Below are 144179 nucleotides of genomic sequence, written 5' to 3' on the forward strand. Positions count from 1 at the left end.
AGACGCGATGCCGCTGGTCTAAATCCCGACTATAAATGACTGACACAGGACTTAAGGTAAGCATCAAAATACTGTTGCCCGACCCCCGCCATCCCGATCGTCAAGAGCCGGGTAAGTATACTACTTAGCCCGGGGATGGGGGGTCAGGTTTAGGGCCCCCAGGGGGACATAGGGTTAGGCTCCCCCCAGGGAAGGTTAGGGTTATGCTAGGGGAAGGGGGGGGTTATGGTTAGGCACCCCCCCCCGGGAGTTTTAGGGTGAGGTACCACTAAGGGAGAGTTAGGGTTATGGGGGGAGAAGGGAGGGTTAGAGTACTTACCAGCCGGCGTCGAGATGTCCTCCTGTCGGGCTGCCGTAGTCGGGATTTGAACCGGCAGCTATTTCAATCCCATTCCGTACTAGCACATCTAGCTATTGCTGCTTTCTCAACTGACCGCCTCCTACCCTACACTATGCCTCCCAAGAAGGACACGTTGAAAGGGAAAGGATATTCCGCTCTCTATAATATTTAGAAATCCTTATGGATAGCCACTCCCAGCTGTGACGTTTGCAAATCCTCGGCTTCTACTCTCTCTAAAGCAATGGACAACCCAGCTAGCAAAAGGTACATTTCCCCCATGCCTGCCAGTGGAAATGTCATCAACTCTGAGATTCTACAGTTCCTTAAAACCTTGCCCTCCGATTCTAACTTTCAGGAACTGGAGGGTCAACTAGAGGAAAGTTTGGTTTCAGGCTTCATTTCCTGCAAACAGACATTACCCAAATTTCTGGTAAGATGTTGGGCCTGGAAGAGGCCTTGGAAATGTCTGCCCATTTATAAAAAGTAATGAATAACGCTGCTATCTCCCCTGGAGATCCATCATGGTTCCCTCTATGTGTCTAAAGGGGTCTATTTACTAAGCAGTGTTAGGAGACAGAGTGAAAAGTGATAAGGTGCCAGCCAATCAGCTCCCAACTGTCATTTTTCAAAAACAGCCTGTGAGATGACAGTTGGGAGCTGATTGGCTGGCACCTTATCACTTTTCACTCTGTCTCCTAACACTGCTTAGTAAATAGACCCGGTTTTACTGCATTGACCAATACATTGACATAGAGGACATTATTCTTTAGGCAGATATTATTCAGGAGTATATTTACTAAAGTGATAGTTTTTAGAAGTGGAGATGTTGCCCATAGCAACCAATCAGATTCTACTTAACATTTAACTAGCACCCTCTAGAACAGTGGTTCTCAAACTCGGTTCTCAGGACCCCACACAGGTCACGTTTGCCAGGTAACCTAGCAGGTGCACAGATGTATTCATTACTCACTGATACATTTTAAAAGTTACACAGGTGGAGCTAATTATTTCACTTGTGATTCTGTGAGGAGACCTGGAAAACATGCACTGTTATGGGTCCTGAGGACCGAGTTTGAGAACCTGTGCTCTAGAAGATAATAGCTAGAATCTGATTGGTTGCTATGGGCAACATCTATGGGGCAGCACAGATGGTGTAATACAATTAGTATGTTCTCCCTGTGCTTGCGTGGGTTTCCTCCCACACTCCAAAAATATACTGGTAGGTTAATTGGCTCCCAACAAAATTAACCCTAGTGTGTATGTGTGTGCATGTGATAAGGAATATAGATTGTAAGCTCTACTGGGGCAGGGACTGATGTGAATGGCCAAATACTCTGTAAAGCGCTGCGGAATATGTGTGCGCTATATAAATAACTGGTAATAAATTAAAAAAAAAAATCTCTACTTTTAAACACTCTCACTTTAGTAAATATACCCCCTAGAGTGCATATCTACTTGGTTCTACTCTCTAGGATTCAAATATTCCACAGATCATAATAATCTGGAAGATGACATTTATGCTGGGCATACACCATACAATTATCTGCCAGATATCTGGTTGGTTGGAATGAAATTCTGGTAATGTATGGGAGCAAGTGACAGTCGATCATATGGTCTAAAACACTGGTAAACAGACAAAAAACAATTGTTCAGATTGGTTACATTTGTGTGTTTTTTTTAACCAATTTGTCTAAACGACCATTTTTGTCTGTTTTCCAGTGTTTGTGAGCAAATGGTCGATTGTCATTTTCTCCCATACATTATTATTAGATTTTTATTCCAACCAGCCAGATTGGACAGATATCTGACAGATAATTGTATAGTGTATGCCCAGCATTAAACTTCCTTATTACTCCCTTCCCTGACCCCCGCTTCCAATTTGCTGTTCCTCCATCTTTTACTCACTTTGGCTAGTACTACATATTGATATTTCGGTTGTATTGTATATTTGAAAATTGTACCATTTGTTTCTCATTTCTGTCTCTGCTGTATCATTATGTATATTTTGTTGAGTGCTAAATAAATGTAGATTACAAAATACAGTATAGAAAATGTCTAAGTACCATCTAAGTTAATTTCTGCATCCTGTGGCTACTTCGGTGTAGTGCTGCTGTGGCCCGGCCGCATGCTCTTGTGCACATACTTTATTACTCCTGTTCAGTATGAGAGTCTGCAGTTATTCTGCACTCTGCACACACGCACAGTTGATGGGCTGCACAGTGTTCTATTAGGGTGTCTATGTGACCATGACCATGGCACCCTCACCCTCTCTGGCACCTTATGCATGTGTCCCACCTGTCCTTCCTAGGTGTGACCCAGCGTAATGCAAACATTCTCCTCTCTATCTACTCATGGTTTCCTTTGAGGTGCATGGAAAGTGATTGTGAAAATAAAGGCTTCTTTAAATCACCCAGACGGGTGGTAGCAGGATATCGGACTGGAACCGATGGTGCAGGATATCAGATTTCAGGATCACTGGGATGGAACCGGATTGCTTGAACACAAGGTTGGAACCAGATTGCAGTATCACAAGGTTGGAACCAGATTGCAGGATCACAAGGCTGGAACCGGACACTGGAGCCAGCAGAGCTGCAATATGGTAAACCGCACTTAGGACCTCATTCAGAGCCGCTCGCAAAATGCAAGCAATCGCTCTGAATGAGGGTGGCCGCTTCTCTGTAAAGAGCTGGCTGCTCGCTAAGCTGTGGGTGACCACCCACAGTTTTAGCGAGCGGCCAGGTTCATGGTTGCGATGGTCAAGACCATCGCGAACATCGGGGCTTGCGACGAGACCCTTGTGGTCTCGTCTGCCGCAAGCCCCAGTGAGCTTTCAGCTCTTGTGATGTCAGTGGGGCTGCCCCCAAACGGCAGGCGTTCCTTCGGGAACGCATCCGTTTGGCCAGCCACCCCCCCCACCCCGCCTACAAAACAGTGTGAGCTATCGATCACCATCGACAGCCGCCCCTTTTGTAGTGAGCCCCGGAGCGAGAGAATTTGTCTCGCTCCGGGGCTTGCGCACGTGCAGTGCGGCCGCTGCGCATGCACAGGGCCTCAACATCAACCCGCTTGCAAGTGCTCAGCGAATGAGGCCCTTAGAGTCTCTGGAGAATAATAAGAGTCTGCAGGAGCTCACTGAGAAGCACAGAGCAAATGCACCCAAAAATGGCCTGTTCAATGGATGTGTCATGGGAGTGCCGCAGAAGTCTCAGCAGCTGCATACACAGAGGCACAGCCGCAGGCATAGGAGGCCATAGCCAGACAGAGATACTGCAGTGCCATTGGGCTGGTGCACATTTGTATGGTGTGACCGATCGCATATAAGGACGCAGAAAGTGGTATTACTGCATGTACAGACACTGACAGTGTTATTACTGCATATAAGGACGCTGACAGCGCGTTTCTCAGTCCCTGCACATTCGGCCACAGGGATGTACACAAGGGAATGAGATTGTAGCAGCATTTGCATACAATCACATATGGGCGACCGCCAATAGACACAGCCCGGAGCTGCAGCTCCACCCGCCCCATTGTTAATCCGGCCCTGCCTTGAGGTTCCCATGTAGCCCTATGTGCACTTGTCTCCTTCCAATGCTCTAGAGCAATACACAATAATGCAACACAATCCATGGGTACAGAAAATGGGTCAAAAAGAGAACTTGCTTTTACATAGGACCTGATTCCTAGATTTTTGCAAAGCCGAAACTTGTGCAAAATGAGCTATTGTTTACCATTGCGCATACGCGAAAGCCGCACTGCATAGGCGCACCGCGAATACATTGCGAATACGCTTGTACAGAAAAACCACTCGCAAATTGAGAGACAGTGTTTGGTGGTGGTATTGGAGTGGTTACAAAACTGCAGGCGTGTCGGGCCGTTTAAATGCCGTTACATGGGCATGCATAAATTAGCCATTGCCATCTCCTTCACTGCATGAGAGCTCTCTGCATGTCAGGAGAGACGCAGTGTTTGCGGCTGGTCAGATTCGACTTGCATGCTGCGTGACTGCCCAATGTGAGTCAATGTTGTTGTTACAGATGTTATGCTGTTGCACGTCGTCGGACATATTCTGGAAGGTATATCTGTAAAAAATGACCATATTAGTACAGACCAAAGCGTCAGCATAAAGAACAAGGCTATTGTCCCAGATAAATTTCCAGGAATAACCAGTTTCTTTGATACTAGAGACCTCTGAAACTACTTATTTTCTGGGGACAGTTTTTGGTTAATGAGTGCCCTCTACTGGCCAAACAATATATATATCATGGTATACTAATATATAGTCCAGACCTAAACTTAACTTGTTAAGTTATTTGCTGCTATATATATATATATATATATATATATATATATATTATATTAATAATAAATTTAGGTATCAACATGGAACCGGTACATAACGTCTCACACTTGTCTATAGCTATGTTTTGCCATTTATTTATGAAGTGACATTGATATTATACCTATACCTGCTTGGTACATTAGGAGACATTTAATGACAGCAGACTGCAGTGCTATGCACACAGAAATGACCACTGTTTCTTAAATCATGTCATTACCTAAAATCATTGTCATGTCCTGTCTGGGATGTAGTCAAAATGTTGGTAATTGCAATGTCAGTATTACTGATGTTGGCATTACATTGTCAACAGTTATGATGTTAACATTGTCCAATGTCTGCATGTGCAGAATGTCGACGTGAACGAGGCAGAAATGTAAACATTCTGTATGGACAGTCAGCGGGGGGTTTGGTTAGCCTATGGGAGGGTAGGGTTAGGTTTAGAATGCAGGAGGGGAGGTTCGGGTTAGGCACTAGGGGGAGAGTTAGAGGTAAGGCATACTTACTGCTGGAAGTGCTGCTGGATCCATCAGGAGTCATGAAAAGGTGGCATGACCTTGCTGGCAAGGGGCGTGACCTCGCGACAACCCCTGTTTCATCACTCTGGAGATGCCGGGCTTCCATGAGATTCTCCCCGCAATGCCAGCTCCTCAGTGATCAGAGACAGGGCCTGCACAGTAATTCACAGTGCAGCACCCAGCTCCGTGTCACTGAGGAGTTGGCATTTTTCTTGTCACCCCATCGGAGGGTGACACCCTGCGAGTCTGCACCCCCCTAGTGATGCCACTGTAGTCTCTCCAGATGGCAATAGACTCTGTGTAACGCATATGCCATAGGGGTTTCCGGACGTTTTGCGCATACTCATAGCAAATAATCACTCTAGTACGTGAAAATCAGTATTCAAATTGCGTACACCTCTGAATCAGACCTCCAGTCTTGCTGTAGGTAACACCTACGGCAAAACAGTTTATTTTGTAAAAAACTGGTCTGTCTGCTCTAAGCTAACACTGTAATGTCACTGTAATGGAAGCAGTGGCAAACGCAAGATTTCTAGAGGGGGGTTTCCAAATGCTTGATTTTAGAGCGAGTGTGGTCAGTCCATGAAGAGGGTAGAATTAGCACTTATCCAGCTTTAATATGCATCATACAATGTGTATTGTGTGTCATAATTCCAGCATATACAGGATCACAGTAAGTAATTTGATGCGGCAGTAAGCCATCCTGCCTGAGCTGAGTGTTTTTATTTTATATGTGAGCACCATTCCAGAGCATTGGAGCAAGTCCGGGAGCCTGGAGGAGCAGCAGAAGAACCTACCACTGCCCTGGACATATATGTACATATTGGGCTCTATAATAGTGCATCCCTAACAGTGCATGTTTTCCAGATCTCCTAGTTGGTGCACTGGTTGTTTATTACTGACTGATACATGTTAAAAGCTCCACAGGTGGTGCTAATTATTTCATTTGTGATACTGAGAAGAACATGTAGAACTAGTAACAATCCTATTATATTACTATTTCTACTGTGGTCATGGTATGTGCTGGGGAGGGGGGTTTCTAGGCAGACGGAACCCCCCACCCCCCTGCGTTTGCCTATAGTCTTCACTCCTCATTAAATGAAGCTAGAGAACTTCTAGGACTGCACACTGGAATATGTATAGATAAAATAGGTACTCTCCCAATCTATACATCTGTGTTCATGCTCCCCTTTATTTTTGGCTTCATAAGGTGCCAATTATCTCCTGTTATAGTAACTAATACTAGGTACGCAGTTTGACGATTTTCTGAGCGAAGAAATGACCACAAGAAAATCTGATCTTGCATGTAAACGCTAGTGAATTACCACGATGGTCATGTTTTAAATGATTTAACTGTAGATGATCGGAAATTCATACACACCACAAAATGTACACAGTATTGTCGTATAGTTTTCGACAAATATAATGTAGCAGGTCAGGTCCAGTCATACAATCTGATTTTGGAACGATAGTCGGCTCTGGGTACTGTGGACCCATTCTGAGATTATTGTAGCAAGGAGTTGAAAATCAGCTGATTGGACCGATTATTGCATAGTGTGTACCTAGCTTCAGTTCCATCCATTCTTTTTTCTCCTACAGTGATCATGTGAATCCACAAGGTGGCAGACGTTCCCAGCTTTTGGAATGTGGTAATAAATTAAAATTATTTTAGTTGTGTTGTGCGCACATCGGCGGAATTGCATTACCATAAAGATGCATTAGCGGCTGTGCCAAAAGAAGTAACCTCTGAATCACCCCCTCTGTGTGCATCATCCATGGTGTTGTGATATAACTGTGTCACACCTTCTAACATTTAGGAATTACAAATTGGGACCCACAGCCCCGTTTCCATCAGTTTGGGGGTGTGCTCAGCACTCCACGAGCAGCTGGTCTGTCCCCTGGCTCATCACCCTAACTGTTTAGATGCCCTGCATATGTACAGTACATGGCAGCTATTCAGTATTAACCCACTGCTGTGCAGAGCAGCAGTGATCAAGTAATACCCAAAACCCCCCCACGCAGGTGGAACAGCAGAAACGTGGCCAAAAAGTGGGGCTGTCCCGCTGAAATCAGGAAGGTTGAGAGGTATGTTCTGAACATTATCCTATGTGCTATGATATCAATGTATAAATTATCCTCTGTGCTGTGACATCACTGTGTGCATTATCCTCTGTGCTGTGACATCACTGTGTGCATTATCCTCTGTGCTGTGACATCACTGTGGGTATTATCCTCTGTGCTGTGACATCACTGTGTGCATTATTCTCTGTGCTGTGACATCACTGTGCGTATTATCCTCTGTGTTGTGACATCACTGTGCGCATTATCCTCTGTGCTGTGACATCACTGTGCGCATTATCCTCTGTGCTGTGGCATCACTGTGCACATTATTCTCTGTGCTGTGTCATCACTGTTCGACTTATCCTCTGTGCTGTGACATCACTGTGTGCATTATCCTCTGTGCTGTGACATCACTGTGTGCATTATCCTCTGTGCTGTGACATCACTGTTTGCATTATCCTCTGTGCTGTGGCATCACTGTGCGCATTATCCTCTGCGCTGTGACATCACTGTGCGCATTATCCTCTGTGCTGTGGCATCACTGTGCGCATTGTCCCCTGTGCTGTGACACCACTGTGCGCATTATCCTCTGTGCTGTGACACCACTGTGTGCATTATCCTCTGTGCTGTGAAACCACTGTGGGCATTATCCTCTGTGCTGTGACTTCACTGTGCGCATTATCCTGTGTGCTGTGGCATCACTGTGCGCATTATCCCCTGTGCTGTGACAGAACTGTGCGCATTATTCTCTGTGCTGTGACATCACTGTTCGCACTATCCTCTGTGCTGTGACATCACTGTGTGCATTATCCTCTGTGCTGTGACATCACTGTTTGCATTATCCTCTGTGCTGTGGCATCACTGTGTGCATTATCCTCTGTGCTGTGGCATCACTGTGCGCGTTATCCTCTGTGCTGTGACATCACTGTGCTGTGGCATCACTGTGCGCATTATCCTCTGTGCTGTGACACCACTGTGTGCATTTTCCTCTGTGCTGTGACATCACTGTGCGTATTTTCCTCTGTGCTGTGACATCACTGTGTGCATTATCCTCTGTGCTGTATTACCACTGTGTGCATTATCCTCTGTGCTGTGACATCTCTGTGTGCATTATCCTCTGTGCTGTGACATCACTGTGTGCATTATCCTCTGTGCTGTGACACCAATTGTGCGCATTATCCTCTGTGCTGTGACATCACTGTGGGCATTATCCTCTGTGCTTTGACATCACTGTGTGCATTCTCTTCTGTGTTGTGACATCACTGTGGGCATTATCCTCTGTGCTGTGACATCACTGTGGGCATTATCCTCTGTGCTGTGACATCACTGTGCGCATTATCCTCTGTGCTGTGACATCACTGTGGGCATTATCCTCTGTGCTGTGACATCACTGTGGGCATTATCCTCTGTGCTGTGACACCACTGTGGGCATTATCCTCTGTGCTGTGACACCAATTGTGCGCATTATCCTCTGTGCTGTGACATCACTGTGGGCATTATCCTCTGTGCTGTGACATCTCTGTGGGCATTATCCTCTGTGCTGTGACATCTCTGTGGGCATTATCCTCTGTGCTGTGACATCACTGTTTGCATTATCCTCTGTGCTGTGACATCACTGTGCGCATTATCTTCTGTGCTGTGACATCACTGTGCGCATTATCCTCTGTGCTGTGACATCACTTTGTGCTTTTTTCTCTGTGCTGTGACATCACTGTGTACATTATCCTCTGTGCTGTGACATCACTGTGTACATTATCCTCTGTGCTGTGACATCACTGTGTGCATTATCCTCTGTGCTGTGACATCACTGTGTGCATTATCCTCTGTGCTGTGACATCACTGTGCGCCTTATTCTCTGTGCTGTCATATTACTGTGTGCATTATCTTTTGTGCTGTGATACCACTGTGTGCATTATCCTCTGTGCTGTGACATCACTGTGTTTATTATCCTCTATGCTGTGACATCACTGTGTGCCTGATTCATTACAGATCGCAACTACAAATGCAATAGCGATTACAAACACAGTTCAACTGTGATAGAATCCATTGCAATTGCTATGTAGTCACAGCACTACACAGGGACGTCCATCTTACCTTACACACATCCGTAATGTTTAGCAAGACTGCAAAACCATTGGTACAATCGAGTACAATCGCAGCCTCACACACACTTGCATAAGCTCTGACCTTACTCAGGAATTGCTAACTTCAACACTGTGAGTCCTCAAGCTGCGTATGGCATCGCAGTGGATAATTTATGCACGCCCATGCAACGGCATTCAAGCGCACTGGCACGCCTGCATTTCGCCGACCACTCTCCCATCACCACCCACATATGGCAGTTCCTGTCCATCACTCTGCAATGGGTCTGCATAATCACCGCCTGCAATGGCTAGTTCATGCATACGCATGCGCAGTACCAACTGCGATCCTTGATGAATCAGGCCCAGTGTACATTATCCACAGTGTGACATCACTGTGCATTATCCTCGGTGCTATGATATCACTGTGTGCATTTTCCTCAGTCTGTGACATCACTGTGTGCATTATCCTTTGTGCTGTGGTATAACTAAGGATGTGCGCCGATCCACGTGTTTTGTTTTGGATCTGTATCTCCTCGTGTTTTGTATCTGGATTTAGTTTTGCCATAACCGCCTCTTGCATGCTTTTTTTGGTTTTGGATCTGTTTTTTTTCTAAAAAAAATCATAAAAACAGCTAAAATCACATAATGTGGGCCTGGTTTTGTTCCTACAGTATTATTAACCTCAATAACATTTATTTCCAGTAATTTCCAGTCAATTTTAACCACCTCAGCTCACAATATAGATTTCATCTAGTTTAGGCCAAAAGGTTGCATCCAGCTAGCTGGCTGACTAAGCGACACTAACATGTGGCAGTTCGGCTTCCAACATGGCATAGAGTGGCATTGCAGTGGTAGATAGGATGGCAGTTTAATAAACTATATGACCCCTAGGAAGTTTAAAAACCAAGAATGTTTTCCTTAACTAGGTCAGAGGCCATACGGAGTTGGAATATGTTTATGGACTGAAGACAGGGAAAGGACGGAAGAATTGATTAGTTTTTAATTTATTTATTTGAATGTTTTGATTCTTAAAAAAATTATGAGGGAAGATCAATCTAGGAACAAGTTCTTCAGTTCCTAAAATACATCTTTGATCTGGAGGAGGTTTTTTAATTTTTTATGCCTCTAAAAGAAATGAGGTGGCCTTGCTTGTGGAGGTGCTGTTAGAACATACTGTAAATAGACGTTTACTTTGTATTCAGGAAGGTTGTTAGGGATAATGGGACCAAGACTTGCTGTTTACATCAGAGGAAAGCAGCCTGTAGTTCTCCGGCTGAACTAGAACCCCCAGCATCTGTGATGTTTGCTGGGCCTACTAGAACTTATTTGTCAACAACAGGTGGCATGCTCCAGGTTACCTCAGCCTGCTTTACGCACTGTATGTACCATGTAAATATGTATGTATGTGACCAATATACACAACTAATTTTGTATTAAACGTGTTTGCACTTTATTGCCCACATCTGTGCTGTTGCTCATATTTGCCCACCCGATTAGTTTGGTGGTTCCGAATTTTTTATACAAAATGAAAGGGGCATACAGGAGATGCTGTCTGTGGCATCTACAATTTCTGGACATTCATAAACAGCAATGCTCCAAACAGCACATAATGCAAAGAAAAGAGATGCAAGATGGAATTATCCTTGGGCCCTCCCACCCACCCTTATGTTTTATATATGAAACAGGACATTCACAGTTTAACAAACCAATCACTTCAGTGACAGGGACTGCCACTTGTGCCTGAATGATTGGTTTGTTTGGACCCCCACAAAACAAGCTGCCAATGCGCAGTGGACATTGGTGGCAATGATCCCATTCACAAAATGGCTTTACAAAATAGGTAAGATCAGATGCCATCATCATCATCATCCCCATCAGTGTGTGCATCCTCCTCTTCTTCATACAATATTAATTCATCCCTGCTGGTATCCACCATTACAGGCGCCTCTGTATTTTTTTTTTACTTAATTGCTGGTAAAGGTCTTCCTCGCAGAATTTGTAATTCATTTTGATGAAAATAATCTGTTCCACATTTTGGGGAAATAACCTCCTACGCCGATCTGATTTCAACAGATTGATGACCCTTGGATCCTGGCAAAGCGAATGAAGAGCTTGATCTACAAGTCCAACATACTTAGCGGAATCACTCCATTTCAGCTCCTCCTTCAGTTTCTCCAGCTGCTTTTGCAAAAGTCTGATTAGGGGAATGACCTGACTCAAGCTGGCACTGTCTAAACTAACTTCACATGTGTCAAGTTCAAAGGGTTTGAGAACATGTAACACAACATGGAAATTATTCTCCACTGCGCTTGACTAAAGTGTATTCCCGCTTCTTTCCCTATGTCATAGGCCATTGTGTAGCCTTGGATGGCCTTTTGCTACTCCTCCACCTTCTGAAGAATATATGAGGTACAATTCCACCTAGTTACTACCTCTTGCTTCAGCTGATGGCAGAGCAAATTCAACATTACTTGCTGGTGCTGCAATCTTTGATACGCAGCTGCGGAATGTCGACAATGTCCTGAAAACTTTTGGGCCACCGAGAGCATCTCCTGCACGCCCCTGTCTTTTTTTTAAAAAACTTTGCACCACTAAATTAATTGTGTGAGCAAAACATGGGACATGTTTGAATTCGCCCAAATATAATACTCTCACAATTTTGGTGGCATTGTTAGAAATCACAAATCCTGAGGAGAGTCCAAGTGGGGTAAGCAATTTTGCAATGATTTCCCTGAGTTTTTCTAAGAGGTTCTCAGCAGTATGCCTCTTAGTGAAACCGGTGATACACAAAGTAGCCTGCCTCTGAATGAGCTGGCATATGTTACATGCTGCTGTTGCTGTTTGCACTGTTGGAGGCAATACACCTACCCAGCTGTCACAGCCATGTAATCTTTAGTTTGTCCTGTCCCGCTTGTCCACATATCTGTGGTTAAGTGGACAGTGGGTCCTGTCCTTGTACAGACTAGAATTACTGTTCTTGTGAAGTGGAATCTAGAACCAAGGACACAGGACCTCAATTAACTGTCTAAAACCCACTACATTAATGGCGGATACTGGACGCACATCTAATACCAGCATAGCTGTTATGGCGTCAGTAATCCGCTGTGCAACTGGGTGACTGCTGTCATACTTGTTCCCCCATGCAAAGGATTGTTTGACAGTCAATTATTTTGTTAAACTACTAAAAGTAGTCTTCCTGGTCCCCTTCTGGAATGAAGATCCACTCATAGCAGCAGCAACAGGCATAGCACTCAAGGATCCTTCTCAGAAATCATGGACAGGAGAGGAGTCAGTCATGCTTATGAATTGGATGCAGCAGGACTACTTCCGATCACGATTGAGGATGTTGATGATGCAGGTGTTGGTGGTGGAGATTGCAGGCGCTTGGATCTAACAGATAGAAGGGAGCAGCTAGGTGACGCTGGACTGATTGTTATGTTTTTAGCCAAAGTTTCTGAATTTTGCAAACACTTTGGAATTTGATGAATGCGCTGCAAGTGACGTAACAGGGAGGAGGTTCCTAGATGGTTAAGGTCCTTACCTCTACTTACTCTTGCTTGTCAAATGTTACAGATGGCTTGACAACTGTTGTCCGTATTTGGATGTAAATAATTCCACACTTGAGGAGTGGATTTTTTTTCTTTTGCCGCTGCATGACAATTGGCTTTTTCCATGGGCAAAAACTGTTACCTGATTTACACAAACAACATCCTCGGCATCAACATCCTCATCATCCTTGTTAGTGACAACTACAGAAATATCCTCCTCATCCTCCTGGTGCAATTCCACAGAAGCATCCTCGATTTCTACATCAGCATGTTGACTTGTGCTGCTTATCCCCACATTTGCAGAGGATACACAAATGGTGGAAGGAGGATCCTCTTCAAGTATAGTATTAGAAAGTTCAGGCTCACACATGGCAACCACGGACACACTTGGATTATACTCTGGGATCTGTGACTTTTCTGAGCACACAGTTGGTTCATGTGCCTTAGCAAATTTGAATTTTTTTGACACTTCTACAGGGAGAAGGCCTTATCCTTTCCTTGCCACTTTGTGTAGTAAATGGCATATTGCCAATTTTTGTTTCTCTGCAGCTAACTTAGCTTTAAATTTTAAATTTGATCGTCCTCCATATCAACAAACTACACTGCGGTCTGACCAGCACTGTCACTGAACAATACTTTTTTTTAACACCAGGGAAGAGCACCCCTGAACGATGCAGCAGCCACTTGATGAACAACACAGATAGCACCCCTTCTTAATGGACAACAAAGCACCCCTGCCGAGTGCGGAAGACCACCTGCAGAATCACAAATATGCGGACAATAATAGCACAGCTAAGTTGCTAACGTACACACTCAAAAAAAAGAAGAGAAAAGAAGACGTTTTTTTTTTTTTACACTGGGGAAGAGCACCCCTGATTGACAGACCACCCCTTTGGACAACACAGCACCCCTTTATGGAGTGCAGCTCTAGCCCCTTGATGGACAGGACAACAACACAGCAGCAGCCATTATGTATAACACAGGAGCAGCCCCTTGATTGACAGGAAAAGTGACACAGCAGCTGCAGCACCCACTGAAGCCCCCTTTTATATACTTCAACCCTTTTATGGACAACACAGCAGCAGCCTTCAGCCCCAGACCCCGACAGGACAAGTTTGACAACACACTGACACAGACAGTGACAGCAACACGTCTGTTCAGTTCACCATCCACTGCCGGAGTGAAAATGGCGCAGATCAGCGGGACATTTATATAATTCAAAAAACGCGAGAAACTGACAGCAGGAGGATGGCGTTTTGCCTCATTTTGAGTTCTGAGTCAGGCGGGAAAACCTGAGCCAAGCTGGGTTCTAGCCTCGGATCTGGAAATTCGGGTGGGTCCGGTTCTCTGAGAACCGGTTCTGCTAATCTCCAGATATAGCTGTGTGCATTATCCTCTGTATTGTGACATCAGTGTGCATTATCCTCTGTGCTGTGACAACTAGATACTGAACACTAAAGGTGCCCACACACATAGCGATGTGCTTATCATCCGATATTGTGTACAATTTTCCCGTGAACTCTCACGGGAGCTCCCTTGCCGTCGTGATCACGATTTAGGAAACTTTTCACCCAATCTGTTTTACGATCTATGGGAACGTATGCATCGTGAGATCGGGCACAATATATTGTGAGTTTAAAATAAAAAAATGCTCTTGACAATTGGTGGGAAATTTAAATAGTCATAACAATGGGAGGGGCTAGCTAGGGAGTATAAAAAGCAGGCGCCCTTTAAACTCTGTGCACATTCTGCTCTGCTACTAGTGAGGCTAGGTGTATTCCTGCTGAATCCTGTACATTGCTACTGTGCTCTTTGTATTTGGCTTGCCTTTTAAAAAGTTTATTTTACCTGCAAGTGTGTGCTACCTACCTGCATTCTATCCTGTTCCTGAATTCTGTACTGATGCGTCCCTATCGGTATAGAGTGTTGGCCGCCGAAGCTGGGGTCCGGGAGATTAGGAAGAGCTCCCAGCAAAGAAGGATGAGAGCATGCTGGACTAAGGAGTGGCTGCTACAAAGGGATACCCGCTCTCACATGTCCCTGCTGATGGAGATCAAGGATATCAACCCGGATGACTACCGCAACTACCTGCGCATGGATGACACCACCTTCCAGCAATTGCTGCATCTGATGACCCCCACATCCAGAGACAGGACACAAGGTGGCGGAGGGCAATCCCTGCTGAAGAGAGACTGGTGGCTACCCTGAGGTACCTGGCTACAGGAAGGTCATTTGAAGACCTAAAGTTTGGGACACTCATCCCACCTCAGTCCTTGGGTGTCATCATTCCAGAGACCTGCAAGGCTATCGTCAAAGTGCTGCAGTACCAGTATTGCAAGGTAAGAAGAAAAACACACCACACATTTGTTTCTTGTTTAAAGAAAAAAAGTTTTTTTTATTATTTTTTAAATATTGTTTTAAATGTAACTTTTTAACTGTGCCAATAAGGCAGAAAACTGTTCTGCATAGCAGCCATCTTGTGTAAACAACACTACATCATAGTAGTAAAGGTTTTTTTAAAACTTTGGAACAATACAGAGCCACTGTGGCAAAAAAACACTTGCACACTATGGACCTCATTCAGAGTTGGTCGTAAGCGGCCGCTCGGTCGTACGCCTAACGATCGAGAATCAGAAAAAAAAAACAATCGTACGGCCGGGCGATCGCAACCAAAGTGACGCCCATACATGAACAAAGCACCTCCTCTAGCTAACGAGTGATAGCAGCTAGCGATGGAGTCGATCGTTGTCAGTTGTTGTCAGTCGCTGTATGTTAATTTTCTTCTGATGGTTGCGGCCGCTTGTGTTGTGTGCAAATTACATCAAAACTTAACAAAAAAAACGCATAGAATAAGCCAACTCCATGAAATATATTTATTCTTAATTTCTTATTATTCTCTAATGCAAACGCAACTGAATCAATTACAAGCCAATTAGCAGTGTTATTAGCAACAACAAATGATTATTATCTGCTTGCATTGTGTGGCACAAAATAGAAACATCCATCCTAACATCAGTAACATTCGATCGTATCGATTGTACTATAGGGCTTGAGAGAGCACATACCCAACCTCAAGCTGTACGATCAGCCAGGCCTCTAACCTGCTCGCAGAGTGACGTTTTACTACTTCCGGCCTTCTATGTCGGTCGTAGCAGGTAATTTATGTACGCCCCTAAAACGCCCTGAAAACGGTGAGGAACGCCTGCGTTTTTAGACCACCCCCCGTCAACACCCACAAATGGCCTTTCATGTCAATCATCTCCCGGAAGCCACTTCCTGCTCTTAAGCTGTACGATCGACAGCATTTTGGATCGAAAGGTCTCATACGCACATGCGCACAACTAACCATACGCATGCGTTGTTTGGAAACATGCGTACGACCGACTCTGAATGGGTCCTATGTCCTCACAAAGTTGTTTTTTTTTTTACTATTAGACAGCAAATAATAGGCTGCATTATGCAAAATGTGCACTGACCTATAGGCAGCCCAAACTGTGCACTGACCTATAGGCAGCCCAAACTGTGCACTGAACTGTATGCAATATAGATTGCAATAACATTTTTACAAAACAGCATTATCACCAAATTTTATCAATCCCAATAGGTAGCCTGCTGTATGTTATAGGGTGGGTCAGACGCCAGTTTGAACAGGCCAATACACACATGGCAAGTGTACATTGGGGCCCCGGCTTCCATCAATGTGTACTTGTGACATGTGTCACCACCACCACCCTATACCATACAGCCAGCACCTATTGGGAGGGATAAAAGTTGGTGATAGGTAATTTTGTTTTTTTTTTCTTGCTTTTAATATCCTCAAATTTTTTCCCTCCCGAAAGGTCCCTCCCAATGATCCAGCCACCGCCCGCCTCATTCCGGCGGGCGGTGGCTGGGTCATGCATTTCTAGGTGGGTGGCACACATTGGTGGGCAGTGTGGGTGCATTTATACAGTACAAATACTCACCAAACTTTAACAAAATACAGGTTTCCGACTGTGCTTCCCTCTCTTTCATACACGATGCTGCACAAGATGGCGGAGGGGCGTGTACAGGCTCTTGTCAGTCAAATTCCGTATTATACGATGAATTGTACGAGTAAAAAAACCCTCACGTTCGGCACCCACCGTGTCCCGGACTGGCAAATCTGGCCTACAGCACGGCAGATCAGAAGATGCAAGGTACGACGAGCGGGGACGCGCATCGGCATCGTGATCATGTGTAGAAATTCACGATTTGCCCTTATTTTACACGATTCATCTGCGCGATTCGTCGAAATCGTCCAAATTGGATGAAAAATCGCTGTGTGCGGGCACCTTAACACTGGCATTTTATGTACTTCTGTGTGCAATTCGGGGCTAATTTAGAGCATACTTGTCTACTCTCCCGATTCGGCCAGAAGCCTACCGAAAATCGTGTGGCGCCTATGGTCCCCCCCATTTGTCATAGACAAACCCCCGCAACGGAGTGAATCGTGTCATCGTGACCCCGCCCCCTGCTTCACAATGCCTGTAATCTCGTCATTGTGTAGCGGTGGCAGGGCAAAAATGATGCCCCCAATCCACTCCTATAGCTGGGTAATACCCCCGGCCATGCCCCACCCCCTGCTTGGCGGAAAGCAGGATTTGCAGTAGGACGTTGAATCAATATTCACGCAAATCTCCAATGTTTGCAGATCTGCACAATACACTGGAGCCGCACCGCGCATGTGCAGATCCGGTCGTTGTGCCCCGAAAGCCGCAGCATTATTGACATACTGTACTGCTGACATTTGGGGGCGGCAACAGGGAGCGTTATGTCGGCCCCGTTTTTGGGGCAAGCCAAAGGAAGTGGCTGCTTCCTTTAATGCAGTTTCACTGGCCCTGGCAGTGTTGTTTAGTCAGATATCGTGAGTAACCTGAAGGTTACCCAAATGTTCGCTGTGCCGGAGATGTTTGGGCAGGCATCAAATCACAGAAGCCGGCAGTGGGCAGGTTTTGCCTGTTTTAGCACAGCAGCTGCGGTTACTGTGCACCTCGGAATGAGCCCCTCAGTCGTCAAACTGAGAAAAAAGACAGAGGTGAGATACAGACCACCTGCCCCATACCTCGTGCCTCACATCATTATGCTACATCTGCCACTTTAAACCGATTCCTTTGTGACAAAAGTACTAATGTAGTGTGTCTGGCGCACTGCGAGTGACTTTGTATGACAATAAAGAGAATAAGTATGAATACGTCGAGTGTCTCACGCCATGTGGCACAAACATTAGCTGAATGAGGACATATCTGTATGTACATGATATCCGCATGACTAAAGCATTGCTACAGAACCTGGGCCTGATTCAGAGATGGAGGCAATGCCGATGTTTCCGCATTTGAGCGATTATCGGTGGTCTGCGTGTGCGTCAATTCATTACTGATGTTGCTCACAGTGACAATTTATTTGCAAAGTGATTGACAGGCAGGGACCGTTTGTGGGCGACAGTGGGGGGTGTCGACTCAAACACAGGTACGTCGCGACTGTTTTGGAGGCATGTCTCAGCCTGCGAGTGCGGTCCTGTACGCAGTAAAAATGGTTCCGGCTGCCATTCTGTGTGACCATAGGGTTACTCAGATGGCCGATTATTGACTCAGATGGCCGATTATCGACTGATCTGCGACATATGTTGCGTCTTTGTACACATTTGTTTGGATTTGCAAAGCCACCGATGGGTGTCGCAATACAAATCCAGGCGGTTGCGACATTGCATATTTAGCCTGCGTAAGGATTCGCAGCTGCAGTGACATTAGCGTCTATGGGGGAAATGTACTAAGCATCGCTTCCGCGATGCGGTACATCCCCCCCTGACTTTGCGTACATACCGCGGTTCATTACTGTGGTATGTACTAAGGATTTTGCAAAGGACAGCTCCCCTGATAAGAGCCGTCCTTTGCAATGCTGCCGGGCAGAGGGACTTCTGGGTTGAAGAAGGCCACGGGGGTTTATGGGAGGGATCCGATCGGATCCCTCCCAGCCAGGAGCATTGTGTTAAGAAGCCCATAGACTTCTAATGGGCAACGCCACCTGAAGGTGGCGTTACCTAGCGATGTGAAGCAGCAGAATGCATCACATTCTGCTGCTTAGTACATACGGGGAATGCAGTAAAAACCCCGAAAACTGCATTTTCGGGGGTTTTACCGCATTTTCCCCTTTAGTACATCTCCCCCTATATCTGAATTGTGTCCTATAGTCTTATGTACATCTTGTTCTGGACGATGATAATTTCATAAAACCAGTACGGAGTTAAAGTAGTGTTTGGGACCATACTGGTTAAATTTTGTGTTTCCTTATCCATCTGCACAGGTAAAAATAAAATTAGGGAAATAAAACTCTTACCAAGCAAAATACTAACAGTGATTAATGCTCTCTACCAGGAATATTAATGAGCGCGGCGCGCCGATATCATAGCTAAGCAGTAACTGATCTGTGTGTCAGGTGAGCGAGAGTTTCATCCCAGAGTGATAAAACATGCAAGGTAATCATCCTGCTGCACGGCTCCCCCTTACCACTCTCACCAGCTTGTAGATTCACTTTCAAAGAAATCACAATTCCTTATAACAAGGATGTTCGGATTTATGAGCCACCATTGCGTGCGATAAGGACACAGCATAATTACATTGGCATTGCTGTCATGGAATATTCCTAACCAAATAGCTGTGACCCAAGTTCAGAGACACTTTTAGGTGGAGATAGAGTGAACAGAGATAAAGGGCTTTATTCAGAGGCGGGCTTTATTCAGAGGCGGCCGTACGGTCTACGACCGCATGGCCGCCTCGATGTTTGTCTACTGCGCATGCGCACGAGGGAGCCGGCTCCTTTGTGCGCATGCGTGAGACAGCGCCGGTCGTAGCGGGTCTCTTTCCAAAGGGGGCGAGCTGTCGATGTTGATTGACAGCTCGCCCCATTTGGAAGGCGGGCCGGGGGGGGTGGCAGCCCAAACGGAGGCGTTCCCATGGGAACGCCTGCTTTTTGGGGGAGGCCCCACTGACATCACTAGTGATGTCAGTGGAGAGCTTCCGGCTCTGACAGAGCCAGAAGCTCTCCGGGGCTTACGACAAGTGAGACCCTACCCTAGGGTCTCGTCGTAAGCCCCGATGGTCGCAATGGTCAATGACCATCGCGACCATCACCCTAGCGGTCATTAGAGCTGTGGGTGTTAACCCACAGCCTAATGACCGAAACAGAGGCGGCCAGTCAGGATGCAAGCGGCCACCCAGTTTCTGAGCGACCGCTTGCATCCTCCGACCGCCTCTGAATGAGGGCCAAAGTACCAACCAATCAGCTCTTAACTGTCATATTTCAAACCCAGCCTGTGACATGGCAGTTAGGAGCTAATTAGTTGGGAGTTTGGGCCTGATTCACTACCGATCGCAACTGCGATTGCAATAGAGATTACGCACACAGTCTCACTGTGATAGTATGCTAATCCATTGCGATCGCTATGCTGTCACAGCACAACATAAGGACGCCCACTTTACCTTACACACATCCGTAATGTTTAGCAAGACTGCAAAACCATCGGAACAATTGAGTACCAACGCAGCCTCATGCACACTTGCACAAGCTCTGACCTTACTCAGGAATTGCTAACCCCTTCGCATGCTATGAGTCCTCAGGATGCATACGGCATCAGAGTGGCTAATTTATGCACGCCCCTACAAACGGCGTTCAAACGGAGGAGGCGGGACCGCGTGACATCATGACGTCACGCAGTACTCGTGCAGTGCTCTTCTGGGAGCGCTGTGATCGAGTGATTTCTCAGGGCAAAGGGGCCTAGGATACCTAGCGGGAAATCCGGCCATGCCTGAGATGCCCACTTCCACTATCTGAGCACAGTGCAAATCCACTGGTGGTTAAGAACACTCCACCATCGACTGCTCAAGCACAGTCTCTGGTGCGCGCAATGTATCCATTTCAAATCCCTTTTACATTCACTTCAGGTCACCTCCCAGTCACCACCCAGAAACACCCTTGATTCGAAGTCTCCAAGTTAGTACCTGTGTGTTTCTTCTTCGGGGTCCATAGGGATCCACAGGGATACCATGGGGGATATTATGGTTGGAAGACCAGGCACCAAACAGATAAAGCTTTGGCTCCCAGAATGCCCTGGGTCCTCCTCCATATATAACCCGCCCTTAGCCATAGGACTTCAGTTGTTCATTTGGTGCGGCAGGATTCAGACACCTTTGTACAGGGGACTGCTTAGGCAGTCCTATGATTTAATTTACTATATGTTTCTTGAGTTGGCAGTACTAAGGCCCTCATTCAGAGGCGGTCGGAGGATGCAAGCGGTCGCTCAGAAACTGGGCGGCCGCTTGCATCCTGACCGCCCGCCTCTGTTTCGGTTGTTAGGCTGTGGGTTTACACCCACAGCTCTAACGACCGCTAGGGTGATGGTCGCGATGGTCATAGACCATCGCGACCATCGGGGCTTACGACGAGACCCTAGGGTAGGGTCTCACTTGTCGTAAGCCCCGGAGAGCTTCTGGCTCTGTCAGAGCCGGAAGCTCTCCACTGACATCACTAGTGATGCCAGTGGGGCCTCCCCCAAACGGCAGGCGTTCCCATGGGAACGCCTCCATTTGGGCTGCCACCCCCCCGGCCCGCCTTCCAACGGGGCGAGCTGTCAATCAACATCGACAGCTCGCCCCCTTTGGAAAGCGACCCACCCGCTACGACCGGTGCTGTCGGTTGTAGCGGGTCTCACGCATGCACACGAAGGAGCCGGCTCCCTCATGCGCATGCGCACTGGACAAACATCGAGGCGGCCGTGCGGTCGTAGACCGTACGGCCGCCTCTGAATGAAGCCCTAAGTGTCGGTATTAGGATGCATGGGCTAATTTGCCTCATTTACCTCCGCTGGGCCACAACATTAGTAATTGTGAGGGTGATTTCGGCGGGTCACGGCTGAGCTTACCTAGCAGCACTGCTGCCACCTGGACTGCACTGGATGCTTGGAGATGTCAGGTAAAGAGATTCCTCACTTGCAGGGAATCGCGCGCCGCAGTCCTTGCTTCTGGTGTCAGAAACGCACCAGAAGCCGCTACTGTAAGTACCAGGGATTGTCCGCGTCCTTACTACACCAGCCGGGGCCTTATAGTCTGACGCCGGGGATCGTCAACAGACGCAATCTGCAGCTACAAGGCCAGCATACCCGGCTGGTTAACGCAGCTTAGGGGAGGAAGGTGCTCCCCCCGGCAGCTCCTCCCCTGACCCAGATGCAGTCCCGAAGATAGGTTTTGCGCATCTGGGTAGCTCCGCCTACCCTCCACGTGTATGAGAGGCTCACTGTCCACGCTCAGTGCACCTGGTAGCTGTGGTCTCAGGAGGGTCTGCGTCAGTCTCTGTATACGTCTACTTTGCTCAAGGTATACGATGCTCTATAGCCTACTATTACTTTGCATTGCTGTAGTTGATTTTGAGCCCATTGTAATTATATTACATATGCATTGTATGAGACTGTTTGCTAGCTGCTGTTTGCATTGCACTTATATCCTACCAATATGATTGCAATTTAGTGCTTATTTGCAAATTTCTACTGTCAATATAACTATCACTGTTATTTATTTCTGAGTGCTTCACATTCTTTAGATTTGTGAAGACTGTCACATAAACTTTGCGATTGTTGCCTTTACTTTGAACATGTTGTGGCAGTATCACCAGAGGTGGTGCTGGTGAGCCGCAGATTCTGTGTGGGGCAGGACAGATCTGCCCACACAGTGTAGAAAAGCATTATGGGAAGATGCCAAATCCCTGCCATATGACCAGAGCCCAGGTGAGGCTGCAGGTGGACACAGTCAGACAGCCCAGGTGAGGCTGTAGTGTGAGTGAAGCAGACCAGGTGGTCAAGATCATACCTGCAAGGAGGCAGGAAGATCCCTATACCTCTGACACTGTCCTTGTGAGAGGCAGCAGCCAACAATCTAAGGAAGCTAGACCAGGCCAGGAGGCCAGTGTCCAGTCCTGCATGTGGCAGGAAGGACCAGCAATCTCAGAGACTGTTAGAGACTTTCATGCAGATTAGCTGCTTCTGTAGAGAGGGTTCAAGAAGTGAGCTAGTGCCCTAAGAGAGGGCTAGGTTGTTTATTATTTTCTATTTCTGTTTACTGGTTTCCATGCTGGCAGTAAAGCACCATTTTCATTTATTTTTACTGGAACGCAATGTGTTCTGCACCTAATCACAGCACCACTGACCCTAATCTACCGAGCTAATTACCCCACAACATCACAATGTAAAAAGATAAAGGGAAACAGGAGGGGGAGCCACCTGTGCTGGTCTCATGTAAATCATGTACAGCATATGTGTCCTCACAGAACATAAAGGTATTGGTGAAGGTGGTCACATTTCATTGTTACCTTTATACGTATAGATGCTAAGCATAAAGGGAAACAGGAGTTCAGACAGTTATAAATATCACTGCTATTGCTCTATTTGATCCTCAACTACCAGGATATGTAGGGGTTAAATTGTACTTCACATTTACTTGTGAAGACTGAACTACCATCCTCTGTCTCCTAATTAATTGGAGACGCTCAGCTGCAATTGATCATTGAAATGTTTTCTGAGGGGAGATTTGGTCTCTCTCTGAGTATACCTTTCTCCTAGGTCCAAGGTATATAGCACTGGAATCCTACCAACTTTTGTATTTGTATAAGTTGATTCGCTGCCGACTTGTAAGTAGAGGAGGCAGAATATTTATGCATGTAGATCCTACCATACTTATGTATTTAGGTAGTTGATTTTGATGCCCTTTTGCAAATATATTATATGCATTCTATGTGACTTATGCTAACTCTGCTGGAAAGAAGAGTTTTTTTTGTTTGTTTTGTTTTCTGTTGCGTTTTCTAACCCTCTACTACTTGATGTATAGGGGTTAGAGAGTACTTCACATTTAATTTTATCTATGAATAGGGTCACTTTGCATTGTTAACCCTACACTGGTTGTAGGTTACTTGGAAGTATTTCCCATGTCTCAGGACAAAGGTAAACAGGAGACTGTTGTTTTTGTGCTGGTTTCATGTAAATCCTGTGCAGTTGGCCTCTCAGTATTTCATACAGGATGGACTTTGGTTTGATTGTTATACATCACTACAGTCCACCTCGCCAGCACTTGTTCAGGGGTCAGCCCCCACACTGCCTATCACTTTTGATTCTTTACAGTGATTACAGCCTGTTATGTTTCCTTATCCCATACATCCTTCCTGGATGGAGGGTTATGTCCACTCAGTTCAGAATCTGTTTTTTAGCATCTACCTATCTGCAGATGTTACAGGCGAATAAAGCATCAGCCATCTAAGCATATATCTCGGAGGAGGAGCATCATTCATCAGTGGATGTTCCTCTCTAGAGGGGCGGTTAATTCAATCATCATTATATAGCATTAGGTACCGGCTCTTAAAGCCTAATAAACCTGGTGTTCAGACAGCAGAAGGTAATTTAGGCTGGATTCCCTCAATCTGAACAGCTCACTGATCTTATAGGGGAAGCATGGAGCACTCTAGGTAGACTGATCCAGATTCCAAAAAAGATTAGTATCTTTTTACCCTCTCCCACAGAGAGAGTGCATTAGGTGGGAAATCCCCCTCCCTACTGAGGATTCTTATGTGACACCTTCCTAAAGGGTTACACCCAAGAAGGTTGTTTTCACAACTCCCCCATCAGATCCTATCAAGGACATTTATGCCCTGCTAAATTCAGGGGTGTTAATCCTGGTTCCTTTAACTAACAAGGAATTATTACTCAGATTGGTGTTTGTTTCAGAAGCTAAACAGGTATCACTTTATTCTGAATCTGAAATCTCTCAACAGGTTCATCCATGTGCCCAAGTTCCATATGGAGACCCTATGGTCAATTATGCTGGCAATGGAACCTGGGGATCATATCTGCATGTACCTATTGCACTATTCACCAAGGATTTCTTAGTGTTGGCTGTTCGTCACCAACATTACCATTGCCTTTTGGTCTGTCCACAGCCCCTCGGGTGTTTACCAAGATAATGGCAGTCATCACTGCTCATCTCAGAAGGAGTCAGGATACTGCTATACTTGGACGGCCTCCTGATATTGACAGTTTACGGAGGTTTTACAGTTGCGGGTGCGCATATTGCTCCAAATCAGAGGGTACCCATTCACTCAGCAAGACTGGTCCTGGGATCCATGGATCCACCTTCAACATGGTGCAATATGCCCAGTTCCATTTCAGAGCTCTACAAAGATTGCGTCTCTCCAGGTGGTATGGACAGCATCATCTTATAAGGTCTCAGAGGATCCTTCTCACTCCAGCGGTTCATCACTCCCTCCTGTGTTGGCTGACAAAAGGATTATCTAAACAAAGGGGGCCCATTCTGGATTCCAAATTTTATCTAACCACAGACACCAGCCTTAGCAGATGTAGGGCAGTGACAGGTCATCACACCTTTCAGGGAAGATGGACAAATCAAAAAGGTAATCTGCCAATAATCATTGTGGAACTGCGAACAGTATACAGAGCACTGATCAGGGCACAGGACCTGCTACAGGGCAGGCCGGTCCAGATCCAGTCCGACAATGCGACTACAGTTGCCTAACTCCATCATCAGGGAGGCACAAGAAGTTATGTAGACACGGAGAAAGTGACAAGGGATCTGATTTGGGCAGAACATCATCTTCCGGCCATCTCGACAATATTCATACCGGGAGTGCTAAATTGGGAATCAGACTGTCTAAGTCGCCAGGACATACACGCCGGAGAGTGGTCTCTCTATCCGGGAGTGTTCCAGTACCTGGTAGACAAATGGGGTCTACTAGAGATAGATCTCATGGCATTACATCACAACCACAGAGTCCCAAAGTGCGGGTCCAGGTCTAGAGACCCATCAGCGGCATTTGTAGATGTATTGGGATGGGATTTCAAGCTGGCATATCTATTGCCTCCGATTTCTCTACTGCAAGGAGTTCTCAGAAAATTCAAACAGGAAGGCGGAACAGTAATACTGGTGGCTCGGGCTTGGCCCAGACGTCATTAGTTCACCAACATACATACATACATACGTATGTAATCTATCCATAAACAGTCCTATCCTCTTCCTTTATGGAAGGATCTGCTAACACAGGTGCCTTGCCGACATCTGGATCTACTTCATCTGGTTTTGATGGCGTGGCTCTTGAATCTTCCATCCTAAGAGCAAAAGGTTTCCTGTACTGCAATTCAAATGATGTTAGGGCATGGAAGCCTTCTTCTGCCCGCATCTATTACAGAGGTTGACATTCTTTTGTCAATGGTGTTCTCATAAGGAATATGATCATAAGGTGTTCAGGATTTACCTATAGCCACACCACACTGAACATGCCAGATCTCGTCTGATCTTTAAGACTGCAGTTTTGGGCCTGGTTGTTACTTGGATGGGAGACCACCTGGAAATACCAGGTGCTGTAGGTGCCCACCTGGCCACTGTGAGTGCAGTTTTCTGCACTGTCAGTCTGGTCCCAGAAGATTGCTTCATTACCAGATGTTAGAATTTTTTTTCGAATGAGTTCTGCGAGTTCAGTCTCCCTTGGTTCCACCGGTAGCACCATGGGATTTGTCTTTGGTTCTTAAGGGGTTACAAGCTTCCCCATTTGAACCTTTAGACTCTGTAGATTTGAAGTGGTTGACAGCAAAGACAATTTTTCTTCTTGCTATCTCTTCTGCTCACAGAGTCTCGGATTTGGCAGCGCTCTCTTGTTGCTCCCCATTTTTGATTTTTCACCAGGATAAAGCTGTTCTTCATACTAGGGAGGGTTACCACTTTAAGGTAGTATCCCATTTCCATGTAAATGAAGAAACTGTGGCTCCAGCTTTTCAGGCTCCAGACCTTTCTGTAGGTGAAGCTTCCCTGGATGTAGTTCGTGCTCTCCGTATTTATGTGGAGCATATGAATTCTGTTAGAAAATCAGATTCTCATTTTGTATTATATGGTTTTCACAAACGAGGATGGCCAGTAGGTAAACAGACTCTGTGTCACGGCTGTCGACACTTGAGACTCCTGGAGGGAGGCAGGCCTACTAGGCACAATAAAATGGGGTGGTCTTAGGAATGACCTTTCCATAAAACTCAGTAGCAAAGGATAAAAGTAAAATAGAATTTATTCACAAAAGAATGATAATCAGCAAGGTCTCAAAATAAAGTCTCAAACGGCACAGAGGTTCATATATGCAATAATAAGTATAGGAGAGAATCCCCAAATATATATATGCAGTCTTTAACATATAAGAACTAATGTGGTAGGGAACCCCGAGTCCAGAATGAGGCCAATACCTCAGGATGACACTGAGGACCTTTGCCAGGGTAGAACCCTGTAGTAATGGAAATCCGGAGCAGAGCGGACCCTGCAGAATAATATAGTTCAGGGACAGGGCCAAGCCCTGTGGTGCAGTGAGAGATAAAGCAAACTTGAGCCTTGCTGTGCTTGAGCCTTGCTGGATAGTGAAGTCGCCATGTAAGGCGATGAGATTCCAGGACAGGGTTGAGCCCTGCGGCATGGCTAGAGTTCAGAGCGGGGTTGAGCCCCGTGATGCAGAGAAGATTGTAGCGGGGTTGAGCCCCGTGGTGTGGAGAAGAATGTAGTGGGGTTGAGCCCTGTGATGCAGAGAAGATTGTAGCGGGGTTGAGGCCCGTGATGCAGAGGAGCTTGTAGCAGGGTTGGGCCCTGTGGTGTGGCTAGGGTTGGAGTGGGGTTGAGCCCTGTGATACGGAGAAGATTGTAGCGGGGTTGAGCCCTGTGATGCGGAGAAGATTGTAGCGGGGTTGAGCCCCGTGATGCAGAGAAGATTGTAGCGGGGTTGAGGTCCGTGATGCAGAGGAGCTTGTAGCAGGGTTGGGCCCTGTGGTGTGGCTAGGGTTCGGAGCGGGGTTGAGCCCCGTGATGCGGAGAAGATTGTAGCGGGGTTGAGCCCTGTGATGCGGAGAAGATTGTAGCGGGGTTGAGCCCCGTGATGCGGAGAAGATTGTAGCAGGGTTGAGCCCTGTGATGCAGAGATGACACTGTAATGGTGCAGTTGACAACTGTGACAAGGATGAGTTCAATATCCAGAGGAACGGAAAGATAACAGGCAAAGGTAAATAGTGCAGCAAATGGTGAAACTGCAGTGATGGAGCAAAAAGCAATACTTAGGCAATAGGAATGCTGGGCCCTGTAGTGCAGCGGGTAACTGACATCAGAAATTCATCTGGAATATAACAAAGTCCACAGCAATCCACAGGCTTAGCGGGGATCTGGCAGGAGTCCAAGAAAAGACCTGAACGCAACATTGCACAGACACTGAGACACAGTTAGGGACAGGCTTTATACTAGAGGTCTGTGATCCATAGGAAGTTTCAGAACATGTGACCCAAATGGAATCAGGTTTGAAATGATGAGCAATCTAGGAATCCCACAACCTGACGACACCTGGGAAACAGATGATCACTTTAACACTCTATCCCCTGAATGAGAAGCATGTCAGCAAGCAGGATAGCTCCTCAAACGACCACAATGGAACTTTGGCAAAAGTAGTCTATCTTTATGTCTGAAATAGTCGCAGTCCTGACATTCTGGTGAGATGGCTATGCGTAACTATCTCCCAGGTGTATACACAGGCTGATCTTTCTGTCCCAAACACAGTGACAACGCATTCTACTCGGTCTGTAGGACCACTGTGGGCATTCAGTCGTGGTGCCTCTGCTGAACAATTATGCAAGGCTGATACATGGTCTTCTGTCCACACTTTTCTTAGGTTTTATGCCTTTGATATTTTTGCCTCTCAGGGTGCTTCTTTTGGGTGATGAGTTCTCCTTTCTGCTCAGGAGCATCCCCCACTCTAGGGAACTGCTTTAGGACATCCCCATGGTATCCCTGTGGATCCCTATGGACCCCAAAGAAGAAATATAGAGTTATGGTAGACTTGCCTAGATAACTCCTTTTCTTCGAGGTCCATAGGTTCCACACGGCACCCACCTTGATGCACCTGGCTTCATTGGGTGAATTTCTTTTGGTTACAGATTCCTTCATCTTCTGTAAGAGTGTTTCTGGTGTACAATTGTTCTTCCTTCTCCTCTTTCCTTCTCCTGCCTTGAGGCTTGTTAACTAAACTGAAGTCCTATGGCTAGGGGTGGAATATATATGGAGGAGGACCCAGGGCATTCTGGGAGCCAAATCTTTAACTGTTCAGTGTATGGTCTTTAAGAATTTAAGAAAAGCATTGCAGAAGCATAAGCTCCCATTCGAAAAGAGTACAATGGGACTTGACCACTCACTATGTGACTCTTCAAGTATATCTAACTCCAACATTTTTTTAATTTCTTTAGACACTGCCTCCCTTTTGCTTCTGGTATTGTATATGGCTTTAGGTTAACCCTAACCCCCTGGTTCAGTGATTATGTTTAATGACTGTTGTTTTACGAGGTATGTCAGAAAACAAATTCCTATTTCTTATGAGAAATTCTTTAGCTTCATGCTGTTGAGTAGTTGAGAAGATTTTGGCTATTGTTACTTTGGAAACCGAAGGTACTGCAATTATTGAAGAGACCGGGGTGGTTGACAGAGCTACTCTATCCTTCAAAGGTTTTATAAGATTTACATGGTAGATCTGTTCTGGATTTCTTTTCCCAGGCTGGTACACTTTATCACCCACTTTTTCTATGATTCAAATTGTCCTTGCCACTTAGCCAAAAATTTACTTTCTACTGTGGAAACCAAAACAAGCATTCTGTCCCAAGGAGCAAAGGTGTGCAATTGAGCATTACGAATGTAACCCTCTGTTGTACCTGTTGGGCCTGTTGCAAGTGCTCTCGCACTATTGGTGCTACTGCAACCATTCTTTCCCGCATCTGAGAAACATGTTCGATAGCAGTTTTATAAGGACTGGGTTACCCTTCACATGTCTCATTTCCAACATCCAGCAATATCCTTGGGTGTCTTCCATACAGCAAATCAAAAGGTGAAAACCCTGTGAAGGATTGTGGAACCTCTTTAATGACCAGCTTTAAATAGGGTAACAAATAATCCTAATCTTTATCCACCACTTTCTTTAGCATATTCTTTAAAAGTTTTGTTAAACCTTTCCACTACACCATCAGTCTGAGGGTGATACACAGAGGTTTTAAGCTGAGTAACCTTAAACTGGTGACACAACTCTTTTATGATTTTTGACATAAATGGGTACCGTATTCAGTTAGGATACCCTTAGATATTCCCATTCTGCCAAAGCCATGTGCTATTTCCCTAGCAATTGACATATTTTGCAATGATATTGCTTCCAGGTATCCATTACCACCAAAATATACTGATGACCCTGGGCAAACTTTATTAGAAGTACAACTATATCCATAGTTATTCTATCAAATGGGACCTCGATAATGGATAATAGGAAATGTGAACTTCTGTAATGTGGCTGGGGAGCTTGATACTGACACTCAGGGTAGGATGCACAATATTCTGACATATCTTTATGTACCTCTGGCCATAAAAACCACTGTAAAATTCTTTCCAAAGTTTTTCTACCCCTAGCTGTCCTGCAGTTATATGACCATGAGCCAGGTCTAAAACCATTCTTCTTTATGCCATTGGAACTATTAATTGAAAAAGGCAACACTTCAGACTCGAGGAACTTTTCCACTGCCACTGTATCAGTAACATTGTGAAATAGGTTATTCTCTTCTGTAACAAGTTGGGTTTCCCACAGGTTCCAGAAGTGGGAAAAATATCTCCCCAATATAGCATCAAACATCAAATAAGGATCCAATCCCACACTATTTTGGGACCACGCTGTGTTTCTATGTTCACTTCAGCAGTATCATAATGCCGAGTATCCTCATGTATACAGGTTACATCAACAGTTTTCCCCTGAAGTTTTGACCAACTCATCTTTTACAAGGGTAACCAGGCTACCAAAATTTAACAGAGCCTCTATCCATTTGCCTTCTACAGTGATTATACACATTTGTTAATGTGGCTCATCGTGTGGGTCAGCAGTACAGGCTAGCTGAGACAGATGCTCTGAGATTTACATAAGCAGTATCCAGTGGCGTAACTAGGGTATTTGGAGCCCAGGGCAAATTTAAAAAAGGAGATATGTCCCACACCCTACCCTATGTGCGCGTGCCTAAGGCGTGCTTGGTAAAAACTGGGCGTGGTCACAAGGGGCGTGATCACTTAAAAATGGGGCATGTCAACATGACACACCCCTTTCTCATCACTCTGTACATTCCTTTCCATATGCACCTTAACCCCAGTACTGCCCCTTATAAAGTACCCCCAGTATGCAATGTCACCAGTAATGGTCCCTCTTATGCAGACCCCTAGTAATGCCCCTTATACTGTACCCCCAGTAGTGGTCCCCCTTATGCAGCCCCCCATTAGTTCCCCTTATACAGTGCCCCCAGCAGTGGTCCCCTTTATGCAGTGCTCCTTATATAGTTCCCCCAGTTGTACTCCCCCCATGAAGTGCCCCCAGTAGTGGTACCCCTATGCAGTGCCCTTTATATAGTGCCCCCAGTAGTAGTTCCCCCTATACAGTGCCCCCAGTAGTGGTGCCCCCTATGCAGTGCCCTTTATATAGTGCCCCCAGTAGTAGTTCCCCCTATACAGTGCCCCCAGTAGTGGTACCCCCTATGCAGTGCCCTTTATATAGTGCCCCAGTAGTAGTCCCCCCTATGCAGTGCCCCCAGTAGTGGTCCCCTTTATGCAGGCCCCCTGTAGTGATTCCCCCTATCCATTGTCCCTTATACAGTGCCCCCTTTAGTGGTCCAGGTCCTCCCACTGGGAGTGCCCCCTGTAGTGGTCCTCCCAGTGCAGTGCCTCTAGTAGTAAGCCCCTTATATAGTCACCCCATTAGTAGTCTCCCCCATAGTAGTCCCCGCCTCCTGATGCAGTGCCCCCAGTAGAGGTCCCCCCCTGATGCAGTGCCCCCAGTAGAGGTCCCCCTTCCCGATGCAGTGCCCCAAGTAGTAGTCCCCCCCCAGTAGTGCCCCCAGTAGTAGTCCCCCCTCCAGATGCAGTGCCCCCCTCCGATTGGTGCAGACAAATACAAGTAATAAAAAAATATACACTTACCTGAATCCATGCTCCGGCTCCGACCACTGCTCCCGCCACACGTCATTCCTCCCGGGCTGGTGCGCTCTGCATTATGGTAGAGACGTCATGACATCTCTCCCATTACCCACTGCAGGAGCCAGAAGGCGGAGCTCATCAGTGAGCTCCAGCCTGGCTGTTGCAGTGGGCGCAGCAGCCAGTGAGAGTCTGTCTGATTCTCATTGGCTGCTGCTTAACACACACATCTCCGCTGTGTGGTGGCGATGTGTGTGCAGCAGCAGTAGCCAATGAGAGTCTGTCTGACTCTCATTGGTTTCTGGTTAACACACAAATCGCTGCTGCACTGGAGACGATGTATGTGTAAATGCACAGCCTGAGCCCGCCTCCCACCCTCCGTCTGGCGCTATTGGGTAAGCGCTATGGGGGAGGGAAGAGACTCGGCTTTGCAGCACAGGACCGGTGCAGGGTGCAGGGAAGGCTATCATCGATCCTGTGTATAATGTGTTGTGCTAACAGCACTCACTGCGGTCAGAACTACACTGGTCAACTAGGACGGGCCGGTACCATGGCTGGCGGTGTCCCCTGCGCCACCGGTCCCACAGCGTCCAGGGCACACGCCCTGCTTGACCCCCCTTAGTTACACCACTGGCAGTATCACATTGCATAGGTTCAGAGGTAAGTGGACAATTAGCAGCAACATTGCCCAAGCCACCATATCTAAATCATCTGATCATATTTTTTTCAAGTCTTATACGAGGTGGTCAGTCTCCAGGTTCCAAGTCTACGGTCTTGGGATGTTTACTTTCACTCCACTGCCCAGCCCCCTTTTCCCCTGGAACAGTCTTACCAGTTGTCACTAGAGATCGCTGTTGGCGTACACTCAACAGTTCATTGCACATACCTCTCCACCATTTTCACCAGTTGGTCTGCTGTTTTAGGGTCCCTATCGCTCACTCACTTGTGCAGAACTACAGAGTATACTTTAGATATCAGTCTGTTACAACCCTTTCCACGATCTGTGACCCTGTCAAAGTCTCTGGCTGATCACAAAGTAATGGCAGCAAAAAGGTCATTATTGACTTTAGTGAGGACAATTTCTGTGGAGTGGACTGGAGGGAAACCTGACTCAAGTGGGACGAGGATGTGGTTTGAAAAAAATGGAAATGCAGTTGTATACAGTCCTCTCAAGGAGTTTAGAGATGAAGGGAAGGAGAAAAATACTGGATTAATCTGAGGATTTGTAAGCACATACCTCGATACTGAAAACTGATGAAGCATTGTATCCATGAGAAATAGAATAGTAGACACTGTAAAGACAAGATGAATCTTGGCACAGTATAGGTGAGGTATCGGAAGTAACATGTAGGATGCTTTTCAAATATACACTACCGTTCAAAAGTTTGGGGTCAACACAGACAATTTCGAGATTTACATGAAAACTGACTTTTATATATCAAATGAGTTGCAAATTGAATAGAACATATAGTCAAGACATTGGCAAGGTTAGAAATAATGATTTTTATTTGAAATAATAATTTTGTCCTTCAAACTTTGCTTTCGTCAAAGAATGCTCCTTTTGCAGCAGTCACAGCATTGCAGACCTTTGGCATTCTAGCTGTTAATTTGTTGAGGAAATCTGAAGAAATTTCACTCCACGCTTCCTGAAGTACCTCCCACAAGTTGGATTGGCTTGATGGGCACTTCTTGCGTACCATACGGTCAAGCTCCTCCCACAACAGCTCAATGGGGTTGAGATCTGGTGACTGCGCTGGCCACTCCATTATAGACAGAATACCAGCTGCCTGCTTCTTCCCTAAATAGTTCTTGCACAATTTGGAGGCGTTTGTCCTGTTGGAGGAGAAAATTGGCTCCAATCAAGCGCTGTCCACAGGGTATGGGATGGTGTTGCAAAATGGAGTGATAGCCTTCCTTAATCAAAATCCCTTTTACCTTGTACAAATCTCCCCTTTACCAGCACAAAAGCAGCCCCAGACCATCGCATTGCCACCACCATGCTTGACAGATGGCGTCAGGCACTCTACCAGCATCTTTTCACTTGTTATGCATCTCACAAATGTTCTTCTGTATGATCCAAACACCTCAAACTTCGATTTGTCTGTCCATAACACTTTTTTCCAATCTTCCTCTGTCCAATGTCTGTGTTCTTTTGCCCATATTAATCTTTTCCTTTTATTGGCCAGTCTCAGATAAGGCTTTTTCTTGACCACTCTGCCTAGAAGGCCAGCATCCCGCAGTCGCCTCTTTACTGTAGATGTTGACACTGGCATTTTCCGGGTACCATTTAATGAAGCTGCCAGGTGAGGACTTGTGAGACATCTATTTCTCAAACTAGAGACTCTAATGTAATTGTCTTCTTGCACAGTTGTGCATCAGGGCCTCCCACTTCTCTTTCTACTCTGGTTAGAGTCTGTTTGTGCTGTTCTCTGAAGGGAGTAGTACACACCATTGTAGGAAATGTTCAGCTTCTTGGCAATCTCTCGCATTGAATAGCCTTCATTTCTAAGAACAAGAATAGACTGTCGAGTTTCACATGAAAGTTCTGTTTTTCTGGCCATTTGGAGAGTATAATCAAACCCACAAATGTGATGCTCCAGATACTCAACTAGCTCAAAGGAAGGCCAGTTTTATAGCTTCTCTAACGAGCAAACCCGTTTTCAGCTGTGCTAACATAATTGCACAAGGGTTTTCAAGGGATTTCTAATCATCCATTAGTCTTCTAAGGCGCTTAGCAAACACACCATTAGAACACTGGAGTGATAGTTGCTGAAAGTGGGCCTCTATACACCTATGTAGATATTCCTTTAAAAAACAGATGTTTTCAGCTAGTATAGTCATTTACCACATTAACAATGTATAGAGTGTATTTCTGATTAATTTAATGTTATCTTCATTGAAAAAAACAGTGCTTTTCTTTCAAAAATAAGGACATTTCTAAGTGACCCCAAAGTTTTGAACGGTAGTGTACAGTATATTGGCCCTGATTCAGAGCCGCTCTCGAGTGCTGTGCGCTCGCAAGTGGTCCGATGTTTTTGCACTGCGCATGCGCCGCATCCGGCGTGCGCGAGCCCCGCTGAGCAACTGAAGATCAGTCGCTACGGGGCTCACAACAATATGGGCGGCTGTCGATGGTGAGTGACAGCTCACCCCATTTTGTGGGCGGGTAGGGGGGGGCTGGACAAACGCAGGCGTTCCCTTAGGCGTTTGATTGGAGGTCTTACTGACATCACTACTGATGTCAGTAGTGGACTTCCTGCTCTATTAGAGCAGGAAGTCCACTCAGCCTTGCGGCAGCCTAGACCGTACCATAGGGGCTCGTGGCAAGGCCGATGGTCGCGATTATCGCGATGGTCTCCTGGCCGCTCGCACAAGTTGTGGGTGGTCTCCCACAGCTTTGCGAGTGGCTGGAGAACAAAAAAAATATTGAAAAAAAAAACGCCCACAATCCCAGCGAGCGGCCAGCGGCAGCGAGCGGGTCTGAATCAGGGCCATAGTGTGCCAACCCCAAAATGTTATTCAATATGGACACTATACTTCTAAAAATATAACTGGTTGACACTATTGTAAGAATATAATTGTGTTTGAGTATAATCTATATTGCAATAAATCCTGGCTACCTCTTAGAGGATTTATTTTATACCAGTAGACATCCAGTCTTCAGACTCTGAATACTACTCATCTCTTGGTTCACTGCAACACTGAGTATATTTGACAGGTTTCAGACCAGTGTCTCCAAAGGGCTTCTGTAGCTTCTCTGACTTATTACTGCATATTGTAAATTGTAATGCATACCAACTGTTTCGATCTTAGCAGAACAGTCCTAATTTGTTAACCTCCAAAAGACATGCGTACAGATGTAGTCAGCCTCATCTTTCATTTGTCAGGCTGGGAGCAGTCGAGGACGGCGATTACCTCATTGAAGTCTATGATGTGCGCACGCACATGTCATAGACGCGGGCATGCTAGTCGCGCCATCTGTGCCACGATGCGTTCTCATCGCGGGATAGATGAGCGTGACTACATCTGTATAACTTTAAATTATACAAGGATGGTAAACTTGCCATACAGTGTTTAGATATTGTGAGTTGTTGAAAGGCGATAACCATTTATAAAATAGTTCCTTTTTAATGCAGTTGGGCCTTCTCTCAGCATCAATAGCATTGTACTTCTTTTATAGCTATTAGTTTGGTCAGAAAAATGTTTACTGCAAGCAAGATACTTTTGTTGAAGGCCAACTAATCAAAGTATTTGACACTTTTGTTGTTCAGACTACTGTACTTTTTAATTGACTAACAATGTTTTATATTGATGAGCTAACCTGTCCCCCTCATTCTGTCACATATAATGCACTGCCAGGCATTTTCTCTGATCTCTCGAAAGGATAGATCTTCAGCTCTGGAAATCTATCTGACAAATGATACTGCTGTAACTATAAGCAGAAACTGTATAAACCACAATAGTTTCCCTTTATTGATTATTTGTTCTCTCTATTATTTGTTTGATGGGAATGATCCATCTGTCATATACAGTACTCTGGTACACAGTGCCAGATTAAGGTCCACATGGGCCTGGAGCTGAAATTTATGAAGGGCCTGTTTTGTGCCGCTGCAGGCAGGGGTGTTTTAAGAGAGGAGGGGTCCCGTGTGCAGCCTCCGTTTGGGCCCCCTCCTCTCTGCCAGTGCACTGAGCGCTGTAGATTCTGGCTTCATGCCAGAATCTACTGCGCATGTGCGGATCTCCGGGAAAATGGTGCCTACGCCTGTTTCCCAGGGACATCACAGTGAGTTTTTGCTGCTCTGCAGCGCCAGTCTGGTCCTGACCTGTCCATCCTGAACTACCTGAACCTGTGAGGAAGGGTCGATGGTGCATTCCAATTGCCCACAGCTCCCCTGAGCAGGGGCATAGGGAGAGCGGTTCCACTGGAGCGTGCAGGGCCAGCCCTAGCCCCAATTTTTTGGTAAGAGAGTATATATCTTTTGGCGCCCCCCTATGCAGTGCCCCTTTTACAGTGCCACCGGTAGTGGTGCCCCCAGTAGTATTCCCCTTATATAGTGCCCCCAGTAGTAGTCCTCCTATGCAGTGCCCCCAGTAGTGGTACCCCCTATGCAGTGCCCCTTTTACAGTGCCACCGGTAGTGGTCCCCCCTGTGCAGTGCCCCTTGTGCCCCCAGTACTATTCCCCTTATATAGTGCCCCCAGTAGTAGTCCCCCTATGCAGTGCCCCCAGTAGTGGTACTCCCTATGCAGTGCACCCTTTTACAGTCCCCCCTGTGCAGTGCCCCTTGTGCCCCCAGTAGTAAGCCCCTTATATAGTGCCCCAGTAGTACTCCCCCCTATACAGTGCCCCCAGTAGTGGTACCCCCTATGTAGTGCCCATTATATAGTGCCCCTAGTAGTAGTCTCCCCTCTTGTAGTGCCCCCAGAAGCAGCTCCCATTGTAGTGCCCCCAGTAGTAAATCCCCCCCTTGTAGTGCCCCCAGTAGTATTTCCCCCTCCTTGTAGTGTCCCCTGTAGTAATCCCCCCTTGTAGTGCCCCCAGTAGTAGCCCCCCTTGTAGTGCCCCCAGTAGTATTCCCCCCTTGTGGTGCCCCCAGTAGTAGCCCCCCTTGTAGTGCCCCCAGTAGTATTCCCCCCTTGTGGTGCCCCCAGTAGTAGCCCCCCTTGTAGTGCCCCCAGTAGTAATCCCCCCTTGTAGTGCCCCCAGTAGAAATCCCCCCTTGTGGTGCCCCTAGTAGTAGCCCCCCTTGTAGTGCCCCTAGTAGTAATCCCCTCCTTGTGGTGCCCCCAGTAGTAGCCCCCCTTGTAGTGCCCCCAGTAGTAATCCCCCCTTGTAGTGCCCCCAGTAGTATTTCCCCCCCCCTTGTAGTAGTAGTTTCCCCCCCTTGTAGTGCCCCCAGTAGTAATCCCTTGTAGTGCCCCCAGTAGCAATCCCCCCTTGTAGTGCCCCCAGTAGTAACACCCCCTTGTAGTGCCCCCAGTAGTAGTCCCCCCTTGTAGTGCCCCCAGTAGTAATCCCCTCTTATGGTGCCCCCAGTAGTAGCCCCCCTTGTAGTGCCCCCAGTAGTAATCCCCCCTTGTAGTGCTCCCAGTAGAAATCCCCCCCTTGTGGTGCCCCCAGTAGTAGCCCCCATTGTAGTGCACCCAGTAGTAATCCCCCTTGTAGTGCCCCCAGTAGTAATCCCCCCTTGTAGTGCCCCCAGTAGTATTTCCCCCCTTGTAGTAGTAGTATTCCCCCCCTTTTAGTGCCCCCAGTAGTAATCCCTTGTAGTGCCCCCAGTAGTAATAATCCCCCCTTGTAGTGCCCCCAGTAGTAGCCCCCCCCTTGTAGTGCCCCAATAGTAGCCCCCCCTTGTAGTGCCCCCAGTAGTAGTCCCCCCCTTTTGGTGCCCCCAGTAGTAGCCCCCCCTTGTGGTGCCCCCAGTAGTAATCCCCCCTTGTAGTGCCCCAGTAGTAAGCCCCCCCTTGTAGTGCCCCCAGTAGTAGTCCCCCCCTTGTAGTGCCCCCAGTAGTAGCCCCCCCCTTGTGCTTGTGGTGCCCCCAGTAGTAATCCCCACCTTGTGGTGCTCCCAGTAGTAATCCCCACTTTATGGTGCCCCCAGTAATAATCCACCTCCCCCCGCCCGCAGTAGAGACGTAATAAAAAAAATACAGAAAAACCCACTTACATGAAACCCGCTCCTGCTCCTAGTCCCACCGCCGATATCAGCTCCTCCGTCCGCCGCTTTGCATTATGGGAGTGACGTCATGACATCACTCCCATTACCCACTGCGGGAGCCGGAAGATGTCCGGCTCTAGCAGAGGGAGCAGCAGCCGATGAGAGTCTGTCTGACTCTCATCAGCTGCTAAAGCAAACACACAGCTGCTGGAGCCGGTGGCTGTGTGTTTGTGCTGTGTAGCGCTGACCGAACTCCGTCCAGTCAGCGCAACACACGCGGTGCAGCTGTGTCACAGAAACACAGTCTGCCCACGGCCCGCATGGTACGCAGCTGAGGCGCCCTTCACTATGTGGCGCCCTACTCAGCTGTGTACCATGCGTAACGGGAGAACCGGCCCTGGGAGCGCGAGCTCCAGACGCCGAAGTAGCTAGAGGGCGCCCTGAAGTCGGACTCCAGCACATGCTCATCTGATCCCAGCAGAGGGCGGAGCTACAGCAGCATGTCGAATCGATGGGGATCTATCCTGTAACATGGAGGAAGAAGCTGCCGGGTCCACATAAAAGTGAGAGAGGTTATACCCTAGTTATGTCTGTCTGGTTATGTCTATCACCCTCCCCTGTATGTGTGACCATTCCTGCCTGTATGTTTGTATGTATGTATTGTGACACAGTTAGGTTAGGGGGTCCCTCTCCTGGGTAGAGGACTCCTTCCTTTCACACACAGCAGCTGGGAAACAGTACGCCAGACTGGATGCAAGTACAAGCTGGTCGGCGCCAGTCTTTATTGTGCAATATCAGAAATAACACAAAGAAAACATAAACGTAAATCCTAGCCCTGTCGGGGCACTAACTTCACAGGTAGTTCCCTCACTACCAGAACCTGGCAGGGCCTAATGCCCTCACCAGCAACAAAAGCACAGCACAACACTTACAGTTAGGTTTTCAAGTGTCTCTGAGCAAACTCCCTGTCTGCTCTCCCAGGTGAGACAATCAGCCCTAAACACACTAGGCTTATATTGGCCACTCTCAGGTGGAAAACTAACAAGCCTGTTACCAGGCTAAGAGAACCAAAACCTGGAGTGGCCGTGGGTGGAGCCCTCCCTCTCCTCTCACCCACAACCCCCAGGTCCCAAACCGGCTTTTCAAAAAGCCGAGACTCAAGCCTGCTACACTGCAGACTTTCTCCTGGGGATTTTGAACACATAAGACAGGAATCTGGGATAAATGTCCCTGTCACAGACCACTTTACCAGTGATCCTATCACATATCCCCCCCCTTTGTTTCGACCTCTGGGGCGGAACAACTGAAGCCCCCAAACAATGAACGCGTGACAACGCGTCTGCTTTAAACAACAGGCCCCCTGGCCTGTGTTCCACTGAAAATTTAAAAGTTTGTAACGCCCACTTTATGGCCAACGCCTCCTTCTCCACTGTGGCACCGGGTAGGCATCGAATTTTGAAACACTGTTCAACTTTCGGAAGTCATTGCAGAAACTCACACTCCCGTCGAGCTTTGGAATCAACACAATGGGACTTGACCATTCACTATGTGATACTTCAATAACCCCTAACTCTAGCATATTTTTAATTTCTTTCGACACCGATGCTCTTAGTGCTTCTGGTAACCTATAGGGCTTTAGATTAACTTTAACCCCTGGGTCAGTGATGATGTCATGTTTAACGACCGAGGTTTTCCCAGGTACGTCAGAGAACAGCACCCTATTTCTAACCAGAAACTCCTTGACCTCCCGTTGTTGAATTGCCGACAGGGTTTTTGCCACTGTCACTTCGGGAACTAAGGGCCCTGGACTTACTGGAGGGGCTCGGACGGTCGACAGTACCGTTCTATCTTTCCAGGGCTTTAACAGATTTATATGGTATATCTGTTCCGGATTTCTTTTCCCCGGCTGGTAAACTTTGTAATTGACCTGTCCCACTCTTTCTAAGATTTCAAAGGGCCCTTGCCATTTAGCCAAAAGTTTATTTTCCACAGTGGGAACCAACACTAACACACTGTCCCCACGAGCAAAGCTGCGTAACCGAGCATTGCGGTTGTATACCCTCTGCTGTGCCTGTTGAGCCTGTTCCAGGTGCTCTCTCACTATCGGCACCTCTATAATAGGCAATGGAACTAGTGGACCCTTAAAATGTGGTCTGGGAGCATGATACTGACACTCAGGGCAGGATAAATCCTGACACATTGCCATGTGGGGATAGGACAAAGGACTATCAGGGTCTACGGGTTTACCATCAACTACCTTTACATTCTCCCTGGCTTTTACCAAAGTAGGGTCATTCAACTGCTCCACGGCAAAGACCTCTCTTCTGACCTCTAAATCAGGCAGATGATCACCTGGCCCAACAACACTTCCCACCTCAATGGGAGGCACATCAGTTGGCGGGCCACCGTCACGTCCCGCATTCTCTAGTTCGCCAATCATAGTAGAAAAAGGGAATAACTCTGACTCAGAAGAAACTCCCTCCTCCACTACATTGACAACTTTCTCAAATGGATCGGGGTTGTTCACTTCTTGAACAAAACGGCTTTCCCACAACTTCCAGAAGTGAGCAAAGTCTCTCCCCAATATTGCATCGTACATCAGACCAGGCACCAAACCCACAGAAACTATAGCAGAGCCACATGGTGTCTCGATGTTCACCTCGGCAGTAACAATATCGATTATCCCCATGTATGCAGGTCACATCAACAGTTTTCCTCTTATGCCTCAAGGGGTTCACCAGCTCAGCTTTTATAAGTGTCACCAAGCTACCAGAGTCTAGCAGTGCCTCTACTCGGTTGCCATCTACAGTGAGTACACACATGTGCTTATCAGTCTCAGCCTGCCGGTCAGCCGTACAGGCTGTCTCTGCAAAAAAATCCCCCTGCGGTAGACATGAGCAGTATCACATTGCATAGGTTCAGTTGTAAGTGAACAATTAGCGGAAATATGGCCGAAGTCACCACACCGGAAACACTGAATCATATTAATGTCTAGTCGTTTACGGGGCAAGAACCTTCCTGGCCTAGCAGGCCTGTCTCCAGGTTCTACACCCTCAGTCTTAGGTACATCCCACCGCCCAGCACCCTTCTCCCCTGGAACAGTCTTACCAGTGTCTGTGGGAGTTCGCCGGTGCGCCATCGGGGCTTGGTGGGGCATACTCCTCAGCCGCCACGTACCTCTCCACTAGCTCGACCAACTGGTCCGCGGTCTTAGGGTCTGCATGGCTCACCCACTTGCGCAGAGTCGCGGGTAATGATCGCAGGTACCGGTCCATCACGACCTTTTCCACGATCTGTGGTCCCGTCAGCATCTCGGGCTGTAGCCATTTTGAGGACAGATGGACGAGGTCATGCATCTGTGAACGTGGAGGTTGTCCATATGGAACTCCCAGCGGTGGACCCGTTGGGCACGAGCAAAGGTGGTGACTCCCAAGCGAGTTAGGATCTCCTGTTTTAGTTTTTTATAGTTCTTGGCATCAGCCAGGCATAAGTCGAAATATGCTTTTTGTGGCTCCCCAGACAAAAAAGGTGCCACCAGACTTGCCCACTGCTCCTGGGGCCAACTCTCCCTTTCGGACGTTCTTTCAAATGCGGCGAGATAGGCCTCCACATCATCGCCCGAAGTCATCTTTTGGAGTAAGTGACTGGCTCGTACGGAGTGAGTGGTGGTGGTAGGACCAGTATTAACATCTCTGGGCCGGGCGACCAGGTGCTGTACCACCTCTCTTATGGCCTGGCTGTTTTCCGCTAAGGCCTGGCGGGTTTCCTCAATGGCGACCTGTTGAAGTCTGTTAGTCTCCTGCTGAGCTCTGGTAGATTCCTGCTGAGCTGCTGTAGCTTGGAGCAAGGCCTTAATCATGTCCTCCATTTTGTCCGGGGGTGTAGGTTGGAAGCTGAACCTTGCCTCTCTGAGCATTGGCTGACGCCTCCTCTATGGGACTCCAAGGACACAGTGTTATTTCCACACTCACAAATTGGGCGTCTGTCCCTTTAATTTTTAAATGGAAAGTTTTCCTCTTGCTGCAACTTCAGTGTGTGTGGATGCCCGCATTCTCCACCATATTGTGACACAGTTAGGTTAGGGGGTCCCTCTCCTGGGTAGAGGACTCCTTCCTTTCACACACAGCAGCTGGGAAACAGTACGCCAGACTGGATGCAAGTACAAGCTGGTCGGCGCCAGTCTTTATTGTGCAATATCAGAAATAACACAAAGAAAACATAAACGTAAATCCTAGCCCTGTCGGGGCACTAACTTCACAGGTAGTTCCCTCACTACCAGAACCTGGCAGGGCCTAATGCCCTCACCAGCAACAAAAGCACAGCACAACACTTACAGTTAGGTTTTCAAGTGTCTCTGAGCAAACTCCCTGTCTGCTCTCCCAGGTGAGACAATCAGCCCTAAACACACTAGGCTTATATTGGCCACTCTCAGGTGGAAAACTAACAAGCCTGTTACCAGGCTAAGAGAACCAAAACCTGGAGTGGCCGTGGGTGGAGCCCTCCCTCTCCTCTCACCCACAACCCCCAGGTCCCAAACCGGCTTTTCAAAAAGCCGAGACTCAAGCCTGCTACACTGCAGACTTTCTCCTGGGGATTTTAAACACATAAGACAGGAATCTGGGATAAATGTCCCTGTCACAGACCACTTTACCAGTGATCCTATCACAGTATGTATGTGTGACCCTGCTTGTATGTATGTATGTGTGTGTGACCCTGCCTCTGTGTATGTGTGACCCTGCTTGTATGTATGTATGTATGTATGTATGTGTGACCCTGCCTGTATATATGTGTGACCCTGCTTGTATGTATGTGTGTGTGTGTGTGTGACCCTGCCTGTGTGTATGTGTGACCCTGCTTGTATGTATGTATCTATGTATGTATGTATGTATGTGGCCCTGCCTGTATGTATGTGTGACCCTGCTTGTATGTATGTATGTATGTGTGCGTGACCCTGCCTGTATGTATGTGTGACCCTGCTTGTATGTATGTATGTATCGTGTGACCCTGCTTGTATGTATGTATGATTGATCCTGCCTATATATATATAAATAATATATACAGCAGTTATGTTATATAGCTTCTTTGCGTGTATATATCATATATATATATATATATATATATATAGACATACATACATATACAGGCAGGGGGGGTTGGCTAGTGTGGCAAGGGGCCAGTGAAACGGTTTGGGATAGAGGACCTGATTCAGAGCCGCTTGTTAGCGCTGTGTGTTCGCAAGCGGCCCGATGGTTTGCGCATGCGCACGCTTCGTTCTGCGCGTGCGCGAACTACTCTGTGCAATTGCAAGCCACTCACTCGCCCAGCAAAGACAGCCCAGTGAAATGAGTGACAGGAGAGGCCGTTTGTGGGTGGTAACAGGGACAGGGCACTAATAACGGGGGAGTGGATGTGCAAATGCAGGCGAGCCTGGGTATTTCAACGCCATTTTTAAGGCATGCATAATTAACAGGCAGCGTCATAGTACACGTCACATGCCTGCTTTTTACACTGAAGTCCTCTCAGTGCTAGCGGCAGGGTAAGGCAACCACAAACGCTGTGATCGCTACCGATGGTGCTCGATGCACCAATGTTTTAATACACTTCCTGGAGATGATGTGTGCTAGTGGGCGTCTCTACATAGGCTAATGTGTGTCAGCATATGCAGAGCGATCGCTCGCACAGCCAAAGTGGGTGTGCTTATGCCTTGGCGAGCGATCGCTTCCCATGGCATCACTTTGAAAAATTTGCATATGTAAATGTACCCTGACACCATCAGTTACTATCCACTTGACATTGATTGGGAATAGTAAGTGATTTTCTATCTATCTATCTATCTATCTATCTATCTATCTATCTATCTATCATTAGTTGAACGAAGAGAGCAGAGAGGAGAGTAAAGGGAGATGAGATCAGAGATGTATATGGGAGAAGATTGGGTGAGGGCTTTGTAAGCAAGCGTGAGAACCTTAAATTGGGTTCTAAAAGGGAAGGGGAGCCAGTGGAGGGCTTGTAGGAGAAGGGAGGCAGATGTAGAGCATTTGGTGAGGAAGATAAGCCATGCAGCAGCATTAAGGATAGACTGGAGAGGAGAGAGATGGGATTTGGGGAGGCCAGATAGGAAGAGGTTACAGTAGTCCAATCTGGAGATGACCAGTGAGTGTATGAGGGTTTTAGTAGCATCCTGGGTGAGATAGGGTTTGTTCTTAGATATATTTTTAAGATGGAAACGACAGGACTGTGAAAGTTCTGGATATGTGGTGAAAGAGAGGGATGAGTCCAGGATAGCTCCAAGACAGCGCACCTTGGGACTAGATGAGATAGTTATTCCATCAATTGATAAAGAAATAGTGGGAAGTGAGGTTATGTGGGAGGGTGGGAAGATGATCAGCTTAGACATATTAAGTTTAAGTAATAGCTGGAACATCCAGGAAGAGATAGCAGAGAGACAGTTGGAGATACGAGTCAGAAGAGAGGGGGAGAGATCAGGGGAGGAAAGGTAGATTTGAGTATCATCAGCATAGAGATGATAATGGAGGTCAAAAGAGTTGATGAGTTCACCTAGAGAGGAACCAAGGTCCAAGAGGAACCAAGGAACCAAAGTCCAAGAACAGAACCTTGGGGAACACCTACTGTAAGAGGCTGTGGGGGGAAGAGGAGTCATGAGAGGAAACTGAGAAAGATCGGTCAGAGAGGTAGGACGACAGCCAGGATAGGGCAGTGTCACATAGACCAAAGGAGTGAAGGATATGCAGCAGGAGAGGGTGGTCCACAGTGTCAAAAGTAGCAGAGAGAGCAAGAAGAATGAGCAGAGAGTAGTGGCCTTTGGATTTGGCAGCAAGGAGGTTGTTGCTGACTTTCGTGGGGGCAGTTTCAGTGGAGTGGAGAGAATGGAAGCCAGACTGAAAAGGGTCAAGGGGGGAGTGGGAGGAAAGAAAAGAGGTAAGGCAGTTGTAGACAATCCGTTCAAGGAGTTTGGAGGCAAAAAGGAGGAGAGAGATGGGTTGGTAGTTAGAAAGAAGATTAGGATCAAGGGTAGGTTTTTTATGAATGGGGTAAGACAAGGGCATGCTTGAATGCAGAAGGAACAGTGCCTGATGAGAGGGAGAGGTTAATGAGGTGGGCAAGATGGGAGCAGGCAGAAAGAGAGGTAGCAGAGGAGGCAGGAAGGGATAGGATCAAGGGGGGAGGTGGAAGGGGGGGAGGACTGGAAGAGGGCCATGACTTCCTCTCCAGATACAGGGGAGAAGGATGTTAGAGTTGGTAAAGTTGATGGGGAGGGGTGATCTGGGAAAGGAGGAGGTGGAGGGTTGGGAGACTGGTTGGATATGATGTCCTGACATACGGAATAAATTTTAGATGTAAAGTAGGTAGCAAAGTCAAGGGCAGAGAGCATGGAGGGGAGGGGAGGAGGGGGTGGGCGAAGGAGGGAGTTGAAAGTGATGAAGGGACGCTGGGGATTAGAGGACTGAGAGGAGATGAGGATCTTGAAATATGACTGTTTAGAGAGGGAGAGAGCAGCACTATAGGATGAGAGCATAAATTTGAAATTTAGAAAATCTGCCTTAGAGCGTGATCTTCTCCACTGTCGCTTGGCGGTTCATGAACACTTTTGCAGGTATCTGGTGCATTTGGAATGCCAGGGTTGAGGAGTAGATCTGCAAGTGTGAGTAGTGATCACCGGAACAACAGAGTCCAGAGCAGAAGTAAGAGAGGCATTGTATAGGGAAGTGGCTTGTTCAGGGCAGGAGAGAGAGAGGATAGGGGAGAGAAGTGAGTCAAGCAGGGAAGAAAAGGAAACTGTGTCGATAGCGTCAATGTTACGCTTAGTGATGGTGGCTTTTGGTGGTAGAGGAGTGGAAGGAGAGAGGAACAAGTTAAAAGAGAGAAGGTGATGGTCAGAAAGTGGGAATGGGGAATTGGAGTAATCAGAAATATCACAACTGTGAGTGAAGACCAGATGAAGCAAATGGCCACTCACATGGGAGGGTGAGGAGGTCCATTGGGAGAGACCAAGTGAAGATGTGAGCGTGACGAGTTTGGAGGCAGAGGATTCTGTGGGGATATCAATTGGAATATTGAAGTCATCTAGGATAATGGAGGGAAGGTCTGAGGAGAGAAAGTGAGGGAGCCAGGAAGCAAAGTTGTCAAGGAACTTGGAGGGAGGGCCAGGGGGATGGTAAATGACAGCTACTCAGAGGTGTACTGGGTGGAAGAGGCGTATAGCATGGACTTCAACTGTAGAGAATGTAAGGGATGGTTCAAAGGCAATGGGCCGGTATGAGTAACCAGGGTATAGAAGGCGAGGCCCCCAGAGGAGAGAGCTGCAGGAGAAGTGGTGTCAGAGGGTAAAATCCAGGTTTCAATAATGGCTAGGAGATTCAGTTGGAGATGAAAAGGTCATGGGTTGGAACCAATTTATTACAGACTGACCTGGCATTCCAGAGGGCACAGGATAGAGGGACAAAATATGTTGGAGAGATTTAAATGAGATTATCAGGGTTGCTGTAGGGTGGAGGTGAGATTAATTTGGGGGACCGAGATGAATAGAGTGAAGCGATGGTGCGGTCTCCAGTGCTAGAAGGGGAGCCAGTAGAAGGTGGGCAGGAAGGGAGATTAATGATATGTGGATGGATGTGGGGTGAAGTGACATGGAGAGGGAGGTGGGAGGAGGGATTAGCAGTGAGGTGGTAGGACCCTGGTGGAGTATAAGAGAATGAAAGTGGAGTAATGGGAGAAGATGGAGAGGAAGGTAAACAGAGGAGAGGAGATAAGGGGAAGAGGATGTGGAGGAGACAAGGAGGAAAGGTTAAAGGTGGAAGTAAGGGGCAGAACAAAAGATTAGGTAGACACTGAGTGAAGGTGGGAGTTGAGGAAAACATGGTGATGTAAGGATTATGTAAATAGAGGACGAGAAAATTGAAACTAGGAATGAAGAATGAATGTAAGAGAGTGCAGATTTGCAGAAATGTAAGTAAGAGTACAGTGTGGGAAAAATGTGTACGTAAAACAAAAGTTTATTATTGAGTATAATAAAAGTGGAGATTTGGTGGGAGCAGAAATTAAATAATAAAATAGACAGTGGTTGGAGCTAGATGATATAAGACTTAGAAAAAGAGCTAAGGTAAAAGTACATTATTATAGAGGTAAACTGACATTAATACAGATAAGTTTGCATTAGGATTATATGTAAAGCACAGAACCAGCATAAATAGTAGCAAGAGAGGCACCAGGTTTATAATCATCATCATCATCATATAAAACTATACTAATAACATTTATGTTAAAAATAAGCTTACCGTAAACTGTGAGATGTCATATTAACACATACAGCTGACAACTGTTATTCTATATCAAATAGTAACTATGGTAGCAATCTTAGTAACATCACAAAGGCTGTTTATTATGTTGGCCTGTGACATTAGCAGAATAATGATGTGATAAATCACAACATTTTACCATTGAAATCTATCTATCTCAAAATAAGCTTACCTTACATTATGAGATGTCATCAGATATAGCTGATAACTGACAGGTACGTGTCATACTGTACTGTATGTGCTTCAGTCATAATGGTTCTCCACATAGTAAGACTGAAAGACAATAATAAGTTTTGTTGCTGCATTGGGATGTGCGCATTCCGCCGTGTTTTGGTTCTAAAGCATCACTGTATTTTGGATTTCCTTAAAAAATTTATAACAACAGCTAAAATCATGTAACTTGGACCTGTTTTTGCCCTATAGTAGTATTACATCAATAACATTTATTCCCAGTAAATTTTGGCCACCTCACAGCACCTGAAGTCACAAGGGAGTGACATAAATGTAATCCAAAATAAATTGTTTAAATGTTAGGTGGATTTATGGTTGGTTGGACATCTGGTACCCACCAGGTTTGAAGGAGGTCCCTTGTAGTAGGTGTTAGTCCTCTTCTCTGCGCAGGTCTGGAAGTATACCCAGAATGATGTAGTGAAGACTGAGGGGCCTATTCATCAACACTAAAGTAAGTTAGTGTAGAGAGGGATAACTATCTATTTCCTGAAAAAGCTGTCATCGCAAAAATGCCAGCTTTTCGGAATAGATAGTTATAGGGAGGAGGAATGATGAATTCCTCTGGTAATTAGGTAGAACTCCATGCGAGTTCTAAACCTAATTACCTCCAGAGAAAGTTTAGTTATGATGAATAATCATATAATAATTCCTGTCTACCTGTCAATGTGGGTTAATAGATGGAGAAACCATGTGTAAATGAATGATAAATGAAAAGGGGGATGTAGAAGATAGGCAGAAATTGTCATGTCAGTGGATAGTAAAGGGTTACATAGAAACATAGAATTTGACAGCAGATAAGAACCATTTGGCCCATCTAGTCTGCCCATTTAGGGTTAGCTTATTAGGGTTAGGAGCAGTGGTGGCTCTACAGTACAGGTAGGGCTGCTGCACAGTGCAAATTTCAAATAGGGGAGTCATCAACTGCCTTTTCAAACACTGCTGACTGGGACTCACTGGCAGTTGGTGTGACTCCCCTATTTGAATTTTGAACCGTGCTGCAGCCCCACCTCTAGAGTCGCCTTTGATTAGGGTGGGTTAAGGCAGTGGTTATCAAACTTGGTCATCAGGACCCCACACAGGTCACGTTTTCCAGGTCACCCATCAGGTGCACAGGTGTATTCATTACTCACTGACACATTTTAAAAAATCCACAGGTCTCAGCTAATTATTTCACTTGTGATTCTATGAGGAGACCTGGAAAACATGCACCGTTTGGGGTCCTGAGGACTGAGTTTGAGATCCTGTGGGTTAGGGGTATGGTTAGGGTCGAGGGTTAAGGTAGGTTGTTAGGGGGTTAGGGCTGTTTGGGTATCAGTGCTAGGATATAGGAGTTAGGGGTTAGGGCAGTGATTCCCAAACTGTGCGCTGTGGCATCCTGGGGTGCCTCGGGACACTTGCAGGGGTGCCTCAGCTTGGCGGACCAGCATCAAATCAAATTATTCATGGTCAGTGTAATATAAATATGTGGATAAACAGAAGTGCAAACCTTTCCTCCACCACATAACTGACCCTAAGAATGACAGGTCAGCACAATTTACTTAATATTTTTTTTTTTTTTATTTCTCATTAACAAACTTTTGGCCTAGGGGTGCCTTGAAAACAATGCTGATACTCTAGGGTGCCATGATTCAAAAAAGTTTGGGAAACACTAGGTTAGGGTATTAGGGTTAATATTAGGGGTGAGCGGGTTCGGATTTCTGAAATCCGAACCCCCCCGAGCCCCCCCGATCCGAGTCCGATCCGAGTCAGGCTCGACTTTTCCCGCCTGACTCGGATTCTGAAATCGAGGCAAAACGTCATCTTCCCGCCTTCCGAGTCTCGCGGGTTTTGGATCCTATATAAGGTACCCACGTCGGCGCCATTTTCTCACTCGGCTGTGGACAGTGAAGAGGGAGGGTGGGAGTTAGGGCTGTGTAGTGTAGTGTAGTGTAGTGCTGCTGTTGTCCACTACTTCAAAGTCCATAGGGGCTGGCTGTGTTGTGCTGTGCTGCTGTTGTTAATAGGGGCTGTGTCCACTACTTCAAAGTCCATAGGGGCTGGCTGGACTGTGTTGTGCAGTCAGTTCTCCATAGGGGCTGTGTCCACTCCAAAGTCCTGTGCAGTGTCCCAGTCCTAAAGGAGTGCTGTAGTGTTGTCCAGGGGGTGCTCTGTCCATCAGGGGTGCTCCCCCCAAGTGCTAAAAAAATAATATATTTTCTGTGTTTGTGAATTGTGTGCGCAGTAGCCGCACGTGCATCAACAAAGTAGTGCCAAGCGTGCGCCTGTGTCATAAGTAAAGGGCCGGCTGGCTTGACCGTTAAGGGTGCTGTAACCCCCGAAAGTACACTCCAGTCCAAACCAAAAAAAAAATTATTTTCTGTGTTTGTGAATTGTGTGCGCAGTAGCCGCACGTGCATCAACAAAGTAGTGCCAAGCGTGCGCCTGTGTCATAAGTAAAGGGCCGGCTGGCTTGACCGTTAAGGGTGCTGTAACCCCCGAAAGTACACTCCAGTCCAAACCAAAAAAAAAATTATTTTCTGTGTTTGTGAATTGTGTGCGCAGTAGCCGCACGTGCATCAACAAAGTAGTGCCAAGCGTGCGCCTGTGTCATAAGTAAAGGGCCGGCTGGCTTGACCGTTAAGGGTGCTGTAACCCCCGAAAGTACACTCCAGTCCAAACCCCCAAAAAAATTATTTTCTGTGTTTGTGAATTGCGTGCGCAGTAGCCGCACGTGCATCAACAAAGTAGTGCCAAGCGTGCGCCTGTGTCATAAGTAAAGGGCCGGCTGGCTTGACCGTTAAGGGTGCTGTAACCCCCGAAAGTACACTCCAGTCCAAACCAAAAAAAAAATTATTTTCTGTGTTTGTGAATGGTGTGCGCAGTAGCCGCACGTGCATCAACAAAGTAGTGCCAAGCATGCGCCTGTGTCATAAGTAAAGGGCCGGCTGGCTTGACCGTTAAAGGGTGCTGTAACCCCCAAAGTACACTCCAGTCCAAACCAAAAAAAAAATTATTTTCTGTGTTTGTGAATTGTGTGCGCAGTAGCCGCACGTGCATCAACAAAGTAGTGCCAAGCGTGCGCCTGTGTCATAAGTAAAGGGCCGGCTGGCTTGACCGTTAAAGAGTGCTGTAACCCCCGAAAGTACACTCCAATCCAAACCAAAAAAAAATTATTTTCTGTGTTTGTGAATTGTGTGCGCAGTAGCCGCACGTGCATCAACAAAGTAGTGCCAAGCGTGCGCCTGTGTCATAAGTAAAGGGCCGGCTGGCTTGACCGTTAAGGGTGCTGTAACCCCCGAAAGTACACTCCAGTCCAAACCAAAAAAAAAATAATTTTCTGTGTTTGTGAATTGCGTGCGCAGTAGCCGCACGTGCATCAACAAAGTAGTGCCAAGCGTGCGCCTGTGTCATAAGTAAAGGGCCGGCTGGCTTGACCGTTAAGGGTGCTGTAACCCCTGAAAGTACACTCCAGTCCAAACCAAAAAAAAAATTATTTTCTGTGTTTGTGAATTGTGTGCGCAGTAGCCACACGTGCATCAACAAAGTAGTGCCAAGCATGCGCCTGTGTCATAAGTAAAGGGCCGGCTGGCTTGACCGTTAAAGGGTGCTGTAACCCCCAAAGTACACTCCAGTCCAAACCAAAAAAAAAATTATTTTCTGTGTTTGTGAATTGTGTGCGCAGTAGCCGCACGTGCATCAACAAAGTAGTGCCAAGCGTGCGCCTGTGTCATAAGTAAAGGGCCGGCTGGCTTGACCGTTAAAGAGTGCTGTAACCCCCGAAAGTACACTCCAATCCAAACCAAAAAAAAATTATTTTCTGTGCTTGTGAATTGTGTGCGCAGTAGCCGCACGTGCATCAACAAAGTAGTGCCAAGCGTGCGCCTGTGTCATAAGTAAAGGGCCGGCTGGCTTGACCGTTAAGGGTGCTGTAACCCCCAAAGTACACTCCAGTCCAAACCAAAAAAAAAATTATTTTCTGTGTTTGTGAATTGTGTGCGCAGTAGCCGCACGTGCATCAACAAAGTAGTGCCAAGCGTGCGCCTGTGTCGTAAGTAAAGGGCCGGCTGGCTTGACCGTTAAAGGGTGCTGTAACCCCCGAAAGTACACTCCAGTCCAAACCAAAAAAAAAATTATTTTCTGTGTTTGTGAATTGTGTGCGCAGTAGCCGCACGTGCATCAACAAAGTAGTGCCAAGCGTGCGCCTGTGTCATAAGTAAAGGGCCGGCTGGCTTGACCGTTAAGGGTGCTGTAATCCCCGAAAGTACACTCCAGTCCAAACCAAAAAAAAAATTATTTTCTGTGTTTAGCCGCACGTATATATCAAATCGATATAACATAAATGGAGGACCAAACTTTCTCCGATAAAAATAAAATAGAGAAAGATCAAGAACCACTTCCTCCTAGTGCTGAAGCTGCTGCCACTAGTCATGACATAGACGATAACATGCCATCAACGTCGTCTGCCAAGGCCGATGCCCAATGTCATAGTAGAGGGCACATACAATCCCAAATGGCAAAGTTCAGGAAAATGACCTTGAAAAAGACATTTAAATCAGCTGAAGAGAAACGTAAACTTGCCAATATGCCATTTACGACACGGAGTGGCAAGGAACGGCTAAGGTCGATCCCTAGTATGTTCATGACTAGTGGTTCAGCTTCTCATGACGATGGAAGCCCTCCTCCCACTAAAAAAATCAAAAGAGTTAAGCTGGCAAAAGCACAGCGAAGAACTGTGCTTTCTAAGAAGATATCACAAATCCCCAAGGAGAGTCCAAGTGTGGTGGTGGTTGCGATGCCTGACCTTCCCAGCACTGGACGGGAAGAGGTGGCTCTTTCCACCATTTGCACGCCCCCTGCAAGTGCTGAAAGGAGCACCCACAGTCCACTTGCTGATATGCAAATTGAAGATGTCACTGTTGAAGTACAACAGGATGAGGATACTGGTGTAGCTGGCGCTGAGGAGGAAGTTGGCGAGGAGGATTCTGATGGTGATGTGGTTTGTTTAAATCAGGCTCCGGGGGAGACAGTTGTTGTCCGTGGGATGAAAAAGCCCATCACGGTCATGCCTGGGCAGAAGACCAAACATTCCACCTCTTTGGTCTGGCAATATTTCTATCCAAATCCGGACAACAACTGTCTTGCCATATGTACCATATGTAAAGGTGAAATAAGTAGGGGTAGGGACGTCAACCACCTAGGAACATCCTCCCTTATACGGCACCTGCAGCGCGTTCATAAAAAGTTACTGTCAAGTTCAGAAACTTTGGCTAAGACCGTAAGCAGTCCAGGGACACCTAAATCCCGTTGTCCTGTTGTATCCAAGAGCCTGCAAACCACACCGTCAACTCCCTCCTCGTCAATTTCCTCCTTAGTCAGGATCGGAAGTAGTCCTGCAGGCCATGTCACTGGCATGACTGACTCTCCTATCCGGGATTCCTCTGGAGGATCCTGCATTGCTACGCCTACTGCTGCCGCTGCTGCTGTTGCTGCTGCTGGGAGTCGTTCATCATCCCAGAGAGGAAGTAGGAACACCACTACTTTTACTAAACAATTGACCCTCCAACAGTCCTTAGCGAGGAGGATGAAGTACGACAGCAGTCATCCTGAAGCAAAACGTATAACTGAGGCCTTGACTGCTATGTTGGTGTTAGACGTGCGTCCGGTATCCGCCATTAGTGCAGTGGGATTTAGACAATTGATGGAGGTAGTGTGTCCCCGGTTCCAAATCCCGTCTAGATTCCACTTCACTAGGCAGGCGATACCGAGACTGTACAGAAACGTCAGAAAAAGTGTCCTCAGTGTCCTGAAAAATGCCGTTGTACACAATGTCCACTTAACCACGGACATGTGGACAAGTGGAACAGGGCAGACTAAGGACTATATGACTGTGACAGCCCACTGGGTAGATGTATCACCTTACGCAGCAACAGCAGCAGCGTCACCAGTAGCAGCATCTCAGAAACGCCAGCTCGTTACAAGGCAGGCTACGCTGTGTATCACCGGTTTCAGTAAGAGGCACACCGCCGACAACCTCTTAGAGAAACTGAGGGAAATCATCGCCCAGTGGCTTACCCCACTTAGACTCTCCTGGGGATTTGTGATATCTGACAACGCCACCAATATTGTGCGGGCATTACATCTGGGCAAATTCCAGCACGTCCCATGTTTTGCTCACACAATAAACTTGGTGGTGCAGAATTTTCTGAAAAGCGACAGGGGCGTGCAGGAGACGCTTTGGGTGGCCCGAAAAATTTCTGGCCACTTTCGCCATTCAGCGACTGCGTGCCGAAGACTGGAGCGCCAGCAAACACTCTTGAACCTGCCCCGCCATCACCTGAAGCAAGAGGTTGTGACGCGGTGGAACTCAACCCTCTATATGCTTCAGAGGATGGAGGAGCAGCAAAAGGCCATACAAGCCTATACATCCACCTATGACATAGGCAAAGGAGGGGGTATGCACCTGACTCAAGCGCAGTGGAGAATGATTTCCGTGTTGTGCAAGGTTCTCCAGCCCTTCGAACTTGCCACACGTGAAGTCAGTTCAGACACAGCCAGCTTGAGTCAGGTCATTCCCCTCATCAGGCTTTTGCAGAAGCAGCTGGAGAAAGTGAAGGAGGAGCTAAGACGGAGCGATTCCGCTCGGCATGTGGGACTTGTGGATGAAGCCCTTCATTCGCTTTGCCAGGATTCCAGGGTGGTCAATCTGTTGAAATCAGACCACTACATTTTGGCCACCGTGCTTGATCCTAGGTTTAAAGCCTATGTGGTTTCTCTCTTTCCGGCCGACACAAGCCTGCAGAGGTGCAAAGACCTGCTGGTGAACACACTGTCAGCTGAAGCGGAACGTGACACGTCAACGGCTCCTTCTTCATTTTCTCCCGCAACTAGGGCTGCCAGGAAAAAACTTAGGTATCCTAAGCAACCCGCTGGCGGTGATGCAGGGCAGGCAGGACCAAGTTTGGACATCTGGTCCGGACTGAAGGACCTGGCAACAATTTCTGACATGTCTACTGTCACTGCATATGATACTGTCACCATTGACAGAATGGTGGAGGATTACATCGGTGACAGCATCCAAGTAGGCATGTCAGACAGTCCATACCTGTACTGGCAGGAAAAAGAGGCAATTTGGAGGCCCCTGTACAAGCTGGCTCTATTTTACCTGAGTTGCCCCCCCTCTAGTGTGTACTCCGAAAGAGTGTTTAGTGCAGCCGGGAACCTTGTCAGCGAAAGGCGTAGGAGGTTGCTTCCACAGAATGTGGAGAAGATGATGTTCATCAAAATGAATTATCAGCTCTTCCAGGGAGACCAGCCTCCAGAAGGTACAGAGGGACCTGTGGTGGTGGATTCAAGTGGGGACGAGTTAATACTTTGTGAGGATGAGGATGTACACACTGAAGAGGGTGAGGAATCGGTGGATGAGGAGGATGAGGATGACATCTTGCCTCCGTAGAGCCAGTTTGTGCAGGGACACATTAATTGCCAGCTTGTTTTGTGGGGGCCCAAATGAACCAATCATTTCAGCCACAGTTGTGTGGCAGACCCTGGCGCTGAAATGATTGATTTGTTAAAGTGTGCATGTCCTGTTTATACAACATAAGGGTGGGTGGGAGGGCCCAAGGACAATTCCATCTTGCATTTCTTTTTTTTCTTTGCATTATGTACAGTTTGGGGCCTAGTTTTTCTAACTGCCATCCTGTCTGCCACTGCAGTGTCACTCCTAGATGGGTCACGTGTTTGTGCCGCCCACTCGTGTCGCTTAGCATAGTCATCCAGCTACCTCGGTGCAACCTTTTGGACATAAAAACACTATTGTGAGGTGTGAGGTGTTCAGAATAGACTGGAAATGAGTGGAAATTAAGGTTATTGAGGTTAATAATAGCATAGGAGCAGAGAAACCAACAAATTCTGTGATTTTAGCTGTTTTTATGCTTTTTTAAAAAAAAATACAGATCCAAAACACAAAACCCAGAACCCAAAACACGGAAGGGTGGTTTTGGCAAAACCAATCCAGATCCAAAACACGAAGAAAGATCCAGATCCAAAACCAAAACACGAAAAGTGGCCGGTGCACACCCCTAGTTAATATGCAGAAGGTGTAAATAGGATACCATTAGGCGTAATGACGACAATAAAATGTGATATTATGTTGGAGGGATATCAAAATATAAACATAGGTGCGAAGTAGTTGTGGGCAGGAATACTGTGTAGAAAGAAGAACTAACAGTGAGCAGGATTATTGGATCAGAGGGTGATGATGAAAAGACGGGACTTAAGAATTGGAGTACAGTAACATAAAATAACTGTGAGTAGAATATGATATATGGATGAACATGAAAGAGTTAAAGTATAACGTTGGAGTGTGGTTGGTGTCAATATCTGGAAATAGTTAATTGTGATAGGATCATAATAATATAGCTACATGCATACGTTAAAATATGCAATTCAAGCAAATGTTCCATAGCAACAAGTACAGTGTAGAAAGGAATACAGTGAGAATTTCTCCTATAGACACACTGTATAAGGAGTTCCTTTTGCACATGCTCACTGAATCATATACAGTACTTTCACTTTCACTAAGTCACTTTGAGAGACTGACTAAGAGAAAATGAATATAGGAATTCAGATGCCTGGAATTCAAGCTCTTATTTATAATTGCCGTATGTAAGAACTGGGCGCAATGTAAGTTTGTGCAACTTTATGGAAACTTCGAAAGGAGTTTTAAAACTACAGCTATTTCCTCCTTCTGTGTGGGCAGAGCCTGCAGCTGTACCCACAGCACCACTCCTGGCATGGCGTCTCCTTTACATGAAGCAGCAGGCCAAGCAGGTATGTATCTGGCTGTCAGTGGAGTATAGCATGTAAATGTAAGGGAGCTGTTCTTCACTTTGAAATGTTACTTAATCGTTATGTGCTGAGTGGCAACAGTTTGTTTAAATTAGATACTTTTAGCTTTATTACTCTATAGCTGCCAAAGTTTTAACAGGCTGTCACATGACCTTTCCCCTTATTTGCATGAAATCCCCACACTACTCTTCTGAGTTATTTCTATAGCCCTTTATTTCTGTGCCCAGGCCGATACCACCTGTGTGGATGATGCACCACGAAAACCTAAATATTAGGCAATTTTACATCCCCTATACATTTATAATATAATAATTTTGTCCCTTCACAAGTACTTTGAAAAGCCTTTGGGGCATTTTTGCCAATTGGTACTGGGTTGTCAACAGGGCCGGATTTAGGTCTGTGGGGGCCCCTATTAAATATGGACGAAATAGGGGTATGCGCAATGGGGACCGTATCACTCGTAAGCGGTGCAGTGACAAACAGCGATAAGCTAAGCTCAGCACAGTTTGTTAAATACTGAAAGGAGGACATAACCCCTTTAGTGAGTGTTAAAGGAGTTATATCTCATTGTGAAATGGGGCCCATGGGCTCCACATGAAAAAAACAAACAATATACACCCACACGACAAAAAAACACATATAGGCACCCATATGAAATATTACTCACTAGTTGCGCAATCTTATCCACATTACACCGCACATAGTGCTCCTGATTCACATTACACCACTGTCCCTTACTCATGCTATTAAACACAGCAGTGCCCCTTATACACAATGCCCACGTTAGTTCCCCTTGTACACAATGCCCACAGTAGTAGTGCCCCTAATACACATAATGCTCACAGTAGTAGTGCCTGTTATACAATGCCCACAGCTGTAGTGCCCCTTATGCAATACACTTAGTAGTGGTGTCCCTTATGCAGTGTCCCCAGCAGTGGTAGTTCGCCGATTGTAGTTACCCCAGTAGTGGTGCCCCCAGTAGTGGTACCCCTTATGCAATGCCCCTATTAATGGCCATGCCCCAGGAGTGGTACCCGTTATGCAGTGCCCCCAGTAGTAGTGCCCCCTGTTGTAATGCCCTCTGTAGTAGTGCCCCCAAAAGTAATGCTCCCTCTATTATTGCCCCCAGTAGTAGTGCCCATGTAGTAGTGTCCCCTGTAGCAGTGCCCCCTGTAGTACTGCTCCCTCTAGTAATGCCCCCTGCAGCAGTGCCCCCTTTTAGTAGTGCCCCCTGTAGTGAAAAAACCCCACAATACTTACAATAAGCTCAGCTCCCGCATCCACCCCTTATGCAATGCCCCCAGTAGTGGTGCCCCTTATGCAGTGCCCCTACAAGTGGCAGTGCCCCCAGGAGTGGTGCCCCTTATGCAGCGCCCCCAGTAGTAATTCCCCCTGTGGTAGTGCCCCAATAGTAATGCGTCAATAGTAATGTCCCCTGTATAAATGCCCCCAGTAGTAATGCCCCCTGTAATAGTGCCCTCCATAGTAATGCGCCCTGTATTAGTGCCCCCAATAATCATGCCCCCAGAAGTAGTGCCCTCAGTAGTAATGCCCCTGTAGCACTACCCCCTGTAGCAGTGCCCCCCATAGTAAAAGAAACCCCACAATACTTACCTTTAGCCCTGCTCCCGCGTCCGGCTGGCCGCTCCTCGCAACTAAGGGAAAGATGTCTCTCCCATAGTACACTGCATGGGCCAGAAGACGGAGCTCAAGTGTGAGCTCCAGTCTCCGGCTGGCGCTGCGGGGAGGGAGCCGGGCGCCTGCTGGTCACGAAATCTCAGCCGGCACCCGGCGCCGGGGTTAGGTGTGCCGGAAGAGGCAGAATTGTTTCCGTCTCCCGTTCCGGCATACTTTATCCCCTGCTGGGTGTAGGGGCCCCTTATGTGTAGGGGTCCCGGGACGACCGCCCCTGTCGCCCCCCGTTAATCCAGCCCTGGTTGTCAACAATGCATAGATCCCACCTGGAAACTTGTCCTGTTTATTCCTATAGATTGTAAGTAAGAAGTATCTAAATGTGTATTTAGCTGTAACCCTTTTGCTGCCAGTTGTCTTTTGCTCAGGAAGCTCTACCATAGTGTGTCTGTCACATTCCATTGGCTTTGCTGGAAATAATCTTTTATTATACTTTTATTCTAACCAAGAGAGTTTTGTTTTTGTATTTTTCTTTAGGACAGACTTTTATTTTTGGTACCATATATTAAATCTTTTGAAACCATTAATGTATATCTGAAAATTAATTGAAAGCAATTTTTTTGGTAATTATTCTCTCAAATTAATTAAACATTTTTTTTATTCTGCTACTTCATAAGTTTCAACCGGTATACCAAATATGTAACTGCTATATATTATATAATTATTATATAACTAATAATATAAATTATATATAGTTGGGAGCTAGGGCTCAATATACCCGGATTAGTAGTGTTTTAAAAGCAGGGAGGGTCAGAGTGCCGCACCCACACTCCATGTGCAGTGAAGTTCCCCCTCCCATACCTGATCCTGACGGTGAAAATTTTTCCGATCATTTATTTGGAAAATGACGCATGCGCAAAAGAGAGCAGAGACTCTGGCGCAGTGCGTGTATCACTGAAAGTTTGCCACCACAGGACAAGTATAAATAGGGGATGACAGTGGTCAGTCCTGGTTGCAGGGTGTGTGGAGGCCCCCACCTGGACCCTTGTGTCCAGGGGCGGTTTGGGCCACCGCTGGGCCAGTCCCATTCTCCCTCTGCCGGCCCTGCTCACACTGCCTCCCGACTGAAGCGCTTCTGGGATTTGTGCACACCTAAAGCTGTCACCTGCTCTGAGTAGCAGCTTAGCATTGGTGGAGTCAGTGAATCGAGCTTGTGCTCCATGTACTGGCTAATGTAGGGGGCGATAGGTACAGTGTCCACCCTAACCCAGGGCCGGATTAAGGTCTACATGGGCCTGGAGCTGAAAATGTTCAAGAGCCTATACTGAGAAGGGGAAGAGCTGTGATCGGTGCTGTGTTGGTGTGGTCAAAGTCACCTTGGTTTGTACACCCCCTACACTATGAGACACAATGTCTCCCTAACTACATAGAAATAGAAAAATTGCATAATTTTTTTTAGGGGGAAAACTAGAATAACTATTTATGGCCAGTTAGGCAGCTGGTAATCATGCTGTCATGTTGATGGGCCTATTTTTATGTGGAGGCCTGGAGCTGGAGCTCCATCCGCCCCATTGTTAATCTGGCCCTGCCCTAACCACCTCTCCTGGCCTAGAGAACATACCCTACCCTCAGCCCCAGTGACATATATTACTACCCTGTCTCCAGCAACATACACTGCCCACCCTACTCTCAATCCCAGGGATATACACTATTCACCACACCCTCACCCCCAGCCCCATGGACACACACTGCCCAAAATCCATCCCGGCCCCAGGGACATATATTGCCTTCCATTGGCTATAGAGACATACTCTCCCCATCCTAACATTCCAACCCAGGGGCATACACTATGCATGCAACTGCCCAGCCCCAGGGGTTTGCATTTTTGTCTTGTAGAGATCCTGACACCCCCTTGGGGTCATACGGAACCCAGATTAAGAAACACTGTTTATATGTATAAACAAAGTGTAGAGTTACAGTACAAGCATGTCCACTGAGCGACCGCCGGGTACCATATAAAGAAGCTACCATGCACCAAGGAAGGGGCTTGTGTAGCTGTGCAATCTTGGGTGCATGGCTTCACCTCCCCGGCTGGACCGCCAAAGCCCCCTTGCCCCAGGAACATACATTACTTTCACTGCCCCAGAGACATATACTCGTGACCCTATCCCCCAACCCAGGGACATACACTATTCACCCTAATTTATGGGATCAAAGGCAGTGTGACATTAATAACTTAGAACTGTTTGTAATTATTTTTATAGGGCACAGGGGAGGCGTTGCCTAAACCCTTCAACACATTAACCCCCCTTCAGCCCTAGGGACAAAGACTGCCTGTCCTACCCCCCCAGGCACTAGAGGGAGGGTTAGGCACTAGGGGGAGAATAAGGTTTAGGCACTGGAGGGGGGGGGATAGATTTAGGGGTAGGGAGAGCGTTAGGAATAGGGAGAAGGGGAGGGGTAGGATACTTACCGACAGGTGTCGGTATCTTAACCATGTTGGGTAGCCGGCGTTTGGGTTCTGACTGCCGGTATTCTGAGCGCTGCCATCCCATACCCAACCCCTGGTCAATAATTACCAACTGCAGGGATCTTTAGTGATCATGTCCTGTAACAGTGTAGGAGTCCCACGTTATTCTTCCTGCAGCATTGATAACTATGTGGCCATCAAAATATTATATATCCTTCTGCCAGAGGATAATTATTTTATTTTTAGTTTTTGGGATTTTACAAAATACATAATAACAACAATTATATATCCAATATTTGATATAGAAAGAAAGCCAGAGTATAATTCTAACACTTGTATTCCCAATTTGTATTGAAGTTTAGCAGCTTGTGCCGTTATTTGCTGATAAAATTCTTGTCAGAATATATCATTACAACTGCTGACACATTTCATCTGTTACCACAATCTAGTTCAGCTATATATATAGCTTTATATAGGGATGTGGCACACCTCCATACTAATTAATTACACTGTATCTACTTAATTTATACAACGATCATCTCTGCTCTAGTTGCAAATTAATACTCAATGAATGGAATCAAAAAACATTGCATTACAAAGAGAAGTCATAATTGCATTAAAATCATCAAGCTAATTGTTGTTGGAAGCAAGCTATGAGATGTACTAATTGTCTAATCCGAAAGACAGAATTATGATCAGAGGCAGATGCCACTGACAACCAGCAAAAAGTACTGTACAAAGATAAGTTATTCATTCAATGAATATATCATAACTATAACAGAAAATTGTTTCCAAAAAAGGAGAGATAAAATGATAAACAAATAAGGAATGTATAAGGTATGCTTTGTAGTCCAAGCATCCAGGGGTGCCTTTCTGAGATATAACCATTGAAATCTGGGCCTGATTCAGACCCGGTCGCAAGCGCTGAGCGCTCGCAAACGGGTCGATGGTGGCCCAGAGCGCATGCGCACGACGGAGCCGGCTCTGTCATGCGCATGCGCGAGACCCGTATAGCGAAGGGCAAACCGTCGCACCGGGTCTCGCACCAAAGGGGGCGTGCTGTCGATGTTGAGTGACAGCACGCCCCCTTTGGTGGGCGGGCCGGGGGGGTGGCTGCCCAAACGGAGGCGTTCCCATGTGAACGCCTACCGTTTGGGGCCGGCCCCACTGACATCACACAGCTATGTAGTCACCCACAGCTATGTGAGCGGCCAGGAGGCCGTTCTAAAAAAAAAAAAAAAAAAAAGACCAGCCCTGATTCAGAGCGAGCACTCTGTCAGAACGTCCGGCTCTGAATCAGGGCCTCTGTCCCCACTTCTGTTGGGACTCTTGATCTATTCCACTCCTATCACACAAATCCATTGGATATCTTATGGACTAGGAGATGTTTACTATAAAACTTGTATTATACTTTCAAGTTATCTTTCCCACATATTGCAGATGGCTGGGACACTAGAGAACAAAAACTGCGTAAGTGTATTTGCAAATGATAAAATTATGTATTTGAAAAACAGATTAATGGTATTAGCATCATCAAGACATTGTTAGCAATAAAATTATAAATCACCTTGTTACATCTTTAGGAGCAGGGTGGTTGTCAGGATTCACTGGTTGCATGTGTGTGTGTATATATATATATATATATATATTATATATATATATAGATACACACACCCTGCAACAGGTGGCACTAGGAGACTTAGAGATTAATGAAAAAGACTGTGCTTTAATCTACGTTTCCGCACTCAGGATACACAGTCTTTTTCAGCACAGTCTTTTTCATTAATCTCTTAATCTCTAAATCTCCGAGTGCTACCTGTTGCAGGGTGTATATTGTTGGGGGTGCTGTCCTCCTGGGAAGGCACCGGAGCAAAGTACCCCAAGGTGGGCTGTGAGTGCCGGGTCACAGAGTGGCATATATATATATATATATATATATGAATCCTAGGTACAGTTAATTCTGATTCTTTGAAAAGCTCACCTGATACATGACGATACTACTCATGCAGTGAGTGGTTGTTACACCTTCTGCAGCCCTAGCACATACGGAGTTAAGAACTCTAATCTTTTGCACAGCATTGTGGAAAGCAGCGATCAGTACCGTCTCCCGTGCGCTAATGAGTGCTAACTATCTTGCCACTTCTTGATTATTAGTTTTATCACCGGACCTTACAGGGTGTGTGCTCAGTGGTGTCATTGGATCAGTTCATAACATCTATCCAGGAGGGGGACTGCTAATTATCAAGCTAGTTGTTCACATTCATATGGACCCCTCACTGTCCAGCTACAAGTTATACTGGACCCACATTGCACTCACTGCTTACAGGATACTAGTGTCTCCTAAGAGGTGGACCACCTGATCGAATTATCTATGTCTGGATGTTGAATGCTTTAATGGAACAACTAAAGACACAAGTTTCCAATGGACATTTGATCGCTGAGGTTACTACCATATATTTTAAACAGGATAAGGTACCTATTCTGCCCCACTAATTCATACTCCCCAGCTGCTGACGTTTTATTATCAGCACAGCACTTTATATTGACTTTTATTATGTGCTTCTTTTTTTTTACTGCAATTAGTTATTTCAGCTGTAACACTTTTTGCTACATTTGCTACTTTTGAATCATATGTTTGCAGTTGATTGGTGAATATGGCCACATTGTTTTTTTTTAACTACATTGTAGTAAGTTATCTTATAGTGAGATCATTTCGTATTGGTAATAAATAATTGAGTTTCTAACTCCAGACATTTCTCATATTTACCAAGCACATCACTGCCAGCGCTGACTGTATGTCTCTTACATCTAATTCTCTCCAGTTAATCCTTGGGTATGGTTAATCCACAGTATATAGTATCCATTTCTAAAATGCTAGTAATTATGGAAATCCGCCGGTTTATTCAAATTAGTTGACCAAATTTTGTTCCCACTACATCGAAAAGTCTCCAAAAAGTATTCTAAGTGTTCAGTGAATTTTAAATAAAAAGTTTACAATTTAAGTGAAACAATATCAAGTGCACTGAGAGCCCCATTCCAAATGATAAACAGAAATCAATGTAATGTCTACAGGACACTGGCAGGTTCCCCAAATGTACTTTGCATGATATATACTCATGTAACCTTTAGCAAGGCCCACGGAGGACCTGATGCCCATGGCCATCCCCAGTATTTGCAAATAAATGGTGGTGTCAAATAATAAAAATAATTATGTGTGGAAATAAAATGGAATCAAGGATAAAGAGAAGTTTGGCACATTCAGCATCAACTCCAGCTCCTTGAAGGATGGAATGTACAATGCTTATCAATATAATATAGGAAAGGCATATACTGTATCTGGGTTGTAGGATGTAGGAAATGTGTCCAGTGGTTGTAATTATTGATTCTATCATCAGCTCTAACAGCAAATATCAGCATGACCTGCTAAAGTGCAAATCCAATGCACCCTGGATTATACATTTTGGAATTAACCTCTAGAACAAGAATAGATCATTTTTGTTGGCCACTTCTTTAGTTATGAGGTGTAACTCTAGCGCTGCAAATTAAGCAGTGGCAGGACTCCTTGTGTCCAGCTATTATTATCCTTTATTTATTTGGCGCCACAAGTGTTCCGCAGCGCTTTACATAGTACATAGAACTAATAGGTGAACAAGAAACAAGTAACTTACAGTACATTATAGTGCAGGACAAGGACACTATTTATATACATTGCTGCAATAGCGATTAAAGCACTCACAATAAGCAGCAGGGAGTTGGCAGTCATGTGTTAGGTGCCCTTATGGGGAGTAAGGAGTAGAAGAAAATGTAAAGAGGAGCACATGAGGGAAGAGGTCCCTGCTCGTGAGAGCTTACATTCTAAAGGGGAGGGGCAGACAGACAGGCGTGACACAGAAGGGAAAGATAGGGAGGAAAGAGCATGAGGTGGGTTAGGATGAGAGCTGGAAGGCCTTGATGAAGTAGTGGGTCTTGAGAGCCCACTTGAAGATTTGTAAAGAGGTGGAGAGGCTGATAGGGAGAGCGTTCCAAAGGTAGGGAGCAGCACGGGCAAAATCTTGGATGCGGGAGTGGTAGGAAGTAATCAAGCTATGAAGATACTATAACACATAAATCCTGATAATATGCTTTTATGATAAAATAGGCTTGAGATGTAAAGTCACTATGACATGTATAGGCCTATAGAATATGGCATGTTTGAATCAGGCCCTAAATCAGGGTATTGTAGTAATAATAGGTGGTATTATGAGGCAACATGACTTTTACTGACATTCCTATCATTGGCTGAAATAATATTACACAATGCACCGTTGCGTTCCAATATCAAAAAGCAGGAGTGGGCAATGCGCAGGTTAGTATTTGCCGACTCCCCTGCAATGGCCGGGAAGGTCCCGAAAATTGGGTGGCACTCGTGGCCTCCCGCAGGAGAGTGCAAGCCTCCAGGACTGGTCTCCACCCCTGCAGCCCCTTCTTCCCGCACTTACATCTCAAAAGTGGGCAGTCCAGAGGGGTCTGATGATGCGATACATGCTGAAACGTGTAACCGTAGCCCTGCTCCCTGCTTTACTTTGCCGTAAATCTGGGCATTTTATAGAAGGGGCGGGACCACTTTGACGTGATCGCGCCGCCACACTCCTGTACATTAACTATTAATATGTCCAAATGTATTCACCTAGCAGATAACTAGGTATATTATAGGGGTGATAAATGACCCTCAGACACTTCAGGTTTAAAACTGCTCATTGGAAGTACATCCACACCGCCCATTACTTGTGTGCAATATATTGTATTAATACCCTGATCATTTTAAACTGTAACTGTTATGGATTATTTGCTGACAAGTAGACCTCTGTCTGTTTCATCTGACTTCAGATTTTTTTATATAGTTCTTTATATAATTTACAGTCCCAGCCTTAGCTTTTTTTTTGGTTGATGGAGTTGGAAACAGAGACTTCAGCACAGACTGAGGCCCAAGAGAGCTGACGCTGGAATTCATCAGCTTGTTTTTGTCTGGTGCTATCTTTGTATTGTAATGTCTGGCTGCTCAGCTAGAACCTTACTTTGCTCACAGGGCCAAGAAAAATAGTACATACTGTATTATCTGTAATGGGTTGTCGATGACCCTCATATCGTTTTTTCATTGTCAGACACAGCTGTCCCACATCTTCAGATTGTCCTATAGGAATTGTGGCAATAGTCATTGACTGTGATAATTAAAATAGACATTAAACTAAAAAGAGAGCTATCTATGGTGATTTGAATGTTTTGAATATCGTTAGTATTTTCAGACTACCTGACGAAGTGACTTTTTAAATTTTATTTAGATTTTCCTTTTGAGACTTTCATTCGATGTGCAAAGCAAAGCAAGAACGCGTGCACTACTGAGTAAGTCCTTTATCAGAAAAATTATTTTAAAAGTTACAAAAAACGTATGTAATTACAAAATTATACAGTATAAGCAGTGGCGTATCTATAATGGGAGGCCCCGCACCGCGCACACTGCACCCATATTGTTTTAGACTTACCTGTCCGTGGTCCCATGTCGGGTGTCTGCGCTGCTCAGAACACCGGAAAATGGCCGCTGCGGCCATTTTCCGGAGTTCTGCGCATGCGCAGTAGACTCTGGGCACACTCTACTGCCCGGAGTCTACTAAGGCTCCGGTGGCCGGCTAGCTGTGTCAGTCAACTGCCGGCCACCGGGGAGAGAGGAGAGGGCCCCGCACAGGGAGCGCACACGGGCCCTCTCCTTACTTAAGACGCCCCTGTATAAGGTAATATGCACTCATTTACAGTACAAGGGAACTGATAGAGCTTAAAACTTCTTCAAGGCTAAATGACCAGCAAATTCAGTTCTACAGATTTTTGGTAGTTTTAAAGGTAAACAGGAGGTAATAAAGGCCAGCACAGTGGCGTAATTATAGAGGTGCATAAGGCGTGGAAAGTAGGAGCCCTTGACAATGGAAATGCCAAGTTACCCCAATCTTTGAGTCTCTGAGTTCAGAAGAACATTGCGAGCAGAGAGCAAGACCAAGGAAGCAAGAAAAGCATTGCTAGGTCGCTGCCTAAAGTTTGCTATAAGGTTATAACAATGCACTTATCCACCCATGGTGCAGCTCTAGGGTTTTGGATCTCTCTCTCTCTCTCTCTCCCTCTCCCATCATCTTTTAGACTACTCTCTTGTTGTCTTGCCACATTCTGGGAGGATCAATACCAGCAGCATCTCCTACCCTCTTGCAAAAGTGGGGCTGCCACTACTGGTCCGGTCGGCCCGGGTCACAGCGTCTGGCATTAGATTTGGCATGCGCATAACACCGGCTTCTAGGGACTGCATTGTCTGGAGCCACTAGAAGCCATGTTGGGCTGCCCGAAAAGCAGAGCAGCGGCTTTCACTGGTAGGTTCTCTCTGCTAATCTCAGCCCAGTTTGGCAGTGCCAGGCAGTGAAAACACCTCCCCTTGGGGCTGCCTGTCCTTTGTGTGACTGACAGGTAGCGCTTCCAATACAAACCACTGCCAGTCACAAGTGTAGCCAGTACAGTCACAAACTGCAGCTGGCTCACTGAAGTGGCAAATTTTACTGAGGGGGGCAGGCTGCAGCCCCTAGGTAAAATCCGCCACTGGTCAATACTGTGAATACTATTTCAGTATTGCCCCTTTTATCCTGAAATGGCCTCACTTCTATGCTCTTGCCAGGGCCGAAACTAGGATCCTGTCACTCAGGGCAAGGCCATAATTTGGCGCCCCCCCAAAAAAATACAACATAGAGGATGAAAAGGGTGTGTGGTTTTGTGACACAGTGATGCCCCTTATAACACATTATGCCACACATTAATGTCCCTTAACACATTATGCCACAACACATTATGCAACATAGTAATGCCCCTTACAACACATTCTGCCACAGTAATGCCCCTTATACATTAAGCCACAGTAATGCCCATTATTCATTAAGCCACAGTAATGCCCCTTATACATTTATGCCACAGTAATGCTCCATCTACATTATGCCACAGTAATGCTCCATATACATTATGCCACAGTAATGCCCCTTACACATTATGCCACAGTAAGGCTTAGTAATGCTCCATATACATTATGCCCACAGTAATGCCCCTTACACATTATGCCACAGTAAGGCCCCTTACAGATTATGCCACAGTAAGGCCTCTTTTACATTAAGCCACAGTAAGGCTCCATCTCCCTTTTCTTGCCTGCCAGGGCCATGCGGTGGGTGAGCTCATGGTGGCGTGGGACAGGGCTGCCACATGCTGGGGAACTGTCAGTACTGCCGTCATTGTAATGTGGTGCTGCTCGCAAACCAATTGGAGCTCGCGGACCGGCAGCCTCTGCTGATAGGCTGCCAGTAAGCGAGCACTGATTGGCTTGCAACCAGCACTACATTATACTGACGGTGTCCCTGTGCCTCTCAAGGCCGGGATGCGGCTCCAAACCCACAAGAGCAGCAACCTAGCCACCAGGCAGCCTCTCCCCGGTACCCCCTCACGTCCGACACCTGGGTCACGTGCCCCTTTAGCCCCCCCTAGTTGCGGCCTTGCTCATGCACTAGCCCTTACTTTTGTTGTCCACTAACAAATGCACTGTAAGAAATCAATTACGTTTTCTCCAAAGTACCCAAAATTCCTGAACTGTGATTGGCTGCCACAATGCTTAGGAAATGCAAGTGTATCCCATGACCACGTTTCACATGCATATTGAATTATCATCCACTGAGCACCTCACACTGCTTATGGCAAAGCCAGAGACAATCTTACCTCTGCTGTAGAGCCCCCAAACTACTCACCTGGATAATTTTATCTCAGGCATATTATATTAGATTGACAGTTTTAATACTTTTAGAATAATGTGTAAGCCTAATTTTGTGTCATTTAAATTGTAGGCAGAGGCTTATATATCAATTAATTAACAAATGTACATGTTCTGATTGTTACAGTATATAAATATAATAGTGAACAATTTGAATTAATATTGTCTGTATATATTTATTAATACTTAATCAATATTTATCAGTAAACAAATAATTAATATGGTCAGGCAATACAAAAAAGTGTCCAGTGTCAGATGCGTTCAGTTAATTATATCTATATATTTTTATATTTACAGCATTGCCACAGAAAATGGTAAACAATGTATTGAGCTTCCAACTACCCACATCCCTGAGTTGAAGATACTACACACCATTGTGGTTGCAGATGGCCCAGTTGACACATCATTGCGTCATGTTACCACAGAGACCGATATTGATACTACTGCAGAACTGTTACCCTCTGGGGGAACCCAGAGTCACCATCATGCCATGAGAACTACAGTCAGTGAGTCTTCTCCACAACCCAGACTCACTGTGTGTCCTACAACGTTTAATGATAACATCATTGAGAGCTCCTCTCCAAATAAACATCTTCAAGGGAAACCTACAGCAAGTACTATTCAGCCATTTTGTTTTGGGATATCCTCCGGTAACCAGAAAAAAAAATCAATTTCTCTAATTGTTCAAAAAGGATCTAAGTTTGTCACATCCGAAGATGGCCATTTCATAATGAAGGAATCTGTCATAGGAGAAATGGAAACGTCCACATCTCGAAACCTGAAACCTACTTTTGTGGACTCTCAGAAGATTGACTTTTCAAATCAACCTTCTGAAATAAAATCTATAGCTATGAAAGAACCAAATCGGGAAATATTTAATCAACCAAACAGAATGCAGTCAACAGCCAGTAAAATGCCAAAGGGCCCATTGGACATTGGTGAATCAGCACCTCCAGCCAGTGTCACGACTGATCTCTACAGCGACATAAATTATACATCTATGACTCTAAAGGCTGATGTTGATGAAAAGTTTGAAGGGTACTTGTCAGACCTCTTTCAAAACATGGGTGATGATTGTTATACCAATTTAGGCCTACCTGAAGAAAAAAAGATTTTGCTGCTTAAATACACGGAACAGCAAGTTTTCCACAGCAATATAAACTTATATAATGGGCAGGATTTTGATGATAAGGAAAAAGAGATTAAATCAGTAATGGAACAACCAAATGATTCTTCCATTATGCCTATGGTAGGGCATATTCTCAGCACTACCGAACCACAAAGGAAACTACCTGGAATGGAATTTATATCTGAAAATAGATGCCCGATTGGATCCACTGAAACCATGCAATATCCAGACACATGTCATGGAAAAGTCAACAATAAAAGAGCTGTTCTCATGAGAGCAGAACATCCAAATGGTCCATTGGGCCAGTTTATAACCGTCTCTCCAGGGTTTATGTATCCCTCTACATCATATGAAAGTTGTGTGACCAGTGACATCACTCAAAGCTGTGTTAAGACAACAACACAAAATTATAGTCATGTTGCTGTGGATCATAAAAATAGCTCTGTAGACCTTAGAAATGTTGATATTAACCAGCAGGTTGATGGACTTTGTGCAAACGTAAATCAGCCTGAAGACAAGACATGTTTTAAAGATAAAGAACAAGAGAGCCATATTTGTTTTAACAATGTAAATAACAAGAAAGAACAGGAGATAAACACTGGGAATAATAGTTTTAATTTAACTGACCAGAAAACATGCTCTAAAGCAAATGATGATAGGTTTAAAGCGAGTATGATAGCAGACCTCAGAAGTATTAAAAAAAATCTATTCAATCAAGGTGAACCCACTTCTCCAGATTGTGAGACTAACAAGGCTGGAGACGTTACTCTTTTAAGTTCATCTAAGACATTATCACATGATAGCAATGTTAACAGAAGCAAACTGGCCAATCAGCTTACTCCAGTAGAATGTTCTCCTGAAGAAATGCTGCCATCTTCATTTAAAGACACTGAGGAATATGCCCACATTTACTCTAATAATGCTGATGATAACGTAGGGCACATTGGTGGTAACAAGACAGACAATAAAGTGAGAGATGAAAAGACAAGGATGCTGTTTTTTCCATTTAGCATGGATTCAGACACATACCACGCCAAAATGCAGAAAGAATTGCCTGATAGGAGAGTTACATGTGTATGTGGGAATGTATTCCAGAATAATGTGAATGGCACTACAGACCTTTCTGAGGACAGACGTGTCAGACAATCACATTTTGCGGTAGCAGAACTAAGCAGTAGTCCATCCCAACAGTGCACAAATACTTCTTCAGGACCCTATTCCGTTTTTACAGAATCTAGGGAAGAAAGAAGTGACATGACATTACACAACTATATCAAGACATTCCAACAGGAAGATATTGATCCGGATGCCAACAAATTGGTTGATGATCTTTTTAAAAAAATAGAACCTCCTGACGGACACTTGATCCAGGTTTCCCTAAATTCTGTGAATAGTGTTGCTATGCAACATGTGGATCATGAGAATGACATTACATTAAAAGAAGAACAAATAACCAATTCAGTGTCTTCACATAACAAAATGTCAGAGATATGGGAAATGAAATTGCTGAAAGAAAACTCAGAAAATAATGTAACATATGGCATTGCTTTACACACAGAGTCTAGTCAAGGCAACAAAGATTCCATTACAAGCTCTGAACAGACAGGTAATGGAAACCAATTAATCATCAACGCAGAATTTGAATGTATCACTCCTGATCAAAATGACAGCATAAAATCTTTTGGTAATCCAGTCCATCAGTACATATCATCCTATTCTGATCCATCCGATCTGTGCACAACCACCTCTCCTGATCCAGCCTACCACTGTACACCTAATTGTTCTGATCCATCCTGCCTGTGCACAATAACTTCAGATCCACCCTACCAGTCTATAACCACCTCTCCTGATCCACCCTACCAGTGTACAACCACCTCTCCTGATCCACCCTACCAGTCTACAACAACCTCTCCTGATCCACCCTACCAGTGTACAACCACCTTTCCTGATCCACCCTACCAGTATAAAACCACCTCTCCTGATCCACTCTACCAGTCTACAACCACCTCTCCTGATCCATCCTACCAGTGTACAACCACCTCTCCTGATCCATCATACCAATGTACAACCACCTCTCCTGATCTATCCTACCAGTGTACAACCACCTCTCCTGAACCACCCTACCAGTGCACAACCACCTTTCCTGATCCACCCTACCATTCTACAACCACCTCTCCTGATTCATCCTACCAGTGTACAACCACCTCTCCTGATCCATCCTACCAATGTACAACCACCTCTCCTGATCTATCCTATCAGTGTACAACCACCTCTCCTGATCCACCCTACCAGTCTACAACCACCTCTCCTGATCCATCCTACCAATGTACAACCACCTCTCCTGATCTATCCTACCAGTATAAAACCACCTCTCCTGATCCACTCTACCAGTCTACAACCACCTCTCCTGATCCATCCTACCAGTGTACAACCACCTCTCCTGATCCATCATACCAATGTACAACCACCTCTCCTGATCTATCCTACCAGTGTACAACCACCTCTCCTGAACCACCCTACCAGTGTACAACCACCTCTCCTGATCCACCCTACCAGAATAAAGCCACGTCTCCTGATCCACCCTACCAGTCTACAACCACCTCTCCTGATCCATCCTACCAGTGTACAACCACCTCTCCTGACCCATCCTACCAATGTACAACCACCTCTCCTGATCTATCCTACCAGTGTACAACCACCTCTCCTGATCCACCCTACCAGTGCACAACCAACTGTTCTGATACACACTACCAGTTCACAACCACATCTCCTGATCCAGCCTACCACTGCACACCCAAATGTTCTGATCCATCCTGCCTGAGCACAATAACTTCTGATCCACCCTACCAGTCTACAACCACCTCTCCTGATCCACCCTACCAGTCTACAGCCACTTCTCGTGATCCACCCTACCAGTCTACAACTACCTTTCCTGATCCACCCTACCAGTCTACAACTACCTCTCCTGATTCACCCTACCAGTGTACAACCACTTCTCCTGCTCCATTCTACCAGTGTACAACCACCTCTCCTGATCTACCCTACCAGTGCACAACCAACTGTTCTGATCCACCTTACCAGTTTACAACCAACTGTTCTGATACACACTACCAGTGCACAACCAACTATTCTGATCCATCCTGCCTGTGCACAATAAATTCTGATCCACCATACCAGTATAAACCCACCTCTCCTTATCTATCTTACCAGTGTACAACCACCACTCCTGATCCATCCTACCAGTGTACAATCACCTCCCCAGATCCACCCTATCATGATAAAAGCACATCCACCTTTTATGATTCATCCTACCAGTATACACTCACTATTCCTAATCCATCCTACCAGTGCAAAACCACCTCTCCTGATTTATCCTACCAGTGCACAATGACCTCTCCTGATTCATCCTACCAGTGCACAACCACCTCTTTTGATCCATCTTACCAGTGCAGAACCATCTCTCCTGATCCATCTTACCAGTGCACAACCAATTATTCTGATCTGCCCTACCACTGCACAACCACCTCCCCTGTTCCATCTTACCAGTGCACAACCACCTCCCCTGATCCATCTTACCAGTGCACAACCATCTCTACAGATCTTTCCTACCACAGCACAGCCACCTCTGCTGACTTTTCCTACCAGTGCACAGACCCCTCTCCAGATCCAACCTATCAGAACATAACCATCACTCCTGATTCAAATTGCCAGTGCGCTACCACCACTCCAGCCATTATTCCTGATCCATGCTACCAGAGAATAATCAGCTCTTCTGATCTATTCAGCCAATGCCCCACAACTTTCCCAGCTGCTCAGTTAAATTCTATAGTAAATGAGACCTGTGGGATAGGTCACATGGTTCTGCGGAGATCAGTCAGGGTACCAATACAAGATGAATATGGAAATATGATCAAACAGAATGAACATTATTTCCTGGAAGAATTGAGGAAAATATTCCTAGACCAACAAGGCAAAGGCCTCACACTTGTAGATTCTGGAATTGTCTTAACAAAAACAGTGAATCATTTGGAAAAGAACATTACCCTAGTCACACTGGTTAGTAGCCTTAATGATTATCTTTTTAAATAAATAGTTCAGTTATGTCTATGTATATATGTATAAATATAATATATATATATATATATATATATATATATAAAATCTTCAAAACACTTAGTAAATATGATTTTTTTAAACATTGCCGAAAATAAGAATTTAATTAAAAACAATACATGGTGTTAAATGTAGTTGTTGATAATATATATTATACTTTGCCTCAGTTGGATAGCTGATCTGCAGGTGTGCTTTGCTGAACACAAAAGTCACCTTCTTTTCCTGTCCAATCATCTGTGGTTTCAAACATCTTTATTAAAAAATAATCACTCTCCCATACACACTCATTAACCATTGTATTGCTCACCTAAATCTTGGGGATAGGTTATCCTCTACATTTGTAGTTATTTATTATTTATATGGCGCTGCCAGGGTTCCACAGTGCCTTATAAAGTACACAGCGACTTACAGTACAAGGCACTGCAGTACAAGGACGTGCTTTATCAATATTGCTGCATTAACGGTCATAATACTCAAATAAGTAGCAGAGCGACAGAAACCAAGGGTTAGGTGCCGTTGTAGGGAGTATGGAATCGATGAGTATAAGTAAGGGAAGGAAAAGCACATGAGGGAATAAGGCCCTGCTTGCTTGTGAGAGCTTACATTCTAAAGGGGTTCTACAAGCAACAGCATATCCAAACAATTACCTACTATGGTGATACGTGGTCAGCCTGGCATAGCCTAGTGCTGGTAGTGAGTTTTGCTGTCCATCCCACCAATTGTATTGCTATCAGCCTAGGCAATAAGGACATTCCATGTGTTTAACTATCATCATCATCAGCACGTACCTTACCCCAGGGGTAGAGCAGCAGGAACAGATACTCCTCTAGACAGGCACATTTGCAGCTGTCTCTATCTCCACATACTGTAGGTAGCATGCTATGTGAAACGTCCTTACTGTAGTTCACCTACACCATGGATCCCAGACTTTCATAATCAATGGTGCCCTTAAACCCTCAGCATTTTTTTCACAACACCCCTAGACCAAGGAGGATATTCCATTAGCAGAGATGTTCCATCCATTGGAAAATGATTAATATCCAAATCATACTTGCCAACTCTCCCTCATTGTCAGGGAGACTCCCTGAAATAGTAGCAATCTCCTTGTCTCCCTGAAGAGTCTAGCAATCTCCCTAATTTCATCCTTACCCCTATTATGAAGCTGTTATATTAAGAAACAGAGTTATATACATAAATATGGGATCATTAGTGTCATTTCCTTGCATTGGTTGGTATAAGGCACAATGGTCCCTATGAAGTTCTGAAAAGTATTAGTGTGTTTTCATCAACAAACAGATCTTACTAACTGCTTTTGAGCTGGGTTTATTTGGATGTAAGTCAGGTTTAGGACACGCCTCTCAGATTTATCAGTACACGCCCACTGTAACACGCGCTCATAGGTGCTGCTTTCACAATCTCCCTGAAATGCTTTTTCAAAAGTAGCCAAGTATGATCCAAATATTGTACTTACCTACCATCCTTGGGGTCAGTCATACAAATAGGATGGGAGGACAAAGGGACACATACAGTACATAGGAGACAAGGGCACACATACAGGTTGGAGTCAGAGAGATAACATACAGATGGTGACAGATGCTGAGACACAGGCAGACTGAATGTAATACACACTTTGGTCTGAGTACCTCCATATACAAGTAACTTGTTTAGGTCATCTGTGTCTAAATTTAAATGTCAGTGGGGGTGATTCAGTAGTGGACGGAATTGCAAAGCCGCACACATACAGCTTTGCAATTCTGTCCTTGCAATTATGTTAATGCAGCAGGAGACGTCACGCCTCATGCATGTATTACTTATCCGTGCTGCATCCAAGGATCCAGCATCAGATAATCTGCGATCACATCGGCCGGCTGAGTGACCCATGGAGTCACGCAAGCCGGCCACCGCAGATACAACAAAGAGGCCAGGAAATCCCGGTCAGCCGACGGAGATCCTGGCCTCTTCCCTCTCCCCCCCCCCCAATGGCGGCAACACGCCTCCGTTTCGGGAAACGTAGGCCGCCGCTGTCTTCTCCCGTCCACAAACAGCAGCGGACTGTCAATCATTGACAGTCTGCTGCCGGACTGCGTGCGATCACACAGACCCATACTGCACATGCTGAATAAGGCCTAGTGTCCATTGGTGTATATTTTTAAAACAAAACTTTACTTTAATATTTTTAATGATAGATTTACTATTAAAAAAAAAAACTGGGCCAATGTTTCTGGCTTTTAGACAACTGCCAATACCCCTCCCCACCTATGTTTCGTGTCACTTGTCACAAGGATATACTAGAGATGCCATAGGTGGAATCATCTTAAAAAAAGTAGTTTTGTGTTTCCAGTTGCCCTGATGTATATAGTGCACATCAGGGTTACCAGCACAGATTCTGTACACCCCCATGCATCTCTGCAGTAACCGTGCCATGACTACTTCTAACAACAAGTATTGTATTTCAGTGGAACGGGTCAGAGCTGGGAATGGTTATTGCAAATTCAAAGCTTTTCCTGTACTACCACCTGGAGAAACATTTCTACGTCACTGAGCAGCTGAATGAGGATTGGTACTTCGCACAAGACCGTATAACGAAAGTGAACATGCTCATGAAAAAGGTTTCTAAAAAATATATATATTTTTTATTTATTTTCTCCTTTATACAGTACATGGCAACAAACTATCCCACTGTGACCTGCTTCTGTGCCACATCTCAGTTACTCAGAACATTTGACTCCTTGGGGCTGATTCAGAATGGCACGCTGCTGTGACCTTTTTAGGGCTTTTGAATTGATGAAGTTGCGTCTGCGACTTTATGCTAATGCTAACACCAGCCCTTCCTCTGGTGCACAAGCGTGCACCTGAATGTTCAAGGATTGTGACGCCCATTTTGTGTGTCTTTACGATCAGTCGCATGATAGAAACTTACACCTGCCCCATTTTAAGCACAGATTCTCCATCAGAGTCTGAGGGCCTGATTCAGACCCGCTCGCAAGCGGGTCGATGGCCGGGAAGTGCGGACGCGCGAGCCCCGGAGCGAGTGAGAAATCACTAGCTCCGGGGCTCGCAACAAAACGGGGCCGCTGTCGATGTTGATCGACAGCTCGCCCTGTTTTGTAGGCGGGGAGGGGCGGTGGCTGGCGAAACGGAGGTGTTCCCGAAGGAACGCCTGCCGCTTGTGGGCGGCCCTACTGACATCACTCGTGATGTCAGTAGTGAGCTTCCTGCTCTATTAGAGCAGGAAGCTCACTGGGGCTTGTGGGAATGAGACCCTACCACAAGGGTCTCGTCGCAAGCCCGATGGTCGCAATCATCATCTGGCCGCTCGCAAAAGCTGTGGGTGGTCACAGCTATGCGAGTGGCCATTAGACCGTTTTAACAAAAAAAAAAAAAAAAGCAACCACCCTGATTCAGAGTGATCGCTCGCTTTTTGTGAGTGGCTCTGAATCAGGCCCTGAGTCCCTTAAAGTGAGCGATACAGTGACTCCCATAAGGCGCCCATGAGACGGTGCATGTGATTAGCCACCTCCCAGGATCTCCCAGCACACTTACAAACCATTTCTGTTACCGTGAGTCTCAATCGAAACTCCGCCTCTGTGCAATCACACCATGGGACGCATGCACTGTGCTACTCTTTAGCGACTTAGACGCATGCACAGTTGAAAAACATCGACCATTTGCACTAATATAAGCATATCGTACCACTTAGAATCAGGCCCCTTGTATTTCGTTAATTTATACTTTTTTAATAATTTTTTTGAAGGCCAACTTTTCAGTAGTATTAGTAACATAATATCCCACCTCTCTTACCTAGATTGGTGGCCAATCCCCTGGGACTCTTGTGTCTGATGCCAGCTTTAGCGTAGTTCTATGTTATCTCATCTCCTGCTGCTCCAGTCCATTAGTGTTCAAAGGGCCTACTTCAGAGATGTATGCAAATTGTGATTACACAGGGCTGGCCCATTTATTAGGATACACAGCCACGTATTCTACCCTGGCTCTGACATGCTGCTATCCGCCCATCACCATCCTGTGTCTGTCCTTTTAAGCCAAGGGGCTGGTCCTGGGGAAGTGACAGCTCTAAGACCGCTGTCTAAAGGAAAAAAGCCAAGATCACTGGCCAGGATCAGCATATGCGGGGTAAATGTATCGCACCAATGGGGCTGGTAGTCTGGATGCCATCACCTCACCCTGCATTAGTACAGCATTGCCAACACTCACCTCTGTTCCTGCAGCCGGCATTGCTCTCCTGCCCTCCCATCCTGCATACCTGCCTTCTCCGCTTACCGTGCCACTAGCTTGTTTTACTAGTCAGTATCCTTATCCTCTCACCAACCCTGCATAAATAGTCCCCCTCGTCTCCCCACCCTGCATTAATATCCTCCCTCCTCTCACCCACCCACCTCTCTCCCTCCAGTCGCCCGCCTCCTCCTCCTCCAGCTGTCCTCTCGCTCTCTGCCCCTTACAATTTGCAGTTACAATTTGCTCCAGTGGGCATGGCATAACTCTAGGTGTGAGCGGGGCACCAGCAGGGAGGAGGAATGTTGACAGCCGTGCAGTCCTGTGCAGCAGGTAATCACATGTATTACTTTACTGCATTGGGAGTCAGCTAGCCCCGCAAATGCTAAAAGACTTGATGGGATGTACTAAGCCTGAAATGCGATCAAAACTCCCAAACCCCCGTTTTTGGAGCTTTGACTGTATTCCCCATATGTACCAAGCTCTGGATGCGATACGTTCTGGAGCTTGTACCCAGTGGGCAATGCCATCTGCCATGCCCTATCTCCCCCATACTGGCCCACACACAAATGGGGGTAAAGTTGTTTGTACTCTCACAGCAGCTTTTGTTTTAAAATGCATTTTAATTTCAAGAGATTTTTCATTTGTTAAAACCTACACATAGAATGCTGATTATTACTATTTTGCAGAGGTGGATTATTGGTGAAACCATTCACAGTTTAGCAAATTGAAATAAAAAATATTTACTGTGGGAATGTTGTGGTTTTACTGGTACAAAGTTATCTGTTAAGGTGCGTACACACACAACGATGTAAGTAATGAACGATTTTCGTTCAGTTTTTCCCTTGAAAAAGTGAATGAAAATCGTTTTACAAAGTAGTTGGTTTTACTTTACATAATAAACGATTTTCTGTGTGTTGAAGGAAAATGTTGCAACTTCTATTGAAAATCATTCAGTTGGCCAGTCTGACTGAACTACAAACTACAATCGACAAACGTGAACGCGCATGAACGATAATCGTTCGTTTTACACTGACGTCGTTATAGTTAAATCGTTTAAAAAATCGTTGTGTGTGTACGCACCTTTATATCTATGCCTTGCATTGATACCTGCAGCTTGTAAATCTACTACAGAGCTGCTCAGAGAGTGGATCTTCAAGGCAGTGCTCTTCTTCCTGGTTTCAGTGACCCCGCCCCCTTAGTGTGCCATTGTGATGTCACATGTCCGGGGTTGGGATCGGCACATGGCGGGAAATGATTCCAGTGCTAAATGCATATAATTCTGCATATAGGCAAATATACACATTTTAATCTGTGTGCGCAATGCTGAGGCAATTATAGATTGAAGCTGATTTGCATTACATTCTGCATTAGTCCCATTGTGATTATGGGCCCTAAAATATAATTCACAAGACGTTCTACTTATGAAAACGTAAAGACCATCTAATTCTAAACATATACTTCAAAGCTCACATTACAAACGCTATTTACTCTCAGGTCTACAGAAATAAACCCACAGCCATGGTAAGGCCGTGCGTCTCTCCGCCGCTCAAAGTTTCACAGAAGTTCCACTGTACAGTTTACCTCATAATTGGCATCATAAATTGTAAGAAGGAGAAATTTCAGCAAGTGGAATAGGAGAAGGAGAAACAATTCCATTTGGCTTCCTTTATTTAAAATTATTGCTCAAATTCATCTTTTTTACCCTCCTCCTCCACAACTACATCTCCCTACTGCATTTCCCTAATCATGATAAATTCATACTCATATCCTCTCCCATCTCAGACACGATAGCTCAAAAAGGAAGTTTTGTTCCCCCTCGATCGTCTCAGCAGCTATTTGGCTGTTTGCCGTCATTATTTCTTTAGAATATTTACTCATGAATATTAAGCACTGCTATTAACAAGGGAACCTGCTGACAGCTCCTAGGATAATGGAGACTATCATTTCTAGATATTCTTAAGCCCAACGGGAGTGTGGCAGGCAGAGGGGGAGGGAACATTTGTAATTAAAATTTGAGGTCTTCAGATTAAATTGGTGGTTATAGTTGTCCCTTTTTTACGCTGACTCAAAATAGATATTGCAGTGGTGCATATGGGTTACTGCGTGTGAAATACAGCTGGCAGTGTTAATCAGTTCAGTCACTTTTCTTTTTAGTCGTAATCAAATTTGCTATTATGTCCTCCATTGTGGCGTAGACTAGATAAATGTCTTCTTTTTCTCACTACATACATTTCTGCTGAAGTCACACTAGTTCTTACAGCCGTGAGGCAAATAGTTGGTTAATTTTATATGTTTATAGTGTGTATATTCCCCCTGTGCTTGCGTGGGTTTCCTCCGGGTGCTCCGGTTTCCTCCCACACTCCAAAAATATACTGGAAGGTTAAATGGTTCCCAACAAAAATTAACCCTAGTGTGTTTGTGTGTACATGTGATAGGGACTATAGGGTCTCATTCACTCCCGGTCGCAAGCGCTGAGCGCTCGCAACTGGGTCGATGTTAAGGCCCTGCGCACGCGCAGCGGCCGCACTGTGCATGCGCAATCCCCAGAGCGAGCGAGAAACTCCCTCGCTCCGAGGCTCACTACAAAAGGGCCGGCTGTCGATGTTGATCGACGGCTCGGCCCGTTTTGTAGGCGGGGCGGGGTGGTGGTTTCACAAACAGAGGCGTTCCTTAAGGAACGCCTGCCGTTTTGTGGGCGGCCGCACTGACATCAGCAGTGATGTCAGTGGGGAGCTTCCTGCTCGATCAGAGCAGGAAGCTCCCTGGGGCTTGCGGTTGCCGAGACCCAACCTTAGGGTCTCGTCGCAAGGCCCAATGGTCGCGATGGTCTTGACCATCGCGACCATCACCATGGTCGGTCGCTAAGTTGTGGGTGGTATCCCACAGCTTAGCTAGCGACCAGGAGGCCGCACTTAAAAAATCAAGCAGCCGCCCTCATTCAGAGAATGAGGGCCATAGATTGTAAGCTCCACTAGGACAGGGACTGATGTGAATGGCCAAATATTCTCTAGAAAGTGCTGCAGAATATGTGTGTGCTATATTAATAACTTGTATTAATAATAAATAATATGTACCTGTAGGTTGAACATCTAGGTACTTTTACCACCTTATTTCCTGAAGCATTTATGGCATTGTCCTCACATGAAGGGACTGGCATATAAATGCTTAGAACATACAAAATATGTTTCCTGCATACCTCCATGCTGTTAATAAACAGACCTTGTATAAAGTACTTTATTTCTAATGCATCACTTTACAATGGATTAAGGGCCTGATTCAGAGCCGCTCGTAAGCGGCCGCTCGTTCGCTCCGAGCGATGTTTGCCCAACTGCGCATGCGTACGGATCGTTATACGCATGCGCGAACCAGTCAGTGCGGTCGAAATTCATGTGCTCGCAAAATAGCGAGTGCCTGAGTGACAGAAAGAGGCGTTTGTGGGTGGTAACAGGGGAAGGTGTTTGAAAACGGGGAGTGGAGATCCGAACGTGTGCTTAAAGGTCAAAACGGGCATTTTATGGGTGTGCATAATTAAAACAGCAGCGTCATTGACCACATCACTGGGTTATTTTATAGACAGAACTGCTTGCAAAATTGTGGTAGCAAAAACCAGCCACAAGAATAGCGAGCAGTTCATACCCTGGTCGATGTACTCTATTAATCTAATAAATAGCGGACATGACGTAGGATGCGAGCGGCCAGGGGGCGTAGTTTTCCAAAAAATGACCGCAAGTTTTGTTCGCTCGTTCAGACCTAGAGGCGTGAACAGACCGCAAAGAGCGAACGGTTCATTTGAATAGCCACCCCTATTTTCTGGACGAGCGAGCGCTAATTGCGTCCGGCTCTGAATCAGGCCCTAAGACTGAATTGAGCAAAACTCACTACTGCATGATGGGTCACTAACAATATGTGCCATGTCAGGCTGCGCGATGACAGTTGTAACTTGCAGTCATGTTGTCCATAACTATTGCCAGGGCCATACCGTCCCAGATTATTTAGCAGGCCCATCCGCTTTTCTATAGCACCTAATGCCCCCCATTCATCCCTCTTGGTTCCCTTTGACCTTAGACTTACAGACCTTTACCTTCTTCCCTTTTCTTCTCTTGTAATTATTTTTCTTTTTGGTCTTGTGTCTTCTGTTTTCTCATTGATCCTATTCCTAATGGCCATCGAATAGTGGTGCCATTGCAGTTATCACAATATGCCTTGCGATGGGACGTAGCCATTGCACAGTAAACCTTTGATAGTGTAACCATCAATAGATACTTAGTGCACATGCCCAGTGGACACCAAAGGTTTGCACATGCACAAAGGAGCTCTGTTTTGGACACTCCTTCCTGTTGTCTGGAGCAGTCTGATCCATTGGAAACAAGCATGTGATGGTGGCAACCATCGTAATCCGGGTATCCAATGCAAAAACTATTTTGTTTAAATCACGAACATTGATGATTGCCAACCATTGGTTTTTGATTACCACCCCTACTGTTTTCTCCTCTTCACTGTCAGTTCTGCAATGTTATAAGAAGGAAACATCTTGAGGGTGATGGGTGCATCTTCAGAAAGCCTCCAGGTACCTTCCGAGCCAGGCACTCTGTGCAGTGGCAATGGTCGCACCTGCAGTATGGCCCTGTCTGTTCCATATTGATGTTGTCTGGTTGAAACCTATCCTGTTTAGGGCATACAGGCGCTGATTCTGAGCCAGGATTTGCAACATCCATGTGTGCATCTTTAGCTATTCTTGTGTATGCGGCTTTGTGCAAATGCCACATGGTGCATCTTTAGACGCAACCATAGGTCGCCCCATCGAAATTTGCACCAGCCTCATGCTAGGTGCAGAATCTCTGTCTGAGTATGGCCTCCAGTGTCAACGATTATACTTGTGTGTACACAACCAGGGGCGCCTAGAGGGGGGTGGAGCAGGTATTAATTATCCGGGCCCGGCACCGCTCTCCCCCCTTTTACATCACAGCAGTCCACACTGCGACATGTTAATATGCGACATGTTAACAGCGCAACTGTGTGTATTAATGTGTGTATGAGGTATGGTAAAAGATGCGATCGCCTAATGCTAATTATAGCATCGCCATATGTACTTAAGTGTGAGTTTAGCTAAAATGGCGCTGAGCGGCCATTCGCAAAATGGCGTCTTGCAGATCTCATTTTCAAGATGGTGTCTTGCGGCCAGTCGCAAGATGGCGTCATTTTGATCTAATTTTAAGCTGATCTTGTCTCAACCAATTATCCAGCTTCGACACCGTTTGTCTCAATTGCAACTGCGACTTTGAAAAAAAATTGCTCAACTGCATTCGACATTACATCCAGCTCAGTATCAGGTCTTACGCCTAGACATTGGGAACAGGGAGGGAAGAGGCGGGCATGCCTAAGCCAAGTACCATATATGGATGTGTTCTGATTCAGTACGGATCGCAATTGCAAATTCAATAGCGATTACACATGCAGTCTCACTGCAAAGATATGTTAATCTTCTGTGATCGCTATACCATCGCAGCACAACATAAGGACGCCCACCTTACCTTACACACATCTGTAATACATATCTTACCTTACACACATCTGTAATAAAGCAAGACTGCAAAACCATTGGTAACATCAAGTACCATGGCAGCCTCACGCACACTTGCACAAGCTCTGACCTTACTCAGGAATTGCTAACCTCGTCGCACGCTGTGAGTACACAAGCTGCGTGTGTCATCGCAGAGGATAATTTCTGCACGCCCCTGTAATGGTGTTCACACGCACTGACACGCCTGCGGTTTGCCAACCACCCTCCCCCCGCCCCGTCACCAACCGCAAACGGTACTTCCTGTTAATCACTCTGTGATGGGTTTGCGACTTTGTGTAGTGGTTTGTTCGCACACGCGCACTGTGATTCCAACGCATGCGCAGAACACAACAATCGGACGATTGCGTGCGTAATCGCAGTTGCGATCCTTGCTGAATCAGGCCCAATGACACATGAACATATCCTCAGATACGTCTGTCAGGAAGCTTATCTCTTACGCGTGCTGTGAGAGTTGGTCAAAATATATCCATGGTGATGATGAATATCACCAACACTATCTAGCCTTAGCTGATTAGCTAATTGCATATTGACCCCCATAGTAATAGGATTAGCGTCACAGCTATATTATATCATTAGCATCACAGCTATATTATAATTAGTTACGACTGTCTATGTGCATTACTTATCTGACATTTCTATACGGTCTAATGCAGAAAAGAAGATTCACATGTGATTTTTTTTTTTAAAGGGAAAACAAAAGATGTTTTCATTGAATGCTACTTAATTTAATTAGTATTTGAATTTATTTACATTTTATATGGAAATGCAACTTTTATTAATAACTGGCAAGTCACTTCTCTCTTGTGTATATGACTTGTGTCAAAATCCGACAGCGATATTTACTACTGATACTTTCAACCCACTCTCTATGTTATCTCTATGCTGTCGTGGAGTATACATATATAGACACCATGCTGACATACATCTGTCACCAGAGCCATAAGTAGACTTTTTGGTGACCTGGGCCAGAAAGAGCATTGGTGCCCCCCCATTTTTCAAACAAGGACATGAGACCTCATGGGCTGCCATCAGAAATTGTGGGGCAGATAGCTCCATGTGTAAGGTGTATGACTGCCATGTGAGAGGGGTAGCAGGTTGAGAGGTGATGGGTTTGATTCCCAGGTATGATAGTATTTTGAAATGTGTGTATTAAATAAAGGAGGATGTGACTGAAGGTGCTTGGGGAGGTGACCAGATGGAGAGGGAGTTGGCCAGGTAGGAGATAGGGGAAGGCCAGGAGATTCCAGGGATAAATTAAGTGAGAATTATTATAAACAGATAATTGACATGCCTGAGCAGCACCCCCTGCTCTGCAGTGCTCTGTGCCGTGGCACATATCGCACCACCCTAGTTACGGCCCTGTCTGGCACACATGTTCCTCGTTATAAGATGCATCATGAGATAAAATGAAAATTTTGGACCATACACAGAAAAGGAAGTAATCAGTATAGGAAGGTTCTTTAAGACATCCATTGGGTTTATTCTTTCATCACCTTAGATTATTACTCACACTCTGGCGGGGGACTACTACTGGGGGCACTACAAGGGGGAGACCACTACTGGGGGTACTACAAGGGGGGGCTACTACTGGGGGTACTACAAGGGGGAGACCACTACTGGGGGTACTACAAGGGGGGGGGCTACTACTGAGGGCACTACACGAGGGGAGAGCACTACTGAGGGCACTACACGAGGGGAGAGCACTACTGGGGGCACTACAAGGTGGGGACTACTGACTCATAGCCTGATTCAGCAAGGAACACAAGTGTGCGCTTGCACTCGGCCACTGCGTGTATATGCTAATCAATGCATACGCACGGCAACTGCAGCATAAGATCCAGACACCCTGCACTACACAATGCTGCCCAATTCCCTTTACTCAAAGCCTGAGTAGTCCGCGAGACAGTGGAAACATTGGTAACATTGAGAACCATCGGAACCATACGCACAATAGAGATTGACCTTATGTCGTGCAGGATTTTGGCCACTTCCTGCGTGCATTGAGTCGTCTGGCTGCGTATGCTGCCACACTGCCTTAATTATGCGACAGCGTCCCAATGCAAATGTACGCCTGCTTTCGCTCGACCACCCCCCGTCACCACCCACAAACGGCACTTCCTGTCAATCAATATCGGAAGGGTCTGCATTCACACTGCGTGTAGTCTGTGTACCCTTACCCGATAGCACTGGCTAGTTTGCGCACACGCAGTGCGATGCATACGCATGTGCAGTGCGAAAACATTGGCCGAGTGCGTGCGCTCTCTCACTTGCGTTCTTTGCTGAATCAGGCCCTAAGACAGCTGAATTGCTATTTGAAGAGGTCACAGCCAAATTTTTTGATTGAATTAGAATTAGTAATCAAGGTTGGCGAGAAAAGCAGTGCTTAGCCTTAGAGCTACATCCCCCTACTGATATTCAACTTATTAATTTTATTTATAGGGGGCGGGAAATACATCTTTCCCCTGCTCAATTGAGCTGGGCAGTACCACTTCCACTCACGTGGCATAGCACTGGCCCATCCTTGAGATGATGACCAGGTTGACTTATCCGTGGGAAGTGCAGGTCAACCGTTATTGCGCTACTAGACAGTGGCAGATCCACGGGGGGGCGATTAGGGCGATCGCCCCCCATACATATAGTCCCGATTCCCAGAAGGACCGCCTACAAAATTAGTATGTAACTGTAACTGTCAGCCGGCTGAGCCGCTCAGCTGTGAGCAGCGCGTACGGCCGTGGCACAGCATCATCTGTGTGTGTGAGTGATAGACTGTTACTCACACAGAAATAGTATCCGGGGGTAGGCAGGGCTGGTCGGGCAGGCTGAGACTGAGTTAAAAGTCTCTTCCTCCGCGGCTGGCCCCCTTGTCTTTCTTTGTGCGGTCAGTGAGGACCCTGGGATCCATCGAGGCGGGATCCATCTTGGGAGCAGCGGAGCAGACGGCTGATGGTGGTGAATGGCTAGAGTGAGAGAGTTCGAGTTGAAGATTTGTTTTGTTCTGCCTCATTCGTTATTGTAGAGTGCTGCCTGTGTGAGTACTGTAATGGAGCATATCATTAAGGGTGGGGGAGGGAGGGAGGCTGAAGCCTGCTCTGCCTCTGACTGTGAGGCTTATTATTATTGGGGGGGTCTGGTGCACATGTGGGGATGGGGAAAGTCTGCTCTGTAGGACATATTTTTATTGGGCGGTCCCAGGGGTCTGGTGCACATGTGGGGTTTGGGGGAGGAAGCTTGCTCTATGGGGGTTGCAGGGGGGGTTAATGAATACTCATATTCAGTTTGTTTTCTTTTTGAAGTATTTATTGAAAATGGGAGGGACAAAATTGTAAGTGGGAGGAGTTATAAATAGAGAGGGGAGGAGATAGTATTAATTCTTAAACTGCCCCCCCTAAAAGTAAAGTCTAGATCCGCCACTGCTACTAGAGGTCACCGAGGAGCACCGCTTCCCACTGGGCTGCGCCCCACCTGTTGGACGGAAACCACAGAGAACATTCCAACGCATTAATTCAGTATATCCATTGTATTGTTAATACCCAACTTGGGTGGGTGGGTAACTCTGATGGATCCTGAATAATATATAGATGGATGGATCATCCTGACTTTATATACTCTCCAGGCACTCCCCTACTTCCTGTAAGCTGACCACCCTGTCCTTACATTCAGTGGCGGGCTGGGCTAGGGGGCAGGGTGCCATGTGCCCCCCGGGCCGCAGCGGCATGCGACCGCGGGCAGACTATTTCTGTGACACAGCTGCTCCGCGCACGTAGCGCTGACCGGACGGAGTTCGGTCAGCGCTACACAGTGACTGACAAACACACAGCCGCCAGCGCTGGCAGCTGTGTGTTTGTTTTGAGTGGCAGCCAATGAGAGTCTGTCAGACTCTCACTGACTGCTGCTGCGCCCACTGCAGGAGCCGCTCCATCTTCCGGCTCCTGCAGTGGGTAATGGGAGAGACGTCATGATGTCTCTCCCATAATGCAGAGCGGCCCGGGAGGACGAACGGAGGAGCGGATAGCGGCGGTGGGAGCGAGGATTCAGGGAAGTGTTTTTTGTTTTTTCTTACTCCATGTGTCTACCGCACTACATGGGGGAGAGCACTACTGGGGGTACTACAAGGGGGGTGTAGACTACTACTGGGGGCACTACAAGCGGGAGAGCACTACTGAGGGCACTACAAGGGGGTGGAGACTACTACTGGGGGCACTACAAGCGGGAGAGCACTACTGAGGGCACTACAAGGGGGTGGGGACTACTACTGGGGGCACTACAAGGGGTGGACTACTACTGGGGGCACTACAAGGGGGAGAGCCTTACTGGGTGCATGACAAGGGGGGGGGACTACTACTGGGGGCACTACAAAGGGGAGAGCACTAGTGGGGGCACTACAAGGGGGAGACCACTACCGGGGGGACTAATAGTGGGGGCACTACTGGGGGCACTACAAGGGGGAGAGCACTACTGGGGGCACTACAAGGGGGAGAGCACTACTGGGCGCACTGCAAGGGGGAGAGCACTACTGGGGGCACTACAAGGGGGGGCTACTACTGGGAGCACTGCATAGGGGGTACCACTACTGGGGGCACTGCATAGGGGGGGCACTACTGGAGGCCTGCATAAGGGGGTCCTCTCCTGGGGTACAGGGAGCACTGCATATGGGCACCACTACAGGGGGCTGCCCCTAATCTTTATTTTTACTTTACATTAATTCCATATGGACCCGCCTCCTTCCTGGAACACTTGTGGGGGGGAAAAGGCGCTGTAGCACACATGTGCTCCTGGCACCTTGGCTACACGCTACTCCTCTGCCAGGGCCACCTGCATGCATTTGCCCCCCAGGCTAAAAGTTGCCAGCCAGCCCCTGCTTACATTCCCCCCCCTCCCAGCTACCTTTACCCCCCTCCCCCTCCCCTCCCCTCCCCTGACCTACTTACCGGGTTCTTCCAATAGAAAAACGGACAGCTTACATATTCTCCTCCTTAATTTAGTACTTATATACTATTCTGTAAGAGTTGTAAACCTGTGGAATACCTTATGTCATTAGCTGATGATAGTAAGTTCACTAACAATATTTACAAAATATGCTCTTGCATCTGTAAGCAAACACAAGTTGTGCTATGGGCCATGGAAAAGGATTGGATCTGAATTACCTCTCACGTAAGTGTTATGTACAGTATATGAATCTTAGTATTGATGAGTGCTAGAACCTTGAGAAGTATGACACTGGGAATAGTAAGAGTGAATACATTAGCTATGTGTTTTTATTATTTCTTCAACATGTCATTTTCATGTATAGAACATGACCTCATATATTTATATCTATTTGCATGCTATAGATACTATATTGCTACAACATTATACAGCAGTATCTGTCACAAACTGTAAAAATATCTGTAACAAATCACTTAAATTGTCACAAATTACTCCCGTTTCGCCTGTCGTCTTTCCTAGGTACCGGTTACCTCCAACTGGCTGAAGTCATTGCATCATTTCTTATGCCTCCAAAATCACCCCAGACTACTGATGCCATATGCGGTAATCGCTGATAGGAACGGCTCCATCCTCTTTCTGATGGAAGACAGACACGTACTAGGTATACAATTTAATTGCAGTGATTCACGATGTGTAATTCAAGTCTCCCCTTACACTGAATGTAAGCTGATATACAGTAAACTGCATTAAAATGAAAAGCATTTTGTATTGAATACTGTACTGTAGGCAACCTGCTGCACAGTACTCATCGGTCCACTGTACTGTATAACAGGGTGCATAGAAGCAGCAGTCTTTATTTTTTTGCAGTCAGATAATATAATGTGACTACTATAAAAGTTAAACACTATAATTGTAGCAAAAATCAAGATCTGTAACAATATCATTCACTTTCACCAGCGATCATTGATCTTTCTGATATTAAATGTAGTAGCCACAGGCGGTCCTACAAGTAGCCAGCTTTCTCAGGCAGCAGGATCAGTTACAGCAAAACGAAGCAGCGCAACTGATAAAATGCGCGTTATCTTTATATAAGGTTTAGATGCCTATTCATCCATCCCACCCCCAATAATTAAGTGTCTAACTAGCCACTAGTTGGGGCGGTATATACAAAATTACCAGAGCAATTCAGTATTGCTCCAGTGTGGGGATAGCTGCTACTTGGTGCATCACTTCAGTAGCAACGTTACTTACCGGACTGTGCTGGCCTTCTGCACATGTGTGACCTCCGAGGTCACGCATGCGCACAGCCAAAGGTTACGCTGTGCAGAGGGATCATCTCAGATCCCTCTTTGCGACCCCGTAGCGCCTTCCCATAAGTAGGAGTGGTGTCCCAGGAATCAGCTACATCTAAAGATGGAGTTGATTATCACAAGCAAACACTGAACACTGAATATTAGGAGTTCTTATCGGGCCCCTGATGATGTATGGGTCTGTTACATAAAACATGCGGAAAATATAATTTCCACATGTGTAACAAGCCCGTTAGTGATGATGAATAGCCTGCCCACTGGATGCCAGACCTGTCCATTCTGTTTTACCCTATATGTGACTATAAATCTAATCATTCAACAATTGTGCGATTAGAACCCCATGTGTTTCGCTATCTTAAGACCTTGGTGGGAACTGTATCAAACCTTTGAAAGAAATAAAGTGGAGAATTTGCCCATAGCGACCAATTACCTTCTACCTGTTTTTTTATAGACTGCTAGATTAATGTTAGGCTGATTGGTTTGCTATGGACAACTTCTCCAATTTTTTTTTCCTCAAAGGTTTGATGTAATAATATCTTGGTCTTTGGGTTGTTATTTCTGGGACACACAGTGGGCCTGATTCAGAGCCAGACGCTCTGACAGAGCACTTGCTCTGAATCAGGGCCGTCCTTCTGGTTTTTTCGAACGGCCTCCTGGCCGCTCGCATAGCTGTGGGTGACCACCCACAGCTATAGCTAGTGGCCATGATGATGGTTGCGATGGTCAAAGGGCCCACCAAAGGGGTCGTGCTGTCACTCAACATCAACAGCACGCTCCCTTTGGTACGAGACCCGGAGCGACAGATTGCCCGTCGCTATCCGGGTCTTGCGCATACACACAACGGAGCCGGCTCCGTCGTGCGCATGCGCACTGGGCCATCATCGTCCCGCTTGCGAGCGCATAGCGCTCGCGAACGGGTCGGAATCAGGCCAAGTGTTCACAATGTATTTTATACAGCCATCTGGGCACAGACCGAACTCACATTACAGCGAAGGTGACATTATGTAGAGGCAGACATATGGACATTAACTATTCTTTTAGTTAATTTCCATGACAGATAGTTAGGGTAATGCTATAAAAGGGAGAAGTATAAAGAGCAAGTATAAGTCCTGCATAATGTAATCTTGTTTTCTCCCCTCAGGTGTGGGCACACGCCCGCTGGGGTATGTGTGGAATACAGCGGAAAGGCTTTTGGAATTATTGCATTTCCTGAGATATTGCAGAACATGCAAATTGTTACCCAGGAACTTAAAAGATTCCATATTATACACAGAACAGGTCTGTACCTTTACACTTCCTTTATATACACTTTGATTTAGCTTGGGTATGGCTAGCTCAAATTCTATGTATATTATGCTTCTGATGAGAACTGTCTACAAAAAAAATCTTTATATGGAAAATAAATATACAGTGATAGAATAATATTATATTCTATATGTAATGCTTTTGAACCTTAAACCTACAAACCATAAAAAGGCAGCCTGGTATTACTCTCTTTTAGTTAAAGTTTTTCTATGTCTCTGACAAACCCATTTCAAGATACACGCCACGTCTCTGTCTTGCAAAGCAGCCCTGTAATATCACTCTGAGGTTACATTTGAGTGTACTGCGGATGGCATTGTTTGGATGTGCTTTGAAATGTGCTTTCGTGTAAAACTGCAACTGGAAGGTCCAAGCAGGGTCGGACTGGCCCACAGGGATACAGGAGAAATCCCTGGTAGGCCCCAGTGCCTGAGGGCCCCACCGCTAGGAGTCGAGCAGGGTCATGGATGAACTTGGGTACTTTATTTCTTTCTATGGATACTACACTAAGATTAGCCCTCCTGCCAATTAAAGTGGGTGGTGCTGATACACCTCTGTCCCCTTTTTTTTGTCCCCTCTGGTGGCTGGCCACACCCCTTAAGCTTTGGCCCCTACTATTGCATTCCCTGGTGGGCCCTCTATGCCCCAGTCCGACACTGGGTCCAAGATGCATCCATTTGCATAAGGATGATGTTGGGTTCCTCACACCTGACCAGCAGGAGCATTCAAGTAATTTTTGCATCTACAGTATATCTCGAAACTTTTGAAAGTTGAACACTGGTACCCGGTGCACATGGCAAAGGCCAAAAAAGGATGTGGTATCACTGGAAGGGGACATGACCTCAATGCATGCCCCCGTTTTCATCACTCTGGGGGCATGCCCAGTGCTCCCCGTGCAGCTGGACTGCCCTCAGGCTTACCTCTGCACTGTTTATAGATGCTGTGCATATTCGTACGGCATCTATTCAGTATTCACTTGCTGCTCTGCTGTGCAGTCCAGTCCAGTGGTGATCATGTGTCTCCCCAACCTCCCCCCACGCATGGGACTCTGCGGCAGTGGTGTAGCTAGGGTATTTGGAGCCCAGGGCAAATTTGAAAAGGGAGCCCCCCCCCTCATCACCCCAAAATGGGCGTGGTCACTTAAAAATGGGGCATGTCAACATTACACACCCCTTTATTTTCACGCTGAACATTCCTATCCATATGCACCTTAACCCCAGTAGTACCCCTTATACAGTACCCCCAGTATGCAGTTGTGGTCCCTCTTATGCATAGTAGTGCCCCTTATACAGTATCCCCAGTAGTGGTCCCCCTTATACATCCCCCAAATAGTTCCCCTTACCCAGTGCCTCCAGTAGTGGTCCCCCCAAATGCAGTGCCTATGTAGTGTTCCCCCTTATGCAGTACCCCCAGTAGCAGTCCCCACAATGCAGTGCGCCCAGTAGTGGTATCCCCTTATGCAGTGTCCTTTATATAGTGCCCCCAGTAGTAGTCCCCCCCCCCCCCCCCTATGCAGTGCCCTTTATGTAGTGCTCCCAGCAGTAGTCCCCCCCCATGCAGTTTTCCCAGTAGTGGTCCCTCTTATGCAGGCACCCAGTAGAGATCCCCCCCTATCTAGTGCCCCCTGTAGTGGTCCCCCCTGTGCAGTGCCCCTAGCAGTAAGCCCCTTATATAGTGCCCCCAGCAGTAGTACCCCCCCTCCAATGCAGTGCCCCCAGTAGTGGTCCCCCTAATGCAGGCCCCCAGTAGTGACCCCCCCTATCCAGTGGTCCCTGTAGTGGTCCTTCCTGTTATTGCCCCCAGTAGTGGTCCCCCCAGTGCAGTGCCCCTAGTAGTAGGCACCTTTTATAATGCCCCTCTCTGCGGTCGGCGCTACACTGGTGGCTAACTAGGGCGGGCCGGATCGTGGTTGGTGGCACCCCTCCGCGCCGCCAGACCCACGGTGCCCAGGGCACGCACCCCGCTCGCCCTGCCCTAGTTATGCCACTGCTCTGCGGCCCGAGGGTGGGACAGTGCCTGAAAAGTGGGGCTGTTCCGCTAGAATCGGAACGGTTGGGAGGTATGATCTACAGTAACTTGTAAAAATACAAATACGTTTGAAGCACACATTCGTTTACACCTTCATTGCTCCTGCTCATTTCTTTAACATGTCCTCAGATGGCACAGGTTACAGCCCAGTTGCAATGGATGCTTTGCATTGAAACTGACAGACCAGACCTGGCCAACATGTGACTCTCAGCTGTTGTAAAACTACAAGACTTGTAGTTTCACTACAGCACAGAGCAGCTGACCGGGGATCATTATTATTATTAGTACCAGTTATTTATATATAGATCATAGAGCAGGATCTCAGCAATTAGTTGACCGGAGTCACAGAGGAGCTCACCGAATCACCGATCACCGTGCAGGTAAGTGTTAGCTTAGTGGGAGAGAAGGGTGGATTACATGTTGGTAGCAGGTGGCACAAGCGCGGTCACACTCTCAGGGTATTTTTTGCTAAAAATACCCTGAGAAATGCTGGGAAGAGATTCGCAGGGACAGGGCTTTCTCGCAAGCTCTGTTCCTGCATGCGATATTTGCTATATCCTTGCGATTTTGGGAGAATTTATCACATCCCATCCACATTTTAGATGCAGATTGTGGACCTGATTCAGAGATGGACGCTGATACGATCACGGATGCAATTTTGTATGCAACGCAGCTGCAAAAATATGCTAATGGTTCCAAAGATCCCTCAAGCATAAGGACGCCCACTGCTGGCTTTGTACATGCATATGACATTACTTACCTGCGGAAATATCGGTAACATCGATGCACATTGAGCAGCCATCTTGGCCTAGCAGCAGGTCTGATCTGACGCAGACTCAGCAGTTCTCCTGATAAGCAGAGGGCTTTCAGGCTGTGTAAGAGATCGCAAAGGGTTAATTAATGCATGTCCATGTAACAGCATTTGAACGGTCAGACACGCCTGCGTTTTTCTGACCACCCCTGTTACCACCCCCAAACGCTGACTACCTGTCACTCACTTTGCGATGGATTCCTTTGTACGTCCGTAATCGTAATGCGATTGTGCCTTATACACATATATATGTGGGCCTGATTCAGCAAGGGTCGCAGTAGCAAAGAGACGCACGCAATCGGTCGATTAATTCGCATTGCGTATGCATTGCAGTGCGTGGACTAGCAATTGCGATGGGAAATACGTTTGCAGAGGCTACGCAGACCCCGAGCACAGTGATTGACAGGAAGTGCCTTTTGTGGGTTGTGACGGAGGGTTGTCGAGCGAACGCAGGCGTCTGGTATATTTTGTTGACATTGACAACACTAACATAATGTCGACATTGCCAGAATGTTCACATTGTGGATGTCAATAGTCAGCATGTCAACAATGGGATTTGCCGTTCACTTTGCATATAAGCCTAACCCTACCTGCAGCCTAACCCTGCCCCTAATTGATACCTAACCCTAACCCTAAAATGGGGTGTGAGAGATTTGTAGCCATTGCGCATGCACGAAAGCTGCACTGTGCACGCGCAGCAAGTAGTTTGCGATTATGCTCGCACAGATGAATAACTCGCAAAGTGAGTGACAGGTAGTCAGTGTTTGGTGGAAGTAACGGGGGGTAGCTAGGTAAATGCCGGCATGTCGGGGCCATTTAAACGCTGTTTCATAGGCGTGCATAAATTAGCCATTGCGATCTCCTTCACTACATGAGAGCTCCCAGCGTGTCAGGAGAGACGCAGTGTTTGAGGCAGGCTGCGTGGCTGCTCGATCTGTGTCGATGTTCCCAATGTTTACGCTGATGCACAACGTAGGACAGATATGAGAAGGCAGCAGTGGGCGCCCCTATGCTCTGGTTGGCTTTGGAATACATTAACATATTTTCGCTACTGCAATCTGTAAGAGATCGCAGTTGTGATTGCAGGGCTGCCATCAGAAAATGTGGGGCCCAGTACTGACAAAAAATAGGCAGGGCCCCACCCCAGGGTATGGGACAGAGGTTGGCGGAGCTGTGGATAATGTGGGTGGAGCTACTTTTAAGGGGTATTAACATTTGGGCTGTGGGGGCAGTTGTTATAACTGGGGGGGGGGCGCAGGGAAGGCTGCCTGGACTGGGGCAGGCTGGCTGACTGGACTGGGGGAGGGCACAGGGAAGGCAGGCTGCTTGGACTAGAAGGCTGGTTGTACTGGGGAGGTGGGCAGGCTCACTGGCTGGACTAGGGGGGCACAGGGAACGCTGTATATACTGTGTGGGGAGAACAGGGAAGGCAGGCTGGACGGGGGCAGAACAGGGAAGGCAGGCTGCCTATATAAGAATACTGGCTGGACTTAGGGGGAAAGCAGGGGGGATTGGGGGGGCACAGGGAATGCAAAATGGACAGGAGGTGGGGAGCAGGGAAGGCTGGCTGGACTGGGGGGTCTCAAGAAATGCTGGCTGGACTGGGTGGGGGCAAAGGGAATGCTGGGTGGACTGTGGGTGAAGAGCAGGGAAGGCTGACTGGACTGGGGCAGGGAAGACAGGGTGGGTGGGTGGCTGGCTGGACTGGTGTTGGGCGCAGGAATGGCAGGCTGGCCAGACTAGAGGGCTGGCTGAACTGGGTGGGAGGGAGGCGAACAGCAGGGAAAGCTGGCTGGCTGGACTGGGGTGGGGGAGTAAGGCAGGGGTAGCATACCTTGTTTAGAAAGAGAGGGGTCCTGGGTGGCAACGATGCAGAATACACTGGGCAGGAGGTAGAGTCAGAGCATTGGCGCCACGGCATTGGAATATGGAGCCAGCCGCGAGCCAATCACAGCTCAGCTCGCGGAACGGCAGCCAATCAGGAGCGGCCGCTCCTGATTGGCTGCTGTTCCGCGAGCTGTGTTGGCTCACGGACGGCTCAATATTTAATTCAAGCGCAGCCTATGCTCTGTCTCCTGTGACTGTCAGCCACCCAGTGCATTGCGCACCGCTGCTACCCGGGCCCCATCTCTCTCCGGGCCCGGGACTGGATTCCCGGCAGTCCCCCCCTGATGGCGGCCCTGTGTGATTGCATTAGCATAAATCTCTGAATCAGGCCCTCTGTAGATGAAAAATATGGGGAAGGGTAACCAGAGTTCAATTAGCAGATATCCTACCTAATCATAAATATAAAGGAAGATCCTCCCAGGAGTGAACAATTGGCCTGATTCAGTAAGGATAGCAATTGTTAAGATGCACGCAGGTTATAGATATATGATGTATGCACGCAGGCTATAGATATATGATGTATGCACGCAGACAGCTTAGCTATTCCGTCTGTGCTGATATGGTAATGCAGCAGGAGGCATCGCGCCTCCTGCTGCATTACTTATACGAGCTGCATTGTCCAATGCAGCTTCGGATACTCTTCGGAACATCGGCCGAGTAAGGTGACCCATGGGGTCATGCAAGCTGGCCACCGCTGATGAAAGGAAGAGGTCAGGAAATCTCCGTCGGCCGATGGAGATATTGGTCTCTTCCCTCCCACCCCAATGGCGGTGAAACACCTCCGTTTCGGGAAATGGAGGCCATCGCAGCCCCCTATGGGGGCTGGGGAGTATGGGGATACACGTGTCTCCTCATAGGAGTCTCTCTCAGGAGAGGAAGACCGTTTTCCAACAGCAGATGTCCCCTCTCTGATTAGGGCGGTCAAAGCTGTGCTAAACATAAATGATGAGGAGCCTGTGGAAAGAAAGGCTCCAGTATTCAAACGCCAGAAAGTTGAATTTCCCAAATCTGAGCGCCTTTCAGAACTTATGGGGGAAGCATGGAGTTCTCCGGACAGGAAATTCCATATTACAAGAAAGGTATAGGCCTTATACCACTTTCCATTGGATGAGTGACCAAATGGGAAGTTCCGCCAGCAGTAGATGCACATGTTGCACATCTGGTTAGGAGTGCCACATTGCCCATATCATCTGCATCCTCTCTTAAATGTTCCATAGATAGGAGACTTAAAACCTGCCTCAAGGCAGTCTTCACTCTCTCTGGAGCAGTTACGTGCCTGGGTTTCCAAAGCCATTGAGGAATGGATGAAAATACTGGGAGATACTCTGCCAGAAGCTTCCAAGGAACAGCTGACTATTATCTCCTATGTTAAGGAGGCAGATTCGGGAGAGGCGGCATTGGATGCTGGTATATTATCTTCTAAAGCATCAGCTGTCTCAGTTGTGGCTCGGAGAGCCCTTTAGTTAAGTGACTGGTAAGCAGATGCAGGATCTAAAAAAGCCCTAGAATCAATTCCGTTTACGGGAGGTATTTGTTTGGCACAGAGTTAGACAAGATTTTTCCTACGGTGACAGCCTCTAAAACGGTTGGTCTACCTTCAGCATCCACTACTACACCTAAGCAGTTGTCCTTTTTGGGCCTTTCGGCTGCAAGGAAAAGCAAAGGGTTAATCTTCCTCTAGAACAAGTTCTCACAGGAAACCATAGTCTAAGATATTCTGGCCAAACAGACATCCGGCTTCTAAGACTAAAGATAAACCTGCAGCCTGATGGGATGGGCCTCCCCCTGGGGGATCCCAGGGTAGGAGGCCGACTTCTTCAGTTTTCAGACATTTTGCATCTCACAACAATGGATGCCTGGGTTGGGGAGGTGGTCTCCCAGGGGTATGCCCTCACTTTCTGGAGAAGTCCCCCGCAAAGGTTTTCTTGCACAACTCCGGCAACGGATTCTGTGAAAGCCTTGGCCCTTCAGCAGGCTATACAGTACCTGTTGGTGCCAGGGGTAATAATCCCAGTTCCAGTGAATCAACTAGGAAAGGGATAGTATTCCAACCTCTTCTTGATTCTAAAACACAATGAGTCTCTCCGGCTTATTCTAAACCTGAAGGGACTCAACACATTTATCCGGGTGCCCAGGTTTCGTATGGAAACCCTACAGTTGATTGTGCTGGCAATGGAACTAGGGGATTTCATGGTGTCCTTGGATATTCAGGATGCATATCTTCATGTACCATTTACACCATCCCACCAACGGTTCTAATAGAGCAGGAAGTCCACTACTGACATCACTAGTGATGTCAGTAGGGCCTCCCACAAACGCCAGGCATTCCTAAGGGAACGCCTGCATTTGTTCAGCCACCCCCCCTACCCGCCTACAAAACGGGGCGAGCTGTCACTCACCATTGACAGCCGCCCCGTCTTGTAGCAAGCTTCGTAGCGACTGAGCTTCAGTCGCTGGACGGAGCTCGCGTATGTGCACGCCGGACACGGCACATGCGCAGTGGGAAAACATTGAGCCGCTTGCGAGCGCTGTGCGCTTTCGAGCGGCTCTGAATCAGGCCCAATGTCCACAGTACTAGGCCCCTAATGCACATAATGCCCACAGTAGTGGTGCCCGTAATGCAGTTCTCCCAGTAGTGATAGTGGCCCTTATGCAGTGACACCAGTAGTGGTGCCCCCTGTAGTAATATCCCTGTAGAAGTAATGCCCCCTGTAGTAGTGCCCTCTGTAATAGAGCCAATAGCAATACCCTCTGTAGTAATACCCCCAGTAGTAGTGCTCCCAATAGTAATACCCCCAATAGTAATGCCCCAGAGTAAATGCCCCCAGTAGTAGTGCACCCAATAGTAATGCCCCAAGTAAATGCCCCCAGTAGTAGTGCCCCCCGAGTAAATGCCCCCAGTAGTAGTGCCCCCTGATGTTATGTCCCCAATATGAAGCCGCTTACACAAAAAACCCCAATACTTACCTTGAGCCCCGCTGCCTCCGGTCCGCCTGGCTGCTCCACTCTGCTTAACTATGGGAGAGACTTCACGACGTCTCTACCATAGTGCCTGTGGGAGGGGCCGGAAGCTGGAGCCCGCTGGTAACAAAATCTCAGCGGGCGCCCGGCAAATGGAGCCTCCCTGTGGCACCGGGGTTAGGTGGGTTGGAGGAGGCGGAACTGGTTCCGTCTCTAAATAGAAGTGATGGAACGCAGTTCCGCCCTATTCTGGCCCACTTTAACCCCTGCCTCTGAGGTTTTTTTTAAAGCAGAGCTGAAATGTAAAACATATTCTTTCACATTGTTCTACTGCAGCTCATATGTTCTTTTTAAATATTTGAACATAGTAACTTGTTGTCCGTGGATGTCTATGGGACCTATTCCTCAACACTAAAATAACATTTTTAAAGGACATTTTCCTTAATTAACGTTATTTTAGTATTCATGAACACACTTAGCACAGGAGATATCACTGATATCTCCTTGCTAAGTCCACCTGTGTTAATTTCCACACTCCCCATACATTAGTATGGGGATATGGAAATTAGGCTATTCATCAAATTCCGAAAATTATGTATTTTCGGAATTTGATGGTGTTACCATAAGCCACTGTGAGGTGGCGTATAGTAGGTAACACCTGCTTTCGGCTGGGCAGGTCCCCCGCCCTCTCCCTCCGGCGCTCTGGACTCTCCTCTGGCTCCGTCTGCTATGCTGTCATGTGCTCTCCCCAGCAGAACACAATAAAGTTTAGGGAAAAAAAAAATATATTTTTTTTTTTCTAAACTACTGAGTTTTGCTGGGGAGAACACATGACAGCATAGCAGATGGAGCGTGAGGCTGCTGCGCGAGCAGGTAAGTTGGGGATGGGGGGGGAGGTGAGCGGAGGGGGGACACACACAAAATTACCGTATCTGTAGGCAGTGGCGTAACTAGGGTATTTGGAGCCCAGGGCGAATTTGAAAAGGGAGCCCCTCCCTGATGTGCGCGCCGAAGGCGCGTGCAGCAAAATAATGGGCGTGGTCAATTAAAAATTGGGTGTGTCAACATGACACACCCCTTTATTTTCACACTGAACATTCCTATCCATATGCACCTTAACCCCAGTAGTACCCCTTATACAGTACCCCCAGTATGCAGTTGTGGTCCCTCTTATGCAGGCCCATAGTAGTGCCCCTTATACAGTATCCCCAGTAGTGGTCCCCCTTATACAGCCCCCAATTAGTTCCCCTTACTCAGTACCCCCAGCAGTGGCCCCCCAAATGCAGTGCCCCATGTAGTCTTCCCCCTTCTGCAGTGCCCAAGTAGCAGTCCCCACAATGCAGTGCGCCCAGTAGCGGTATCCCCTTATGCAGTGCCCTTTATATGGTGCCCCCAGTAGTAGTCCCCCCCCTATGCAGTGCCCTTTATATAGTGCCCCCAGCAGTAGTCCCCCCCCCCCCATGCAGTTTTCCCAGTAGTGGTCCCCTTATGCAGGCACCCAGTAGTGATCCCCCCTATCCAGTGCCCCCTGTATGACCCTTCCTATTATTGCCCCCAGTAGTGGTCCCCTGAGTGCAGTGCCTCTAGTAGGATGCCCATTTTATAATGCCCCCAGTGGTAGTTCCCCTCCCCCCAAGTAGTAGTACCCAGTAGAGGTTCCCCCTCCCGATTAAGTGCCCCCAGTAGTAGCCCCCCCCAGTAGAGTTCCTCCCAATAATGGTGCCCCCAGTAGTAGCCACCCCTCCCCCGTTGTGCCGCCCCCACCCCCAGTAGAGGTCCCCCCAGTAGTAGCCACCCCCCTCCCACGTTGTGCCCCCAGTAGTGCAGATAGGTTAAAAAAATATATATATATATAAAAATATACTTACCTGAATCCATGCTGCTGCTGCTCCCGTCCGCGCAGCCGCTCCCGCCGCCATCGCCCGCCAGTCCTCCCGGGCTGGCGCGCTCAGCATTATGGGACAGACGTCATGATGTCATGACGTCTGTCCCATTACCCACTGCAGGAGCCGGACGGAAGCCCGGCTCTTGCAGTGGGTACTGCAGCAGTCAATGAGAGTCTATCTGACTCTCATTGGCTATTGTTTAACACACGCATCGCCGCCAGCGCTGGCGGCGATGCGTGTGTTATGCACAGCCTGAGCCCGCCTCCTAGCGCTATTGGGCAAGCGCTCAGGGGGAGTGAACAGGCTCAGCTGTGAAGCACAGGACCGGCGCTGGAAGCCTAGCGCCGGTCCTGTGTAAATGTGTAGCGCTGACCGCACTCATTGCGGTCGGCGCTACACTGGCTAACTAGGGCGTGCCGTTACCACGGTGCCCAGGGCATGCACCCCGCCCTAGTTACTCCACTGTCTGTAGGTAGTGCTGAGCATGCGCTGGTTTTACAGATGTAACAGCGCATGCGCAGCACGGATTCCAGCTGCGGTTAGTTAGAGCAGGTAGAGATAACTATCTATTTCCCGAAAAGCTGTAATCGCAAAAATGACAGCTTTTCGAAATAGATAGTTATGGGGAGGAGGAATGATGAATTCCTCTGGTAATTAGGTAGCACTCCATGCGAATTCTAAACCTAATTACCTCCAGAGAAAGTTTAGGTATGATGAATAGGCCCCTGAAACTTGTGTCTGTCAATCATTGGACGACAATCCATTCTAATAGACCCCAGCATTGACAGCAGAATGGTCTGACTCGAGAATAATCTTCCTGATTCTAATAGACAAGTTCTTTAGTGATTTTGAAAGAATGTTAGGAATCTAAAAACACTTTTATTTCCTTTTATTATTCACAGGGGATTTTCTTTGACCCCAGCAGCCTTTATAACAATGATGATCTCTGTGAGCTTAGGAAGTGTCTGAAAGATTCTCTCTTGTGTTTCCTGTGTAATGGACAGCAGGTATGTACAGAATATGTGCATTTGGTGGACATGGGCTACATCTTGGAGTGGAACAGATTCTAAAGAACTCTACAGGGAGATGTATCAAGCCTTGTCCACAGCAACTAGTCAGCGTCTCACTGTCATCTTAAATACTGTGCTAGACAAATGACAGTTAGAAGCTGATATCTGTGATACCTCTAAAGCTAGGTACACACTGAGACGACGTTGGCATGATATGTCATTTCCGGACGAATCGGAATTACAATATTGGCCGCAATGCTCAGTGTGTACGGCCAATATGCACGCTCCCGTGGCTGCTTGCGATAACGTCCGGTCGGCTGTGCTGCATATCCAACCAGACAATAACGCAAGCGGCCCCGTTGCAGGTAATGTAGGATGGAACGAGGTATTGTTCCATCTTTCATTACCTCATTATGATGTGTGCCCAGGGTCAGATATGTTGGCCCATTGGCTGGGTACACATTGCTCAGTGTGTACCCAACTTAAGAGATGACTTGTCATTCTGTTCTATGGACTGTGTGTTACTGGAGTCTACCCGTGGTGGTGCTGTGGTGCACAGAAGAGACATCCAGGGAGGAGGATAAGAGGTTGTTGGTACAGACATGCACGGTAAAGAGTGGGAGCATGTGTGGGTGAGCCGAGGATTTCCCGAGGTCTGTTTATGCCGGGAACAGACCTGGAAAGAGTGATAACGCCGAGGTGGAGCCACAATTGAAAAAAAAAGGCTATTGACCGACTGCCGCAGTGTGAATGCCAAGTGTGTAGGCTGAGTCCTGGTGTTTCAGAGAGATATACAGTGTCCAGTCCAGTTGGGCAGCACCAGGACTGCCAAGGAAGCATGGAAGCTGACATCTTGTTATATATATTTAAAGAAGACTGAGCTTTATAAAATAAAATGTGTTGAAAATACACGTGTCATCTTGTATCTTTGCCGCTTGTGCGGAAAATCGTGCCACGTACGGGGCAAGTCGAGAACCTGTGTTTCATTGGAGTGCATGGTGCAAATGCAGCCGCAGTATGGCGTACCGTGGCGCATGCACGCATGCCAAGTTGCATGGCAAGATGCATGTGCATGTTTGCTGCACAAGCAGCAAAGATATGAGTGGACACATCTGATCATGTGCATAAATTTGCAGCGGCTGTGGTATAGCATCATTCTCTTTATTAGGCCCTTAGTTGCTACTTTGCAACAGTAATTATAAATTTGCCAGATTATTCTGCCTATCAAGGTTGTCCTAGCCTCTCTGCTACAGTGTGAGAAGGGAGAGCACGGTGGAGTCATTGCCAGATGGAAGGAAGATCCACTGTAGCTGCTGTCTCTACTGTAAGGTACCATCTACACCTAACTTATCTGTGCCCACACTTCATGCCATTTAGGGGACCATATCTCTGCTTTTTCTCTCTCTAAGGCATGATACATCTCCCTCTATGTCTGAGGCATCTAATTATACTTACATATGTGTATTTTATTGTGTATACTGATTTCCACTGGCGCTATAATTGTAATATTTTCTAACAGTAGCTAGATAGATAAGTGCATAATACTCTCTTTCAAAGTGTGTCTTAAATGGCCAATTTTAGTACATGGCTGAGTAAGTTTAAGCTACTACTGTAGTCAATGGGATTTGTACAGCGATAATCCACCACAGTGGGCATTGAGACGCACCATCGGCCGCACATTGGGGCATATTCAATTAGCTGTAGGGTTTACCATATTCAAATTGCTGCGCCGGACCTATTCAATTAGCGGAGATTCCTCGAGCGCGAGTCCTGGAGACCCCCGTGCTTGTCCCTGCAGTCGGACTGTACTTCGCAGCTCATGGAGCTGCGAGGTAAAATCCGTGTAAAAACCACCAAATCGGGCTCGCGCGCAGGGAAAGAAAACATTGATTCCGCAGTTTACACGGAATCAGTGTGTTTCCATGCATGAGTCTCGAATTTTCGGTGTGGGAAAAAGGCTATATTATTGAATAGCTTTTCCACGCACCGCGGGGAATTTGTCCTGCAATTAGTTGCGGGGTAAACCCCGCGGCCTAACTGAATACCTGTCATTAAGTCACACCATCGAACATTGCACCAGCCCTCTGGTGGTGCACAGTCTCCATCTGCACATGGTCGCCAGAATCAGTGCAACTGCGGCAAAAGACAAAAAACGGCTAACCCCTGTTATCACCCAGAATGCCCACTGAAATTACCTCACCCTGCATCCACACTTGTTCTGCAGCTCCCAGCGGTAACCATCGGGACACATGCGCAGTGCGAGTCGGACGCTTGGGCAGACTGAAAATTTCGGCATCAACACTGCGTGCACCTTTGAAGCCGGCCATTAGGGTCTGATTCTGAGTTAGACGGACCTCTGTTCATGGACGCAAATGGTTAGCTTTTGCATAATGCTCTAAATTTTTGTATTTTTGCAAATGTCCGACCTATTTTGGATAGGATGGAACATAGCCGGACCTTCCTGTAAAATAGGGTGTTTCGGGGCAGGAACTCGGTGCACAGGGAAGGGAAGTCTGTTTCTGACGGTTCTCTCTGGTGTAAGCGTAGATTCTAATGATGATAGTTGTGGTGGTTTGCATAAAATAAATAGGCGGCCCGAGTTTTCGCCTGCGGATGCATAAACCCCCACATTAGTCCTATGGATTCCAGTAAATCAGGCTTCATTGGCTACCTGCAACTACAGCCACTTTAAGTGCAATTCAGAATCTGCCCTGGATGAGGTCCTTCCCTGCCTCCAGACTCGGGCCCTGTTACACTCGGAGGGCATGGCCTAATCACGGGAGGCGTGGCCGCACCCTACTTAGAAATTTAAATATTTGCAACTGAAGATGGTGGCACTGAGCTCCTCAGCCAGGGGCAAATTCAAGGGGGTGGGCACGATCAGTGTGATTGCTCCTCTTCACCCCCGCACAGGCAGAGGAGAGGAGACTGCTGATGCGTGTGCTGGGCTGCCGACAGGTAAGAAGGAGGAGGGGGAGGCGGCAGACCCGGCCCTCACCGGGCTCCTCCAATGAGTCTGGGCCCGGGTAATTAGTACCTGGGCCCACCCTCTTGGCGCACCTGCTCCACACTGCACAGTTGAAACTTTGGCAACATTGTTTCTTCATGACAGAAAGAATAATTATCTAAGGGATTAAGAAACATCAACTGATCTGAATTCAATTTGTCATATTATATTAAATATGGTGTAAAAACTGTAAACATTGGGCCTGATTCAGAGCCGCTCGCTAGATGCGGCCGCTTGCTCCCAGTATATGCAAATTCAGCGCACGCCCAACAAGGCAGGCGATCGCAAGATAAGGTATTAGCACGCCCACTATGTCTTGGCGAGCGATCACTTTGTGTATGCAGAAGCCCAACCAGGGCCGCAACTAGGGGGGGGCTAGAGGTGCACGTGCATCTGGAGGGGATTGCTGGGAGGGTGAAAAAGCAGACTCTGCCATCTGAAAATGAGCACCGCCGAAGAGGAGACTAATGCTAGAGGTCCTTACTGGACCTCTAGTGTCTGTCTCTTTCTTGGCGGCGGCCATTTTTGGATGGCCGTTTTCAGCAGATTCCATGCGGACTAGCCGTCCGCATGGACTCTGCTGAAAACGGCCATCAAAAAATGGCCGCCGCCAATGAAGAGACAGATGCTAGAGATCCTACTGGACCTCTAGTGTCTGTTAGCAGAGTGCAATGCACACAGCGTTCCCGGAAGTGCCGGGAACGCTGGCGCTGCAGGGAGAGGATGCTGAGAGCTGCATCTTCTCCCTTCAAACCCAACTGGCAACGAGCATAAACCCCCCTGGCTGAGCATAAACCCACATGGCAACGAGCATGGAACCCCATGGCAATGAGCAGGTAATTTTAAAGTAATTAGAAGCATTACTGTGGGGCATAAAATGGTGTCGGGCAAATATGTAAGTGGCACTTTGGTAATAGGCATTACAGTGTGTGGCATAATGTGTAATGGGCATTATGGTGTATGGAATAATGTAAGTCACTATACCAGGGACGTCTGAGTAATGCACTGTCTTATGGAGGAGCAAGGACAAAATCCAGGTACGGGAAGGGGGGGGGGCGCAAAATTGCTGCCTTGCACCGGGTGACAGATATCCTAGTTTCGGCCCTGGCCCAACCACTATTCATAAGACGCCCACTTGTGCACATCATCTAGAGGAAGTGCATGAAAACACTGGTACATCGAGCACCATCGGATGTTCTCGCATCGGTTGAGGTTGACTATACCTGGCCGCAAGAACTACGATCACTTCAGTGTAAAATACAACCAGATGATGTGTACTATGACACTGCCTGTTAATTATGCACGCCTCTGAAACGTCGTTGAAACACACAGGCACGCCTGCGTTCACACCTTCACTCCCCCGTTTCCAGTGGCCTGCCCCTGTTACCACCTACAAACGGCCTCTTCTGTCACTCATTCAACTGGGCTGTCTGTGCTGAGCGAGTGCTTCCTGATCAGTCGCAGTGGTTTGTGCACGAGCAATGTGATGCATGCGCAGAACGCAAACATAGGCCAGCAACGAGCGATCGCATCCTAGCGAGCAGGTCTGAATCAGGTCCATTGTCTCCTTTTACCTCATGGAGTTGCAAGCAAAAACAAGTGATGTAACGTGATTGCCAAAAAATGTGCACAGAAGCACAGCATGAGGCTACATTGGGACCTCCCCCTTAATGGAACTGGCCCCTTTGTGTCTAGGTAATGTCTCTAATTCCTGGAGAATTGTTAGGCTGGATTGATAAATACTAATTGTGGAGACAATGGTTTAAAGGTCATTTGTGTTTTTATGTAAGATATGTGACCCTCCAGAAATACGTTACTTCATAAATGTTGCCTGTCTATTCCTGCAGGAGTATGATCGGCACTCGGAAGTCCTATTGGAGAGAGCGTTCCAGCTCCTGGAGGAAGATTGTCCAGCACAGATAAATCCCACAAGCCTTATCTTCTCATCTCAGCAGGGGCCTGTTCCGTTCTGCTTTCCTTCTTTTCTAAATGAAGATTAGGCAGGTGTCTGAGAAACTGCCATCAATACTTGAAGAGGGTCATCATTACCAGTTACCACTCAGATACTGTAGTATATATTATTTGTTCTGGTATGTAGTTACTGTATTGACACTTTAATGTCGAAATGTTCGAAATGTCTACATTCAGAATATCAACATAATCGGTCAGAATGTTGATATGTTCATAATGTCGGCATGTAACATGTAAACTTTGACAAAATATTAACTTGTTGAAAATGTTGAATTATACATGTCTACATTATGAACATATGAGCGTTAGGGTTAGGCTACCGTATATCACATAATGTCAACATTATGTGATATACAATGTTGATATGTCAAATGTCGATATTGTGACCACGAAAACATTTTGGTGTTGACTTTCTAAATGGTGACATTTTGAACGTTTACATGGAATATCAGACCCTTTTTTGCTGTTACAAATACAACACAATAAGGGTAATTTACTAGCTGTAGAATATAAGGACGGGCAGTGGATTAAATAATGTCCACTGCACAAATTTGTCCAATTTATGCAAAGGCCCACATCCACATTCTGCTTTGGAAACTTATCATATAAAATAATTATGTCTATTGTTAGGAGCTTATGGGTATAGAAGAATATGTGCCAATGTAAAATGTAACCTCACAGTCCACAGAACTATTACTTTAGTTTCTACTCCTAAAAGACTATTTTCAACCAAAAGAGATAATAATTTGTGCAAAATAGCTGTCAGTGCAATGTGGCTGACAAGGGGCTGGCTGTGGTGAGTCAGTGCAATACAGCTGACTGTGGTGAGTCAGTGCAATGTTGCTGGCTGTGTTGAGTCTATGCGATATACAGTAGCTGGCTGTTGTGAGTCAGTGCAATATAGCTGACTGTGGTGAGTCAGTGCAATATAGCTGACTGTGGTGAGTCAGTGCAATGTTGCTGGCTGTGTTGAGTCTATGCGATATACAGTAACTGGCTGTTGTGAGTCAGTGCAATATAGCTGACTGTGGTGAGTCAGTGCAATATAGCTGACTGTGGTGAGTCAGTGCAATATAGATGGCTGTGGTGAGTCTAGGCAATATATTTGACTGTGGTGAGTCTATGCTATATAGCTGGATGTGGTGTAGCTGGGTGTGATGAATCTCTGCAATATAGCTGGCTATGGTGAATAAGTGCAATATAGCTGGCTATGGTAAATCAGTGCAATATAGCTGGCTATGGTGAATCTCTGCAATATAGCTGGCTGTGGTGAGTCAGGGCAATATAGCTGGCTGTGGTGAGTCAGTGCTATATAGCTGGCTGTTGTGAGTCAGTGCTATATAGCTGGCTGTTGTGAGTTAGTGCTATATAGCTGGCTGTGGTGAGTCAGTGCTATATAGCTGGCTGTGGGGAGTCAGTGCTATATAGCTGGCTGTGGTGAGTCAGTGCACTATAGCTGGCTGTGGTGAGCCTCTGCAGTATAGCTGGCTGTGGTGAGCCTCTGCAGTACAGCTGGCTGTGGTGAGTCAGTGCAATATATAGTAGCTGGCTGTGGTGAACCTCTATAATATAGCTGGCTATGGTGAATTAGTGCATTGTTGCCAGTTATAATGAACACTGTTCATTGAGTCTGGCTTAATTGCACTCTGGCCCTGATTCAGAGCCGGACGCTCTGACAGAGCGCTCGCTCTGAATCAGGGCCGGTCTTTTTTTTTTAGAACGGCCTCTTGGCCACTCGCATAGCTGTGGGTGACCACCCACAGCTATAGCAAGCAGCCATGATGATGGTCGCGATGGTCAAGACTATCGCGACCATCGGGCTTGCGACGAGACCCTTGTGGTAGGGTCTTGTGGCCGCAAGCCCCAGAGAGATTTCGGCTCTAACAGAGCCGGAATCTCTCCACTGACATCACTTGTGATGTCTGTGGGGCCGGCCCCAAACGGTAGGCGTTCTCATGGGAACGCCTCCGTTTGGGCAGCCCGCCCACCAAAGGGGGCACGCTGTCACTCATCATCGACAGCACGTCCCCTTTGGTGCGAGACCCGGAGCAACGGATTGGCCGTTGCTATCTGGGTCTCGTGCTCATGCGCTGTGGGCCACCATCGACCCGCTTGCGAGCGCTCAGCGATTGCGACCGGGTCTGAATCAGGCCCTCTGTTCATTGAGCCTGGCAATGGCAGGTACTACATTTCTGTACAATGTGGCATAGAGTGCTAGGTCTCTTTCCTATACCCAGGTAATGTGTGCTTTCTGTTTATTATGGCTCGTAATTGGGAGAAGGGACTCTGAGCAGTATGACTGACATATATCACTGTTGTTGGTTTTGGAGGGGGTGCAATGTGATTGTCAAATTGTCTTTGTTCATATGAGCTACAAAGATGATATCTTGTGTAGCTGCTATGGGGCCTGCGCAATAAGGCCCTGGATATAATAATAATCATGCAGGTACACAATGGTATAATAATACCTTCTCACATCAGGACTGCGAGGACACACTTCAAAATGTTCCTATATGACCCAATCATTTATAGTTTCCATATTTTCTGTTATACTGTAGACACCTGGATTTTGTTGACTGTTAGAGGCCTTTTTGTTTTTTAATTAGCGCAATGAACAAATTACTTTTGTTTGGTTTTCTTGGAAATATTTCCTTTGCCATACCTCCTGTTTCTCATGGATATATAAAATGCGCTATATGTAATCACTACTTTAATTGGCAAAGGTCCACTAGGTTTCTGCTAGAATTTCCCGGCTTTATATGATATTTAGTGGGATTTTTGCAGCTTTTTTTATTTTGGTTAGTATACAGAGTTGTAGCTGAATGACAGTTAAATTAATGCAAGAGTTCGGGGGGTATTCAATTTGGGAGGGAAAAGTCCGTGCTGGAATTTTTGCTCCACATCGCAGGTTTTCTGGGGATAAAGTATCGGGCGCGTGCCCGCTTTATCCCCGTATTCAATTAGAATTCAACGAAAACGGGAGCCGGCGGAAAGTTTCCAAAAACTGGAATTTTCGGGAAATATTCCAGGGACCCCCCTTAAGATGTCTAGACATGGGGGATCACTATGGGTACCCCATGTTTACCTGCTGAAGGAAGTCAGGGTTTCTAATAGTCGCTGCAGGTGTATATTTGCGGCTATGAAGAAGGGATGAAAAATAGCACAAATAACCATCAATGTTTTTGTTCCGATGGTAGTGTTTTTACCATTTGATGGTGGTGGTCTGATGTTTGACACCATCGAAAGGAAATCATTTGATGGTGTTCCAATGTTTGTTTGTTTTTTTTTTAAATTCCTGATACTGTAGCTATGCCTCCCCTGGCTCCTTCCTGGCTTCCTTTCTGCATCAGGGAATCTTCCTGGGTTCGTTGGAGGCTGTCTCTAGTTTTCTGTCTGCCTACTCAGTACCTGACTACCTCTCCTCTCTAGGCTGCTGCTAAGTAACAGGGCACATTGCTATCTCTGATTGGCTCTCACTGTCTCATAGAGATGATCATAGTGCAGTCCTCAGTCCTGCAGCAGACAGTCACTCAGACAGCACAACAGTTTTCTCAGTAACTTGCTTCATTCCAAGCCTCAGTTTCAGATGCTCTATTGCTGTTTCAGCACACTGGCCAGCTCCTATACAGCAGCTTGGTACAAGTTTTTTTTTCTGTGACTTGCTTCACTAAAGTTGTCACTGTTCATCACAGATGAATAGTTCATATACCTAAACCTTCTTCAACCACTTATGTATAGAATAGTGAAAATCAGTGGCATCCCTCCCCGCGGTGACACCAGGGTGCGGAAGCCATGCGCGCGACTCAGCCACGCGTCACCAAAAAGGGCGCGTGGCCTCGTGAAGGGGTGTGGTTTTGGGAAGGGGGCGTGGCCTAGCATCCCGAACCCCAGCCCGTCATTTTCAATGGGGTGGTGAGGGGTGCTGGAGGTGCGGGTGACAGTGCCGGCTCCCTCACTGTGACAGGAGCTGAGTGCTGCACTTAATGCTACAGTGCAGCACCCGGCTCCTGTCACTGAGGGGGAGCCTGCACCTTGGTGTCACCCCTCGGTGGTAATATATATAAAAGGTTTAAATGTGTAGGTTTGCAAAAGTCACAACACAGTAAGATCTGGGCTTCTATTTCATGAAACTGGTATCTGCCAGAGTAAAACATTTTATATTTACAAAGTTGTTTTTAATTTGACTCTTTACTTTTTCATAATTACATTTCTAAATAATATTAATATTAATTGTATTAAAATGAATTGGCTGCTATGAGTTCTTGTCTGTCTGTGAAGTCGCTTATGTTGGTTATGTTTCTAAATGACTGATTTGTATAAATGTTCCTGCTGAATACTGTTATGTCTTTCTATTATTAATACCTACAATTAAAGCATTATAAATTGAGTCATTTATTTTATTTTAATAGTGTTAGTTGTGGTATTGCCCATGTTAAGGATTTCCTTTTGCACTACCATATTTCTGTGTCACTTGTGTTGTGTTATTATATTTTTTTCATTAATTTACAGTGCTTATAGAAAATCATCATACCCTGTCCGACTCCAAACAGGTTGGGTATGGGATGACGGCACTCAAGTTCCAGGTGGTCAGAATCCCAATGCCAGCATCCTGAGAGTTAAGATACTGACACCTGTTGGTAAGTAACCTAACCCTACCCCTAAACCTAACCCTCCCTCCCTGCAGCCTAAACCTAATCCCCCCCCCGCAGCCTAACTCTAACCCTCCACCTTGTGTCTAACCCTAATCCCCTAACCCGCCCCCTACTCCAGTACCTATCATCAGGGGCACCGAGGGGGTGGGAGCGGGTACAGATTACCTGGGCCCGTGCTTCCTGAGGGGCCCGGCAGGGGCCCGGGTCCGGCGCTGCCCCCCTTCCCTCACAGCAGCCACAGCAGTCTCCTATGCCTGTGGGGGGGAGCGATCACATTGATCGCTCCCCCCTGGCTTTGAGCAGGGCTGAGGGGGCTCAGAGCGCCCCCCTCCCCAGCGCGCAGCGCCGCTGCAAAACGTGTTTTTTTTTTTTGCCCGGGAAGGGGACGTGGCCACGCCTCCCACAATTAGGCCACGCCCCCTATTACCCGGCCCCGCCGCGGCTCTCAGCGGCCCTGCCTATCATCGGGATGCCGGCACCGGGATTCTGACTGGTGTTGGGATTCCGGCACTGGCATTCTGAGCTCCAGCATCCCGACAGCTGGGATATAAACTACATCCCATCAAGAACCCTTACCTTTAGTCACATAAAACCCTGGAAAATATCAAACTTTTTCCAGTTGTATTTACACATTTTGACTTACTGTACATCATTTAACTAATGGAGAAAAAGGCAAGAATTATGAAAATGAATAAAAAATTAAAAACTAGAATAACTGGGTTGGAAAAGTGATCAGTCCCCTGATGTAATACTTTGTAGGGCCACCTTCTGATGCAATTAGCCATCAGCCTGTTTGGATATTGTCTTTACCAGCTTGGGGAATATTTGCTGAAGCTTCCTTGCAGAATTGTTCATCTATCTTCCCTCCAAGAGGAGGAAAATATCCTAAAGCTGGCTACACACTACGCGATCCATTGCACAATATATCGCTACGACATGGATCGTAACGATGTACCGTGCGGATCGCATAGTGTGTACGCCCGATTGCGTGTGCACAGCAGATGGGACGATGCGATGAACAATGCCATGCTACATCGTGCAGTGTGTACCCAGCTTAAGACTCAGAGAATGTACTAGTGTTCATTCTTGCACCCTGCACCTGTCACAACCAGTGCAGTTCCTTTTTCCTGCCTGGAGTGTCGGCCTCTGCACCGGTGCTCTGGTGCTTCTAGCACACGCTGGTCTGTATATCAGACGTTTGTGTTGAATCTGCTGAGTGTGCTAGAAGGACGAGAGCAGAGAGCGACACCCCAGACAGGAAACTGCATGGGTCGTGACAGGTGCAGGGTGCTAGAATGAACACTAGGTACAAATGTTAGGTATACTTCAGATAAAATATATATATATATATATATATATATATAAAAACAAATGGCAATATAATAAGTAACACCACCTTTGATACAATTTGTAAAAAATAGTCAAATGGCCCCATACCAAAAAAACAGATGATATATCTTATCTGAATCATACGAGGAATCCATCGACCACATTTATTCAGACAAATACTTTTTTATTTCCGCAGATAGTGACTTGGATAGAAAAATTAAAACAAGAACATAGAACAAAGAGTAATCCAATTAAATAATAAACATACTTCTGTCCAGCAAAGAGACACATGTACAAGGACAAAAATAAATAGTGCGCCAATCTCTGTGTGACACAAGGGACATTTACATACATTCAAGTACGTGAACTTTTTCTATTGCACAATTTTTTTTCTGATGTCCTGTACTAAGCTCTGCAAAGTGATAAATTGGAGAGAGATAAACTACCGGCCACTCAGCTCCTAACTGTCATGTTACAGGCTATGTTTGAAAAAAAGACAGTTAGTAGCTGATTGGTTGGTAGTTTACCACTCTCCAATTTTTACTTTTCATAGTTTAGTACATCTGCAGGGTATGATGTGTACCCAGCGATGCGATCCACGATCCGACGGGCGGCATTTTGGGCGGTCCCCACACACAGAGTGATCCGGTGCCCGACCGCCGGATATGCTGTCCCCCCCATAGACCTGCATGGGATCATTCATTGCTTCTCCAGGTCTCTTGTGCATGCAGAAAGATCTGGAGGAGCAACGGACAACCACACAGGAGTGCGCAGTAGACAGTATCATGCTCACACACTGTACAATATAGCTGCAATATCGTTCCGTCGGATGGGCCGCTATATCGCTCTGTGTGTGGGGGCCTTAAGTCTTACATACTTTGTTGGTTGAATGTATACACCAGAAAAAAAAATCACTACAGTAAACTGTTCTTTCTGGACTTTTTAAATATTCTGTGTGATGCACAGGACTCTCTGAGCAGCACGAGTGATGCACACGGCAGCTATTAGATGGAGGCATCTCCCAACTGTACTGGGGTTGGGACAAAAGTCCTTGCCAGGTGGACACGCCGGGATTGTCTCATCCTATGTACTTGGTGCTGCTGTTTACATCTTAATGACTCATTGACTAAAGGTTTTTCTATCACTATCCACTGCACATTATTTTACATGTGTGTGTATCTTGCTTTTGCAGAATGTCAACAACAGGTGCTCAGATCCTTGTCATGCACACAGGGAAATGACCGTCTGGCCTAACAATGTGCCGACTGACTGTCTCACCGCTCACTGTAGTCCAGGATGTCATCAGTCAGAAGACAGTTTCTATTAACACTTTCCAACAGGACGTTTGATGATTTAAGCAACTTTGAAGTAGACGCTGAAGCTGTGCGACAGCTGCTATTTCTTCCTTTGTGATGGCATCCACCTAATTGTCTATCTTATGGGTACTGTATGGTACTAGTAAAGAGGCACCTCAGCGTCTGGCGGGCTGCTCCGACTCACTCCAGCGCCCCGCTCCATCCTGTTGATATGTCCTATTGGTGTAGAACTGACATGTCAAACTCAAAATCCCATTTGGGCCAAATAATGATGGTCTAAGACTGTGTGGGCCGCAAGAAAAAGAAAAAGTCTTATATGTAATTTTGTAAGGCTATTATTAGGAAAAAACATCAAAAAAGTGTCCCCTCCAGCCACAAGCCCTCTGTGCCTCCTGTCCTGTGTCTATTCAGCCTCCAGTCCAACCCCTGTGCCAGGTCCCTCCAATTTACCTTCTTCTTTGACAGCCATCTGCTCCTCTTCCTTGCAGAATGCAGATGAATCCTCTTTCTTTTGGTTGGCAGCCGGGCACACATTGAGGGCACGGACAGGGCGACGTCGTCCGTACTCCTGGTCCTGAGCTGTCGGAATACGGCGGGGGACAGAGGTTTGAGGAGTGGGAACTACAAAGGCCCATGCGCAGCAGCTCGCCCCGTGGACATTTTATTGTCCATACATAGAGTTTCTGCACATGCGCAGAAGCTTCCTCCACAGGCAAAACGGTAAATGCTGAGCTCCGGCAGCCGACTCCGCAGCAGTGTGAGTGAACCAGTCCAGCCGGAACTCGCCCAGCTTCCCGGTAGGCTGCATCCCACTTGTTTTGCAATAGTAAATGCGGGGCCGCAAAAATATGCATTTGGGGCTACATGCGGCCCACGGGCCCTGAGTTTGACACTTCTGGTTAGAACAATAGGCACTGGCGGAATATGAAATGGAGTTTAGGACAGACAATTTATCCTTAAGCATGTATGGAGGGTTATTCTGATTTGGCTTGCAGGGTGTCTGGAGCGGCAGACAACCCAAATCGTCTTTGCCACTCTTCTTACTGGACCTGGTGACCCCACCCCCTCGATGTGACATCATGACGTCAATATTCTTCCAAAATTCTCCCTGCCACAGCTCTGCAGGAATCAGCAGGTAAAGATGGCCCTGCCCACATGAGCTTACAGTCTATGGGCTTGATCCAATTAGATACGATTTGCTCGCTGCCCCATAGGGCAGCGAGCAAATTCGGGCAAATTCAGTGGCGAGTCGGGCTGCGAAGGGTGCGATGTGCCGGGCCATTGCCGACGTTTTAACGCCGTTGCCATGGCACATCGCACCTAATTGGATCGAGCCCTAAGACCTGTAGGAAATAACTGATAAAGTAGTGGAATAACATTTGTAGCTGGTGACGGGAAAGGGCATTCGCGGCTATTCAGACAGAAGCATTTTCAACAAACTATATTAGCTGCCTTTAGTGACTGGCATTTATATGCAGCTACGGATAGTGAGACATGTTTAGAATGAGGAGAGACAGTGGCATGAAAGCCAGGAGCACTCCTTATGCTTGGAGCCTTCATACACTTAGTGACAAATAGTGAGTGATTTTTCTATACCATGTGGGCAGCCATGGATGGCATACTATTCAATCATGTGGCAACATATTGCTGGTGTAAATGCTCCTGCATTGAATGCACAGAAATATTTGGCCGAATGCAGAGGTGTTTGCATACCGACGGTAACTTGGTGTCATAGCTGTCAGCACTGTCAGTGCACACGTACACAGCGCTACACTTGGTGCAAATGTTGCATCTGAAAACAGGCATGTCTATTTGTACGCCCATCTCCACATATCCCGAAATGACATCGCCATGCCCCGACTGAACATAGCATATGGGTGAAAGCTCCATTACAGCCCAGTTATGCTGATACAGCCACAAGTGGGGGTGCAACAAAATTTGCGTTAGACTCTTCATTGCTGCTAGTTGCGTGCTATTGGTTACAAAACATGCGCAGTGCAAAATCACGCAAGATACACTTGCCAAACTGACTTATTTTTACATCGGCATCAGCCCCTGAATGATTTGGGAGGTATAGGCTGTAATTTTTTAAAGTGCGGGTAGGTATGGACTGAAGTGCAATGTAGTGGGGATCCTTGGATGATGTACAGTCTAATCATTTCGGCATATATGGAAAGTATACCTTCTGGTGGGCACCATAACTCTGTGGACAGTTATGTCTGGTGTTTAATCAAATGGGCACTTATGGTATATAATCAAGTTGAAAGGAAAATGCAAGGGGGGTTCCAGTTGCCTGGAAACCCCCCTTCCCAGCTCACACCATGACCACAATAGAAATAGTAATATAATAGAATTTTACTAGTGCTGCATGTTCTCAGTATCACAAATAAAATAATCAGCACTACCTGTGCATCTTTGACATGTGTCAGCCAGTAATAAATACACCTGTGCACCAACTAGGAGATCTGGAAAACATGCACTGTTAAGGGTGCACTGCTGTAGACCATCAATAGGATGAATTATTAATACCTTATAATAATACACTATCCAGTGCTTAAGAAGACCAATATGTACTGTACATATATGTCCAGGGCAGTGCTAGGTTCTTCTGCTGCTCCCCCAGACTCCAATGTTCTGGAATGATCTCCACATCTAAAGTAAAAACATTCAGCTCAGGCAGGATGGCCCTACTGCCGCATTTAATGGCTTACTGTTATCGCTGGCCCTGTATATGATGGATCTATGGCACACAATACACTTGTGTTAAAGCTGGTTAAGTGCTAATTATGCCATCTTCATGGACTGGCCACAGTCATTCTAGAAATTCTGCATTTGACACTGAAGTTACTATACTATTTAATCACATGGGTAGTATATGAAGTGGTCCTCTCTGCATTATATAAAATTCAGTGGGCACCTGTATACCCGGTATACTAATATTTAACCTAGCAGAGGCTGCAGTTATATCTAGACTTGAGTTAACTATAGGCCTGGACCTAGATATAGGCATTTGCCTACAGGTGCTGTAGTTTGTTTGAAAATATTGCTTGGGAAACATTATTTCAAGTTGAAAAAAGGCCTTTAAAGTGTCAGTCTACATTGTTGCTATGTTGATTGTTAGACTCACCAGCAGAGGGAGCCAGAGGACAAGCTAAATACTGTAACTTCAATAGTTTCTGTTGGCATTTGATGTATGTGAGGCCAAAACAGCTTGAAATATGTCTTTGTATTTCTTGCTCAGAGGGCTACTTCCTGACATGGTGCTAATATGAATCAAAGCCATGGTGTGATTGCTGCTATGTTTTTATACTATTCATTTAGTATTTGTATTATAGCCTGGGTCGTATTTACAGATTCTTATTACCAGAGAGAAAGATGCTGGCAAGGCAATATATTAGATGGAGAAGTTTATTCTTCAATAAGCCAGACATCACCATGAAAGCTGATAACCTAGATTTTTCCATTTGTACGTCCATGTACTTTAGAGTGATCTACCATCTACTTGTCGATACAACCTGATCAAAACAGTGGATGCCTAGTAGTAGGCTTTGGAGATTCAAATTGTGGACATTATGGTCATGCATGGGGGAGGAGTAACGTCACTGTGGGGCATGCCATGCCCTTCACATAATAATCCCTTCCAACATGGTGCACAGCAGCATAAATGACGCACACGGCAGCCATTAGTTGGCGGCATCTCCCAAATGTATTGGAGTTGGAACAAAAGTCCTTGCCAGCTGGACACAATGGAATTGTCTCATCCTAAATACTTGGTGCTGCTGTTAACATCCTAATGACTGACTAAAAGTTTTTTTTATCTTTGTCCACTGCACATCATTTTACATGCATGTGTGTGTATCTTGCTTTGCAGAATCACAACAACAGGTGCTCAGATCCTTGTCAAGCACACAGAGAAATGACCGTCTGGCGTAACAATGTGCTGACTGACTGTCTCACCGCTCACTGTAGTCCAGGATGTCATCAGTCAGGAGACAGTTTCTATTAACACTTTCCAACAGGACATTTGATGATTTAAGCAACTTTGAAGCGGACGCTGAAGCTGTGCGACAGCTGCTATTTCTTCCTTTGTGATGGCATCCACCTAATTGTCTATCTTAGGGTTAATGTATAGTACTAAAGGGGCATCTCAGTGTATGTTGGGCTGCTCAGGCCCACTACATCCCCCTGTGCTCCATCCTGTTGATATGTTCTGTTGGTGTAGAACACAGGTTCTCAAACTCGGTCCTCAGGACCCCGAACAGTGTGTTTTCCAGGTCTCCTCACAGAATCACAAGTGAAATAATTAGCTCCACCTGTGAATCTTTTAAAATGTGTCGGTGAGTAATGACTACACCTGGGCACCTGCTGGGTGACCTGGAAACGTGAACTGTGTGGGGTCCTGAGGACCGAGTTTGAGAACCACTGGTGTAGAACAATAAGTACCAGTAGGATGTGAAATGGAGTTTAGGCCAGGCAGTTTACCCTTAAGCAGGTTTGGAGGGTTATTCAGGATAACAGCGGTTGTCAGCGGTAACACAATGTAATACAGAGTAAGCGGTTATGTCACCGGAGACAGTGGTAGCGGTGATAACTGAGGTACTGCTTCCTAGGAGGAACGTGTGCTGCATGTCTGTGCAAGTACATCACACCGTCATGGAGAGACACATTTTAAGATGGCGCAGGGTCGCAGCAAGGGTTTGCAGCGACCAACTTGGTAAAGGTGGCTGCCTGGCTTCAATACAGGAGCAGGAGATAGAGCTGGAGCATTCTCCTCTCTAATACATCATGACTGCCATGGTCTGTAACGCTTGTCCCCAACTCGGTCCTGTGCCCCCACCTCTCTGTATAGCCCCCTAGTTTCATCATGCCCCCCCCCCTCCAGGCTCTTTAACACAAGCCCCACACACAGGGAGCTGTATTATTGCAACACGCATAGTGCCACTATAACACTTCCTGCTTCACCTCTGTACCGAGGCAAAGCAGGAAGCACTACCGACGAGATGTAAGAACACCTCATCTGCCGGAGTGGGGGAGTGAAAACTCCCCCCTCCGACGATCCCTGCCAGAGCCCACAGCGCATCAGCCTAGTGCCGATGCGCTGTGTCTTACCTCCCGGCTGTCTCCACTCGGTATGCGCGAGAACTCTAAAGCATCGTAAGATCTCACGTGCAGTCCAGTGCCCGGCAGCTGCTGCCACCAGGAACAGCGCTTTCTCTGCTGTGGTGATAGGGCAATGGCAGCTACAGGAATGGTCAGTGCCACTAACAGCTCATACATTGCCTAGCATATCGGCGTACTATCTTGTACATAACGTGTGCTGATACCACTAAATCCCCATATTGCCAGGTGATTTATTTATTTTATTTATTACCAGCTACTTATATATATATATAGCGCACACATGTTCCGCAGCGCTTTACAGAGAATATTTGTCCATTCACATCAGTCCCTGCCCCAGTGGAGCTTATAATCTATATTTCCTATCACATGTACACACATACACACTAGGGTTAATCTTTGTTTGGAGCCAATTAACCTACCAGTATATTTTTGGAGTGTGGGAGGAAACCCACGCAAGCACGGGGAGAATATACAAACTCCACACAGTTAGGGCCGTAGACCCACAGTACCATGCACCCGACACTCTGTAATGTCTCTCCCTGCTCAGTCACACTAAGTAACGCGCCCCTGCTGCCAGCACCGTCCCCACACTCCATTCTGATACCATATGTACCGCGTCTAAGTCCATGTTAAAGCAGATCAAAAAATAGAATTCTATATAGAACATTATTTAGGGATAGTCTAATGTCTGGGATGGGATCCACTTATTATGGTCCCTGGCCACTACACAGTAACCAGCAGTTGTCAGGCTATAACATAGGACAATGCAGCAGGACATACAGTTGTATCCAGTTGTGTGATAGGATTATATAAGAATGTCAAATAACAATAAAAAAGTAAATAAGATTTAACCGCTTACTGTGCTTTCCTATGAGCAGTGCTGTCTTATTATTGTGACTTTCTATGCATTTACTGTGAATATTGTCCTTTATAAAAGAAGCTAGGATCCACCAAACACACCGACCCTTAGAATTTATTGAATGAAATATGAGTCCTGATCTCTATGACTTTATAACATTGCCACTAACAGGCATTAAATTACCATCTTCTGATGCATATTTAATGTTTTTGTTGCAGTAAATGGTATTTTTATTAGTCCGTGAATATTGCCTTGTATGTTATGTTCCATCAGTCAGCAGTGCTGTGCATTGGGTATATAAACGTAGTTTATCTGCCGGATGCTACACAGGGCACCATTATTTACAGTGGTATAATTCAGTCTGGCTGCATATTGATTTTTTCAGACAGAAATGAGATTTGTCAGCTACTGGATAAAATACGGTTCTCCAGGTAACTCTGTCAGATTGGTAAATATGTAATCAGTGTGTTACAGCTCGGTGTCTTGTTTGAGAATAGAGAAGATCTTGGTCAGAGGTTATTTAGTGGAAGAGCAGAACTACATATTGGCTTAGATAATACCCTGTAAAATGTATCTGCAGTAAATTCTAATTATGCCACTTATGTTTGTTGCACATCTCTCTCTTCTAATGTAGCAAAGCATCGGAATTTTCAGTGGAATGAGAGGAAATGTGCGGATTAGATGTTTGTAAACTGCTCAGTTATTGGCTAATTACCAGGTACATGGCACATACTATACACTGGACAGGGTAATTTTATTAAATGGGCAAAAAGGAAATCTGACCAAGGCCCCCTTGATTTATATACATATAATATTTATTTTTATTCTGACTTTTTTGCTTAAATACTTGCATATAATACATAGGGGGGAAATCAATTAGCACGGTAATTTTTCGGTGGTGAAAAATGGGACTTTTCCCCATTTCTTTATTGTATGGCAACTCAATTAGAGCCCATTTTTTGCACCCGAAAAATTATCTGTTTTTGGGCAAATACACATCGCGTCACATGATAAGTTCACGGACCTATGTGTTTTCGCTGGCGGCTTCGGGAAAGCAGGCTACTTATCAGGGATTTTTTTCAGAGCCTGCTGAGCTCTTGAAAAAAAAATCCCTGATAAGTGCTTCGATAATTTACAGTGGCTAATTCAATTTCCCCCATATTAATAAATGTAATCAATAAAATTCAAGGTTAAAAAAGAATGCTAGTGTCAATTTTTAACCAAAATGTCACTGTAGTGTCTAAAACATCACGACTGATGAAACGCCCAGTTGACCCATGAAAGCGGTCAATCTGTTTTTTCCTATAAAAAATCTCTTAGACTTGAATGTACTCTATTGGGCCATTGTAAATCATTTAAAACCATTGATTCTATGTTTTAATTGACTAAATAAAGGCAATTGTTGAATTCAACCACTGCTGGAATAAACTACATAATTGAGCACCACCCCACACTTAAAGGGCAAGTACCCCATTCCCAGTCATATCACCTAACTGAAACTCTCCCAAAAACCTGTAAACTAAGTAGTTTTAATGACTTATTTCCGGTACATCTGTGCCAAATAGAAGGCTCTTCTTCACTTAGGGGTCTATTTACTAACACTCCATCTACCGTGGCGTTAATGCCGCGCCTGCTAGAGCTGCGAAACAGGAGCCGACTACCACAGCTGATACTAAAAATAGACCTGCCGAGGAGAGTGACAGCTAAGGGGTCTATGTACTAAGGTTAAAACGCTAAAGGCAGAGAAAATGTCTTTACATATCGCTTCTAGGGAATTTCTCTGCCTGCAGCCTGCCAGCGCTAAGTGCAGGCTACAACATCACACTGTATCTGGGTACACCTATGGCAGCGCTAAGTGTCCCAGGTGTTACTAAGGGGAGAGGTCACTTACAGATGGGTGTCTTCTCCAGCGCTGATATCGCCGGTGTAGCTGCCGGTAACTGCTTCTCCTCCAGTGTTTGTTGTCATTTTCAAGTTTGTTAATAAAGTTTTTACAAAAAAAAAGTCACTGCTGCAGCTGCCTGCCAGGATGGTGAGTCACACACAGGGCTGTCAGGGGAAAGGGGTCTCGGCTGTTACCGCCGAGGGGATGACTTAGTGGTCACTCTCCTCGGCAGCTCTATTCTTAGTAACAGCTGCAGTTGCCGGCTCCTGCTTCGCAGCCCTACCAGGCGAAGCAGGAGTGGCATTAACTCCACGGTATATGGAGTGTCAGTAAATAGACCCCTAAGTCACTCCCTTGGTGGTAACAGCTGAGACCCCTTTCCCCTGACAGCCTGTGTGTGACTCACCGTCCCGGCTCGCAGCTGCAGCAGTGACTTAAAAAGGAAAAAAATTATCAACAAACTTGAAAATTACAAAAAGCACTTCCTGCTTCTCCAATGAGGATAAGCAGATACCGGCAGCTTCAGGAGGCGAAGCCAGTGCTGGGGAAGACACCTGATGGTAGTTGACCTCTCCCCTTAGTTGTAGCCTGCACTTAGCGCTGGCAGGCTGCAGGCAGAGAAAATCCCTTTAGTACTGTAAATACTGAGAAGCGGTATGTACAGGGGTTTTCTCTGCCTTTAGCGTTTTTACCCCTTTTCTCCCCTTAGTACATAGAACCTATAGTTCAGAAGGAATTTTGTATTCCCATAATCCCTTAAAGGCAGTTATAGTCACCAGAATATCAGTTACTTAGTGTACCTTGAATAGTGGAGGGGCGCTGATCCTTCTCTCCAATGTGGAATGTTGGTAGATGTGATATTGTGCCATCTGGACAGTCAACTAACTTTACCTTCTCTCATCATAACACAAGTTAGTATTAGATGGTTTATGCATATTTGTTTGAGTTTCTCTACAATGTATTTTTAAAAAAATTGCTGAGATAGTGTGTCTATAACTGTTGGATTGTCCTTCATGTACCGCTGCCTTTTTCTAATACCAAAAATTGTATACCACAGTGTCTCACACCATCATTGCAGGGGCGTATGTATAGTCGGTCCAGGGTGTGCGGTGCACACGGCCCAAACCACACACCCTGCACCCATACTTTTTAATACTTACCTCTCCGAAGTCCCACGTCGGCTGGAGCAGCGTTACACAAAATGCTTAGAAAATGTCCGCCACAGCCATTTTCCTGGGATTTTACACATGCGCAGTAGGAAAATCGCTGGGAACATGGCTGCCGTGGCATTTTCCCGGTTACTTGTGCATGCACAGAAGACTCCACTGCTGCTGTCAGTGCGCTGGCAGCCACTGTGGAGAGAGGGGAGAGACCCGGACAGGGAATGCACTCGGGCACCCTCCTCTCTTAATATGCCCCTGCATCATTGTATACTATGTCATACTTTTTAATTCCATCATTGTATACTAGAGTATCCCTTACTTTCTTTGTATATCATCTCATACCTTTATTGTATACTATGTCATACCTTCATTGTATACTGTCTCAAAGTATATTATACCTGCTTTGTACATTATCTCGTAAATTATTTTGTATACTGTCTCATACTGGGGGCTATTCACTATTACTAATGGGCCCGTTATGCATGTGGAAATGCTAATTTTTGCATGTTTTAAGTACAGGGCTCCTAATAATGAATGGGCCGCCTAAAGTTCAGCAAACTCTGAAAACTGAATGTTTTCAGACTTTGCTTGCGAAAATCAATGTCATCTTCTGATACTATCTTATACTAACTCAAACGTCATTATATAAATACGTCATTATATACAAACTCATACCATCATTGTATACTATCTCATACCATCATAATATACTATCTCATACCATCATTGTATACAATCTCATACCATCATTGTATACTATCTTTTACTATCTCATACCATCATTGTATACTATCTCATACCATCACTGTATACTGTCTTCTACTATCATTGTATAATATCTTATACTATCTTCATTCCATCATTGGATGATCTCTCATGCCATCATAATATACTATCTTATACTATCTCATACCATCATTGTATACTATCTTATACTATCTCATACCATCATTGTATACTATCTCATACCATCATTGTATACTATCTCATACCATCATTGTATACTGTCTTCTACTATCATTGTATAATATCTTATACTATCTTCATTCCATCATTGGATGATCTCTCATACCATCATAATATACTATCTTATACAATCATTGTATACTATCTCATACCATTATTGTATACTATCTTATACCATCATTGTATACTGTCTCATACTATCTCATAGCATCATTATATACTATCTCATACCATCATTCTATGCTCTCTCATACCATCATTGTATACTATCTCATACCATCATTAAATACAATCTTATACAATCATTGTATACTATCTCATACAATTATTGTATACTATCTTATACGTTCATTGTATGTCTCATACTATCTCATACCATCATTGTATACTGTCTCATACTATCTCATACAATCATTATATATTATCTCATACTGTCATTATATACTATGTTATACAATTATTGTATACCATCTCATATCATCATAATATACAGGTTGAGTCTCCCATATCCAAAATGCTTGGGACCAGAGGTATTTTGGATATTGGATTTTTCTGTATTTGCAATAATTGCATACCATAATGAGATATCTTGGGAATGGGTCCAAAATCTAAACACAGAATGCATTTGTTTTATGTACACCTTATACACACAGCCTGCAGGTAATTTTAGACAATATTTTTAAGAATTTTGTGCATCAAACAAAGTTTGTGTACATTGTACCATCAAAGAGCAAAGGTGTCACTATCTCAGTCATGCTAAAACAAATTCAGTATTTCTGATATTTGGATATGGGAGTCTCAACCTGTACTATCTTATGCAATCATTCTATACTATCTCAGACCATCGTAATATACTATGTTATACAATCATTGTATACGATAGTAACTCATCCCATCATTGTATACTATCTCATACCATCATTGTATACTGTCTTATACCATCTCATACCATCATTGTATGTTCTCTCATACCATCATTGTATAATGTCTTATACCATCTCATACCATCATTGTATACCATCTCATACCATCATTGTATACTATCTCATACCATCATTGTATACTGTCTTATACCATCTCATACCATCATTGTATACTGTCTTTTACCATCTCATATCATCATTGCATACTCTCTCATACCATCATTGTATACTCTCTCATACCATCATTGTATACTATCTCATACCATCATTGTATACTATCTCATACCATCATTGTATACTATCTCATACCATCATTTTATACTGTCTTATACCATCTCATATCATCATTTTATACACTCATACCATCATTGTATACTGTCTTATACCATCTCATACCATCATTGTATACTGTCTTATACCATCTCATATCATCATTGTATACTCTCTCATACTATCATTGTATACTATCTCATACCATCATTTTATACTGTCTTATACCATCTCATATCATCATTTTATGCTCACTCATACCATCATTGCATACTGTCTTATACCATCTCATATCATCATTTTATACTCACTCATACCATCATTGTATACTATCTCATACCATCATTGTATACTGTCTTATACCATCTCATATCATCATTGTATACTCTCTCATACCATCATTGTATACTATCTCATACCATCATTTTATACTGTCTTATACCATCTCATACCATCATTGTATACTATCTCAAATCATCATTGTATACTGTCTTATACTACAATTGTATACTACAGATCTGATACCATCATTGTATACTATTTTATACTATCTGAAACCATCATTGTACACTATCTCATACCATCATTGTATACTATTTTATACTATCTGAAACCATCATTGTACACTATCTCATGCCATCTCATAACATCATTGTATACTATATCATACCATCATTGTTTTACCACATCTTTATAGTTATGTATGAAAAGGTTCCTGTGGTGAAGCAGTCTCTATAGGTTTCTATGGGGCTGTGATATGGTCACATGCACCAAGCTATGCAAAGAAAAATATTCTGGAGCTTGTGTCCGCAAGTTAACATTAGCAAAAGTAGCCTGGAGATGAATACAAAGCATCAGAAACCTGGAAATGATGACATCGCCAGGACAGCTGGGTATTGCAGAGCTCTCATAGGAAGCAGACGATGCATTCTGGTGGAGGCTCCCGTATGTAGATAGGTGATGATACCTGTATAAATTATAACTATGATCAATAATGCATCTCGCCCATTCTCTTATACCATCATTGTATGCTGTTTCATTATATCTCAGGAAGACATAATGAGCTTGATGAGTTGAATGGAAATTGAGTGTAAGTACTTTGTATACACATGCACAGAAAGAAATAGGTATATTCACTCATATGCATACATAGTTGTGTGTATCTGTATGAAGGGTTTACTACTCGTCATCATCACTGGTGCGCACCTGCACCTACTCTATATCAGGTACAAAAGATATGCTGCAAGAAGGCACATTTATTTTGTATTTGTTATTTATATAGCACACACATATTCCACAGATTACATATACCATTCACATAATTTCCTGCCCCAGTGGAGCTTACAATCTATATTCCCTTCCACATGGACACACAGGCCCGGCTCGCACTCATAGGAGGAACCCCCCACGATTCTCCTCTTCAATCGCTGATGCTGACCACAATGAGGGTGGAGCCAATGCGACAAGCCCCACCCCATACAACCGCAAATTCAATTAGTTTTGCGTATGCGATAACGTTTCGCCTGCCGGAGTTTTCATCGTGCGCGTACCCGTGATTCGCCCTATTCTATTCCAAAAGACGCCAAAACGGAGACACTTGAAGTCAGAACAGGCGAAAAGTGGTGTCTGAATCGGGGAAATCAGCCTGAACCCCCCTAAAAGATGCTGAAACATTGGGGATCGATGTAGTAGTGCCCGATTAGCCCTAATGAAACAGGTTGGGGTACTTAAGTTCGCATAATTGCCTCTAATTGGCGTCTTTACACAAGTGGTGAAGGATGGCATAAAGCAGTATATTTAGGAGAAAATAAGTAGTCCTGTCAAATTTGGGGTACTTGAAAATGGGTGCTAGCATATTTAAAAGTCGCTAAAGTGAAGTTATAAGAAACTTAAAAAATGCACCTTCAGCAAACACCTGCAATCAAAAAAACACCTCACCCCTACTTGCAGACCCCCCAAAAGTCTATTTCGCTACGTTTTATGTTTGTACCCCCACATTGCACTTTTTCACCCACATTTTCAAAGTGTTTTTTGGGGTGTTCCTCCCTTTTTTTAGTGTTTTTATTACACAGTTATCCTTTGGGGGCTGTGGTTTCCACACCTTTGCACCCCAAAATAGAGATTTTGCACTTTTTTTCTCCACCTATTCAGAGGCGAATCTTTTACATTGCATTGCGTTTTCGCATATGCGAAAAGTGTTTGCAATTGAATACGGAGATAAATTTCCGTCTGGCGAAAAGTTGCAATCAGCGATACTTTTTCGCAGATCTCGGTTTTCGCTTTGAATTGAATACGGGCCTCAGTAGGGTTCATTTTTTTTCAAGAGCTTTTTAACCTACCAGAATATTTTTAGATTGTGGCAGAAAAACCACACAAGCATGGGGAGAATTTACTAACTCCACACAGTTAGGGCCGTGGTGGGAATCAAACCCAGAACCTCAGTTCTGTGAGGCAGTAATGCTAACCATTACACCATCCATGCTGCCATACATACATCTCTACCTTTACCTAAGTGAGAACAACCTATTTGTATCTCTTCAAATGTTTATTTTGAAGCACTGGGAAAAAACATGCACGCTACTCTCTGCTTACAGGAGTACACTCAACGTAATCCTATTTCTGTTTTGTTATCCTATCAATGGGCCTAATTCAAACTAGGGGTCTCATTCAGACCCACTTGCAAGTGCTGATGCGCTCGCAAGCGGGTCGATGTAGAGGCTCTATGCACGCGCAGCGGCCGCACTGCGCGTGCGCAAGCCCCGGAGCGAGAGAAAAATTCTCTCGCTCTGGGGCTTACTACAAAAGGGGCGGCTGTCAATGGTGATCGACATCTCGCACCGTTTTGTAGGTGGGGCGGGGGGGTGGCTTGCCAAACAAAGGCGTTCCCGTCGAAACGCCTGCCGTTTGGGGGCGACCCCACCGACATCACGAGTGATGTCAGTGATGAGCTTCCGGCTCTAATAGAGCCGAAAGCTCACTGGGCCTTGCAGCAGACGAGACCCTACCACAAGGGTCTCGTTGCAAGCCGCGATGGTCAAGACCATCAACCTGGACACTCACTAAAGCTGTGGGTGATCACCCACAGCCTAGTGAGCGGCCAGGAGCCTGGGCCGGAAAATAGATGCGGCCGCCCTCATTCAGAGCCAGCGCTCGCATTTTGCGAGCGCCTCTGAGTGAGGTCCTAGGTCCGATGGCAGGGGGACTGCACATGCAATCGCTCGCAGTGCCCCCTAACCTGATGTGGGGGGGCAGGGAGTGGGCGGGACCAGCCAGTATTCCCAAAAACAGGGTCTTCCTACGCCGGCACCTTAGCTACGGTTTTGAGGCCATCTCAGTAACCTAAGTGTTACTCAGATGGCTGATGGTCTTGCAAATGGTCTGATGGCTGCATCCTCGGACGTAGCTGCGGATCGCACAGCCACCAATATTACCCAGGATACCATCTACTCCAGAAGCTCCCACATTTGTGCTGACTGGTCGCCAAGATGGCTTCCAAGCTCCAAATTTTGTGTTCCTCTGAGGAATTGATGAGCTCCAAAATGTGTAGTCAATGGGAGTCAATACCTGTCAAAAATAGTTTTGGGATGAATATTGGATATAGCCTAATACTCTTCTCAACAGTTCATAAAGGCTCTCACACTATACACAAGGTGAGAAAGGGACACTTATAAGGGGCCGAGCTTTCAAATGGTAATTGTGCGGCAGATCAGTGACACCTATGAGTCAGTCACATGTAAGTGCTGAGGGTGGGTGAATATCATACTATGGGCATGGACAAGCAGGATACACCCATAAATCTTAAATATGATCTGCAACAATCCCCTTCCCTTACACTACCAGCTCTCGGGATGTCATAACAAAAGGCAGCTCTGCCCTCAGACAGCTGCTTTTATAATTCTCTCACTGCAGCTTCTACTCTTTGAACTGCCAAATAAACTCTCAGTTCAGGCAATTCCAACTGCCACCCAAAAGCTGCATTAAGGTAATTCTGGTTACCATTAGATTGTTTACTGACATCTTCTCCACCTGGGGAGCATCTCATGCGTTCTAGCTGCTGACATCTCTGTGACTTAGTAGTGGGAGGAGGTGAATGGATAACCAGTGGCCACTCACATTTTCAGTTATGAGATCAGAATGTTCTCTCCATCAAACCATAGCTTCGTGCTTACTAGGGAACCACAGCTAACCACTCAGAATTATGGCAACTGCTCTCAGTTTATTCTCTTTAGCGTCATAAATCACCTTATTTCTTTCCACTGCCTTCTTGGTTGCCTCCGACACAGTTTTATAGGACTCATTTAGGCTGTCCCTCAATATCTGAATGTACAGTACAAATACGATGTCATTGGAGAATTCCTGGAATTTAGATTAATTGGTGATGGGTCTGTATCCCGAATATAAGGAGAAGAGGGGAGTACTGAGTTGAGGAATGTTTGGTGCAGTTGTAGGCATGCACTAATTTGTTATATATGCTGAGCATTGTCCCTTTCTTCAGGGTCAAAGGTCCCCAGCATGTATTCAAGTTACAGATAATTGTCTCTGGTTAGAGGACCCCATATGGATCATAGGGTGAGATTCTTGATTGATACCAAGCACACTTTAACCACTTAACTGGCTAATATTATAAAATGATGTAAATAATGGCTATTTAAACCTGATTCAGTACATTTTTTTATTAACAAATATGCGGATTTGTGTAGAAAATTATACTGAATCAAGGTTATAAAGCTATTATTTACATAATTTGATCATGTACTAAAAAAAATCAACATACTGGGGACATATTTGGAAAACAGTTTAAAAAATAAAAAAGAAACTTCTGTGTTTATATAGAAAGTTCATGGTCAGGCAGACTCCCTAAACTGTTTTTAAGTGCTCTGTGAGGGGTGTGCTCTTATGGTTGTTTTTGGTGATGTTGTGCGTTGTTAAAATAAACATTACGATACAAAATCCCCCGACTGTAACGTGAGGAGTGTTATACGATTCTTGAATGCACAGAAAATGAGACCTCACAAAATGTATTGTCAGTTAAAGCAGGTGTATAGCGATTTGAGAAAGAGGGGTGACATTTTCAAAAATTGACGAATAAACTTGCATAACTGCCTGATGTACCGCTGCAGCTGTAGTGGGCAGAGCAGTGAGGGTGATCGCTGACCTGGACCCCCATTAGGGTCCTCCAACCAGCCCGGGTAAGTAGTTCTCACTCCACCCCTCTCAGTGCCCCTGCTCTCACGTGCCCATTGTAGGTGCTTTTGGTGGTGATCAGAGGTCAGCATGGGCACTCTGACTAGTCTGTAGCTACACAGCTCCATAAGCTGCAATGCACTGTGTGTTCTGTCACCTTTCCATCATAGCTAGCATTAACTTTATCAGCAATTGTTCTACAGTAGCTCTTCTGTGGGATCAGTCCAGACAGGCTAGCCTTCATTCCCCACGCGCATCAATGAGCCTCAGGCACCAATGACCCTGTTGCGGGTTCACCGCTTGTCCTTCCTTGGACCACTTTTTGGTAGGCACTAACCACTTCATACCGGGAAAACCCCACAAGACCTGCCATTTTGGAGATGCTCTGACTCAGTCATCTAGCCCTAGCAATTTGGCCCTTGTCAAAGTCGCACAGATCCTTACACTTGCCCATTTTTCCTGCTTCCAACACATCACTTTCAAGAACTGACTGTCTGGAAAATATTGCCTGAACAATTACACTCCCATTCTTCGCGTGGCAGCCTTTTATCAGATTCCTGTGGTTCAAACAGGTAAATTAATCTGAAAAAAAATGGAGCTAGTATAGACGCCGAAGGTCCCCGCCCCAGCACCGCCCCTTAAATGCCTCTGCCTGTCAATCAAGCAGAGGCATAGAAGGAGCTGCGTGAGATCACGCAGGATCCGTTCTGCACATTTGCAGAATGGGTCCTGCGCACGTACAGATTCCCGATACGTGCAATGCTGAATCAGCCCCATAATGTGTATTTAAAATCTTTTTGTGATACCTGGAGCTAAATGATTCAGAGCAAAGCTCATATTTTTGAGAGTCAGTGTAGGGACTGACCAGATAGGGAAGAATGTGACGTGGTTGGTCAGCTTGACAAATTATTGCAATACTTTGGAACTAACATTCCCTGGAATTAAATGAAGAACAGTTTGGAATATAATGGTGAGTGCCGAGTTTATATGATTTTTTTATTTAAATGGTGTGGTCACATACCACAGACACCACAGATGTTTGAGTGCTTTGGATCAAAGGCAATTGTGTGTGTGTGTATATATATATATATATATATATATATATATATATATTTATTTACACACATATATGAGTGTGTGTGCGTAAAGTTCACCAGCGGATAAGTCAGATATGTCGAACTTAAAATATACCAATATAGTAAGTGGGTTATTGATAATATGATAAAATATAAACTTTATTATATTAGTATTATAGATTAGACAAATAGGTTGTTAAATATTAGTATATGTAATTTTTATTATTAATTTAAAACTATTATAATTATAGTTAAAATTACCTTTGTAAAGACATGAATAATTCAGCATGATATACAATAAGCAAACCCTATGGGGATGCATTAAAAAGAGATTTTGTGCACTAGTCACACGTCATGGGAGGGTGTAAGAATGAGGGAAGTGCTTGGGGCGTGGGGCGTGGGTTGTGTTCCCAAATGTCACAATGTAGCAAAATCTTCCCAGTTTGTGATCTCTTCTCCTTTATGATATTTCCTAATTTGCTGAATACCAATAAAGGTAAAAAAACATATTGGTGCATAACTAAGAGCCCTCAAGTGTTGCCTTTATCGCTATTCAGCACATGAGGAAATTGTAGAGGAGAATATTTACACACGCTGGGCCGTACACACAGTTGTTTTGAGTAAAATTCATAAACTCGTTCTGAGCATACGCAACGATAAATAGTTTGCCTGCGGTATGCCTGGATAATCAGGGACTTAGCTAGACTGATGGGGGCCCCATGGCAAAATTTACACGGGCCTCCATGCCCATCCTCCACGCACTGTGCACCACTCAGAGTGGAGCGGACACTTACCTCCTGATCCTCGTGGGCGGCTTTTCATTTCTTAGCAGTGTGCTGCTGTAGGGCAGTGCTTCTGCAGTCCTGGCCGTCTCCGTCTCTCCTCACTGTTGCTGGGAGGAGGTGTGGCCGTGATCCGGAGATGACCATTCAGGCTCAGTACAGTCACATCTCCTCCCAGCATCAGTGAGGAAAGACAGCCGATCGAGACAGCACACTGCTAAGAAATGAAAAGCCACCCATAGGGCTCAGGAGGAAAGTGCCCGCCAGCTGGCACTGAAACTGGGTACGGGGGTGACTGGGCCCAGTAGAAGCCGCACCCTGGGCTCCATAGAAGCCACATGCCCAGCACCTACTACAGCTATGTTCTTGCTAGTGATGGGAAATCTAGTTAATTTTTGTGATTAGGTCATTATGATTTAGTTCACTTAAAAGATTAGTTCAAAAGATCAGTTCATTTAGGTCATTGCAACACTGGCTCTGATACACTGCTGATAGAAGTGATTGGAAACAACTAGTCTATTACACTTTCAGTACAGCATCTCTACTAGATGAGTCTTGTTCAGATGATCAGATATGTTTAATATGTCTGATCTTTTAATATTTTAAAAAGCAATCACTTATATAGCAAAGTAGTAGTGACATGTTTAGCTCTGCAATGTTAATTATTTTTGAGAAAGACTCAAATTAAGAATATTGTGATATGTCACTTTTTCTTGCTTTTAAAACACAGTAATTGGGAAGAAACAGTAATTGGAAACCCATACCTTTAACCCCATCTAATTTTTTAATTACAACCATTGATGTCACGGAATGCACACCTGGGCTAGATTAAAAATGGGGTGGATTGGACTACAGCTCCAGGCCTCCACAGAAATATAGGCCCATCATCATTACAGCATGGTGATACCCAGCTGCCTCGCTGGTACACAGTTTACTATAAATCATAAGTATTTTAATTGCATTTCTGTTTTCCTCTCAAAAATATAAAATTTTTCTATCTTTCAGTATTTAGGGAGATAATGGGTCTGATAGTATAGGGATTGTGCATGCCAGCTTCTGTCATTTATCTAGCACTGTCTATAAAATGACAGAAGCTGATTGGTTGCTATGGACAACTTTTCCATTTGATCTCTCTTGAAGGTTTGATAAATCTCCCCCACAGTATATAAAATGCAGCACTCAGCGCTGTGTCTTGAGCTGATGGGGAATGTATCATGTGACTCATGAGCTTTACAGAATCCTCACAATGTTTGAGCACAGCAGTGCCACCTGTGGTAGTTTAGCAGTACTGACTCATGATGAATGTATGAGAGAGCTGATGGGGAATGTATCATGTGACTTAAGGCCCCCATACATCAGAGATTGATTGCAGCAATCGTGCAATTTGCAATCGATTGTGTATAAAAATCTTTCCCTTTTTCAATCGATTGCAGATTGGAGAATTGCCACAATTGATTGAAAAAGGGAAAGATTTTTATACACAATCGATTGCAAATTGCACGATTGCTGTAATCAATATCTGATGTATGGGGTTCTTTACATGAGTCACTGACCTAATCGAACTAGTGAACTAGAGGCCAAGGAGAATGACTCATGAGTCATCATGACAATCTAGTTCAATCAGCTGCACATAGCCCTTACAAAGTCTGAGCAGTGCCCTCTGTGGTCATTTAGCAGTACTGACTCATGCCTAATGGAGCTGCTGTGCTCTCTCTGGGCTCTATTTATTAACATTATTTTTACTAAAATAAAGTGAAAAAGGGTGTTTTCACACCCTTGTCACATTATTTTAGTTTCACCTGTCGTTATTACAGGGCAATTGGAGTAGAATTAGTAAAATTCTACTCCAACCCCCAGTATCACTTATTTTTAGTAAAGCAGATCGCATTTCCCATAATTGTAATGGGAAATGTGATCCGACCAGAGTTACTAAAAATAAATTGTAAAAAAATATCGGGGAAAGCCCTATGATAATAACGCCACCTGGAGGTGGCGTTATCCAGGGTCTCCCCCGGTTACCGGGCTCCCACTCTGCTCTAACGGGGAGAGCAGAGGCGGGAGCCGGTACCAGTAATCAGCTGTGTGGTCTAAGCAGACCGCAAGCTGATTACTGTAAAAAGAAGAAAAAAAAAAATAAACATTTTTTTTTTACTTACCTGAATCCAGGGACCGGTGATCGGGCCTCCGGTGATGGCTCCTCTCCGGTCAGCTGGTCTCCCATAGTACACTGGGGCCCGGTCATCAGGAGATTGGGCCCCAGTGCAGTATGGGAGATCACCTGATCGGGAAGCCCGGAGAAGATCACCGGAGGCCAGGAGGATGCAGGTAAGTGTAATGAAGGTAGGGGGGTCGCGGGGGGGGGAGGGGGGGTCGCAGGGGTCCGCGATCGTGGGGGGTGGGGCTTCGCACCGGGGGCGGGGCTTAGCGTTGGTGGGGGGGTAGTAGCGGTGGTCGGTCGGCGCATGCGCGGGCTCTTAGTCGCGGTATTTTTTCCAAAAATGCCGCGACTAGAGTGCGGATGGGATCCGCAGGGACAGAGCTTTATCGCAAGCTCTGTCCCTGTAAGGGATTTATAGTAAATCCCTGTGATATTGCTTGAATTCGCAATGCGAATTCACTCGGTAATATCACACTACAATCCACATTCAATATGCGGATTGTAGTAAATAGAGCCCTCTGTCACTGTGTCTAACTCCTCCCACTTGTTTTAGCTCCTGATGAACTGATCTTTGCCAGAGCTGTGAACTGAGTGAAATAGTTCATTTTGAACTGATCATTCCTGAGCTATCCCTTATTAGTACTTGCATATGATGACCTTGTCACATATTAGAAACTTCAGCCACCATATACTTGCAAAGGTGGATTGGGGAATCGGACCTCTCCAGACTGCCCAGGGGGTACCTGCTGTGCGGGGTTATGGCAGCCAGTCTGGGAGACTTACCCTCTCCTGCGGGGGGCCAATGCGGGAGAGTCGGCGAGTATGGTTTCTACATGTGCTTGCAAGTAAACAATGCCTACTTTGTCACAGGCATATGCATGTCACATGAATATAAAAACATGATGTGGTTTATAAACGTTTTTATTTGTGTTTTATTTGTGTTTTAATTTGTTAAACACCGCAAACACAAAACTGTGCAGATATGCTATTAATACGATTAGAAATGTGTTTATTTTTTGAGTAGCATCTAGGCGTTGTAACCTTAAGAATCTGATAAATAACATCCAATGTCTTGGACGTGTCATGTTTTATAAATGGTGTGGCCTAGGGCTCTAAGGATGAGACCAGCTTATATATATACTGGTTCTGGATTGTTGAAGGCTTTCTGCCATCTTACTGTAGATCAATTACGGAATGTTCAGTTTATCCTAGCTCTAATTTGAATGTTGTGTTGGATCCTGGCACAGTGCACTCTTTACTTGCTGTCTACGGTTAAGTCTCTGGAAACAAAGACTTGAAAAAAAAAATGCAGACGCTGTCACCTACTTGAGATATGTCAGCCTGGCAGCAATATAACACATTCTGATCTGTACAAATGGAAATTTCTGTGTCCGGAAATAACCTGCCAGAATCTGTCAAGCTCAATTTCGGATGGTTTGAAGGGATTATCAGTGCTTTACTGTTTGCCTTTTGTTTAAAAGAATATAAATGTACCAGCAGCTAACATCTTAACAATGCTAGTTTGGCCTTGTCTTTGTCACCTTTGCTTTCTCCTCCCTCCCTATTGTGCTCCAGTATTACTTGATTTATAGCAAGGCCAACTGACTCTGACCTTGCACTCCAGCTCCGGCATTATAACTAATGGCAGGTCAATAATGCTACAGTGAAAGTAAACTGGGTGGAGGGGCTGGATATGGAGGATGAAGGGCAAAGAGGAGGGGGCTGAGGTGCAGAAAATTAAAATGATCTTTATTGCTGAGGTTTATGTTGAATCACCAAGAGTACTTAGCACACTGTAATAGAGGTGTGATGAAGACCAAAAACCAACCACCCTAAAACATGGGCTTCGCGTTAAGAATTTATTTATTGTTTGATGTTTGTTAATAGAGATGTGCGTGTTGCACAAACTAGCTTTGGTGTACTTAAGCTGCTCACCCTCCAGTGTGCATCACAGCTGGGAAACTTGTGAGTGATCGGCGTAGGAGGTTATATCCTCAAAATGTGCATAAACTCAAAAATAAACTACAAAGACCTTTGCCGCCAAATGCAACAGAGTACAGAGACTTCTGTAACAGTGGATTCCATTGGGGATGAGCTAATATTGTGTGATGATAATGTTAACATGGATGAGGGTGAAAAGGATGAGGATGATAGTGACATCCTCCCGGTGTAGAGATGATTAACAACTGTGTGAGCTGCCTTAAGCCCAATAGCTTGTTTTGTGGGGTCCAAACAAACCAGGGACTTCAGCCACAAAAGTGGTATTTCCACTCACTTAACTGTTTGGTTTGTTGCTTATTACTAATTTGCAACCCATTTTTGACCAGAAATAAAGTGGTGCCTCACAAAATATAAAAACTGTGTGTGTGTGTGTGTATATATATATATATATATTGTGATACGATCGGGGTAGGGGTCCCTCTCCTGGGGTAGATGGACACCTCCTTACACATGGCAGCCAGGAAACAGCACTCCAGTCGTGGGTTTTCGAGCAAGCTGGTTGGCACCAGTTTTTATTGTGCAACACCAATAATCAAATAAGCAAAACATAAAATAAATCCTAGCCCATCTGGGCTCTAACTAGACTGAAGGTTCCCTCACTAGCAGAACACAAAACAAGTTCACATCCATAGTACCTTAAGGTGTGTATCAAACAGTGTTTCAGAGCAAGCTAACCTGCGGCCTGCTCTCCCAGGTGTGAGACACTGCACCAAGACATTACACAGCTCTTATGAGCCACTTCCAGGTGTAATCACTCATTAGCCTGCTCTCAGGCTGAAAGGCCTAACACCTGAAACGGCCCTGTGGATGGAGCATTCCCTTCTCTCTCACATCCACACACCCAGGACCCATTCTCCGGCTTTTACCAAAAGCCGACACTCAAATCTGTTTGTAAAACAGACTTCTCCTGGGGGCTAAAATACATAGGACAGGAACCTGGGACACACATAGAAGCCATTCCACACTTCTCCAGTGCTTATATCACATATCCCCCCCTTTGTTTTGACCTGTGGGGCGGAACAACTGCAGCCCCCAAACAATGGACATGTGACAAAGCATCTGCATTGGCCAGCTGGCTTCCTGGCCTGTGTTCTACTGTGAATTTAAAGGTTTGTAATGCCAAGAACCACCTCGTTATTCTCTCATTGCTGTCTTTGTTTTCTGACATCCACTTCAAAGAGGCATGGTCAGTGAACAACCTGAACTTCCTTCCCACCAAGTAATACCTGAGAGTTTCTAACGCCCACTTTATGGCCAATGCTTCTTTCTCGACCGTAGCATAGTTTCTCTCATGTACATTTAATTTCCGGCTTAAGAAAAAAATCGGGTGTTCTTCACCCTCTTTGCTTTGGGATAGGATTGCTCCTATGCCTACATCTGACGCATCAGTTTGTACAACAAACTCTCTGTCAAAATCAGGGGTCACCAGAACTGGTTGGGTACACAAATCTATTTTTAACTCCTGGAAAGCCTTCTCTGCTTCAGGACTCCATTCCACCATGACTTTCTGTTTGCCTTTGGTAAGGTCAGTCAGTGGGCCTGCAATGGTGGCAAAATTGGGTATAAACCTCCTATAATATCCAGTGATCCCTAAGAAGGCTCTCACCTGCTTATTCAGGGGTCGTGGCCAGTTTTGTATTGCCTCAATCTTATTGAGTTGTGACTTTATCAAACCTCTGCCAATGGTGTATCCAAGATACTTTACTTCTTCCATCCCTAGACAACACTTTTTTGGGTTGGCTGTCAAACCTGCCTTATAGATGGAGTCCAACACTGCTTGTACTCTGGGCAAGTGCGACTGCCAATCAGGACTATGAATGACCACATCATCCTGATAAGCAGCAACATACTGTCTATGGGGCCTTAGAATCCTATCCATCATTCTTTGAAAGGTAGCAGGTGCACCATATAGCCCAAAGGGCAACATCTTGTTTTGAAAATACCCCTCTGGTGCAGAAAAAGCTGTCTTTTCTTTGGCGTTCTCAGTTAATGGCACTTGCCAATACCCTTTGGTTAAGTCAAGAGTGGTTAAATATCTGGCTGTCCCCAGCCTTTCAATTAGTTCATCCACCCTAAGCATAGGGTAGGCATTGCATTTTGACACTGTTCAATTTCCGCAAGTCATTGCAGAAATGCACACTCCCGTCGGGCTTTGGGATAAGCACAATGGGACTTGACCACTCACTATGCGATTCTTCAATTACACCCAACTCTAAAAATTTTTTAATTTCCTTCGACACTGATTCTCTTTGGGCTTCTGGTAACCTATAGGGCTTTAGGTTAACCTTAACCCCTGGGTCAGTGATTATGTCATGTTTAATTACCGTGGTTTTCCATGGTATGTCAGAAAACAGCACCCTATTTCTGATCAGAAATTCCTTAAGTTCCTGCTGTTGACTGGCTGACAGGGTTTTTGCCACTGTCACTTCAGGAACCATGGGACCTGGGTTTACTGGAGGGGTTCGGATGGCTGACAGTGCTGCTCTATCCTTCCAGGATTTTATAAGAGTTACATGGTATATCTGTTCTGGCTTTCTTTTCCCCAGCTGGTAAACTTTATAATTGACCTGTCCCACTTTTTCTAAGATTTCAAAGGGTCCTTGCCATTTAGTCAAAAGTTTACTTTCCACTGTGGGAACCAACACCAAGACCCTGTCCCCAGGAGCAAAGTTGCATAACCGAGCATTGCGATTGTATACCCTCTGCTGTGCCTGTTGGGCCTGTTCCAAATGCTCTCTTACTATCGGCACCACAGCAGCAATTCTTTCTTGCATTTGGGAAACTTGCTCAATAACTGTTTTAAACGAACTTGACTGCCCCTCCCATGTCTCTTTGGCAATGTCTAGTAACCCCCTTGGGTGTCTCCCATATAACAAATTGAAAGGTGAAAACCCGGTGGAGGATTGGGGAACCTCTCTTATGGCCAACAGCAAATAAGGCAACAAGTAATCCCAATCTCTACCATCCTTGTCGACTACTTTTCTTAGCATGTGTTTTAATGTCTTGTTAAACCTCTCCACCAACCCATCGGTTTGGGGGTGATAGACCGAAGTTCTTAACTGTTCAATTTTGAACAGGCGGCATAACTCTATCATGACTTTTTACATAAATGGGGTACCCTGGTCAGTCAGTATTTTCTTAGGTATCCCCAACCTGCTAAAGACATGGACTAACTCTCTAGCAATGGACTTGGTTGACGGATTGCGCAATGGTATCACTTCCGGGTACCTGGTAGCGTAATCCATTATCATCAGAATATATTGATGGCCCCTGGCATACTTCATTAAGGATCCAAAAAAATCCATAGCTATTCTTTCAAATGGCACCTCTATAATAGGTAATGGGACTAGATGATTTTTAAAATGTGGTCTGGGAGCATGATACTGACATTCAGGGCAGGATGCACAAAAGTCAGATACCTCCGCTCAGTGGATTTCTCTACTCCCAGGTGGCCTGCCATTATATGACCATGAGCCAGATCTAACACTGTTCTTCTGTATGCTCTGGGATCTATTAATTGTTCCACAATATCTTTCCCTTTCTTAGTCACGTGATACAAAAATCCCGACATACTGCCATGTGAGGATATGACAGAGGACTATCGGGGTCTATGGGTTTACCATCGATCACTTTGACATTCTCCCTGGCTTTTGCCAGAGTAGGGTCATTTAACTGCTCTATGGCAAAGACCTCTCTTCTGACCGCTAAATCAGGTAGACAATCAACTGCCTCACTAACACTTTCCACCTCAGTGGGAGGCGCATCACTTGGCGAGCCGCCATCACGCTCCGCATTCTCTAGTTCGCCAATCATACTAGAAAAAGGGAACATCTCTGACTCTTCTCAACTGGGTCAGGGTGATTTACCTCTGTGCAAAATCGGCTTTCCCACAACTTCCAGAAGGGAGCAAAGTCTCTCCCCAATATTGAATCACACATTAAGCCATGTACCAAACCCACAGAGACTATCGCGGAACCACATGGTGTCTCGATGTTCACCTCTGCAGTAATATAATACCGATGTATGCAGGTCACACCAACAGTTTTCCCCTTACGCTTCAGGGGGTTCACCAGTTCAGCTTTCATAAGTGTAACCAGGCTACCAGAATCTAACAGTGCCTCTACAGTGAGTACACACATGTGTTTATCTGTCTTAGCCTGCCGGTCAGCAGTACAGGCCGGCTGTGCAAAGAAGGACCTCCTGCGGTTGATATGAGCAGTATCACATTGCATAGGTTCAGAGGTAAGTGAACAATTAGCCGCAACATGGCCGAAACCACCACATCGGATACACTGAATCATATTATTATCTAGTCTTTTATGGGGTAGGAACCTTCCTGGCCTGGCTGGCCTGTCTCCAGGTTCCCCACCCTCAGTCTTAAGTACATTCCATCACCCAGCACCCTTCTCCCCTGGAACAGTCTTACCAGTGTCGATGGAAGTTCACCGATGCGCCATCGGGGTTCAGTGGGGCAGACTCAACAGCTCCTCAGCTGCCACATACCTCTCCACCAGTTCGACTAACTGGTCTGCGGACTTAGGGTCTGCATGGCTCACCCACTTGCACAGAGATGCAGGTAGCGATCGCTGATACCAGTCCATCACGACTCTTTTGACTACCTGTGGTCCTGTCAGCATCTCGGGCTGTAGCCATTTTGTGGTTAGATGGACGAGGTCATGCATCTGTGAGCGTGGAGGATTTTTCAGTTGGAACTCACAGCGGTGGTCTCGTTGGGCCCGAACAAATGAGGTGACTCCCAAGCGAGTTAGGATCTCCCATTTTAGCTTTGCATAATCCTTGGCATCAGCCAGGCACAAATCATAGTAGGCCTTTTGTGGTTGTCCAGACAGGAAGGGTGTCACAAGACTTGCCCACTGTTCCTTGGGCCAACTCTCCCTTTCTGCGGTTCTCTCAAAGTCCATAAGATACGCCTCCACGTCATCACTTGTCGGCATCAGTTTTTATTGTGCAACACCAATAATCAAATAAACAAAACATAAAATAAACCCTAGCCCATCTGAGCTCTAACTAGACAAAAGGTTCCCTCACTAGCAGAACACAAAACAAGTTCACATCCACAGTACCTTCATGTTTGTATCAAACAGTGTCTCAGAGCAAGCTAACCTGCGGCCTGCTCTCTCAGGTGTGAGACACTGCACCAAGACATTACACAGCTTTTATGAGCCACTTCCAGGTGTAATCAGTCATTAGCCTGCTCTCAGGCTGAAAGGCTTAACACCTGAAACGGCCCTGTGAATGGAGCCCTCCCTTCTCTCTGACATCCACACCCCCCAGGACCCATTCTCCAGCTTTTACCAAAAGCCGACACTCAAATGTGTTTGTAAAACAGACTTCTCCTGGGAGCTAAAACACATAGGACAGGAACCTGGGACACACATAGAAGCCATTCCACACTTCTCCAGTGCTCCTTTCACAATATATATATATATATATATATTTATAAAATACAATTATATCAGTGCGCTTTCACGTCAGCTGTATATAAAATAATTATATTTTAGGACCAGATATTTCTCTCGTCCAATAAAAGTCCCAATATCACATATGTGAGTCAGTAACACTCATATCCCGGGAATATAGTGGATTGCTGCTCCCCTTGACATAAACCCGGGATTCACGGGGTAATAAACATCTGTAACAAAAGGAAACAAAGGGGGAGCGCCCCCTTTGTGTTTTCTTTTGTTACAGAGATATATATATATATATTTGGTAATATGAACAAGAAGATACAAGGCAACGTCACAATTTTAATTTTATTTATCAATTATTGAATTAATCGATCAACTAATCAATCATTTTCCTCTCTTCCACTACATACATACTGTACATACTCCACCTCTATTTCCCTGTACTGCTCTTAGGGTTCTGAGCTAGTTCCCACATACTCAGGGGTGTGTTACTCAATTAGGAACGAGAGAGGAGGGGTAGTATGGTCAGCTTCACTTGCAACCCTTGACAGGAATCTTTGGCTATTAACATTGTATTCTTTTATGCCATTTTCTTTTCTCAGTTTCTGCAAGACAGCGCTCGCAAAGCCATGTAAATTGATCGATCAATATACATAATCCACTTCCATTTCTCTGTCTGCCACTGCTGTGTTGCAATGTTTCATAGATGTGCTGCAGTATATTCTTTTAAACTGCTGTGTGTTTGTGTCACAGCTCTGTTGCTTAGTTTAGCAAGCCAGCCTTTGGCCAATATTGGTGAACAATATTGTGAGCTGTGAGGTGGTCAAAATTGACTGGAAAATACTGGAAATTTATGTTATTGAGATTAATAAAAATGTAGGAACAAAAATAGGTCAAAATTTTAGCTGCTTTAGCTGTGTTTACTAATTTCTTAAAAAAAAAAATCCAGATTCAAAACCAAAACACATGAGGGTGGTTTTGGCAAAACTAAAACACGACAATGAGTTTAAACCAAAACAGGGGGGGTCCACGCACAACTATAATATTAATTCCCATCATTTCCTGGTATACAAACAAAGCATAATTTGTGACCTCGTCCCCCCACTCATCATATAAATGTTCCACCCTATCATCTACCTTTCTTAACATATTTACTTGTATTTCGGTGCTTGGTTTAATTAAGTACAGTTGGGAATGAGTTAGGTAATATAAGCTAGCATGTGTGGTTGGGGCACAATTATGTAGCATATTTATAAGATATTACATAAAAGTTAAACATAGTCAGCAGGTTGATTATAGGGCCTTAATTTTCCATAAATAAATGTTCTTCAAATAGAATGCAGAGAGACATACTTGCCTCCTGGATTATCTGGGACAGTCCAATCCCGGGAGAGTAGATCAGGCTCCAAAATCCCACCCACTTTGTAATAATAATATAGCACTGACCAGAGACAACCTGTGTGTGGAACTTTAATATTGTCATGTTGAAGAAAGTTTCTCCTGCTCAGGTTTAATGTCAAATTAAGTTGTGTGAGCAGGAGCCCCTGCCTGAGACAACAGTGTGTTCACAGTTGTAAGATTCAGACTACTCTAACGCTAGGTACACACTATACAATTATTGGGCAGATTTGCCAATAATTGGGTGATCGGACTCATTTATTGTATAGTGTGTATGAATGATCGTTTCAGCATTTCACAGATAAAATGGTTAGAAAACATCCACAAACGCATTCCTTCTATTATCCGATCTGTCGGTCAAGACCAAAAATCTTGGCATCAATTTCCCAATGATCTGCTCATATTCTCTATGTTCTCCTGTCACTATGTCATCCTCCTTGTGAGCGTACATATGCAAAATCACTGTCAAATTCGCCATGTATTTAATTTAAATTGTATAGTTTGTAGTACAGATATAGGAACTGTGGGCCTGATTCAGAGCCGTACGCAAGTGGCTGAGAAAATGTAAATTCAAGCACTTGCTCGTAAGTTCGCTCATAGCTAATCTTCCGCCC

At 45.8% G+C, this 144179-nt stretch overlaps 1 protein-coding gene across 1 annotated transcript; it reads left to right on the forward strand.

Moving 5' to 3' along the window:
* The first annotated feature begins 581 nt into the window (after window positions 1–581).
* Window positions 582–111674, forward strand: LOC148501513 (uncharacterized). Its single transcript, XM_088450445.1, has 10 exons — window positions 582–720; window positions 66401–66461; window positions 69196–70135; window positions 70592–74083; window positions 76597–76749; window positions 89400–89541; window positions 91332–91468; window positions 101968–102072; window positions 106930–107172; window positions 111563–111674. Exons 1-9 carry the CDS (start codon window positions 582–584, stop codon window positions 107080–107082), a joined length of 5322 nt encoding a protein of 1773 aa, XP_088306571.1. The 3' UTR covers window positions 107083–107172; window positions 111563–111674.
* Window positions 111675–144179: the final 32505 nt, after the last annotated feature.

Source organism: Taudactylus pleione, unplaced genomic scaffold (assembly GCF_031769625.1).
Source record: "Taudactylus pleione unplaced genomic scaffold, aTauple2 ptg000518l, whole genome shotgun sequence".
Taxonomy (NCBI): domain Eukaryota; kingdom Metazoa; phylum Chordata; class Amphibia; order Anura; family Myobatrachidae; genus Taudactylus; species Taudactylus pleione.

Bases quoted from the DNA above. Each gene is read 5' to 3' on its own strand.
- LOC148501513 (XM_088450445.1), top strand. From the start codon at position 582: ATGGACAACCCAGCTAGCAAAAGGTACATTTCCCCCATGCCTGCCAGT. The intron at 74,084-76,596 runs GTTAGTAGCCTT...ATTGTATTTCAG, and splicing joins ACATTACCCTAGTCACACTG to TGGAACGGGTCAGAGCTGGG. The intron at 76,750-89,399 runs GTTTCTAAAAAA...CGTCTTTCCTAG, and splicing joins TGAACATGCTCATGAAAAAG to GTACCGGTTACCTCCAACTG.